The sequence below is a fragment of the Paroedura picta genome, chromosome 8 (genome assembly GCF_049243985.1).
Source record: "Paroedura picta isolate Pp20150507F chromosome 8, Ppicta_v3.0, whole genome shotgun sequence".
Taxonomy (NCBI): domain Eukaryota; kingdom Metazoa; phylum Chordata; class Lepidosauria; order Squamata; family Gekkonidae; genus Paroedura; species Paroedura picta.
In genome coordinates this window covers 91,929,833-92,073,543 of record NC_135376.1, presented here as the reverse complement: position 1 = coordinate 92,073,543, position 143,711 = coordinate 91,929,833, and the positions used below count along the sequence as shown (strand labels likewise).

At 46.8% G+C, this 143,711-nt stretch overlaps 1 protein-coding gene across 5 annotated transcripts; it reads right to left on the bottom strand.

The window, feature by feature from the left end:
- Positions 1–79,020: 79,020 nt before the first annotated feature.
- LOC143843956 (rap1 GTPase-GDP dissociation stimulator 1-like) lies at positions 79,021–143,108 on the bottom strand. 5 transcript variants are annotated; one of them, XM_077350817.1, is made up of 14 exons: positions 142,548–143,104; positions 128,629–128,739; positions 121,874–121,996; positions 120,257–120,382; positions 116,710–116,838; positions 115,303–115,428; positions 111,086–111,229; positions 104,569–104,700; positions 101,190–101,324; positions 90,848–90,973; positions 88,681–88,820; positions 88,297–88,426; positions 85,751–85,879; positions 79,021–83,428 (listed from the first exon to the last, which is right to left on the bottom strand). In XM_077350817.1, exons 1-14 carry the CDS (start codon positions 142,549–142,551, stop codon positions 83,286–83,288), a joined length of 1,698 nt encoding a protein of 565 aa, XP_077206932.1. In that variant the 5' UTR covers positions 142,552–143,104; the 3' UTR covers positions 79,021–83,285. The 5 variants fall into 5 exon arrangements, with proteins under 5 accessions (XP_077206932.1, XP_077206934.1, XP_077206935.1 ...); XM_077350819.1 differs by having other exon boundaries at positions 88,297–88,423; positions 142,548–143,101; XM_077350820.1 differs by lacking the exon at positions 90,848–90,973 and having other exon boundaries at positions 142,548–143,108.
- Between the last annotated feature and the right edge of the window lie 603 nt (positions 143,109–143,711).

Genomic DNA, 143,711 nt, shown 5'->3' with positions numbered 1-143,711 from the left:
TGGATGACTAGGGATGAGTAGGAGTTAGCTACAAAATGGCTGCCTAGGGAAGGGGAGGAGTCAGCTACAAAATGGCTGCCTTACAAAGGGGTGGAGTCAGCTACAAAATGGCTGAGATCAGAAGGGGAGGAGTTAGCTACAAAATGGCAGCCATACAAAGGGGAGGAGTCAGCTACAAAATGGCTTCCATTTGAAGGGGAGGAGTTAGCTACAAAATGGCTTCCGTTTGAAGGGGTCGAGTCGTCTACAAAATTTCTGCCAGAGGAAGGGGAGGAGTCAGGTACACAATGTATGCCAAGTGTAGGGGAGGAGTCAGCTACAAAATGGATGCCTAGGGAAGGCGAGGATTCATCTACAAAATGGTTGCCATACAAAGGGGAGGAGTCTGCTACAAAATGGCTGCCTTGAGAAGGGGAGGAGTCAGCTACAAAATGTCTGCCATAGAAAGTGGAGGAGTCAACTACAAAATGGCTGCCTAGTGAAGGGGAGGTGTCAACTACAAAATGGCTGCCTATGGAATGGGAGTAGTCAGCTACAAAATGGCAGCGATACAAAGGGGAGAAATCTGCTACAAAGTGGCTGCTATACAAAAGGGAGGAGTCAGCTACAAAATGGCTGCCATGGGAAGGGGAGGAGTCAGCTACAAATGGCTGCCTAGGGAAGAGGAGGAGTCTCATATAAAATGGCTGGCATTGGAAGGGGAGGAGTAAGTAACAAAATGTCTGCCATAGAAAGGGGAGGAGTCAGCTACAAAATGGCTGCCTAGGGATGGGGAGGAGTCAGCTAAAAAATGGCTGCCTAGGGCAGGGGAGGAGTCAGCTACAAAATGGCTGCCTTGGGAAAAAGTGGAGTCAACTACCAAATGGCTGCCAAGGGAAGGTGAGGATTCATGTACAAAATGGTTGCCATACAAAGGGGAGGAGTCTGCTACAAAATGGCTGCCATGAGAAGGGGAGAAGTCAGCTACAAAATGGCTGCTATACAAAAGGGAGAAGTCTGCTACAAAGTGGCTGCCATGAGAAGGGGAGGAGTCAGCTACAAAATGGCTGCCATAGAAAGGGGAGGAGTCAACTATGAAATGGCTGCCTAGGGAAGGGGAGGAGTGAACTACAAAATGACTGCCTATGGAAGGGTAGTAGTCAGCTACTAAATGGCTGCCTAGGGAAGGGGAGGAGTCAGCTACAAAATGGCTGCCTTACAAAGGGGTGGAGTCAGCTACAAAATGGCTGAGATCAGAAGGGGAGGAGTTAGCTACACAATGGCAGCCATACAAAGGGGAGGAGTCAGCTACAAACTGGCTTCCATTTGAAGGGGAGGAGTTAGCTACAAAATGGCTTCCATTTGAAGGCGTCGAGTCATCTACAAAATTTCTGCCAGAGGAAGGGGAGGAGTCAGGTACAAAATGTATGCCAAGTGTAGGGGAGGAGTCAGCTACAAAATGGCTGCCTAGGGAAGGCGAGGATTCATCTACAAAATGGTTGCCATACAAAGGGGAGGAGTCTGCTACAAAATGGCTGCCTTGAGAAGGGGAGGAGTCAGCTACAATATGTCTGCCATAGAAAGTGGAGGAGTCAACTACAAAATGGCTGCCTAGTGAAGGGGAGGAGTCAACTACAAAATGGCTGCCTATGGAATGGGAGTAGTCAGATACAAAATGGGAGTGATACAAAGGGGAGAAGTCTGCTACAAAGTGGCTGCTATACAATAGGGAGGAGTCTGCTACAAAATGGCTGCCATGGGAAGGGGAGGAGTCAGCTACAAAATGGCTGCCATGGGAAGGGGAGGAGTCAGCTACAAATGGCTGCTTAGGGAAGAGGAGGAGTCTCATATAAAATGGCTGGCATTGGAAGGGGAGGAGTAAGTGACAAAATGTCTGCCATAGAAAGGGGAGGAATCAGCTACAAAATGGCTGCCTAGGGATGGGGAGGAGTCAGCTACAAAATGGCTGCCTAGGGCAGGGGAGGAGTCAGCTACAAAATGGCTGCCTAGGGAAGGAGAGGAGTCAACTACAAAATGGCTGCCAAAGGAAGGCGAGGATTCATCTACAAAATGGTTGCCATACAAAGGGGAGGAGTCTGCTACAAAATGGCTGCCATGAGAAGGGGAGGAGTCAGCTACAAAATGTCTGCCATAGAAAGGGGAGGAGTCAACTACAAAATGGCTGCCTAGGGAAGGGGAGGAGTCAACTACAAAATGGCTGCCTATGGAAGGGGAGTAGTCAGCTACTAAATGGCTGCTATACAAACGGGAGAAGTCTGCTACAAAGTGGCTGCCATGAGAAGGGAAGGAGTCAGCTACAAAATGGCTGCCTAGGGAAGAGGAAGAGTCAGCTACAAAATGGCTGCTATCAGAAGGGGAGGATTTAGCTCCAAATGGCATCCATTTAAAGGGGTGGAGTCATGTACAAAATGTATGCCAATTGTAGGGGAGGAGAAAGCTACAAAATGTCTGCCATAGGAAGGGGAGGAGTCAGGTACAAAATGTATGCCAATTGTAGGGGAGGAGAAAGCTACAAAATGGCTGCATAGGGAAGGAGAGGAGTCAACTACAAAATGTGTGCCAATTGTTGGGGAGGAGTCAGCTACAAAATGGCTGCCTTGGGAAGGAGAGGAGTCTTCTACTAGATGGCTGCGATACAAAGGGGAGGAATCAGCTACAAAATGTCTGCCATAGAAAGGGGAGGAGTCAGCTACAAAATGGCTGCTTAGGGAATGGGGAGCAGTCAGCTACACAATGGCAGTTATACAAAAGGGAGGAGTCTGCTACAAAATGGCTGCCTGGAGATGAGGAATAAGCTACAAAATGGCTGCCTAGGTAAGGGGAGGAGTCAGCTACAAAATGGCTGCCTAGGTAAGGGGAGGAGTCAGCTACAAAATGATGCCATACAAAGGGGATGAGTCAGCTAAAAATGGCTGCTATCAGAAGGGGAGGATTTAGCTACAAAATGGGATCCATTTGAAGGGGTGGAGTCATGTACAAAATGTCTGCCATAGGAAGGGGAGGAGTCAGGTACAAAATGTATACCAATTGTAGGGGAGGAGTCAGCTACAAAATGGCTGCCTAGAGAAGGGGAAGAGTCATCTACAAAATGGCTACCATACAAAGGGGAGGAGTCTGCTAAAAATGGCTGCCTTGAGAAGGGGAGGAGTCAGCAACAAAATGTCTGCCATAGAAAGGGGAGGAGTCAGCTACAAAATGGCTGCTTAGGGAAGGGGAGGAGTCAACTACAAAATAGCTGCCTAGGGATGGGGAGCAGTCAGCTACAAAATGGCTGCTATACAAAAGGGAGGAGTCTGCTAAAAAATGGCTGCCTTGAGAAGGGGAGGAGTCAGCTACAAAATGGCAGCCTAGGGAAGGGGAGGAGTAAGCTACAAAATAGCTGCCTAGGGAAGGGGAACGGTCAACTGCAAAATGGCTTCCATACAAAGGGTAGGAGTCAGCTACTAAATGGCTGCCTAGGGAAGGGGAGCAGTCAACTACAAAATGGCTGCTATAACAAGGGGAGGAGTCTGCTACAAAATAGCTGCCATGAGAAGGGGAGGAGTAAGCTACAAAATGGCTGTCTAGGGCAGAGGAGGAGTCTCATGTGAAATGTCTGCCATAGGAAGGGGAGGAGTCAGGTACAAAATGTATACCAATTGTAGGGAGGAGTCAGCTACAAAATGGCTGCCTAGAGAAGGGGAAGAGTCATCTACAAAATGGCTACCATACAAGGGGGAGGAGTCTGCTAAAAAATGGCTGCCTTGAGAAGGGGAGGAGTCAGCTACAAAATGTCTGCCATAGAAATGGGAGGAGTCAGCTACAAAATGGCAGCCTAGGGAAGGGGAGGAGTCAGCTACAAAATAGCTGCCTAGGGAAGGGGAAGGGTCAACTGCAAAATGGCTTCCATACAAAGGGTAGGAGTCAGCTACAAAATGGCTGCCTAGGGAAGGGGAGCAGTCAACTACAAAATGGCTGCTATACCAAGGGGAGGAGTCTGCTACAAAATAGCTGCCATGAGAAGGGGAGGAGTAAGCTACAAAATGGCTGCCTAGGGCAGCGGAGGAGTCTCATGTGAAATGGCTGGCATAGGAAGGGGAGGAGTCAGCTACAAAATGCCTGCCATACAAAGGGGAGGATTCAGCTACAGAATGGCTGACTAGGGATGAGGAGGAGTTAGCTACAAAATGGCTGCCTAGGGAAGAGGAGGAGTCTCATATAAAATGGCTGGAATTGGAAGGGAAGGAATCAGTGACAAAATGTCTGCCATAGAAACGGGAGGAGTCAGCTACAAAATGGCTGCCTAGGGAATGGATGGAGTCAGCTACAAAATGGCTGCCTAGGGAAGGGGAGGAGTCAGTTACAAAATGGCTGCCTAGGCAAGGGGAGGAGTCAGCTACAAAATGATTGCCTAGGGCAGGGGAGGGGTCAGCTACAAAATGGCTTCCATGCAAAGCGGAGGAGTCCGCTACAAAATGGCTGCCTAGGGAAGGGGAGGAGTCAACTACAAAATGGCTGCCTAGGGAAGGCGAGCAGTCAGCTAAAAATGGTTGCTATACAAAGGGGAGGAGTCTGCTACATAATAGCTGCTATGAGAAGGGGAAAAGTCAGCTACAATATGGCTGCCTAGGGAAGGGGAGGAGTCAGCTACAAAATGGCAGCCTAGGGAAGGGGAGGAGTAAGCTACAAAATAGCTGCCTAGGGAAGGGGAACGGTCAACTGCAAAATGGCTTCCATACAAAGGGTAGGAGTCAGCTACTAAATGGCTGCCTAGGGAAGGGGAGCAGTCAACTACAAAATGGCTGCTATAACAAGGGGAGGAGTCTGCTACAAAATAGCTGCCATGAGAAGGGGAGGAGTAAGCTACAAAATGGCTGTCTAGGGCAGAGGAGGAGTCTCATGTGAAATGTCTGCCATAGGAAGGGGAGGAGTCAGGTACAAAATGTATACCAATTGTAGGGAGGAGTCAGCTACAAAATGGCTGCCTAGAGAAGGGGAAGAGTCATCTACAAAATGGCTACCATACAAGGGGGAGGAGTCTGCTAAAAAATGGCTGCCTTGAGAAGGGGAGGAGTCAGCTACAAAATGTCTGCCATAGAAAGGGGAGGAGTCAGCTACAAAATGGCTGCTTAGGGAAGGGGAGGAGTCAACTACAAAATAGCTGCCTAGGGATGGGGAGCAGTCAGCTACAAAATGGCTGCTATACAAAAGGGAGGAGTCTACTAAAAATGGCTGCCTTGAGAAGGGGAGGAGTCAGCTACAAAATGTCTGCCATAGAAATGGGAGGAGTCAGCTACAAAATGGCAGCCTAGGGAAGGGGAGGAGTCAGCTACAAAATAGCTGCCTAGGGAAGGGGAAGGGTCAACTGCAAAATGGCTTCCATACAAAGGGTAGGAGTCAGCTACAAAATGGCTGCCTAGGGAAGGGGAGCAGTCAACTACAAAATGGCTGCTATACCAAGGGGAGGAGTCTGCTACAAAATAGCTGCCATGAGAAGGGGAGGAGTAAGCTACAAAATGGCTGCCTAGGGCAGCGGAGGAGTCTCATGTGAAATGGCTGGCATAGGAAGGGGAGGAGTCAGCTACAAAATGCCTGCCATACAAAGGGGAGGATTCAGCTACAGAATGGCTGACTAGGGATGAGGAGGAGTTAGCTACAAAATGGCTGCCTAGGGAAGAGGAGGAGTCTCATATAAAATGGCTGGAATTGGAAGGGAAGGAATCAGTGACAAAATGTCTGCCATAGAAACGGGAGGAGTCAGCTACAAAATGGCTGCCTAGGGAATGGATGGAGTCAGCTACAAAATGGCTGCCTAGGGAAGGGGAGGAGTCAGTTACAAAATGGCTGCCTAGGCAAGGGGAGGAGTCAGCTACAAAATGATTGCCTAGGGCAGGGGAGGGGTCAGCTACAAAATGGCTTCCATGCAAAGCGGAGGAGTCATCTACAAAATGGCTGCCTAGGGAAGGGGAGGAGTCAACTACAAAATGGCTGCCTAGGGAAGGCGAGCAGTCAGCTACAAAATGGTTGCTATACAAAGGGGAGGAGTCTGCTACATAATAGCTGCCATGAGAAGGGGAAAAGTCAGCTACAATATGGCTGCCTAGGGAAGGGGAGGAGTCAGCTACAAAATGGCTGCCTAGGGAAGGGGAGGGGTGAGCTACAAATTGGCTGCCTAGGGAAGGGGAGGGGTCAGCTACAATATGGCTTCCATACAAAGGGGTGGAGGCAGCTACAAAATGGCTGAGATCAGAAGGGGAGGAGTTAGCTACACAATGGCAGCCATACAAAGGGGAGGAGTCAGCTACAAACTGGCTTCCATTTGAAGGGGAGGAGTTAGCTACAAAATGGCTTCCATTTGAAGGCATCGAGTCATCTACAAAATTTCTGCCAGAGGAAGGGGAGGAGTCAGGTACAAAATGTATGCCAAGTGTAGGGGAGGAGTCAGCTACAAAATGGCTGCCTAGGGAAGGCGAGGATTCATCTACAAAATGGTTGCCATACAAAGGGGAGGAGTCTGCTACAAAATGGCTGCCTTGAGAAGGGGAGGAGTCAGCTACAATATGTCTGCCATAGAAAGTGGAGGAGTCAACTACAAAATGGCTGCCTAGTGAAGGGGAGGAGTCAACTACAAAATGGCTGCCTATGGAATGGGAGTAGTCAGATACAAAATGGGAGTGATACAAAGGGGAGAAGTCTGCTACAAAGTGGCTGCTATACAATAGGGAGGAGTCTGCTACAAAATGGCTGCCATGGGAAGGGGAGGAGTCAGCTACAAAATGGCTGCCATGGGAAGGGGAGGAGTCAGCTACAAATGGCTGCTTAGGGAAGAGGAGGAGTCTCATATAAAATGGCTGGCATTGGAAGGGGAGGAGTAAGTGACAAAATGTCTGCCATAGAAAGGGGAGGAATCAGCTACAAAATGGCTGCCTAGGGATGGGGAGGAGTCAGCTACAAAATGGCTGCCTAGGGCAGGGGAGGAGTCAGCTACAAAATGGCTGCCTAGGGAAGGAGAGGAGTCAACTACAAAATGGCTGCCAAAGGAAGGCGAGGATTCATCTACAAAATGGTTGCCATACAAAGGGGAGGAGTCTGCTACAAAATGGCTGCCATGAGAAGGGGAGGAGTCAGCTACAAAATGTCTGCCATAGAAAGGGGAGGAGTCAACTACAAAATGGCTGCCTAGGGAAGGGGAGGAGTCAACTACAAAATGGCTGCCTATGGAAGGGGAGTAGTCAGCTACTAAATGGCTGCTATACAAACGGGAGAAGTCTGCTACAAAGTGGCTGCCATGAGAAGGGAAGGAGTCAGCTACAAAATGGCTGCCTAGGGAAGAGGAAGAGTCAGCTACAAAATGGCTGCTATCAGAAGGGGAGGATTTAGCTCCAAATGGCATCCATTTAAAGGGGTGGAGTCATGTACAAAATGTATGCCAATTGTAGGGGAGGAGAAAGCTACAAAATGTCTGCCATAGGAAGGGGAGGAGTCAGGTACAAAATGTATGCCAATTGTAGGGGAGGAGAAAGCTACAAAATGGCTGCATAGGGAAGGAGAGGAGTCAACTACAAAATGTGTGCCAATTGTTGGGGAGGAGTCAGCTACAAAATGGCTGCCTTGGGAAGGAGAGGAGTCTTCTACTAGATGGCTGCGATACAAAGGGGAGGAATCAGCTACAAAATGTCTGCCATAGAAAGGGGAGGAGTCAGCTACAAAATGGCTGCTTAGGGAATGGGGAGCAGTCAGCTACACAATGGCAGTTATACAAAAGGGAGGAGTCTGCTACAAAATGGCTGCCTGGAGATGAGGAATAAGCTACAAAATGGCTGCCTAGGTAAGGGGAGGAGTCAGCTACAAAATGGCTGCCTAGGTAAGGGGAGGAGTCAGCTACAAAATGATGCCATACAAAGGGGATGAGTCAGCTAAAAATGGCTGCTATCAGAAGGGGAGGATTTAGCTACAAAATGGGATCCATTTGAAGGGGTGGAGTCATGTACAAAATGTCTGCCATAGGAAGGGGAGGAGTCAGGTACAAAATGTATACCAATTGTAGGGGAGGAGTCAGCTACAAAATGGCTGCCTAGAGAAGGGGAAGAGTCATCTACAAAATGGCTACCATACAAAGGGGAGGAGTCTGCTAAAAATGGCTGCCTTGAGAAGGGGAGGAGTCAGCAACAAAATGTCTGCCATAGAAAGGGGAGGAGTCAGCTACAAAATGGCTGCTTAGGGAAGGGGAGGAGTCAACTACAAAATAGCTGCCTAGGGATGGGGAGCAGTCAGCTACAAAATGGCTGCTATACAAAAGGGAGGAGTCTGCTAAAAAATGGCTGCCTTGAGAAGGGGAGGAGTCAGCTACAAAATGGCAGCCTAGGGAAGGGGAGGAGTAAGCTACAAAATAGCTGCCTAGGGAAGGGGAACGGTCAACTGCAAAATGGCTTCCATACAAAGGGTAGGAGTCAGCTACTAAATGGCTGCCTAGGGAAGGGGAGCAGTCAACTACAAAATGGCTGCTATAACAAGGGGAGGAGTCTGCTACAAAATAGCTGCCATGAGAAGGGGAGGAGTAAGCTACAAAATGGCTGTCTAGGGCAGAGGAGGAGTCTCATGTGAAATGTCTGCCATAGGAAGGGGAGGAGTCAGGTACAAAATGTATACCAATTGTAGGGAGGAGTCAGCTACAAAATGGCTGCCTAGAGAAGGGGAAGAGTCATCTACAAAATGGCTACCATACAAGGGGGAGGAGTCTGCTAAAAAATGGCTGCCTTGAGAAGGGGAGGAGTCAGCTACAAAATGTCTGCCATAGAAATGGGAGGAGTCAGCTACAAAATGGCAGCCTAGGGAAGGGGAGGAGTCAGCTACAAAATAGCTGCCTAGGGAAGGGGAAGGGTCAACTGCAAAATGGCTTCCATACAAAGGGTAGGAGTCAGCTACAAAATGGCTGCCTAGGGAAGGGGAGCAGTCAACTACAAAATGGCTGCTATACCAAGGGGAGGAGTCTGCTACAAAATAGCTGCCATGAGAAGGGGAGGAGTAAGCTACAAAATGGCTGCCTAGGGCAGCGGAGGAGTCTCATGTGAAATGGCTGGCATAGGAAGGGGAGGAGTCAGCTACAAAATGCCTGCCATACAAAGGGGAGGATTCAGCTACAGAATGGCTGACTAGGGATGAGGAGGAGTTAGCTACAAAATGGCTGCCTAGGGAAGAGGAGGAGTCTCATATAAAATGGCTGGAATTGGAAGGGAAGGAATCAGTGACAAAATGTCTGCCATAGAAACGGGAGGAGTCAGCTACAAAATGGCTGCCTAGGGAATGGATGGAGTCAGCTACAAAATGGCTGCCTAGGGAAGGGGAGGAGTCAGTTACAAAATGGCTGCCTAGGCAAGGGGAGGAGTCAGCTACAAAATGATTGCCTAGGGCAGGGGAGGGGTCAGCTACAAAATGGCTTCCATGCAAAGCGGAGGAGTCCGCTACAAAATGGCTGCCTAGGGAAGGGGAGGAGTCAACTACAAAATGGCTGCCTAGGGAAGGCGAGCAGTCAGCTAAAAATGGTTGCTATACAAAGGGGAGGAGTCTGCTACATAATAGCTGCTATGAGAAGGGGAAAAGTCAGCTACAATATGGCTGCCTAGGGAAGGGGAGGAGTCAGCTACAAAATGGCAGCCTAGGGAAGGGGAGGAGTAAGCTACAAAATAGCTGCCTAGGGAAGGGGAACGGTCAACTGCAAAATGGCTTCCATACAAAGGGTAGGAGTCAGCTACTAAATGGCTGCCTAGGGAAGGGGAGCAGTCAACTACAAAATGGCTGCTATAACAAGGGGAGGAGTCTGCTACAAAATAGCTGCCATGAGAAGGGGAGGAGTAAGCTACAAAATGGCTGTCTAGGGCAGAGGAGGAGTCTCATGTGAAATGTCTGCCATAGGAAGGGGAGGAGTCAGGTACAAAATGTATACCAATTGTAGGGAGGAGTCAGCTACAAAATGGCTGCCTAGAGAAGGGGAAGAGTCATCTACAAAATGGCTACCATACAAGGGGGAGGAGTCTGCTAAAAAATGGCTGCCTTGAGAAGGGGAGGAGTCAGCTACAAAATGTCTGCCATAGAAAGGGGAGGAGTCAGCTACAAAATGGCTGCTTAGGGAAGGGGAGGAGTCAACTACAAAATAGCTGCCTAGGGATGGGGAGCAGTCAGCTACAAAATGGCTGCTATACAAAAGGGAGGAGTCTACTAAAAATGGCTGCCTTGAGAAGGGGAGGAGTCAGCTACAAAATGTCTGCCATAGAAATGGGAGGAGTCAGCTACAAAATGGCAGCCTAGGGAAGGGGAGGAGTCAGCTACAAAATAGCTGCCTAGGGAAGGGGAAGGGTCAACTGCAAAATGGCTTCCATACAAAGGGTAGGAGTCAGCTACAAAATGGCTGCCTAGGGAAGGGGAGCAGTCAACTACAAAATGGCTGCTATACCAAGGGGAGGAGTCTGCTACAAAATAGCTGCCATGAGAAGGGGAGGAGTAAGCTACAAAATGGCTGCCTAGGGCAGCGGAGGAGTCTCATGTGAAATGGCTGGCATAGGAAGGGGAGGAGTCAGCTACAAAATGCCTGCCATACAAAGGGGAGGATTCAGCTACAGAATGGCTGACTAGGGATGAGGAGGAGTTAGCTACAAAATGGCTGCCTAGGGAAGAGGAGGAGTCTCATATAAAATGGCTGGAATTGGAAGGGAAGGAATCAGTGACAAAATGTCTGCCATAGAAACGGGAGGAGTCAGCTACAAAATGGCTGCCTAGGGAATGGATGGAGTCAGCTACAAAATGGCTGCCTAGGGAAGGGGAGGAGTCAGTTACAAAATGGCTGCCTAGGCAAGGGGAGGAGTCAGCTACAAAATGATTGCCTAGGGCAGGGGAGGGGTCAGCTACAAAATGGCTTCCATGCAAAGCGGAGGAGTCATCTACAAAATGGCTGCCTAGGGAAGGGGAGGAGTCAACTACAAAATGGCTGCCTAGGGAAGGCGAGCAGTCAGCTACAAAATGGTTGCTATACAAAGGGGAGGAGTCTGCTACATAATAGCTGCCATGAGAAGGGGAAAAGTCAGCTACAATATGGCTGCCTAGGGAAGGGGAGGAGTCAGCTACAAAATGGCTGCCTAGGGAAGGGGAGGGGTGAGCTACAAATTGGCTGCCTAGGGAAGGGGAGGGGTCAGCTACAATATGGCTTCCATACAAAGGGGTGGAGGCAGCTACAAAATGGCTGAAATCAGAAGGGGAGGAGTTAGCTACAAAATGGCAGCCATACAAAGGGGAGGAGTCAGCTACAAATTGGCTTCCATTTGAAGGGGAGCAATCAGCTACAAAATGGCTGCTATACAGAAGGGAGGAGTCTGCTACACAATGGCTGTCTAGGGAAGAGGAGGAGTCTCATATAAAATGGCTGGCATAGGAAGGGAGGAGTCAGCGACAAAATGTCTCCCATAGAAAGGGGAAGAGTCAGCTACGAAATGGCTACCTAGGGAAGGGGAGGGGTCAGCTACAATATGGATGCCATACATAGGGGAGGAGTCAGCTACAAAAATGGCTGCTATCAGAAGGGGAGGATTTAGCTCCAAATGACATCGATTTGAAGGGGTGGAGTCATGTACAAAATGTCTGTCATAGGAAAGGGAGGAATCAGGTAGAAAATGTATGCCAATTGTATGGGTGGAGTCCGCTACAAAATGGCTATCTTGATAAGGGGAGGAGTCAGCTACAAAATGGCTGCCTAGGGAAGAGGAGGAATCTCATATAAAATGGCTGGCATTGGAAGGGGAGGAGTCAGTGACAAAATGTCTGCCATTGAAAAGGGAGGAGTCAGCCACAAAATTTCTGCCATAGAAAGGGGAGGAGTCAGCTACAAAATGGCTGCTTAGGGAAGGGGAGGAGTCAACTACAAAATAGCTGCCATGAGAAGGGGAGGAGTAAGCTACAAAATGGCTGCCTAGGGCAGCGGAGGAGTCTCATGTGAAATGGCTGGCATAGGAAGGGGAGGAGACAGCTACAAAATGCCTGCCATACAAATAGGAGGATTCCGTTACAGAATGGCTGACTAGGGATGAGGAGGAGTTAGCTACAAAATGGCTGCCTAGGGAAGAGGAGGAGTCTCATATAAAATGGCTGGAATTGGAAGGGAAGGAATCAGTGACAAAATTTCTGCCATAGAAAGGGGAGGAGTCAGCTACAAAATGTCTGACTAGAGAACGCTAGGAGTCATCTACAAAATGGCTGACATACAAAGGGGAGGAGTCTGCTAAAAAATGGCTGCCTTGAGAAGGGGAGGATTCAGCTACAAAATGTCTGCCATAGAAAGGGGAGGATTCAGCTACAAAATGTCTGCCATAGAAAGGGGAGGAGGCAGCTACAAAATGGCTGCCTAGGGAAGGGGAGCAGTCAGCTACAAAATGGCTGCTATCCAAATGGGAGGAGTCTGCTACAAAATGACTGCCTTGAGAAGGGGAGGAGTCAGCTACAAAATGTCTGCCTAGGGAAGGGGAGAAGTCAGCTACAAAATTGCTGCCATACAAATGGGAGGAGTCTGTTACAAAATGACTGCCTTGAGAAGGGGAGGAGTCAGCTACAAAATGTCTGCCATAGAAAGGGGAGGAGTCACCTACAAAATGGCAGCCTAGGGAAGGGGAGGAGTCATCTACAAAATGTCTGCTATAGAAAGGTGAGGAGTCAGCTACAAAATGGATGCCTAGGGAAGGGGAGGAGTCAGCTACAAAATTGCTGCCATACAAATGGGAGGAGTCTGCTACAAAATGACTGCCTTGAGAAGGGGAGGAGTCAGCTACAAAATGTCTGCCATGGAAAGGGGAGGAGTCAGCTACAAAATGGCAGCCTAGGGAAGGGGAGGAGTCAGCTACAAAATGTCTGCCATAGAAAGGTGAGGAGTCAGCTACAAAATGGCTGCCTATGGAAGGGGAATAGTCAGCTACAAGATGGCTGCTATACAAAGGGTAGAGGTCTGCTACAAATTGGCTGCCATGAGAAGGGGAGGTGTCAGCTACAAAATGGATGCCTAGGGAAGCGGAGGTGTCAGCTACAAAATTGTTGCCATACAAATGGGAGGAGTCTGCTACAAAATGACTGCCTTGAGAAGGGGAGGAGTCAGCTACAAAATGTCTGCCTAGGGAAGGGGAGAAGTCAGCTACAAAATTGCTGCCATACAAATGGGAGGAGTCTGTTACAAAATGACTGCCTTGAGAAGGGGAGGAGTCAGCTACAAAATGTCTGCCATAGAAAGGGGAGGAGTCACCTACAAAATGGCCGCCTAGGGAAGGGGAGGAGTCATCTACAAAATGTCTGCTATAGAAAGGTGAGGAGTCAGCTACAAAATGGATGCCTAGGGAAGGGGAGGAGTCAGCTACAAAATTGCTGCCATACAAATGGGAGGAGTCTGCTACAAAATGACTGCCTTGAGAAGGGGAGGAGTCAGCTACAAAATGTCTGCCATGGAAAGGGGAGGAGTCAGCTACAAAATGGCAGCCTAGGGAAGGGGAGGAGTCAGCTACAAAATGTCTGCCATAGAAAGGTGAGGAGTCAGCTACAAAATGGCTGCCTATGGAAGGGGAATAGTCAGCTACAAGATGGCTGCTATACAAAGGGTAGAGGTCTGCTACAAATTGGCTGCCATGAGAAGGGGAGGTGTCAGCTACAAAATGGATGCCTAGGGAAGCGGAGGTGTCAGCTACAAAATTGTTGCCATACAAATGGGAGGAGTCTGCTACAAAATGACTGCCTTGAGAAGGGGAGGAGTCAGCTACAAAATGTCTGCCATAGATAGGGGAGGAGTCAACTACAAAATGGCTGCCTAGGGAGGGGGAGGAGTCAACTACAAAATGGCTGCTATACCAAGTGGAGGATTCTGCTACAAAATAGCTGCCAAGAGAAGGGGAGCAGTCAGCTACACAATGGCCTCCATTTGAAGGGGAGAAGTCACCTACAACATTTCTGCCATAGGAAGGGGTAGAGTCAGGTACAAAATGTATGCCATTCAAAGGGGAGACGTCAGCTACAAAATTGCTGCCTAGGGAAGGGTAGGAGTCATCTACAAAATGGCTGCCATACAAAGGGGAGGAGTGTGCTACAAAATGGCTGCCTTGAGAAGGGGAGGAGTCAGCTACAAAATGTCTGCCATAGAAAGGTGAGGAGTCAGCTACAAAATGGCTGCCATTCAAAGGGGAGATGTCAGCTACAAAATTGCTGCCTAGGGAAGGGTAGGAGTCATCTACAAAATGGCTGCCATACAAAGAGGAGGAGTGTGCTACAAAATGGCTGCCTTGAGAAGGGGAGGAGTCAGCTACAAAATGTCTGCCTTAGAAAGGGGAGGAGTCAGCTACAAAATGGCTGCTTAGGGAAGGGGAAGAGTAAACTACAAAATGGCTGCCTAGGGATGGGGAGCAGACAGCTACAAAATGGCTGCCTAGGGAAGAGGAGGAATCTCATATAAAATGGCTGGCATTGGAAGGGGAGGAGTCAGTGACAAAATGTCTGCCATTGAAAGGGGAGGAGTCAGCCACAAAATGTCTTCCATAGAATGGGGAGGAGTCAGCTATAAAATGGCTGCCTATGGAAGGGGAGGAGTCATCTACAAAATCTTTGCCATAGAAAGGGGAGGAGTCAGTTACAAACTGGCTGACTATGGAAGGGGAGGGGTCAACTACAAATGGCTGCCTAGGGATGGGGAGCAGTCAGCTACAAAATGGCTGCCTAGGGAAGAGGAGGATTCTCATATAAAATGGCTGGCATAGGAAGGGGAGGAGTCAGCGACAAAATTTCTGCCATAGAAAGGGGAGGAGTCAGCTACAAAATGTCTGCCTAGGAAAGGGGAGGAGTCTGCTACAAAATGGCTGCCTAGGGAAGGGGAGGAGACAGGTACAAAATGGCTGCCATACAAGGGGGAGGATTCGGCTACCAAATGGCTGCCATACAAAGGGGAGGATTCAGCTACCAAATGGTTGCCATATAAAGGAGAGGAGTCAGCTACAAAATGGCTGCCATAGAAAGGCGAGGAGTCAGGTACAAATTGTATGCCAATTGTAGGGGAGGTGTCAGCTAAAAAATGGCTGCCTAGAGAACGCTAGGAGTCATCTACAAAATGGCTGACATACAAAGGGGAGGAGTCTGCTAAAAAATGGCTGCCTTGAGAAGGGGAGGATTCAGCTACAAAATGTCTGCCATAGAAAGGGGAGGAGTCAGCTACCAAATGGCTGCCTAGGGAAGGGGAGCAGTCAGCTACAAAATGGCTGCTATCCAAATGGGAGGAGTCTGCTACAAAATGACTGCCTTGAGAAGGGGAGGAGTCAGCTACAAAATGTCTGCCATAGAAAGGGGAGGAGTCAGCTACAAAATGGCAGCCTAGGGAAGGGGAGGAGTCAGCTACAAAATGTCTGCTATAGAAAGGTGAGGAGTCAGCTACAAAATGGATGCCTAGGGAAGGGGAGGAGTCAGCTACAAAATTGCTGCCATAGAAAGGGGAGGAATCAGCTACAAAATGGCAGCCTAGGGAAGGGGAGGAGTCAGCTACAAAATGTCTGCCATAGAAAGGTGAGGAGTCAGCTACAATATGGCTGCCTATGGAAGGGAAGTAGTCAGCTACAAGATGGCTGCTATACAAAGGGGAGAGGTCTGCTAAAATTGGCTGCCATGAGAAGGGGAGGTGTCAGCTACAAAATGGATGCCTAGGGAAGCGGAGGAGTCAGCTACAAAATTGCTGCCATACAAATGGGAGGAGTCTGCTACAAAATGACTGCCTTGAGAAGGGGAGAAGTCAGCTACAAAATGTCTGCCATAGAAAGGGGAGGAGACAGCTACAAAATGGCAGCCTAGGGAAGGGGAGGAGTCAGCTACAAAATAGCTGCCAAAGGAAGGGGAGGGGTCATCTACAAAATGGATGCCTAGGGAAGGGGAGGAGTCAGCTACAAATTTGCTGCCATACAAATGGGACGAGTCTGCTACAAAATGACTGCCTTGAGAAGGGGTCAGCTACAAAATGTCTGCCATAGAAAGGGGAGGAGTCAGCTACAAAATGGCAGCCTAGGGAAGGGGAGGAGTCAGCTACAAAATGTCTGCCATAGAAAGGTGAGGAGTCAGCTACAAAATGGCTGCCTATGGAAGGGGAGTAGTCAGCTACAAGATGGCTGCTATACAAAGGGGAGAGGTCTGCTACAAATTGGCTGCCATGAGAAGGGGAGGTGTCAGCTACAAAATGGATGCCTAGGGAAGCGGAGGAGTCAGCTACAAAATTGCTGCCATACAAATGGGAGGAGTCTGCTACAAAATGACTGCCTTGAGAAGGGGAGGAGTCAGCTACAAAATGTCTGCCATAGAAAGGGGAGGAGTCAGCTACAAAATGGCAGCCTAGGGAAGGGGAGGAGTCAGCTACAAAATAGCTGCCAAAGGAAGGGGAGGGGTCATCTACAAAATGGCTTCCATACAAAGGGTAGGTGTCAGCTACAAAATGGCTGCCTAGGGAAGGGGAGCAGTCAACTACAAAATGGTGGCTATACCAAGGGGAGGAGTCTGCTACAAAATAGCTGCCAACAGAAGGGGAGGTGTCAGCTACAAAATGGATGCCTAGAGAAGCGGAGGAGTCAGCTACAAAATTGCTGCCATACAAATGGGAGGAGTCTGCTACAAAATGACTGCCTTGAGAAGGGGAGGAGTCAGCTACAAAATGTCTGCCATAGAAAGGGGAGGGGACAGCTACAAAATGGCAGCCTAGGGAAGGGGAGGAGTCAGCTACAAAATAGCTGCCAAAGGAAGGGGAGGGGTCATCTACAAAATGGATGCCTAGGGAAGGGGAGGAGTCAGCTACAAAATTGTTGCCATACAAATGGGACGAGTCTGCTACAAAATGACTGCCTTGAGAAGGGGTCAGCTACAAAATGTCTGCCATAGAAAGGGGAGGAGTCAGCTACAAAATGGCAGCCTAGGGAAGTGGAGGGGTCATCTACAAAATGGCTTCCATACAAAGGGTAGGTGTCAGCTACAAAATGGCTGCCTAGGGAAGGGGAGCAGTCAACTACAAAATGGCGGCTATACCAAGGGGAGGAGTCTGCTACAAAATAGCTGCCATGAGAAGGGGAGGTGTCAGCTACAAAATGGATGCCTAGAGAAGCGGAGGAGTCAGCTACAAAATTGCTGCCATACAAATGGGAGGAGTCTGCTACAAAATGACTGCCTTGAGAAGGGGAGGAGTCAGCTACAAAATGTCTGCCATAGAAAGGGGAGGGGTCAGCTACAAAATTGCTGCTTAGGGAAGGGGAGGAGCTAGCTACGAAAAGGCTGCCTATGGAAGGGGAGGAGTCAGCTACAAAATGGCTGCCATACAAAGGGGAGGAGTCAGCTACAAAACGGCTGCCATACAAAGTGGAGAAGTCAGCTACAAAATGACTGAGATCAGAAGGGGAGTACTTAGCTATAAATTGGCTTCCATTTGAAGGGGTGGATTCATCTACAAAATGTCTGCCATAGGAAAGGGAGGAGTCAGGTACAAAATGTATGCCAAGTGTAGGGGAGGGGTCAGCTACAAAATGTATTCCAATTGTAGGGGAGGAGTCACCTACAAAATGGCTGCCTAGGAAAGGGGAGGAGTCATCTACAAAATGGCTGCCATACAAAGGGGAAGAGTCTGCTACAAAATGGCTGCCTTGAGAAGGGGAGGAGTTAGCTACAAAATGCCTAGGGAAGAGGAGGAATCTCATATAAAATGGCTGGCATAGAAAGGGGAGGAGTCAGCTACAAAATGGCTGCTTAGGGAAGGGGAGGAGTCAAATACAAAATGGCTGCCATGAGAAGGGGAGGAATCAGCTACAAAATGTCTGTCATAGAAAGAGGAGAAGTCAGCTACAAAATGGCTTCCTAGGGAAGGGTAGGAGTCATCTACAAAATGGCTGCCATACAAAGGGGAGGAGTCTGCTACAAAATGGCTGGCTTGAGAAAGGGAGGAGTCAGCTACAAAATGTCTTCCATAGAAAGGGGAGCAGTCAGCTACAAAATGGCTGCTATCAGAAGGGGAGGATTTAGCTCCAAATGGCATCCATTTGAAGGGGTGGAGTCATGTACAAAATGTCTGCCATACAAAGGGAAGGAGTCTGCTACAAAATGGCTGCCTTGAGAAAGGGAGGAGTCAGCTACAAAATGTCTGCCATAGAAAGGGGAGGAGTCAGCCACAAAATGGCTGCTTAGGGTAGGGGAGGAGTCAACTACAAAATGGCTGCCATGAGAAGGGGAGGAGTCAGCTACAAAATGTCTGCCATAGAAAGAGGAGAAGTCAGGTACAAAATGGCTTCCTAGGGAAGGGTAGGAGTCATCTACAAAATGTCTGCCATACAAAGGGGAGGAGTCTGCTACAAAATGGCTGCCTTGAGAAAGGGAGGAGTCAGCTACAAAATGTCTGCCATAGAAAGGGGAGGAGTCAGCTACAAAATGGCTGCTATCAGAAGGGGAGGATTTACCTCCAAATGGCATCCATTTGAAGGGGTGGAGTCATGTACAAAATGTCTGCCATAGGAAAGGGAGGAATCAGGTACAAAATGTATGCCAAGTGTAGGCGAGGAGTCAGCTACAAAATGGCTGCCTAGGGAAGAGGAGGAGTCTCATATAAAATGGCTGGCATAGAAAGGGGAGGAGTCAGCTACAAAATGGCTGCTATCAGAAGGGGAGGATTTAGCTCCAAATGGCATCCCTTTTAAGGGGTGGCGTCATGTACAAAATGTCTGCCATAGGAAGGGGAGGAGTCAGGTACAAAATGTATGCCAATTGTAGGGGAGGAGTCTGCTATAAAATGGCTACCATGAGAAGGGGAGGAGTCTCATATAAAATGGCTGGCATAGGAAGGGGAGGAGTCAGCTACAGAATGGCTGACTAGGGATGAGGAGGAGTTAGCTACAAAATGGCTGCCTAGGGAAGGGGAGGAGTCAGCTACAAAATGGCTGCCATACAAAGGGGTGGAGTCAGCTACAAAATGGCTGAGATCAGAAGGGGAGGAGTTAGCTACAAAATGGCTTCCATTTGAAGGGGTGGAGTTATCTACAAAATGTCTGCCATAGGAAGGGGAGGAGTCAGGTACAAAATATATGCCAAGTGTAGGGGAGGAGACAGCTATAAAATGGCTGGCATAGGAAGGGGAGGAGTCACCTACAAAATGGCTGCTATAAGTCATCTACAAAATGACTGCCATGAGTAAAGGAGCAGTCAGCTACAAAATGGCTGCCATGAGAAGTGGAGGAGTCATCTACAAAATGGCTGCCATGAGGTGTGGAGTCATCTAAAAAATGTCTGCCATGAGAAGGGGTGGATTCATCTACAAAATGTCTGCAATGAGGTGTGGAGTCAGCTACAAAATGGCTGCCATTAGAAGGGGAGGAGTCAGCTACAAAATGTCTGCCTTGAGTAAAGGAGGAGTCAGCTATAAAATGGCTGCCATGAAAAGGGGAGGAGTCAGCTACAAAATGGCTGCCATGAGAAAGGGAGGAGTCAGCTAAAAAATGGCTGCCATAGGAAAGGGAGGAGTCAGCTACAAAATGGCTGCCATGGGAAAGGGAGTGTCAGGATCACTGCTTGTTCCTGCCATGAATTGACATGAGAAGCTCCATGTTTGTTTGCTTAACCTTTCTTTTGCCTTTCTGTTCCTGGGGCCCCTTGTAACCAAGGCCCATATATTATGCATGCCTGAAATCGAAACTATTTTGTTGCATCCTGCTATCTCAGGGAGCTGTGAATTATTTGTCTTTTGAACCTGCCGGCTGGGTCTGCCTTTTGTAACCATAACATCTTATCTTGTCCGGAGGCGACCAAGGACGTGCGAGAAGTAACACTATGGTTTATGGCACCTGGCGCCTCATTCCCCGCTCCCCTGGGAACTCTCAAGTTTTGGGTGGGAGAACACTATTGATAAGAGGAGGCAAATGTGAACTCGGGCAGATTTGACTTTCTTAGCTTAGGTGTATGAAGTAACTTCTCAATAAATGCTTTCTTTATTAAAGAAGCCTGTTGTGAGTTCTTGCAACCCTTGACAGGGAGGAGTCAGCTCCACAATAGCTGCCTAGGGAAGGGCAGGAGTCATCTACAAAATGGCTGCCATACAAAGGGGAGGAGTCTCCTACAAAATGGCTGCCATGAGAAGGGGAGGAGTCAGCTACAAAATGGCTGCCATAGAAAGGGGAGAAGTCAGCTACAAAATGCCTGCCTAGGGAAGGGGAGGAGTCACCTACAAATGGCTGCCCAGGGAAGGGGAGGAGTCAGCTACAAAATGGCTGAGATGTGAAGAGGAGGAGCCAGGTACAAAATGGCTGCCATTAGATGAGGAGACAGCTATGAAATGGCTGCCATAGGAAGGGGAGGAGTCACCTACAAAATGGCTGCTATAACTCATCTACAAAATGGTTGCCATTTGTCAGCTACAAAATGTCTGCCATAGAAAGGGGAGGAATCAGCCATTTGTCAGTTATAAAATGGCTGGCATGAGGGGAGTAGTGAGCTACAAAATTACTGCCAATAGAAGAGGAGGAGTCAGGTACAGAATGGCTGCCCGTGGAAGTGGTGTAGTCAGCTACAAAATGGCTGCCAATATAAGGGGAGATATCAGCTGCAAAATGGCTGAGATGTGAAGAGGAGGCGTCAGCTACAAATTGGCTGCCATTAGACAGTTATAAAATGGCTGCCAGGAGGAGAGTAGTCAGCTACAAAATATCTGCCAATAGAAGAGGAGGAGTCAGGTACAGAATGGCTGCCTGTGGAAGTGGTGTAGTCAGCTACAAAATGGCTGCCAATATAAGGGGAGATATCAGCTGCAAAATGGCTGAGATTTGAAGAGGAGGCGTCAGCTACAAATTGGCTGCCATTAGACAGTTATAAAATGGCTGCCAGGAGGAGAGTAGTCAGCTACAAAATATCTGCCAATAGAAGAGGAGGAGCCAGGTACAAAATGGCTGCCATGAGAAGGGGAGGTGTGACCTTCAAAATGTCATCCTATGGGAGGAGTCAGCTCAAAATGGCTGCCAATAGAAGGGGAGGAGTCAGGTACAAAATGACTGCCATGAGAAGGGGAGGAGTGACCACGAAAATGTCTACTAGGGTAGGAGTCTGATAGAAAATGTCTGCCTATTGATGGAGAGGAGACAGCTGCAAAATGGCTGACATGAGAAAGTGAGGTATCAACTACTAAATAGCTGCCAATAGAACGAGAGGAGTCAGATACAAAATGGCTGCCAATAGAAGAGGAGGAGTCATCTACAGAATGTCTGCATAGGGGAAATGTGAGCTCCAAAATGGTTATCTGTGGAAGGGAAGGAGTCTACTACAAAATGGCTGACATGAGAAAGTGAGGGATCAATTACTAAATAGCTGCCAATAGAAGGGGTGGAGTCAGCTACAAACTGGTTCCCAATAGAAGGGGAGGAGTCAGCTACAGTATGTCTACATAGGGGAATGGTGAGCTCAAAAATGGATACCTGGGGATATGGAGGAGTCAGCTACAAACTGGCTCCCAATAGAAGGGGAAGAGTCAACTACAAAATGGCTGTGATGTGAAGAGGAGGAGTCAGCTACCGAATGGCTGACATGTGAAGGGGAGGAGTCATGTACAAAATGGCTGATATGTTAAGGGGAGGAATCAACTACTAAATAGCTGCCAATAGAAGAGGAGGAGCCAGCTACAAAATGGCTGCCATGAGAAGGGGAGGAGTGACCTTCACAATGTCTTCCTATGGGAGGAGTCAGCTCACAATGGCTGCCAATAGAAGAGGAGAAGTCAGGTACAAAATGGCTGACCATGGATGGGGTGTAGTTAGCTACAAAATGGCTGCCAATAGAAGGGGAGGAGTCAGCTACAATATGGCTGCCATTAGACAGATGAAGGTAAAAGTCAGGAGACAGGTAAAATGGCTGCCAGGAGGAATGTAGTCAGCTAAAAAATGGCTCCCTAGAGAAAGTGAGGAATCAACTACTAAATATCTGTCCATAGAAGGGGAGGAGTCAGGTACAAATGGCTGCCAATAGAAGGAGAGTAGTCAGCTACAGAATATCTGCATAGTAGAAAAGTGAGCTCCAAAATGGCTACCTGGGGAAAGGGAGAAGTCAGCTACAAAATGGTTTATATGTGAAGGGGAGGAGTCAGCTACAAAATGGCTGACATGTGAAGAGGAGGAGTCAGCAACAAAATAGCTGCCAATAGGAGCGGAGGAGTAAATTTCAAAATGTCTGCAGAGGGGACAATTCAACTCCAAAATGGCTACCTATGGAAGGGGAGGTGTCAGCTACAATATGGCTGAGATCTGAAGAGGAGGAGCCAGGTACAAAATGGCTGCCAAGAGAAGTGGAGGTGTGACCTTCAAAATGTCATCCTATGGGAGGAGTCAGCTCACAATGGCTGCCAATAGAAGGGGAGGAGCCAGGTACAAAATGGCTGCCAAGAGAAGTGGAGGTGTGACCTTCAAAATGTCATCCTATGGGAGGAGTCAGCTCACAATGGCTGCCAATAGAAGGGGTTAAGTCAGCTACAAAATGGCTGACATGTGAAGAGGAGGATTCAGCTACAAAATGGCTGCCAGGAGGAGAGTAGCCAGCTACAAAATATCTGCCAATAGAAGTGGAGGAGTCAATTATAAAATGTCTACAGAAAGGACAAGTCAGCTCCAAAATGGCTACCTACGGAAAGGTAGGAGCCACCTACAAAATGACTGCCTATAGAAGGGGAGGAGTTAGCTACAAAATGGCTGCCATGAGTAAGTTATGAAATGGCTGCCATGACGACAGCATTCAGCTACAAAATGTCTGGAAATAGAAGGGAAGGAGACTGGTACAAAATGGCTGCCATGAGAAGGTGAGGGGTAAGCTACAAAATGGCTCCCTATGGATGGAGTGGAGTCAGCTACAAAATGGCTGACATGTGAAGGGGAGGAGTGAGCTACAAAATGGCTGCCATTAGTCAGTTATAAAATGGCTGCCATGAGGAGAGTAGTCAGCGACAAATTATCTGCCAACAGGAGTGGAGGAGTCAATTACAAAATGTCTGCATAGGAGAAAATTCAGCTCCAAAATGGCTACCTAAGGAAGGGGAGGAGTCAGCTACAAAATGACTGACTTGAGAAGGGGAGGAATCAACTACTAAATAGCTGCCAATAGAAGGGGAGAAGTTAGGTACAAAATGGCTGCCCATGGAAGGGGTGGAGTCAGCTACAAAATGGCTGACACTAGAAGGGGAGGAGTCAGCATCAAAATGTCTGCATAGGGGACAAGTCAGCTCTAAAATGGCTGCCTAGGGAAGGGGATGAGTCAGCTATACAATGTCTGCCGATAGGAGTGGAGGAGTCAGTTACAGAATGGTTGCCTGGGGAAGGGGTGGAGTCAGCTACAAAATGGCTACCTAGGGAAGGGGAGGAATCACCTGCAAAATGGCTGCCATGAGTAAATTATAAAATCGCTGCCATGAGGAGAGTAGTAAGCTACAAAATGTCTGCCAATAGAAGGGGGGAGCCAGGTACAAAATGGCTGCCATGATAAGGGCCGGAGTGATCTCCAAAATGTCTGCTAGGGGAGTCAGCTACAAAATCGCTGCGTATGGATGGAGAGGAGTCAGCTACAAAAATGCTAGCTAGGGATGGGGAGGATTCAGCTACAAAATGGCTGACATGAGAAAAGGTGGAATCAACTACTAAAGAGATGCCAATAGATGTGGAGGAGTAAGGTACAAAATGGCTGCCTAGAGAAGGGGTGGAGTCCGCAACAAAACGTCTACCAATAGAAGGGGTTAGAGTCAGGTACAAAATGGGTGTCATGAGAAGGCATGTATTCAGCAACAAAATGGTTGACATGAGAATGGGAGGAGTCAGCAACAAAATGGCTGCCTTGGGAAGTGGAGGTATCAGCTACAAAATGGCTGCCATTAGACAGTTATATAATGGCTGCCAGGAGAAGAGTAGTCAGCTACAAAATGTGTGCCAATAGGAATGGAGGAGTCAATAACAAAATGTCTGCAGAGGGGACAAGTCAGCTAAAATATGGCTGACTTGAGAAATGGCTGCCTATGGATGGAGTGGAGTCAGCTATAAAATGGCTACCTAGGGAAGTGGAGGACTCAGCTACAAAATGGCTGACATCAGAAAGTGAGGAATCAACTACTAAATAGCTGCCAATAGAAGGTGAGGAGTCAGGTACAAAATGGCTGCCCATGGAAGGCGTGGAGTCAGCTACAAAATGGCTGCCAATAGAAGGGGAGGAATCATCTCCAAAATGTCTGCATAGGGGACAAGTGAGCTCCAAAATGTCTACCTGGGGAAGGAGAGGAGTCAGCTCCAAAATGGTGGACATGTGGAGGGGAGGACTCAGCTACAAAATGGCTGCCATTTGTCAATTATAAAATGGCTGCCAGAAGTAGTCAGCTACCAAATATTTGCCAATACGAGTGGAGGAGACAATTACAAAATGTCTGCAGAGGGGACAAGTCAGATCCAAAATGGGTACCTACGGAAGGGGAGGAGTCAGCTACAAAATGACTGCCCGGGGAAGGGGAGGAATAAGCTACAAAATGGCTTCCATGACTATGTTATAAAATGGCTGCCATGAGAAGAGCAGTCAGCTACAAAATGTCTGCCAATAGAAGGGAAGGGGCCAGGTATAAAACGGCTGCCATGAAAAGGTTAGGAGTGACCTCCAAATTGTCTGCTAGTGGAGGACTCAGCTACAAAATGGCTGCTATTAGTCAGTTATAAAATGGCTGCCAGGAGGAGAGTAGTCAGCTACAAAATGTCTGCCAATAGGAGTGGAGGAGTCAATTACAAAATGTCTGCAGAGGGGACAAATCAGCTCCAAAATGGCTACCTAGGGAAGGGGAGGAGTCAGCTACAAAATGGCTGTCTATGGATTGAGAGGAATCAGCTACAAAAGGGGCACAAGTGCCTAGGGGATAAGTGAGCTCCAAAATCGCTACCTGGGGAAGGGAAGGACTCAGCTGAATAATAGCTGACGTGTGAAGGGGATGAGTTAGACACAAAATGGCTGACATTGGAATGAGGGTGTCAGGATCACAGTGCCTGTTCTCTGCCATGATTTTTATATTAACCTGAGTCTCTCCATGTTTGCTTAGCCTTAGTGTTACCTTTTCCTTTTTGGGTCTTTGTGTAACCTCGACCCAGTATATTTAGCTGTCTGCCTGAGAACGAAACCTGTCTGTTGTGCCTTTGTTATCATGATTTGCTGTGAACTATTTGTTTTTTGAACCGGCCGGCGAGGCCTGCTCTTTGTAACAAAAGCAGTTATCTTGTCAGTGGGCGCCAAGCGGTCCAGGGACGCACTAGAAGTAACACTCCTTGGTTAATTGCCCAGCCGGGCACCTGGAGCTCTTCCCCCTCCCCTTGGGAACCTTCAGCTTTTGGGAGCGAGAATTCTCTTGAAAAGGGTTTGCATTTGTAATGTTTGGCAGATTTGACTTCGCTAGTTATGGTGATTGAAGGAACTTTCAAATAAAGCTTTCTTATCACTGAAGTACCCTGGAGCTCTTACTTTGACCGGGGGGTGGGCACCTCTAGGATGGCTTTGAGCTTACCAGGGGTTGGGTGGATGCCTGCCGCATCAATCAAATACCCTAAGAATTCAACACGGGGTACCCCAAATTCACATTTCTCCCATTTCACATGGAACCCTGCTGTTTCGAAGCGCTTTAACACTTCCCCCAGCCTTTCCACCAGCTGTGCCTCAGTTTCCCCTATCACTAAGACGTCATCAAAATACGGCACCATTCCCTTCAGCCCCTTTAACAGATCCTCCATCAACTGTTGGAAAATTCCCAGAGCGACACTAACCCCAAACTGTAACCTGTTTACCTTAAAAGCCCCCTTGTGAGGGACTATAGTCTGGGCCTCAGCGGAAGCGGCATCTACCGACAACTGCTGGTAAGCCGGCGCCAAGTACAACTTGGCAAACAGCTTTCCACCTGCCAAGGAGGCCAATAGGTGACTAATGATGGGCACCGGGAATGCATGCGACTGAAGGGCTTGATTAATCATACATTTATAATCCGCACAAATTCGAATTTCACCATTAGCCTTTACTGGGGTGACAATGGGAGTGTCCCACCTCGCATGCGATACAGGCTCCAGCATCCCCTGTTCTACCAGGCAATCTAACTCGGCCTGTATTTTATGTTTGAGTGGCTTGAACCTGATTGGGGCCACCCCTGGATCGAGTGCTAAGGAGACTGGGGGCCCCTGGTACTGCCCCAGCTTCCCATCAAACACGGAGGCAAACCGGTGGAATAAAGCATCAAAGGCCCCCACACGCACCTGGCACAGCCCCTCCACGGTGATACCAAGAGGGCCAAACCAGTCCAATCCCAGGAGACTAGTTCAGTGCCCAGGCACCACCACCAAGGTCAGGTTGCCCTTAAACTGATTAAACTCCACCACCACCCGGGCCTTTCCCATCACCGGCACCTGATTCCTCTGGAAATCAGTCAAGGCAGATCAAATTTCTCTAACTGCAAACCCCCATTGAGTCGGATGCGCTCAAACAAGGACTCCGGGATGATTGAAAAAGCGGAACCGGAGTCCACCTCCATGTTACAGGACAGGCCGTTGAGCTTCACTTGGATCGTGATTTTCCGAGCTGACTCCTGCCGCAAATTCTGGACCAGGTATTCGGGCTCTCCCTCTTCGTCCACGGCCACCTCACAGGCTCTGGAGCTTGACTGCGACCACGCCTTGCCTTTCGCTTGCGTTGTGTTGGAGCCTCTCTTTACCCTGCAGACACGTTCAAAATGCCCCCACTTCTTACAGGCCCGGCACCGCACCTCCCTAAACCTGCATGAGCTCCTGGCATGGGGCCCTCCACAGCTCCCACACCATTGGGGGCTCTCTGCCCTCTCTCTGTGCTCTTCTGTTGGTGCTTTACGGGCCAGCACAGCTCCTGGCCACAGGCGGTGGATCTCCTCCCTGGCGGCTCCTCCGGCTCTCACGTTGGACCCCTGGGGCCTCGTGCCTCTCTGCCTGCTCGTGTGCTGGTCTCCGCCGTGTCCGCTGGCAGTACCTCGTCCATGGCGGCCTGGTACGTAAGTGACTGTCGGGCAAACAGCTTCCTCTGCGTCACCTCATCCCGAAGACCACAGACTAGTCTGTCTCGCAGGGCCTCTTCAAGGTCTCGGAAGTTGTAATGCTGGGCCAGTTGCCTCAATTCAGCCATGTACGAGGCAATGCTTTTACCCGGCTTCTGCCCCCTCAGGAAGAAAGTGTGCCTCCGTGCAATTTCCGAGGGCCAGGGGGTGAAGTGGTCGGTCAGCATAGCCAGAACATTCTCTGTTGAGGTCACTGTCAATAGGGCTGGGGCCACCAGAGCCTTCGCCAGTTCATAAGTCCAAGTCCCGCACACACTGAAGAAAAGCGCCCTCCTCCTGTCGGTGTCCATGATGTCGTTTGCAATGGCATAAAATTCAAACCGCTCGACATAGCTTACCCACTTCCCTGGGTCATGGGGAGGAGGAAACGAGAGGAGTCAGCTACAAAATGGCTGACTTGAGATCGGGAGGAATCAACTACTAAATAGCTGCCAATAGAAGGGCAGGAGTCAGCTACAAAATGGCTGCCAATAGAAGGGGAGGAGTCAGCTACAAAATAGCTGACATGAAAATGGGAGGAGTCAGCTACAAAATTTCTGCCACTAGTCAGTTATTAAATGGCTGCCATGAGGAGAGTAGTCAGCTACAAAATTTCTGTCAATGAGAGTGTAGGAGTCAGTTACAAAATGGTTGCCTAGAGCGGTCTAGGAGGTGTCTGCTACAAAATGGATTCCTAGGGAATGGGAGGAGTCAGCTACAAAATGGATGCCATGAGTAAGTTATAAAATGGCTGCCATGAGGAGAGTAGTCAGCTACAAAATGTTTGCCAATTGAAGGGGAGGAGCCAGGTACAAAATGCCTGCCATGAGAAGGGGAGTAGTGAACTCCAAAATGTCTGCTAGGGGAATAGTCAGCTACAAACAACTGAGAGCACGTGGAGAGAGCTACTGGGGAGAGTTGCTGCTGACCAGGTGAGGCTATTATGCTGACTGGGTGAGGTGATTGCTGGGTAATTGTTGGGGGGATTAAAAAGGGCTGCTCCTCGCCAGAGGCAGAGCTCAGACAACTGAGAGCACGTGGAGAGAGCTACTGGGGAGAGTTGCTGCTGACCAGGTGAGGCTATTGTGCTGACTGGGTGAGGTGATTGCTGGGTAATTGTTGGGGTGATTAAAAAGGGCTGCTCCTCGAAGGGCTGTTGGCCTGTGGCTCTTAGCCTGGGGTTCTTGGCTGAGCAATTAGAATCAGTAGATTATATTTCCTTAGTACTTGCACTGCCTAGACATTACAATGGACCTCCAGGACACTCATCCCATCATCTGCAGTGATTGTGACATGATTGCCTTCCTCCCAGAAGACAAGATGGACTACAGCTGCCCAAAGTGTAAGCTGGTAAGACTTTTGGAGGAAAAGATTAGGGGATTAGAAAACAGAATTATTACGCTGACCCAAAGTAAGAAAGGGGAAGAGTTCATAGACCACAGCCCTGCAACTAGCAATAAAGAGGATACAACCGGTCCTGAAGAGAATAAGATTGACCACACTAGGGAGCCTTGGCAGGCAGTTCAGAAAAACACTCAACAGCGAAGAGCGAGACAGTTCTCGGGGCCTTTGGAGCTCCAGAATAGATTTCAGGCCCTTGCAGAGGAGGTGCAAGGGTCAACGAGGGAAGAGGTCCCAAAACAAAGTCCAAGACAAAGGGAAGAGGCCACGGGGACAGAAGGAAATTAGAAGGGAAAAAAAAAGAGAGTACTGGTAATTGGGGACTCCCTGCTAAGAGGAATGGATCACCATGTGGCTGGGCCCGACCCCCTAACCCCAGAGGTGTGTTGCTTGCCAGGGGCGAAAATTAAAGATGTTTCAGAACGGCTGCCCAAACTCCTCAAGTCTACGGATCGCTACCCATTTGTGATGGTCCATGTGGGAACGAATGACATGTCCCTGAATACCATCGCTCCTATTTAAAAAGTCTATCAAGATCTGGGGAGGAAGCTCAAGCAAATGGGGGCAAAGTGGCATTCTCTTCAATCTTGCCTGTCAAGGAAAGAGGAATGCGTCGGGAAAGGAGGATAATGGAGGTGAATCACTGGCTGCGTACTTGGTGCCGGCAGGAGAGATTTGGTTTCTGGGACCGTGGGATAGGCTTTCTTGAGGAAGGCCTACTAGCACCTGATGGACTGCACTTATTGAAACTGGGGAAGAATGTGTTTGGCAGGAACCTGGGGAGATTCATCAGGAAACCTTTAAACTAAAGCCACAAGGGGAAGGAGACGATCAACATAGTGAGTGTATGGAAGGAAAACGATCGGGGGCAGCCCAACTGGCAAGACCAGCTCATAGGGAACCAAAAGTAAAAGGATTCAGAGGTCTTTATACTAACGCTCGAAGCATGGGCAATAAGAAGGAAGAGCTGGAACTTCTCATGCTGATGGAAAGGTATGATCTAGTAGGCATCACAGAAACTTGGTGGAATGATTCTCATGACTGGAATGTAATGGTGGGTGGATATGAACTGTTCAGAAAAAACAGAATAGATCGAAGAGGTGGAGGGGTGGCACTGTATGTGAGGAAAGGGCTTAACTGTCAGGAAATTCTAGTTCAGGAGAGCATATCTACAGTGGAAAGCATCTGGGTGAAAATAAGCGAGGGGAAAACAAACAGTGTGGTGGTTGGTGTCTGCTACCGACCGCCTGACCAACGAGAGGATGTGGATGCTGCACTTTGTGAGCAGCTTGAGAAAATATCCAAGTGGAAGGACCTTGTCATTATGGGTGACTTCAATTTCCCAGATGTGTGCTGGGAAACAAACTATGCGAAGCGTCCTCAGTCATGCAACTTTCTAACCTGTCTGGCTGACAATTTCATTTATCAAATGGTAGATGAACCCACAAGAGGTTCAGCCATACTGGACTTAATACTGACCAACAGGCAAGAGTTGGTGGATGAGGTGAAGGAGGTGGGGACCCTAGGGGGGAAGTGACCATGTCCTCATAGAATTCCTTTTGAGATGGGGAGCCAAGGAAGCTTGTAGCCAGATGCGGATGTTGGATTTTCGTAGGGCAAACTTTAATAAACTCAGAGACATGATGAGTGTCATACCATGTACGAAAATGCTGGAAGGGAAGGGAGCATGTGACGGGTGGGCGCTACTCAAACAAGAGCTATTGCATGCTCAATCAATGACTATCCCAGAAAGACAAAAACACTGCAGGAGCTCTAAGAAGCCTGTTTGGATGAACAGAGAACTTCAAGAGGAACTAAGAAAGAAAAGGAAAATGTTCAGGAAATGGAGGGAAGGACAGAGCTCTAAAGAAAAGTACCTACAGGTTACTAGGCACTGTAGATCAATCATCAGAAAGGCCAAAGCTGAGAGTGAGCTAAAATTGGCCAGGGAAGCCCATTGTAACAAGAAAAGATTTTTCAGTTATGTGAGGAGCAAACGTAAAGTAAAGGAGGCAATAGGATCACTGTTGGGTGCGGATGGACAAACTCTAACGGAAGATGCAGAGAAAGCAGAAAGGCTTAGTGCCTATTCTACATCTGTTTTTTCCCACAGGTCAAAGTGTTTAGGCACATCTAGAGATGGCCGTAGCCAAAGGATAGTGTCTGGGTGGCAGGTTAACATGGATAGAGAGGTTGTCGAGAGGCATTTAGCTGCACTGGATGAGTTCAAATCCCCTGGTCCGGATGAAGTGCATCCGAGAGTGCTCAAAGAACTTTCCAGAGAACTTGCACAGCCCTTGTCCATCATCTTCGGAACCTCTCTAAGGACTGGAGATGTCCCGGAGGACTGGAAGAGAGCAAAAGTTATTCCGATCTTCAAAAAAGGGAGGAAGGATGACCCGGGAAACTACAGACCAGTAAGTCTGACCTCTGTTGTGGGGAAGATAATGGAGCAGATATTAAAGGGAGTGATCTGCAAACATCTGGAGGACAATTTGGTGATCCAAGCAAGTAAGCATGGATTTGTCTCCAACAGGTCCTGCCAGACCAACCTGGTTTCCTTTTTTGACCAAGTAACAGGTTTACTGGATCGGGGAAATTCGGTTGATGTCATTTACTTGGATTTTAGTAAAGCTTTTGACAAGGTTCCCCATGATGTTCTGATGGATAAGTTGAAGGACTGCAATCTGGATTTTTAGATAGTTAAGTGGATAGGGAATTGGTTAGAGAACCGCACTCAAAGAGTTGTTGTCAATGGGGTTTCATCAGACTGGAGGGAGGTGAGTAGCGGGGTACCTCAGGGCTCGGTGCTCAGCCCGGTACTTTTTAACATATTTATTAATGATCTAGATGAGGGGGTGGAGGGACTACTCATCAAGTTTGCAGGTGACACCAAATTGGGAGGACTGGCAAATACTCCGGGAGATAGAGACAGAGTTCAACGAGATCTGAACACAATGGGAAAATGGGCAAATGAGAAAAAGATGCAATTTAATAAAGATAAGTGTAAAGTTCTGCATCTGGGTCAGAAAAATGCAAAACATGCCTACTGGATGGGGGATACGCTTCTAGGTAACACTGTGTGTGAACGAGACCTTGGGGTACTTGTGGATTGTAAACTAAACATGAGCAGGCAGTGTGATGCAGCGGTAAAAAAGGTGAATGCCATTTTGGGCTGTATCAACAGGGGCATCACATCAAAATCACAAGATGTCATAGTCCCATTGTATAGGGCACTGGTCAGACCACACCTGGAGTACTGTGTGCAGTTCTGAAGGCCTCATTTCAAGAAGGACATAGATAAAATTGAAAGGGTACAGAGGAGAGCGACGAAGATGATCTGGGGCCAAGGGACCAAGCCCTATGAAGATAGGTTGAGGGACATGGGAATGTTCAGCCTGGAGAAAAGGAGGTTGAGAGGGGACATGATAGCCCTCTTTAAGTATTTGAAAGGTTGTCACTTGGAGGAGGGCAGGATGCTCTTTCTGTTGGTTGCAGAGGAGAGGACACGCAGTAATGGGTTTAAAATTCAAGTACAACGATATAGGCTAGATATCAGGAAAAAAATTTTTCACAGTCAGAGTAGTTCAGCAGTGGAATAGGCTGCCTAAGGAGGTGGTGAGCTCCCCCTCACTGGCCGTCTTCAAGCAAAGGTTGGATACACACTTTTCTTGGATGCTTTAGGATGCTTAGGGCTAATCCTGCGTTGAGCAGGGGGTTGGACTAAATGGCCTGTATGGCCCCTTCCCACTCTATGATTCTATGATTTTATGAAAATGGCTGCCTGGGAAAGGGGAAGAGTCAGCTGCAAAATGGCTGACATGAAAAGGGGAGGAATAAACTACTAAATAGCTGCCAACAGAAGGGGAGGAGTCAGCTACAACATGGCTGCCATTAGTCAGTTATAAAATGGCTGCCATGAGGAGAGTAGTCAGCTACAAAATGTCTGCCAATAGGAGTGGAGGAGTCATTTACAAAATGTCTGCTTAGGGGACAAGTCGGCTCCAAAATGGCTACCAAGGGAAGGGGAGGAGTCAGCTACTAAATAGCTGCCAATTGAAGGGGAAAAGTCATGTACAAAATGGCTGGCCATGGAAGGCGGGGAGTCAGCTCCAAAATGGCTAACAATAGAATGAGACGAGTCAGCTCCAAAATGTCTGCATAGGGGACAAGTACCCTCCAAAATTCCTACCTAGGGAAAGAGAGTAGAAAGTAAGGATTCAGCTCAAAATGTCTGACATGAGAAGGGGAAGAGTCAGCTACAAAATGGCTGTCAAGAGTTATTTACAAAATGGCTGCCGTGAGAAGAGTAGTCAGCTACAAAATGTCTGTCATGAGAAGGGCAGGAGCCAGGTACAAAATGGCTGCCATGGAAAGGGGAGGAGTGACTTCCAAAATGTCTTCTAGGGGAGGAGTCAGCTACAAAATGGCTGCCTATGGATGGAGAGGAGTCAGCTACAAAATAGCTACCTGGGAAATGGGAGGAGTCATCTACAAAATGGCTACTTAGGGAAGGGGTCAGCTACAAAATGGTTGACATGAGAAGGGGAGGATTCAACTACTAAATAGCTGCCAATAGAAGGGGAGGAGTCAGCTCCAAAATGTCTGCCAATAGAAGGGGTAAGAATCAGGTATAAAATGGCTGCCATGAGAAGGCAAGTATTCAGCTACAAATTGCGGCCGCGATTGAGTGCGGCCGCTGTTGATGAAGCGGGGGCGGCAGGGATGGTGCGGGCCCAGCCGCGTCATCAGGCCGTGCTGCGGCTGGTCGAAGAGGGGCGGGGCTGCCGGCCATAAATAGGCCGTGAGGAGGCAGCCTGCCCTTTTCGCTCCCTGCACGCCGCCTGGACAGCTACCCTCCCTTTCCCTCCCTTTTTCATTATGTTCTTCGTCGCAGTCGTGGGTTATGCCAGGAAAAGGAGCCTTTGGGCGGGTAGCCCATTTGCGCACGGGACTCCCCAGAAAAGGGGGGGTCTCACTAATGAGACCGGCCATAACCGGGCATGGCCTACCCGGCTGGGAGGCTAAGGGCCCGGAGCCAAGCGAATTGAGGACCTGATGGAGGCGGATGCCCGTTGGGTCCTTTGAGGTCGCTTCCCAAGGATCCCGCGGCGGAATGCGTCCCATCCTCCCAGCTGGAAGAGAGGCGTGGATCCGGAGTGCCGCGGTTCAGGTGGTCAGCCAGACGGCTGGCAAAGGGAGGCTCCCTTTCCTGAATTCGGGCCAACCCTCTGGTTGGAGGGGTCCAGGGTAATAAACGGCTGCGGCCTTTTCGTTGCCAAAAGCTGGGTTCGCGTCGTTTCTGGTAAAGTCGCCACCTGCTAGTCAAAATGGCTGACATGAGAATGGGAGGTGTCCGCTACAAAATGACTGCCACTAGTCTGTTATAAAATGGCTGCCATGAGAAGAGTGGTCAGCTACAAAATTTCTGCCAATAGGAGTGTAGGAATCAGTTACAAAATGTTTGTGTAAGGAAGGGGAGGTGTCTGCAACAAAATGGATTCCTAGGGTTGGGGAGGAGTCATCTACAAAATGGCTGCCATGAGTACATTATAAAATGGCTGCCATGAGGAGAGTAGTAAGCTCCAAAATATCTGCCAATAGAAGGGGAAGAGACCGGTACAAAATGGCTGCCATGAGAAGGGGAGGAGTGACCTCCAAAATGTCTGCTACGGGAGGAGTCAGCTACAAAATGGCTGCCTATGGAGGTGAGGAGTCAGCTACAAAATTGCTATCTAGGGAAGAGGAGGAGTCAGCTACAAAATGGCTGCCATTAGAAGGGGAGGAGTCAGCTACAATACTGCTGCCTATGGAAGGGGTGGAGTCAGATACAAAGTAGCTGACATGAAAAGGGGAGGAAACAACTACTAAATAGCTGCCAATAGTAGGGGAGGAGTCAGCTACAAAATGGCTGCACATATATGGCGTGGAGTAAGCTACAAAATTGCTGATATGAGAAGGGGAGGAGTCAGCTACAAAATGGCTGCTATTAGTCAGTTCTAAAATGGCTGCCATGAGGAGAGTCATCAGCTACAAAATGTGTGCCAATAGGAGTGGAGGAATCATTTACAAAATGTTTGCCTAGGGAAGGGGAGGAGTCAGCTAAAAATGTCTGCCAATACAAGGGGTAAGAGTCAGGTATAAAATGGCTGCCATGAAAAGGTACATTCAGCTACAATATGGCTGACATGAGAATGGGAGGAGTCAGCTACAAAATGGCTGCCATGAATAGAGTAGTCAGCTGCAAAAGTTCTGCCAATAGGAGTTTCGGAGTCAGTTACAAAATGTTTGCCTAGGAAAATGGAGGTGTCAGCTACAAAATGGATGCCATGAGTAAGTTATAAAATGGCTGCCATGTGGAGAGTAGTCAGCTACAAAATGTTTGTCAATTGAAGGGTCAGGAGCCAGGTACAAAATGGCTGCCATGAGAAGGGGAGGAGTGACCTCCAAAATGTCTGCTAGGGGAGGAGTCAGCTACAAAATGGCTGGCTATTGATGGAGAGGAGTCAGCTACAAAATGGCTACCTAGGGAAGAGGAGGAATCGGCTACATAATGGCTGACATGAGAAGGGGAGGAATCAACTACTAAATTGCTGCCAAGAGAAGGGGATGAGTCAGGTACAAAATGGCTACGCCTAAAAGGGGTGGAGTCAGCTACAAAATGGCTGCCAATAGAAGGGGAGGAGTCAGCTCCAATATGTCTGCATATGATACAAGTGAGCTCCAAAATGGCTACCTGCAGAAGGGGAGGAGTCAGCTATAAAAGGCTGACATGTGAAGGGGAGGAGTCAGCTACAAAATGGCTGCCATGAGTAGGTTGTAAAATGTCTGCCATGAGGAGGGTACTCAGCTACAAAATGTCTGCCCACAGTAGTGGAGGAATCAGTTACAAAATGTCTGCTTAGGGGACAAGTCAACTCCAAAATGGCTACCAAGGGAAGGGGAGGAGTCAGCTAATAATTAGCTGCCAATAGAAGGGGACGAGTCAGCTCCAAAATGTCTGCATAGGGGACAAGTAACCTACAAAATGGCTACCTCGGGAAGGAGAGTAGTTAGCTACTAAACTTGTGAAAATAGGAGTGTAGGAGTCAGCTACAAAATAAGGAAGGCAAGGAATCAGCTACAAAATGGCTGGCATGAGTAAGTTATAAAATGGCTGCCTTGAAGAGAATAGTCAGCTACAAAATGTCTGCGAATAGAACGGGAGGAGCCAGGTAAAAATGGCTGCCTATGGATGGAGAGGAGTCAGCTACAAAAGGACTGACATGATCAGGGGAGGAATCAAATACTAAATAGCTGCCAATAGAAGGGGAGGTGTAAGTTACAAAATGGCTGGCCATGGAAGGGCTAAAGTTAGCTACGAAATGGCTGACAAAGAAGTGGACGAGACAGCTCTAAAATGTCTGCATAGGTGACAAGTCAGCTCCAATAGAAGGGGAGGAGTCAGCTACAAAATTGCTACCTAGGGAAGAGGAGGAGTCAGCTACAAAATGCCTGACAAGTGAAGGGGAGGAATCAACTACTAAACAGCTGCCAATAGAAGGGGAGGAGTCAGGTACAAAATGGCTGCCTAGAGAAGGGGTGGAGTCAGCTAACATGAGAATGGGTTTGCTACAAAATGGCTGCCAATAGGAGTGGTGGAGTCAGTTGCATAATGGTTGTCAATGTTTTCAAGGGAAAAAATGTATAAAAATATTTCTACATCCCATTGCCTTTCTCAAACATTTCAATTTGTTTCCCACACTCCTGAAAAACCAACAGAATGCTGACCCTGATCAATAGATTAAGCTACCTGAACCGAACATACAGTACTTAACCGAACGAATATCCCTATTAATTTACCTAATCTTTACAGGAAAAAAATGGGAAAAATATATTTATGCATCCAAAGGACTTTTCCAACATATTTGTACATGCAATGGACTTTACCAATCATGTCAATATATCTCCCACAGTTCTAACACTTCTGAAAAACCAACAGAATGCCCACCCTGATCAATAGCTTAAGCTACCCGAACCGAACATACAGTACATAACCGTACTAAATTCCCTATTAATTTACTTTTCCAACCATTTCAATTTTATTCTCACAGGCCTAACACTTCTGAAAAACCAACAGAATGCCCACCCTGATCAAAAGATAAAGCTACCCAAACCGTATATAAGGTATTTAAACGTACGAAAATCTCTATCAAATTACCAGTTTTTTAAAGGAAAAAAACGTGAAAAGATATTTCAAAATCCCATGGCCTATCCCAACCATGTCATTTTTTCTCCCACATGCCTAACACTTCTGAGAAATGGACAGAATGCCCACCCTGTTCAATATATAAAACTACCCGAACCGTATGAACGTATGAAAATTAAACGTATGAAAATCCCTATTAATTTACCAGTTTTTTCAAGGAAAAAATGTGAAAAAAATATTTCTACATGCCATGGACTTTTCCAATCATGTCAATGTTTCTCCCACGGGTCTAAAAGTTCCCCAAAAACGATAGAATGCCCACCCTGAACAATATACAAAGCAACCCGAATCGTACATACGGTAGTTAACCCTACGAAAATCCCAATTAATTTACCAGGTTTTACAAGGAAATGAATGTGAAAAAAATATTTCTACATCGAATGGCCTTTCTCAACCATGTGAATTTTCCCCCACAGTTCTAATACTTCTGAAAATCCCTATTAGTTTACCTAATCTTTACGGGGGGGTGGGGAGGGAATGTGAAAAATATATTTATACATCCCAAGTACTTTTCCAACCATTTCAATTTTACTCTCACAGGTGTAAGACTTCTGAAAAACCAACAGAATGCCCACCTTGTTCAATAGATTAAGCTACCCGAACCGAACATACAGTACTTAACCATACCAAAATTTACCTAATCTTTACAGGAAAAAAATGTGAAAAACATATTTGTACATGCAATGGACTTTACCAATCATGTCAATATATCTCCCACAGTTCTAACACTTCTGAAAAACCAACAGAATGCCCACCCTGATCAATAGCTTAAGCTACCCGAACCGAACATACAGTATATAACCGTACTAAATTCCCTATTAATTTACCAGTATTTTCAAGGAAAAGAATGTAAAAAATATATATTTCTACATCTCAGGGCCTTTCTCAACCATTTCAATTTTTCCCCACAGTTCTAACACTTCTGAAAATCCAACAGAATGCCCACCCTGATCAATAGCTAAAGCTATCCGAACCGTACTTTGGGTATTTACCAGTACGAAATATACGAACATACAGTACTTAACAGTATGAAAATCCCTATTAATTTACCAGATTATTCCAGGAAAAAAATGTAAAAAACATATTTCTACATCCCATGGCCTTTCTCAACCATTTCAATTTTTTCTCCCACAGTTCTAACACTTCTGAAAAACCAACAGAATGCCCACCCTGATCAATAGCTAAAGCTTTCCGAACCATACATAGGGTATTTACCAGTACGAAAATCCGTATTAATTTACGAGTTTTTAAAGGAAAAAAAATAACAGATTTTTCCAGGATAAAAATGTAAATAAAATATTTCTACATCCCATGGCCTTTCTCAACCATTTCAATATTTTCTCCCACAGGGCTAACACTTCCAAAAAACGAACATAATGCCCACCCTTAACAATATATAAAGGTACGCGAACCGTATATACGGTATTTACCCTTACAACAAGCCATACTAATTTACCAGTTTTTACTTGTAAAAACATGTGAAAAAATATTTATACATCCCATGGCCTTTCCCTAATATGTCAATTTTTCTCCCACAGGTCTATCACTTCCGAAAATCCAACAGAATGACCACCCTGAACAATACATAAAGCAACCATAACGGTAAATACGGATCTCAACAGCATGAATATCCCTATTAATTTACATATTAGGGTTAGGGTTAGGGTTAGGGTTAGGGTTAGGGTTAGGGTTAGGGTTAGGGTTAGGGTTAGGGTTAGGGTTAGGGTTAGGGTTAGGGTTAGGAAAAATTAAAAAATGTGAAAAAAATACTTGTACATGCTGTGGGCTTTCCGAACCATGTTAATTTTTCTTCCACAATTATAACACTTCCAAAAACCTAATAGAGTGCCTACCCTGAACAATATTTACAGTAAACGGATCCGTACATAGGGAACTTAAAAAATGTGAAAAAAATTATTATCAATCCAATGGCCTTTCCCAACTATGCCTAATATTCTCCCACAGGTCTAACACTTTCAAAAAACAAACATAATGCCCACCCTGAACAATATATAAAGGTTCCCGAACCGTATTTACGGTACTTAACGTTACAAAAATCCCAGAAATTTATCTAATTTTTACAGGAAACAAATGTGAAACAAATATTTCTACATTCCATGGCTATCCCAACCATGTCAATTTTCCTCCCACCGTTCTAACACTTCCGAAAAACCAACAGAATGCCCACCCGGAACAATATATAAAGCTACCTGAACCATACATAGGGTACTTATCTATACGAAAATCCCGATTAATTTACCAACTTTTAAAAGGAAAAAAAAACCAACAGAATGTCCACCCTGGTCAATGGCCAAAGGTACCCGAACCGTATATAGCATTTTTACATGTTAAAAAATCCCTATTAATTTACCAGTTTTTTCAAGGGAAAAATGTAAAAAAAATATTTCTACATCCCATGGACTTTCTCAACCATTTCAATATTTTTCCCACAGTTCTAACACTTCTGAAAAACCAACAGAATCCCCACCCTTATCAGTAGATTAAGCTACCCAAACTGAACATACACTACTTAACTGTATGAAAATCCCTATTAATTTACCAGTTTTTTCAAGGAAAAAAAGGTTAAAAATATATTTCTACATCCCATGGCCTTTCTCAAACATTTTAATTTTTTCCCACAGTTCTAACACTTCTGAAAAACCAACATAATGCCCACCCTTATCAATAGCTAAAGCTACCCGAACCGTACATAGGGTATATTCCCGTACAAAAATTCCTATTAATTTACCAGTTTTTTCAAGGAAAAATGTAATAAAAATATTTCTATATCCCGTCGTTTTTCTCAACCATTTGACTTATTTTCCCACAGTTCTAACACTTCTGAAAAACCAACAGAATGCCCACCCTGATCAATAGCTAAAGCTACTCGAACCATACAAAGGGTATATGCCCATACGAAAATCCTTATTAATTGACCAGTTTTTTCCACGAAAAAACATGTGAAAAAATATTTATACATCCTGTAGCCTTTCCCTAATATGTCAATTTTTCTCCCACAGGTCTATCACTTCCGAAAATCCAACAGAATGCCCACCCTGAACAATATATAAAGCAACCATAACCGTAAATACGGATCTCAACCGCATGAATATCCCTATTAATATACATATTAGGGTTATGGTTATGGTTATGGTTATGGTTATGGTTAGGGTTAGGGTTAGGGTTAGGGTTAGGGGTGGGTTAGGGTTAGGGGTAGCTAACTTAATTGATCAATAGCTAAAGCTACCTGAACCGTACATAAGGTATTTAACAGTACGAAAATCCCTATTAATTTACCAGTTTTTTCAAGGAAAAAAATGTAAAAAATATATTTATACATCCCAAGGACTTTTCGAACCATATCAATTTTACTCTCAGAGGTCTAACACTTCCAGAAAACCAATAGAATGCCCACCCTGATCAATAGATTAAGCTACCTGAACGAACATACAGTACTTAACAGTATGAAAATCCCTATTAATTTACCAGATTTTTCCAGGAAAAAAATGTAAAAAAAATATTTCTACATCCCATAGCCTTTCTCAACCATTTCAATTTTTTCTCCCACAGTTCTAACACTTCCTAAAAACCAACAGAATGCCCACCCTGATCAATAGCTAAAGCTACCCAAACCGTACATAGGGTATTTACCAATACGAAAATCCATATTAATTTACCAGTCTTTAAAGGAAAAAAAATACCAGATTTTTACAGGAAAAAATGAGAAAAAAATATTTCTACATTCTATGGCTTTCCCAACCATGTCAATATTCCTCCCACAGTTCTAACACTTCCGAAAAACCAAATGAACGCCCACCCTGATCAATATCTAACGCTACCCGAACCCTACATTGGGTATTTAACTGAACAAAAATCCCTATTAATTTACCAGGGAAGGGGAGCCGTCATCTACAAAATGGCTGCCAATAGAATGGGAGGAGTCAGCTACAGAATGTCTTCATAGGGGAAAAGTGAGCTCCAGAATGGTTACCTGGGGAAAGGGAGGAGTCAGCTACAAAATGGCTGACATGTGAAGGGGAGGAGTCAGCTACAAAATGTCTGACATGTTAAGGGGATGAATCAACTACTAAATAGCTAGCAATAAGAGGAGTCAATTAGAAAATGTCTGCAGAGGGGACAGGTCAGATCCAAAATGGCTACCTACAAAAGGTGAAGAGTCAGGTACAAAATGGCTGCCTAGGTAAGGGGAGGAATCAGCTACATAATGGCTGCCATGAGTAATTATAAAATGGCTGCCATGAGGACAGCAGTCAGCTACATAATGTCTGCCAATAGAAGAGAAGGAGCCAGGTACAAAATGGCTGCCATGAGAAGGGGAGGAGTGACCAACAAAATGTCTTCTAGGGTAGGAGTCAGCTACAAAATGGCTGCCTATGGATGGAGTGGAGTCAGCTACAAAATGGCTGACATGAGAAAGTGAGGAATCAACTATTAAATAGCTGCCCATAGAAGGGGAGGATTCAGGTACAAAATGGCTGCCATTAGAAGGGGAGGAGTCAGCTACAGAATGTCTGCATAGCGGCAAAGTGAGATCCAAAATGGCTACCTGGGGAAAGGGAGGAGTCAGCTAGAAAATGGTTGACATGTGAAGGGGAGGAGTCAGCTAAAAAATGGCTCACAAATGAAGGGGCGGAGTAAACTTCAAAAAGGCTGCCAATAGTAGTTGAGGAGTCAATTTCAAAATGTCTGCAGAGGGGACAATTCAACTCCAAAATGGCTACCTATAGACGGGGACGAGGCAGCTACAAAATCTCTGCCAATATAAGGGGAGAAGTCAGCTACAAAATGGCTGAGATGTGAAGAGCAGGAGCCAGGTACAAAATGGCTGCTATGAGAAGTGGAGGTGTGACCTTTACAATGTCATCCTATGGGAGGAGTCAGCTCACAATGGCTGCCAATAGAAGGGGAGGAGTCAGGTACAAAATGGCAGCCCATGGAAGGGGTGTAGTCAGCTACAAAATATCTGCCAATAGGAGTGGATGAGTCAATTAGAAAATGCCTGCAGAGGGGACAAGCCAGCTCCAAAATGGCTACCTATGGAAAGGTAGGATTCAACTACAAAATGGCTACCTAGGGAAGGGGACGAGTCAACTACAAAATGGCTGCCATGAGTAAGTTAGAAAATGGCTGCAATGAGGACAGCAGTCAGATACAAAATGTCTGCCAATAGAAGGGAAGGAGCCAGGTATAAAATGGCTGCCATGAAAAGGGGAGGAGTGACCACCAAAATATCTGCTAGGGTAGGAGTCATCTACAAAATGGCTGCCTATGGATGAAGAGGAGGCAGCTACAAAATGGCTGACATGAGAAAGTGAGTTATTAACTACTAAATAGCTGCGGGAGGAGTCAGGAACAGAATATATGACCATGGAAGGGGTGGAGTCAGCTACAAAATGGATGCCAATAGAAGAGGAGGCATCAGCCACAGACTGTCTGCATAGGGGAAACGTGAACTCCAAAATGTCTACCTGGGTAAAGGGAGGAGTCAGCTACAAAATGGCTGACATGTGAAGGGGAGCAGCCAGCTACAAAATGGCTGACATGAGAAAGTGTGATATCAACTACTAAATAGCTGCCAATAGAAGGGAAGGAGTCAGGTACAAAATGGCTGCCCATGGAAGGGGTGTAGTCAGCTAAAAAACGGCTGCCAGGAGGAGAGTAGCCAGCTACAATATATCTGCCAATAGGAGTGGATGAGTCAATTATAAAATGTCTGCAGAAGGGACAAGTCAGCTCCAAAATGTCTACCTACGGAAAGGTAGGAGTCACCTACAAAATGGCTGCCTATTGAAGGGGAGGAGTGACCAACAAAATGTCTTCTAGGGTAGGAGTCAGCTACAAAATGGCTGCCTATGGATGGAGTGGAGTCAGTACAAAATGGCTACCTAGGTAAGGGGAGGAGTCAGCAACAAATTGGCCGCCAGTAGAAGGGGAGGAGTAAGCTACACAATGTCTGCATAACGGAAAAATGAGCTCCATAATAGCTACCTGGGGAAAGGGAGGAGTCAGCTACAAAATGTCTGACATGTGAAGGGGAGGAGTCAGCCACAAAATGGCTGCCATTAGTCAGTTATAAAATGGCTGCCATGAGGAGAGTAGTCAGCTACAAAATGTCTGTCAATAGGAGTGGAGGAGTCAGCATCAAAATGTCTGCCAGTAGGAGTGGAGGAGTCAGTTACAAAATGGTTGCCTAGGGAAGAAGTGGAGTCAGCTACAAAATGCCTTACTTGGGAAGGGGAGGAGTCAGCTACAAAATGGCTGGCTATGGATGGACAGGAGTCAGCTACAAAATTGCTACCTAGGGCAGGGGAGGTGTCAGCTACAAAATGGCTGCAATCAGTAAGTTATAAAATCGCTGTCATGAATAGTGTAGTCAGCTGTAAAATATCTGCCAATAAAAGGGGGAGCCAGGCTGCCATGAAATGGGGAGGAGTGACTCCAAAATGTCTGCTAGGGGAGGAGTCAACTAAAAAATGACTGCCTATGGATGGAGAGGAGTCAGCTACAAAATGGCTGCCATTAGTGAGTTATAATATGGCTGCCATGAGGAGAATAGTCAGCTACAACATTTCTGCCAATAGGAGTGTAGGAGTCAGTTAAAAAAAGTCAGCCACAAAATGGCTCCCGTGAGAAGGGGAGGAGTGACCTCAAGAATGTCTGCCAGGAGAGAAGTCAGCTCCAAATTGGCTGACCTGAGAAGGGGAGGAGTCAAGTACAAAATGGCTGCCCATGGAAGGGGTGGAGTCAGCTACAAAATGGCTGACATGAGAAGGGGAGGACTGACTTCCAAAACGTCTGCCTAGTGGATGAGTCAGCTACAAAATGGCTGCCTAGGGATGGGGAGGAGTCCGCTACAAAATGAGTAAGTTATAAAATGGCTGCCATGAGGAGACTAGTCAGCTACAAAATGTCTGCCAATGGAAGGGGAGGAGTGAGAAGGGGAGGAGTGACCTCAAAAATGTCTGCCTAGGGGAGAAGTCAGCAACAAATTGGGTGAACTGTGAAGGGGAGGAGTCAGGTACAAAATGGCTGCCATGAGAAGTGTGGGAGTCAGCTACAAAATGGCTGACATGAAATAAATAAATGCCAATAGAAGGCTAGGAGTCAGGTACAAAATGGCTACCCATGGAAGGGGTGGAGTCAGCGACAAAATGTCTGCCAATACAAGGGGTAAGAGTCAGGTACAGAATGGCTGCCATGAGAAGGCAATTATTCAGCTACAAAACGGCTGACATGAGAATGGGAGGAGTCAGCTACAAGATGGCTGCCACTAGTTAGTTATAAAATGGCTGCTATAAGGAGTGTAGTCAGCTACAAATTTTCTGCCAATAGAAGGGGAAGAGTCAGCTACAAAATGGCTGCCTAGGAAAGGGGAGGAGACAACTACAAAATGGCTGCCATGAGTTATTTACAAAATGGCTGCCATGAGAAGAGTAGTCAGCTACAAAATATCTGTCATGAGGAGAGGAGTCAGCTACAAAATGGCTGCCTAGGGAAGGGGAAGAGTCAGCTACAAAATGGCTGACATGAGAAGCGGTGGAATCAACTACTAAATAGCTGCCAATATAAGGAGAGGAATCAGGAACAAAATGGCTGCCCATGGATAGGGTGGAGTAAGCTACAAAATTGCTGATATGAGAAGGGAAGGAGTCAGATACAAAAGGGCTGCAATTAGTCAGTTATAAAATGGCTGCCATGAGGAGAGTAGTCAGCTACAAAATGTCTGCCAGTAGAAGGGGAGGAGCCATGTTTAAACTGGCTGCCATGAGAAGGGGAGGAGTGACCTCCAAAATGTCTGCTAGGGGAGGAGTCAGCAACAAAATGGCTGACATGAGAAGGGGAGGAATCAACTACTAAATAGCTGCCACTAGAAGGGGAGGAGCCTTTTTGTAGCTGACTCCTGCCCTTCTATTGGCAGCTATTTAGTAGTTGATTCCTCCCGAACTCGTCAGCCATTTTGTTCCTGACTGCACCCCTTCCATTGTCAGCTATTTAGTAGTTGATTCCTCCACCTCTCATGACAGCCATTCTGTAGCTGACACTTCCGCTTCCCTAGGTAGCCATTTTGGAGCTGACATTTCCCCTATGCAGACATTTTGGAGCTGACTCTTCCCCTTCTACTGGCTGCCATGTTGTAGCTGACTCCACCCCTTCTATAGGCAGCAATTTTGTACCTGACTCCTCCCCTTCTATTGGCAGCTATTTCATAGTTGATTGCTCCCTTCTCATGTCAGCCATTTTGTAGCAGACTCCTCCACTTCCCTAGTAAGCCATTTTGTAGGTGACTCCTCTCCATACATAGGAAGCCATTTTATAGCTGACTCCACCTCTAGCAGACATTTTGGAGGTCTCTCCTCCCCTTCTCATGGCAGCCATCTTGTACCTGGCTCCCCCCTTCTATTGGCAGACATTTTGTAGCTGACTACTCTCCTCATGGCAGCCAATTTATAACTTATGGCAGACTTTCTGTAGCTGACTCCTAACCTTCTCATTTCAGCCATTTTGTAGGTAGCCATATTGGCGCTGACTTTTCCTCTATGCAGACATTTTGGAGCTGACTCCTCCCCTTCTATTGGCTGCCATGTTGTAGCTGACCCCACCCCTTCTATAGGCAGCAATTTTGTACCTGACTCCTCCCCTTCTATCTGCAGCTTTTTCGTAGTTGATTGCTCCCTTCTCATGTCAGCCATTTTGTAGCTGATTCCTCCTCTTCCCTAGGTTGCCATTTTGTAGTTCACTCCTCTCCATCCATAGGCAGCCATTTGCTAGCTGACTCCTCCCCTAGCAGACATTTTGGAAGTCACGCCTCCCATTCTCATGTCAGCCATTTTGTACCTGACTCCTCCCCTTCACAGTTCACCCAATTTGTTGCTGACTTCTCCCCTAGGCAGACATTTTTGAGGTCACTCCTCCCCTTCTCACTCCTCCCCTTCCATTGGCAGACATTTTGTAGCTGACTAGTCTCCTCATGGCAGCCATTTTATAACTTACTCATTTTGTAGCGGACTCCTCCCCATCCCTAGGCAGCCATTTTGTAGCTGACTCATCCACTAGGCAGACGTTTTGGAAGTCAGTCCTCCCCTTCTCATGTCAGCCATTTTGTAGCTGACTCCACATCTTCCATGTCCAGCCATTTTTTAGCTGACTCCTCCCCTTCCCTAGGTAGCCATTTTGGAGCTGACTTGTCCCCTATGCAGTACATTTTGTAAGTGACTCCTCCACTCCTATTGGCAGACATTTTGGAGCTGACTACTCTCTTCATGGCAGCCATTTTATAACTTACTCATGGCAAGCATTTTGTAGCTGATTCCTTGCCTTCCTTGGCAGCCATTTTGTAGCTGACACCTCCCCTTTTATGGACAGCTGTTTAGTAGTTAATTCCTCCCCTTCTCATGTCAGCCATTTTGTATCTGACTGCGCCCGTTCCCTAGGTAGCCATTTTGTAGCTGACTCCTTTCCATCCATAGGAAGCAATTTTGTAGCTGACTCCTCCCCTAGGTAGCCATTTAAGAGGTGACTTGTCCCCTATGCAGAAATTTTGGAGCTGACTCGTCCCCTTCTATTGTCAGCCATTTTGGGACTGACTCCACACTTTCCATGTCCAGCCATTTTGTAGCTGACTCCTCCCCTTCCCTAGGGAGCCATTTTGTATCTGACATTTCCCCTACCCTAGGCAACCATTTTGTAACTGACACCTACTCTCCTATTGCCAGAAATAACGTAGCTGACTACTCTCCTTATGGCAGGCATTTTATAACTGACTAATTGCAGCCATTTTGTAGCTGACTCCTCCCATTCTCATGTCAGCCATTTTGTAGCTGACTCATCTCCATCCATAGGCAGCCATTTTGTAGCTGATTCCTCCCCTTCCCTAGGTAGCAATTTTGGAGCTGACTTGTCCGCCATGCAGACATTTTAGAGCTGACACCTCCCCTAACATTGGTAGGCATTTTGTAGCTGACTCCACCCCTTCCCTAGGAAGCCATTGTATAGCTTATTCATCCACTAGGCAGATATTTTGGAGGTCACTCCTCCCCTTCTCATGGCAGCCATTTTGTAGCTGAATCCTTGCCTACTCACGGCAGCCATTATGTACCTGATTCTTACTACTTCTATTGGAACCTATTTAGTAATTTTTCTCCCCTTTTCATGTCAGCCATTTTGTAGCTGACTCCTCCACTTCCCTAGTAAGGCATTTTGTAGGTGACTCCTCTCCATTCACAAGCAGTCATTTGATAACTGACCCCTAGCAGTCATTTTGGAGGTCTCTCATCCCCTTCTCATGGCAGCCATCATGTACTTGGCTCCTCCACTTCTATTGGCAGACATTTTGTAGCTGACTACTCTCCTCATGGTAGCCATTTGGTAGCTGACACCTCCCCTTCCCTAGGCTGCCATTTTGTAGCTGACTCCTCCCATTCTCATGTCAGCCATTTTGTCGCTGAACACTTGCCTTCTCATAACAGGAATTTTGTAACTGAATTTTGTCAGGAATTTTGTACCTGAATCTTACCCCTTCTATTGGCAGACATTTTGTAGCTGACTCCACCCCTTCAATAGGCAGCCAATTTGTAGCTGACTCCTCCCCTAGCAGACATTTTGGAGTTCACTCCTCCCCTTCTAATGGCAGCCAATTTGTACCTTGCTCCCCCTTCTATTGGCAGACATGTTGTAGCTGACTACTCTCCTCATGGCAGCAATTTTATAAGTTACTCATGGCACCCATTTTGTAGCTGATTCCTCCCTTTCCCTAGGTAGCCATCTTGTAGCTGACTCCTCTCTATCTATAGGCAGCCATTTTGTAGCTGACTCCTCTCTATCCATAGGCAGCCATTTTGTAGCTGACTCCTCCCCTTCCCTAGTTAGCCATTTTGTAGCTGACTCCACCGCTTCCCCAGGCAGCCGTTTTGTAGCTGACTCCTCCCCTTCCTGACGTAGCCATTTTGGAGCTCACTTTCCCCCTATGCAGACATTCTGTAGCTGATTCCTCCCCTTTTATTGGCAGCCATTTTGTGGCTGACCCCACCCCTTCCATGGTCAGCCATTTTGTACCTGACTCCTCCCCTTCTATTGACAGCTATTTAGTAGTTGATACCTCACTTTCTCATGTTAGCCATTTTGTAGCTGACTGCTCCCCTTCCCTAGGTAGCCATTTTGTACGTGACTGCTGTCCTCATGGGAGCCATTTTATAACTTACTCATAGCAGCCAGTTTTTAGCTGACTCTTCCCCTTCCCTAGTCAGCCATTTTTGAGCTGACTTGCCCCCTCTGCAGACATTTTGTAATTGACTACTCCCCTTCTACTGGCAGCTATTTAGTAGTTGATTCCTCACTTTCTTATGTCAGCAATTTTGTTGCTGACTCCTCCCCTTCCCTAGGTAGCCATTTTGTAGCAGACTCCACTCCATCCATAGGGAGCTATTTTATAGCTGACTACTCCCCTAGCAGACATTTTGGTGGTCACTCCTCCCCTTCTCATGGAAACCATATTGTACCTGGCTCCTTCCCTTATATTGGAAGATATTTTGTAGCTGACTACTCTCCTCATGGCAGCCATTTTATAAGTGACCCATGGCAGCCATTTGGTAACTTACTCCTCCCTTTCCCTAGGCAGCCATTTTGGAGCTGACTACTCCCCTTCCATAGGTAGCCATTTTGGAGATGACTTGTCCAGTCAGCAGACATTTTGTAATTGACTCCTCCACGCCTATTGGCAGCCATTTTGTAGTTGAGTCCTCCTCTTCAGATCACAGCCATTTTGTAGCTGAACCCTCCCCTTTTATTGGCAGCTATTTAGTAGTTGATTCCTCCCCTTCACATGTCAGGCATTTCGTAGCTGACTCCTCCCTTTACCCAGGTATCCGTTTTGGATCAAATTTTGACGCTATGTAGATGTAACCTTTTGTAATGGGGAAGGTTCAGTTCAATTAAAGACAGCACCTTTATGGCCTGACAAAATGAGAAATTACTTCAAAAGAAAAGAAACCATTTCAGGCATTGGATAAATTTAACTATAACAATATTTATCATCAACCCCAGAACTGTAAAACTAGATATATAACAAAATCATAATGGCTATGAGCATAGCAACATTAATGGGAACAAAATCTTCAGTGTCCTTCAAAAGGGGCACTCAGCACAGAACCAATCCTAACACACTGGAAGGAGAAAGTCCAACTTGAAATTATAGAAGTGCCTGGCTGCTGCTTCTTATCTTCAGGAGCTGGCTTGCTGCTGCTGCTGCTGCTGCTGCTGCTGCTGCTGCTCAGGGACTCACTCCCTGGCTTGGCCTGCAAAAGAATGAGCAGTTCCCTCAGTCAAGCTCTGGGCCTTCTCTCTCCTGCTGCAGGGCCAGACTGACTCAGAGGGAAAAAGCCTTACTTCCAAACAGTACACAATTGAAAAGAAGAAATTATACGGTGCAACCTTCCCCCCTGGCCATTATGCCCACCAAGTACCTGCAAAAAAATGAGCAGTTCCCTCAGTCAAGCTCTGGGCCTTCTCTCTCCTGCTGCAGGGCCAGACTGACTGAGGGGTGGGGCTTTTGCACTAATATATGAGCAACTTACTTACTGCTCATGCTCAGTAACCTTTGGCTTCCTAGGCCTAAATCCTAAAATGATGGAATTTATTAAAACAAAAATGACATGGGTTACACAGACATTCTGTAGCTGACTCCTCCCCTTCTATTGCCAGCCATTTTGTAGCTAACTCCGACCTTTCTGTAGGTAGCAATTTTTGAGCTGACTTGTTCCTACTGCAGACATTTTGTAATTGACTCCTCCACTCCTATTGGCAGATATTTTGTAGCTGATTACTCTCCTCCAGGCAGCCATTTTATAACTGACTAATGGCAGCCACTTTGTAGCTGACTCCTCTTCACATCTCAGCCATTTTGTAGGTGACTCCTCCCCTTCTATTGCCAGCCATTTTGTAGCTTATACACCTTCCGTGGGCAGCCATTTTATACCTGACTCCTCCCCTTCTATTGGCAGCTATTTAGTAGTTGATTCCTCACTTTCTCATGTCAGCCATTTTGTAACTGACTCCACCCCTTCCATGGTCAGCCATTTTGTACCATGTTCTTCCCCTTCTATTGGCAGCTATTTAGTAGTTGATACCTCATTTCTCATGTCAAGGAAATAGACTGAAGGAAAAAGACTGGCCAAGTGTCATGACAAAAGAGAAATGGAAAATGACAAAGAATATATCATGGGGAAAAAACGGTTTGGAAAAAGACTGGTAATGAAAAGCACAGGCCAATTGTCAAGAAAAAAGTCTGAAGAAAAAGACTGGCCAAGTATCAAAAAAAAAAAGAGAAAAGGAAAAAGACAAGGAAAATTGCATCTGAAAAAGCGATTTGGAAAAAGACTGGTAAGGAAAAAACAGGCCAAGTGTCAAGAAAACAGACTGAAGGAAAGAGACTGGCCAGATGTCAAGAAAAAAGACTGAAGGAAAAAGACAGGCCAATTGTCAAGAAAAAAGACTGGCCAGATGTCAAGAAAAAAGACTGAAGGAAAAAGACAGACCAAGTGTCACGAAAAAATAGAAAATGAAAAAGACAAGGAAAATTGCATTGGAAAAAACAGTTTGGAAAAAGACAGGTAAGGAAATAGGCCAATTTTCAAAAAAAAAGACGAAAGGAAAAACAGGCCAATTGTCAAGAAAAAAGAGAAAAGGAAAAGTACAAGGAAAATTTCTTGGGAAAAAACAGGAAAAATACAGGTCAAATATATGGGAAAAATGTATTGGAAAAAGACTGGTAAGGAAAAAGACAGAACAAGTGTCAAGAAAAAAGAGAAAAGAAAAATAGAAGGAGAATTTCACTGGAAAAAACTGTTTGGAAAAAGATCTAAGGGAAAAGTCAGGCCAAGTTTCATGGGAAAAAAACTGTTTGGAAACAGACTGGTCAGGAAAAAGCCAAGCCAATTGTCAAGAAAAAAAGTCTGAAGAAAAAGACTGGCCAAGTATCAAGAAAAAAGAGAAAAGGAAAAAGACAAGGAATATTGCATCGGAAAAAACTGTCTGGAAAAAGACAGGTAAGGAATGAGACAGGCCAATTTTCAAAAAAAGTCTGAAGGAAAAAGACAGGTCAAATATATGGGGGAAAGAATGTATTGGAAAAAGACTGGTAAGGAAAAAAGAGGCCAATATTCAAAAAAAATATCTGAAGGAAAAATGCAGGTCAAATATATGGGGAAAAGAATGTATTGGAAAAAGACTGGCCAAGTATCAAGTAAAAAGAGAAAAGGAAAAAGACAAGGAAAATTGCATCGGAAAAAACTGTCTGGAAAAAGACTGGTAAGGAAAAAACCGGCCAAGTGTCAAGACAAAAGGAAAATGACAAGGAAAATATCATGGGAAAAAGACGGTTTGGAAAAAGACTGGTAAGGAAAAAGCCAAGCCAATTTCAAGAAAATGATAAAAGGAAAAATACAAGGAAAATTTCATGGAATAAAACTGTTTGGAAGAAGACTCGTAAGGGAAAAGTCAGGCCAAGTGTCAAGAAAACAGACTGAAGGAAAAAGACTGGCCAGATGTCAAGAAAAAAGACTGAAGGAAAAAGACAGACCAAGTGTCACGAAAAAATAGAAAATGAAAAAGACAAGGAAAATTGCATTGGAAAAAACAGTTTGGAAAAAGACAGGTAAGGAAATAGGCCAATTTTCAAAAAAAAGTCTGAAGGAAAAATACAGATAAAATTTATGGGAAAAAGAATGTATTGGAAAAAGACTGGTAAAGAAAAAGACAGAACAAGTGTCAAGAAAAAAGACTGAAGGAAAAAGACTGGCCAAGTGTCATGACAAAAGAGAAAAGGATAATGACAAAGAACATTTAATGGCAAAAACTGTTTGGAAAAAGACTGGTACGGAAAAAGACAGGCCAAATTTCATGGGAAAGAAATGTTTGGAAAAATATTGGTAAGGAAAAAGAAAGGCCAATTGTCAAGAAAAAAGACGAAAGGAAAAACAGGCCAATTGTCAAGAAAAAAGAGAAAAGGAAAAGTACAAGGAAAATTTCTTGGGAAAAAACAGTTTGGAAAAAGACTGATAAGGAAAAAGACAGGCCAACTTTCATGGGGAAAAGACTGGTAAGGAAAAAGACTGGCAAGGAAAACGACAGGCCAAATTTCATGGGAAAGAAATGTTTGCAAAAAAGACTGGTAAGGAAAAAGACAGGTCAGGTTTCATGGAAATAAACTGTTTGGAAAAAGACTGGTAAGGGAAAAGACAGGTCAAATTTCATGGGAAAGAATTGGGAAATAGATTTTATTGGAAATATATTGGTCAGGAAAAAGACAGGCTAATTGTCAAGAAAAAAGTCTAAAGGAAAAATACTGGCCAAGTGTCACGAAAAAAGACAAAGGAAAAAGACAAGGAATATTGCACAGGAAAAAACAGTATGGAAAAAGACTGGTAAGGAAAAAGACAGGCCAAATTTCATGGGAAAGAAATGTTTGGAAAAATATTGGTAAGGAAAAAGACAGGCCAATTGTCAAGAAAAAAAAAGGAAAAAGACAGGCCAATTATCAAGAAAAAAGACTAAAGGAAAGAGACTGGCCAAGTGTCACGAAAAAATACAAAATGAAAAAGACAAGGAAAATTGTATTGGGAAAAATGGTTTGGAAAAAGACAGGTAAGGAAATAGACAGCCCAATTTTCAAAAAAAAGTCTGAAGGAAAAAACTGTTTGGAAAAAGATCTAAGGGAAAAGTCAGGCCAAGTTTCATGGGAAAAAACTGTTTGGAAACAGACTGGTCAGGAAAAAGCCAAGCCAATTGTCAAGAAAAAAAGTCTGAAGAAAAAGACTGGCCAAGTATCAAGAAAAAAGAGAAAAGGAAAAAGACAAGGAATATTGCATCGGAAAAAACTGTCTGGAAAAAGACAGGTAAGGAATGAGACAGGCCAATTTTCAAAAAAAGTCTGAAGGAAAAAGACAGGTCAAATATATGGGGGAAAGAATGTATTGGAAAAAGACTGGTAAGGAAAAAAGAGGCCAATATTCAAAAAAAATATCTGAAGGAAAAATGCAGGTCAAATATATGGGGAAAAGAATGTATTGGAAAAAGACTGGCCAAGTATCAAGTAAAAAGAGAAAAGGAAAAAGACAAGGAAAATTGCATCGGAAAAAACTGTCTGGAAAAAGACTGGTAAGGAAAAAACCGGCCAAGTGTCAAGACAAAAGGAAAATGACAAGGAAAATATCATGGGAAAAAGACGGTTTGGAAAAAGACTGGTAAGGAAAAAGCCAAGCCAATTTCAAGAAAATGATAAAAGGAAAAATACAAGGAAAATTTCATGGAATAAAACTGTTTGGAAGAAGACTCGTAAGGGAAAAGTCAGGCCAAGTGTCAAGAAAACAGACTGAAGGAAAAAGACTGGCCAGATGTCAAGAAAAAAGACTGAAGGAAAAAGACAGACCAAGTGTCACGAAAAAATAGAAAATGAAAAAGACAAGGAAAATTGCATTGGAAAAAACAGTTTGGAAAAAGACAGGTAAGGAAATAGGCCAATTTTCAAAAAAAAGTCTGAAGGAAAAATACAGATAAAATTTATGGGAAAAAGAATGTATTGGAAAAAGACTGGTAAAGAAAAAGACAGAACAAGTGTCAAGAAAAAAGACTGAAGGAAAAAGACTGGCCAAGTGTCATGACAAAAGAGAAAAGGATAATGACAAAGAACATTTAATGGCAAAAACTGTTTGGAAAAAGACTGGTACGGAAAAAGACAGGCCAAATTTCATGGGAAAGAAATGTTTGGAAAAATATTGGTAAGGAAAAAGAAAGGCCAATTGTCAAGAAAAAAGACGAAAGGAAAAACAGGCCAATTGTCAAGAAAAAAGAGAAAAGGAAAAGTACAAGGAAAATTTCTTGGGAAAAAACAGTTTGGAAAAAGACTGATAAGGAAAAAGACAGGCCAACTTTCATGGGGAAAAGACTGGTAAGGAAAAAGACTGGCAAGGAAAACGACAGGCCAAATTTCATGGGAAAGAAATGTTTGCAAAAAAGACTGGTAAGGAAAAAGACAGGTCAGGTTTCATGGAAATAAACTGTTTGGAAAAAGACTGGTAAGGGAAAAGACAGGTCAAATTTCATGGGAAAGAATTGGGAAATAGATTTTATTGGAAATATATTGGTCAGGAAAAAGACAGGCTAATTGTCAAGAAAAAAGTCTAAAGGAAAAATACTGGCCAAGTGTCACGAAAAAAGACAAAGGAAAAAGACAAGGAATATTGCACAGGAAAAAACAGTATGGAAAAAGACTGGTAAGGAAAAAGACAGGCCAAATTTCATGGGAAAGAAATGTTTGGAAAAATATTGGTAAGGAAAAAGACAGGCCAATTGTCAAGAAAAAAAAAGGAAAAAGACAGGCCAATTATCAAGAAAAAAGACTAAAGGAAAGAGACTGGCCAAGTGTCACGAAAAAATACAAAATGAAAAAGACAAGGAAAATTGTATTGGGAAAAATGGTTTGGAAAAAGACAGGTAAGGAAATAGACAGCCCAATTTTCAAAAAAAAGTCTGAAGGAAAAAACTGTTTGGAAAAAGATCTAAGGGAAAAGTCAGGCCAAGTTTCATGGGAAAAAACTGTTTGGAAACAGACTGGTCAGGAAAAAGCCAAGCCAATTGTCAAGAAAAAAAGTCTGAAGAAAAAGACTGGCCAAGTATCAAGAAAAAAGAGAAAAGGAAAAAGACAAGGAATATTGCATCGGAAAAAACTGTCTGGAAAAAGACAGGTAAGGAATGAGACAGGCCAATTTTCAAAAAAAGTCTGAAGGAAAAAGACAGGTCAAATATATGGGGGAAAGAATGTATTGGAAAAAGACTGGTAAGGAAAAAAGAGGCCAATATTCAAAAAAAATATCTGAAGGAAAAATGCAGGTCAAATATATGGGGAAAAGAATGTATTGGAAAAAGACTGGCCAAGTATCAAGTAAAAAGAGAAAAGGAAAAAGACAAGGAAAATTGCATCGGAAAAAACTGTCTGGAAAAAGACTGGTAAGGAAAAAACCGGCCAAGTGTCAAGACAAAAGGAAAATGACAAGGAAAATATCATGGGAAAAAGACGGTTTGGAAAAAGACTGGTAAGGAAAAAGCCAAGCCAATTTCAAGAAAATGATAAAAGGAAAAATACAAGGAAAATTTCATGGAATAAAACTGTTTGGAAGAAGACTCGTAAGGGAAAAGTCAGGCCAAGTGTCAAGAAAACAGACTGAAGGAAAAAGACTGGCCAGATGTCAAGAAAAAAGACTGAAGGAAAAAGACAGGCCAAGTGTCACGAAAAAATAGAAAATGAAAAAGACAAGGAAAATTGCATTGGAAAAAACGGTTTGGAAAAAGACAGGTAAGGAAATAGGCCAATTTTCAAAAAAAAGTCTGAAGGAAAAATACAGGTAAAATTTATGGGAAAAAGAATGTATTGGAAAAAGACTGGTAAAGAAAAAGACAGAACAAGTGTCAAGAAAAAAGACTGAAGGAAAAAGACTGGCCAAGTGTCATGACAAAAGAGAAAAGGATAATGACAAAGAACATTTAATGGCAAAAAACTGTTTGGAAAAAGACTGGTACGGAAAAAGACAGGCCAAATTTCATGGGAAAGAAATATTGGTAAGGAAAAAGAAAGGCCAATTGTCAAGAAAAAAAACGAAAGGAAAAACAGGCCAATTGTTAAGAAAAAAGAGAAAAGGAAAAGTACAAGGAAAATTTATTGGGAAAAAACAGTTTGGAAAAAGACTGATAAGGAAAAAGTCAGGCCAACTTTCATTGGGAAAAGACTGGTAAGGAAAAAGACAGGCCAATTTTCAAACAAAATGTCTGAAGGAAAAATACATGTCAAATATATGGGAAATAGATTGTATTGGAAAAATATTGGTCAGGAAAAAGACAGGCCAATTGTCACGAAAAAAGACAAAGGAAAAAGACAAGGAATATTGCACAGGAAAAAACAGTATGGAAAAAGACTGGTAAGGAAAAAGACAGGCCAAATTTCATGGGATAGAAATGTTTGGAAAAATATTGGTAAAGAAAAAGACAGGCCAATTGTCAAGAAAAAAAAAGGAAAAAGGCAGGCCAGTTATCAAGAAAAAAGACTAAAGGAAAGAGACAGGTCAAATATATGGGGAAAAGAATGTACTTGAAAAATATTGGTCAATATTAAAAAAAAAAAGTCTGAAGGAAAAAGACCAGTTAAATATATGGGGAATAGAATGTATAGGAAAAAGAGAGGTAAGGGACTAGACAGGCCAATTGTCAAGAAAAAAGAGAAAAGGAAAAATAGAAGGAAAATTTCATGGGAAAAAAACTGTTTGGAAAAAGACTGGTAAGGAATATGACAGGCCAAGTTTCATGAAAAAAGACTAAAGTAAAACGACAGGTCAAATATATGGGGAAAGAATGTATTGGAAAAAGTGTCAAGAAAAAAGACTGAAGGAAAAAGACTGGCCAAGTGTCATGACAAAAGAGAAAAGGAAAATGACAAAGAAAATTGCATGGGAAAAAACAGTTTGGAAAAAGACCGGTAAGGAAAAAGACAGGCTAGATTTCATGGGGAAAAGACTGGTTAGGAAAAAGACTGGCCAAGTGTCAAGAAAAAAAAGAAAAGGAAAAAGAGAAGGATAATTGCATGGGAAAAACAGTTTGGAAAAAGACTGGTAAGGAAAAAGACAGGCCAAAATTCAAAAAATAAAAAGTCTGAAGGAAAATTACAGGTCAAATATATGAGGAAAAGAATGTATTGGAAAAAGACTGGTAACGAAAAAGACTGGCCTAGTGTCAAGAAAAAAGAGAAAAGGAAAAAGAGAAGGATAATTGCATGGGAAAAAAAGGTTTGGAAATAGACCAGTAAGGAAAAAGACTGGCCAAATTTCATGGGAAATAAATGTTTGGAAACATATTGGTAAGTAAAAAGTCAGGCCAATTGTCAAGAAAAAAGACTAAAGGAACAAAGAATGGCCAAGTGTCATGAAAAAAGACAAAAGGAAAAAGACAAGGAATATTGCACAGGAAAAAACGGTATGGAAAAAGACTGGTAAGGAAAAAGACAGGCCAATATTAAAAAAAAAGTCTGAAGGAAAAAGACAGGTTAAATATACGGGGAAAAGAATGTATAGGGAAAAGAGTGGTAAGGGAATAGACAGGGCAATTGTCAAGAAAAAAGAGAAAAGGAAAAATAGAAGGAAAATTTCATGGGAAAAAACAGTTTGGAAAAAGACCGGTAAGGAAAAAGACAGGCTAGATTTCATGGGGAAAAGACTGGTTAGGAAAAAGACTGGCCAAGTGTCAAGAAAAAAAAGAAAAGGAAAAAGAGAAGGATAATTGCATGGGAAAAACAGTTTGGAAAAAGACTGGTAAGGAAAAAGACAGGCCAAAATTCAAAAAATAAAAAGTCTGAAGGAAAATTACAGGTCAAATATATGAGGAAAAGAATGTATTGGAAAAAGACTGGTAACGAAAAAGACTGGCCTAGTGTCAAGAAAAAAGAGAAAAGGAAAAAGAGAAGGATAATTGCATGGGAAAAAAAGGTTTGGAAATAGACCAGTAAGGAAAAAGACTGGCCAAATTTCATGGGAAATAAATGTTTGGAAACATATTGGTAAGTAAAAAGTCAGGCCAATTGTCAAGAAAAAAGACTAAAGGAACAAAGAATGGCCAAGTGTCATGAAAAAAGACAAAAGGAAAAAGACAAGGAATATTGCACAGGAAAAAACGGTATGGAAAAAGACTGGTAAGGAAAAAGACAGGCCAATATTAAAAAAAAAAGTCTGAAGGAAAAAGACAGGTTAAATATACGGGGAAAAGAATGTATAGGGAAAAGAGTGGTAAGGGAATAGACAGGGCAATTGTCAAGAAAAAAGAGAAAAGGAAAAATAGAAGGAAAATTTCATGGGAAAAAACTGTTTGGAAAAAGACTTGTAAGGAAAATGACAGGCAAAGTTTCAAGAAAAAAGACTAAAGTAAAAAGATGGGTCAAACATATGGGGAAAAGAATGTATTGGAAAAAGACAGGTAAGGAAAAAGACAGACCAAGTGTCAAGAAAAAAGACTAAAGGAAAAAGACTGGGCAAGATTCAAGAACAAAGACTCAAGAAAAAGACTGGCCAAGTGTCAAGAAGAAAGAGAAAAGGAAAAAGAAAAGGAATATTGCAAGGGAATAAAATGTATGGAAAAAGACTGGTAAGGAAAAAAACAAGCCTATTTTCAAGAAAAAAAGACTAAAGTGGAAAAGACAGTACAAATATATGGGGAAAAGAATGTATTGGAAAAAGACTGGCTGTCATGAACCCCCGATTCATGCCATCCTGGCCCCATCCATCCCTGCATATTCTCACACTTCCATGCTTTCCCTGGCCGGCTCTGGCCAAGGCCATAAAGCAATAAACCTGTCCTTTGAGAACTTCACTCCCTTCCTTTCCCAGCGGGTGAGGCTCCGTCCGAATGTATCAATCTTACTATAAGTGTCCTTTCAGAGACAGCAAAGTCTCAACAAAGTGCCAACTGCTTGATAAGGCTCCTGGCCATCTGGCCGCTTGGGAACAGGCTCTTTCTTGTCACCTTTTCTGCTCTCCCGCCGAAATATCTTCGGCCCCCCTCCCCTATCTGGTGAGCCCTATAACTACCCTGTTTATCCCCCTTGTACTTTGTTATTATCAAGATCTTTGCTTAGGAAGATCTTGGCCTGCTTTAGCGAACTGTGGACCTAGGTCGCTTGGTCGAGATGGGCCGCCAAGTGGGGGTCGACTTTACCCGAGAAGGACGCCAACACCTCGTCCCCGAGGTCGAGGGCCTGATGCTACGTGTCGGGGACCAACGGAGAGAAATCGAAGCCCTTCGCCAACAGGCCGAAACCTACCGCGATTTCTGGAACGCCCACCTCGCCTTGGAGAAGGGGACAAAGGGGCGATCTTCCTTGCCCGCGTCCCTGTTCACTGCGACTACGGCCCTGGCTCCCCAAGCTGCTACTCGCCCCCCTGAGGGCCCCGCTGTCAAGCCCAAGCATCACAGCACCCCCTCGGTGGGGTATGGGACTCTAGAAACCCTGGGGGGAACCGCTCCCTCCAGACTACCGTCCACGCTGCCGCCCCCCTGGTGGCTGACTTTCCCCCGCCCGGGTGCGGCGACCACCTGGCTGGAGGAGGACGGTGCCGGCATCGGTCCCGGGCCCCGGCGGGGGTCAGGACAACTCCTGGCTTTCAGTGAACCCCCCTCGCGCCAAGAACCCCAGCGTTCGCGGGGAGGGGACTCACCATCACGTTCCCAGTCACGGGCCCTGGACCCTGGAACATTTCTATCGGGCCCGTGGGAAGAACCGCATACTCGGACCCCCACTCCACCGGCGCAGCCCCTCACGCACCTGGGGGGTGCCCCGGTGCTGATTTGGGATCGCCTCGCAGCCCTGCAGAGAGAGAACTATGCCCCTCTTGCGCTGGAGGCACCGCAACAACCACCCCGCCTTCCATCTCAGCTCCCGGCCGCGCCTCCCCCTTCCCTGGCTCGCCAGCCGCCGCCACACCCGGACGATGGGGCTGCCAGGGGGTACAGCCATGAGCACCTGGGAGGACAGAAGTTCAAGGTGAAATTCGATGGTTCTCCAGAGAGACTCACCTATTTTTTAATTATGGTGGATGGGTTCTTAGCGGAGTGGGGGGACACGTTTCAGAACGAGGCGGACCTGGTCCGCACCCTGGGCTGCAACCTGGAGGGCCAGGCCATGGAGTGGTGGATCACCCAGTACGAGCATGGAACGGTGGCAGCCACCTCCTTAGAATCCTTCAGGGCCAGCCTCCAGGAAGCTTTCAGGGACCCCTTCTGCAAGCGGAAGGCCAAGGCGGCGCTGGCCGAGCTTAAACAGAGGGGGAGGCCACTTATGGACTATGTCATCGATTTTCGAGCCATCGTGGCCAGGATCCCCACCATGAACAAGGGACAGATCATCACAGCCTTCATAGATGGTCTGGATCGCCCCATCACCAACGGGATCTACAACCGTGGGCCCCCCGAGGCTGGGACCCTGCAACAATGGATCGACGCCGCAGGGGTGATTGAGGCGAACCTCACTGACTTCAGGGCCTATCATCGCCGCCAAGAGGCAGCCCGACTGTTGAAGAACTCTTGGGCGGACAAACTCCCCATCGTTCCCAAGCCGCTCGCTGCCCTGCCGGCCTCGCCGCCTACCCCGGACCGCGAAAAGCATAAGCAACTGGGTCTTTGTCATGAATGTGGGGGTATGGGTCACTTCGCGTCAGTGTGTCCTACTCGCCTGGCCAAAGCCAAGGCAACCCCTCACCAGGACCGGGGAAAGCCACGCCCCCCCTCCGATAGGCCCTGCCCGGCCGACAAACCCGGCGGCAAGCAGGAGGGGCCCAGGGCACTTCTCCTGTTAGCTCATCGATTGACACTGAGCTATCCTCCCATACCAGCCCCGAGTCCTCCCTCTCCGACAGCTCGGGAAATGAGGATGGTCCGTCCTGCAGGGCGCCCCTCGGCGGACCCTCCCCATCAGCACGCCGGTGCCCCCCAGATGAGTCTTACTCCCCCATCCTCCTCCCAGCTATACTAATCAATGAGGACGCGGACACCTGGATCGAAGTCCAGGTGTGTGTGGACTCCGGCTGTTCCACATCCTTGCTCAGGGCATTGCTCAGGACCTGGGGGCGAGGCTGGAGGACTTGGACAAACCGATCGTCATGAGGCGGGTGGACGGGGCCTCGGTGGGAGGAGGAGCAATCCAACATGCCACGAATGCACTCGCCTTGAATCTTGGCCCCCACTGGGAGCACCTCTCGCTCACCGTCGCCCCTGTTGCCAGTTTCTCCATCCTGCATAGAATGGACTGGATGGACCTCCACCGCCCCGAAATCTATTGGGACAAGAAGTGCCTCGTCTTTTCACACCCCAACTGCAAGCTGCACTTCTGGTATTGAGATCAGCCCGACGAACCCCCAGTGGCCGTGGTGGGCACAGTGGTCCCGTGGTCCGCCAGCCTGGCGGCTCTCAATCCATGGCTTCGAGTGCTTGGCCTCTACCCTGAACCAGACGAGGGGATCCCCGCCTGCTACCAAGACCTGGCCGAAGCCTTTTCTGAAGAAGAGTGCAACCAGCTTCCCCCGCACTGCCCGACTGACTGTGCCATTGAACTGGTCCCCGGGGTGAAGCTTATTGGGTTTCCGGGGAGGGGATCGGGATGGACCCAGTGAAGGTCCAGGTGGTCCTAGACTGGGATAAGCGCCGCTTATCACCCTGCCACTAACGGCCAAACCGAGAGGGTGAACCAGGTGCTGGAACAGTACCTGCGCTGCTTTTTGAACTACCACCAGGACGATTGGGTCTCCCTCCTGCCCCTGACGGAGTAAGCATACAACAATGCTCCGCACTCTAGTACCAGGAAATCCCCATTTGAGGTGGTACATGGCTACGCCTCCCCCCATTCCCCACTTTGGTGTAGCCTCCGGGGGACCCCACCGATGTCCCCCCGGGGGTTGATGAGTGGGCCGCCCGTGTCCGTGAAGCCTGGGGGGAAGTAACGGAATCCTTGGGGAAAGCAAAGGCTGATTTCAAAAGGTGGGCAGACCGCAAGCGGCAAAGCCCCCCGCCCTATGCTGTGGGGGATGAGGTGTACATCTCCACCAAACACTTGAAAAATAGACGGCCTTGCAAAAAGCTGAGCTACCAATTTGTGGGCCCTTTCAAGGTTGTGGCTGTGCTGAATGAAGTCGCCATAAAAGTAGACTTCCCCAAAGCCTACCGCAAGGTACACCCCGTGTTCCATGTCAGCCTGGTGAAAAAGGCTCCCCTGCCTGACTCCTGGCATCCCCAGTCCCTGATTCTGACAATGAGTGGGTTAGCGCCGAGGATGTCGCCACCCCCTTCTTCTCCGGAAGTTCCACTCCCGCTTCCCCAACAAGCCTGGCCCCACCCCGGCCGTCCCGGGCACGTAAGGGGTGGGGAGGGGCCCTTAAGGGGAGGCAAGTGTCATCGACCCCCGATTCATGCCATCCTGGCCCCATCCATCCCTGCATATTCTCACACTTCCATGCTTTCCCCGGCCGGCTCTGGCCAAGGCCGTAAAGCAATAAATCTGTCCTTTGAGAACTTCACTCCCTTCCTTTCCCAGCGGTTAAGGCTCCGTCCGAATGTATCAATCTTACTATAAGTGTCCTTTCAGAGACAGCAAAGTCTCAACAAATTACCAACTGCTTGATAAGGCTCCTGGCCATCTGGCCACTTGGGAACAGGCTCTTTCTTGTCACCTTTTCTGCTCTCCCGCCAAAATATCTTCGGCCCCCCACCCCTATCTGGTGAGCCCTATAACTACCCTGTTTATCCCCCTTGTACTTTGTTATTATCAAGATCTTTGCTTAGGAAGATCTTGGCCTGCTTTAGCGAACTGTGGACTTTTGCCTAATAAAGCTACCTTTGAAATTTGCAACTGACTGTTGGATTTCGAATGCGCTTTCACCTGGGACTCCATGGGCTGGGCTCAGCCTGATTCCTGACACTGGCAAGGAAAAAGACTGGCCAACTGTAAAGAAAAAAGACTGAAGGAAAAAGACTGGCCAAGTGTCATGACAAAAGAGAAAAGGGAAATGACAAAGAAAATTTCATGGGAAAAAACATTTTGGAAAAAGCCTGGTACGGAAAAAAACAGGCCAAATATCATGGGAGATAAAAGTTTGGAAACATATTGGTAAGGAAAAAGACAGGCCAATTGTCAAGAAAAAAGACTAAAGGAAAAAGACAGGCCAATTGTCAAGAAAAAAGAGAAAAGGAAAAATACAAGGAAAATTTCATGGGAAAAAACAGTTTGGAAAAATACAGGTAAGGAAAAAGACAGGCCAAGTTTCATGGGGAAAAGAATGGTAAGGAAAAAGACAGGCCAATTAAAAAAAAAAGTCTGAAGGAAAAATACAGGTCAAATATATGGGGAAAAGAATGTATTGGAAAAAGACTGGCAAGGAAGAAGACAGGACAAGTGTCAAGAAAAAAGACTGAAGGAAAAAGACTGGCCAAGTTTCATGACAAAAGATAAAAGGAAAAATGACATAGAAAATTTCATGGAAAAAAACTGTTTGGAAAAAGACTGATAAGGAAAAGACAGCCCAAATTTCATGGGAAAGAATTGTTTGGAAAAATATAGGTAAAGAAAAAGACAGGCCAATTGTCAATAAAAAAGACTAAAGGAAAAAGAATGGCCAAGTGTCAAGACAAAAGGAAAAAGACAAGGAAAATTGCATGGAAAAAACAGTTTGGAAAAAGACTGGTAAGGAAAAAGACAGGTCAGGTTTCATGGAAATAAACTGTTTGGAAAAAGACTGGTAAGGGAAAAGACAGGCCAAATTTCATGGGAAAGAATTGTTTGGGAAAATATAGGTAAGGAAAAAGACAGGCCAATTGTCAATAAAAAGACTAAAGGGGAGGGCGGGGCAGAGACATGGCACTTGGATAGCTCCAATACTTCGAGCTCCTGTTCCACTGAGGGTCAATCACTGCTGTAATTGACAGAATCGGGTTTTGGGTACGCAAACCCACCCACCATCTTCTCAGGAATTCCTTGTGAATCTCTGGGGCCTCTCTGTTCCGCAGGGAAATTAATATTCCCTGGAACGCAAGCTCAGTGTGCACAGGGTCCAGTAAGTGCCGCTCGCCATTTTAAAACTTCTTCCTTTTCTTTCAACTCCGCAATCTACAAAGCTCTTATCTTAATCTACAAAGCTAATTGGATACCTCCCTACAAGACTTTCGACTCACCACAACTCCGGAGTGAAAACTACTGGCAGACATCAGATCGAGCCTACAAACAGTGAGTGGGGGTTTCCCTCGGCACCTTCTCCCCCTGGAACAAACTCTTGGCATGGAGAGCTGCTTTCTCTAATTTAAGCAAGCTAGAGTGACAGGAAGATAAGTGTGAGAAGGTAGAGAAAGGGGTTAAGACAGCCAGAACATCCCCTCGCCACTGTTTATAAACCGGAGATTGAAAAGCAGATACAAGGATCTCGTGAGAGCTGTGTGCCAGAACGAGAACTCAGACTTGGAAAAGCTTCAACAGGTCATTAAAGCGACGGACGACAGCTGGTGAAGAAAATAATTTCGGTTTCCCATTGACAGCTACAGGGACTAGAGTGTGCAAAGAGACAAAATTCTATCTGGAGTGCTATTTTTGGTCTTTTTTCTCTGTTTTGCTCTGTCCCGTTCTGTATCTCTTTTTGTTTTGTTTTGTTTTTTTGTTTTTTGTTTTTTTGGCTGATCCAGGACTCTGAGTTTTATAAGGAGAGACTGATAGATTATCAAGACTTTGCTGCCATCTAGTGGACAAAAGGACATATTGTTTCCTTTTTATCAGTATTGCTTTTTATCTGTATTTTTTTCTATTTTTAATCACCTTTTTTCCATTATTATTCTTTTTTTAAAAACCTTCTTTTTGCCCTGGATTTACTTTTTTCTTTTTCTTTTTTCCCCCCACCCTCTTTCTTCCTCTTTTTGCTCTCAAACCATATCTAACACACCTTTATCTCTTTATCTCTTTCTGCTTTCAGAGGTGCCTGACAGGTTAAGGTGCACGTGCAGATAACCTGGACAAGCTTCCCATCTGTTGCTGTTGAGATGTTGTAGACAAGAAGGGTTGAAGAAGCAAAGCGGAGTAAAGCCAGAACATCAAGGAGGCACTGCAGGATTGGCGGGTAGAACATTGGTGTAACTATTTTTTATAACTTTTTTCCCCTCCTCAAGCCGGGCAGGGGAGTGAAATTTCTTTATTACGCAGGATTCCTCTACATCCTCCACATCCGCCCATTCATTCACAGTCAGGGAACCCTTCCAGGCCACCAAGTATTGCAGTCTTTTTTCTGAGGGCTGTTCCGCATTCGTCCAAAATAGCACAATGGTTACTAATTGAAATTGCTACAGTTTTGCCATTATGCACAACGTCGTTGACAATCGGCAACACTCCTGAAACCGATCCGCAAAAAGCGCTTCATTGTAGCGCTTTCAGGGAAATCCCAAAAAGTGGATTCACCCTCTGGAAAGCGCTACACTCCTGGAACCAATCTGCAACACTAGTGGGAAAGTTCTGTGCATTACCATTGTTGCGGATTCTGCAAAGTCCCTCCCCCTGGCTCTCTCCTCTGATCTTCTGGCGAAGCAATCGCCATTTTTTTTCTCCGAGCGAGCAGAGATCAACACACCGGCGAGCCTTCGTTTACCCAGGGAGGCTTCCCCGGCTGCAGTCCCTCTGTTTAAAGTCACTAAGCACAAACAACACAGAAGCCCGTTTGCTGGTTTATTTTCCCTTTATTTTTCACACTGTTTTTGGCCGAAAATTGCGCCCGTGGGGGGGGGGGTTCACTCGGGGGGAGCGTGGCAACGATGAAACGGCAGCTCAAACACCACCTGCCAGCTGGATGGGTCTCTCCGTTGCAACGAATCAATGGAGATTCGTTGCAATGAGTGTTTTTTTTAAAAAAACCTTTCTTAAAGGGAAAGGAGCTGTTTGGGAGCATGCTAACAGCTGCCCATTGGCTGTTTGACGGCCAGGGGTGGGACGTGCTTGGCAATAGCGATTCCTTTCTAGCGATTTTTGCCGAGACCGGAAGCCTGTGTTAAACGATAGAAACGCAACTGGATTCCACTACAAAGGCAGGTATGCATAATGACGAATTCTACTATTTAAAATGGCGATTTTTCGTTCAGCAAACAATTTGCTTCATGGATCCCAGTGCGGAATGGCCCAGAACATTTCATGGAAAAAAACTGTTTGGAAAAAGACTGGTAAGGGAAAAGACAGGCCGAATTTCATGAGAAAGAATTGTTTGGAAAAGTATAGGTAAGGAAAAAGACAGGCCAATTGTCTAGAAAATAGACTAAAGGAAAAAGACTGGCCAAGTGTCAAGACAAAAGACAAACGGAAATTGACAAGGAAAATTTCATAGGAAAAAACGGTTTGGAAAAAGACTGGTAAGGAAAAAGACAGGACAATTGACAAGAAAAAAGACTAAAAGAAAAAGACTGGCCAAGTGTCATGAAAAAAAAGGGAAAGGAAAAAGAAAAGGAATATTGCATGGGGAAAAAAAAGAGTGGCCAAGTATCATGGGAAAAAACTGTTTGTTAAAAGATTGGTATGGAAAAAGACAGGCCAAGTTTCAAGAAAAAAGACTAAAGTAAAAAGACAGGTCAAATATATGGGGAAAAGAATGTATTGGAAAAAGACTGGTAAGGAAAAAAACAGGCCAAGTGTCAAGATAAAAGACTGAAGGAAGAAGACTGGCCAAATGTTTAAAAAAAAAGAGAAAAGGTAGAAGACAATGAAAATTTCATGGGAAAAAAACTGTTTGGAAAAAGACTGGTAAGGAAAAATACAGGCCAATTTTTTTTAAAAAAGTCTGATGGAAATATACAGGTCAAATATATGGGTAAAAGAATGTATTGGAAAAAGACTGGTAAGGAAGAAGAAAGGGCAAGTTTTTAAAAAAGACTTAAGGAAAAATACAGGGCAAATATATGGGGAAAAGAATGTATTGGAACAAGACTGGTAAGGAAAAAGAAGGGCCAACTGTAAAGAAAAAAGAGAAAATGAAAAATGCATGCAAAATTTCATGGAAAAAAACTGTTAGGAAACAGACTGGTAAAGAAAAAGACAGGCCACGTTTCATGGGAAAAAACTGTTTGGAAAAAGATTGGTAAGGAAAAAGACAGGCCAATTTTCGAAAAAAAGTCTGAAGGAAATATACAGGTTAAATATATGGGGAAAAGAATGTATTGGAAAAAGATTGGTAAGAAAAAAGAAAGGCCATGTTTTTAAAAAAAGACTTAAGGAAAAAAACAGGTCAAATATATGGGGAAAAGAATGTATTGGAAAAAGACTGGTAAGGAAAAAGAAAAAGGAAAAATACAAGGAAAATTTCATGGAAAAAAAACTGTTTGGAAAAAGTCTGGTAAGGAAAAAAACAGGCCACATTTCATGGGAAAAATTGTTTGTAAAAAGATTGGTAAGGAAAAAGACAGGCCTAGTTTCAAGAAAAAAGACTAAAGTAAAAATACAGGTCAAATATATGGGGAAAAGAATGTATTGGAAAAAGACTGGCCAAGTGTCAAGAAAAAAGAGAAAAGGAAAATGACAAAGAAAATTTCATGGAAAAAAACTGTTTGGAAAAAGACTGGTAAGGGAAAAGACAGGCTGAATTTCATGGGAAAGAATTGTTTGGAAAAATATAGGTAAGGAAAAAGAAAGGCCAATTGTCAAGAAAATAGACTAAAGGAAAAAGATTGGCCAAGTGTCAAGACAAAAGACAAACGGATATTGACAAGGAATATTTCATGGGAAAAACGGTTTGGAAAAAGACTGGTAAGGAAAAAGACAGGACAATTGACAAGAAAAAAGACTAAAGGAAAAAGACTGGCCAAGTGTCATGAAAAAAAAAGGGAAAGGAAAAAGAAAAGGACACGCAGTAATGGGTTTAAACTTCAAGTACAACGATATAGGCTAGATATCAGGAAAAAGTTTTTCTCAGTCAGAGTCGTTCAGCAGTGGAATAGGCTGCCTAAGGAGGTGGTGAGTGCCCCCTCACTGGAAGTCTTCAAGCAAAGGTTGGATACACACTTTTCTTGGATGCTTTAGGATGCTTAGGGCTAATCCTGCGTTGAGCAGGGGGTTGGACTAGATGGCCTGTATGGTCCCTTCCAACTCTATGATTCTATGATTCTATGATTCTATGATTGCATGGGGAAAAAAAAGACTGGCCAAGTATCATGGGAAAAAACTGTTTGTTAAAAGATTGGTAAGGCCAGGAGGCACTACGACAAATATGGGATCAGGAAGGGCTTCCGTTCCGTCATTCTCCAGGGGACGATTGACCACACAGGCCATTTCATTGATGCGGAGGCAGGCTGGGGTGGCCGGCAGAACGACGCCTTCGTCTTCCAGCAGTCTAACCTGCGTGCCGCCATGGACGCTGGGGCGTAAGTTCCGGGGATCCCCACCGTCACGATGCAGGGCGTCCACGTGCCAGCTCTGATAATTGCCGATGGGGCATACCCCCAATGCTGGTGGCTCATGAAACCGTACGCCCCGCCACGGTACGCAGTGGAGGCGTACTTCAATGGCTGTCTGTGCCGTGCACACAACGTCGTGGAACGGACGTTTGGCCGTCTGAAAGGCCGCTGGCGATGCCTGCTGTCCTGCCTCCAGGTCGTCATTGCGAACGTGACCCCCATGATCATAGCCTGCGTCATCCTGCACAACATCTGTGAGGCACATGGCCATGAACTCTGTTTGGAGATGCCACCCAGAGAGACCATCGAGGTCGAGGAGGAGGGTCTTCCCAGTCGGCGGGAGTGCCTGCACACACGGCAGCAGGGGCAACGCATCAGGGACACAGTGGCTTCCTACATGTTCTAGCGTTGGCCGCGAAGGATCACCAGGTGAATGACAGACGTGAGTGACAGGTGAAGGTAAGGGCCACCCCACTGATGGGAAGGCCATTTATTTGTCTGCTTACAGGAGTCGCTGCCCGCGCCCTGCCCGTGGCACCTGCTAGCCCCCATGGCGACGGCCCTGGCGTGTCCCCGCACCCTGCACCACGGAGGGGGGTCCTCGGCAGCTTCCACCCCGTTCGCATCCTCCTCCCACTGTGCCATGGCGACCGGGGCCTCCGTATGCCCTGCAACGGGGGCTGCAGGGGATGGCCCAGCCGGGGGGGATGGCAGCGGTGGTGGCAGGGTCGGCGCCCATGGGAGCCATCCGCTCCAGGGCCATCACGATGCACTCCAGGACCCCTGTTGCTGTCATGAGGGAGGCTGCTGGTCTGGCCATCGTCTCCCAGTGCAGGACCTGGAACTCTGCCCACTCCTGCCGTTCCCGCTCATCCTCTGCCCTCCCAAGCTCCAGCAGGGCGGTCTCGAAATGGCACTGCTCGGCCAGTTCCTCCTGCCCCTGCTTCAATAGCCGTTCCCTGACTGTGGTGAGGAGCGCAACGCAGCGGTGGTATCTCCGCTCCCGTTGCAGGCGCTCCTTGGCTGAGAGGGCCTGAGGTCCAGGCCCGGCCCCTCCCCTTTGTTGCTGCTGTCACCGTCCCCACCCCCTGCATGCGAATAGGGTTGGGGTGCCATCGCGTCGCCATCCCCTGCATGCGAATAGGGTTGGGGTGCTGGCCAACAGCCATCCCAGCTGCCCCCCTCCGTGGCCCCCCGCGCTGGGCCATGCACCTGCAGAGGCCTCCACCTGCCACTCAGACTCGGAGGCGACATACGGGGACGGTGGGCTCCTGTCTGGGCTGTCCCCCCACGCTGCACTTGCGGGCGACATAAAGGGCGGCACCTTGGCCCGGGGTAGCGTCCCGCCTTTGCCTGTAGACACCTGGGGACCCGGCCACCGGCCGCCACTGGGCACAGACCCCACACCACCCATTTCACCCACGTGGGGACCCCCAGTACTCATGGTCTCCTGGGTCCTGGCCGACTCCTCGTTCATTTGGCCGCCATGGGCGCTCTCCTCCCCGGGCACCGCCGTCACCATTGATGGGCCTGGTGGGGGTCATGGACAGGGGGTGGGTTGCCAGCCTGTGTCGTCGCCCCTGGAGCCACCACCCAGGTTCCCACCCACCCGGGAGCTTTACCTGGGCGTGGCTCCCGTGGCCTGTAGGGCACACTTATTACCGGCGGAGCCTCGCCGGCAGATGCTGGTCTCTTCGGCGGCCATCCACGGCCCATCCACTCAGCCTCCACCACCTCAGGCTGCCGGGGAACATGCCGCACACTCAGGCTCCGTGCCACCCGTCGTGGCCACCCACTGCCCCGCGTCCTCAAGATATCAGCCAGCCTCCGGTAGTGCGGGCATGTGGCTGGCTCAGCTCCTGTCCGTTCTTTATGCTTGCGGACACGGTAGTACTCCTGCCACAGCGCCTTTGTCTTTGTCCGGCATTCCAAGGCGCTGCAGATGACCCCTCGCGCCTGGAGGTCCCTGGAGACCAGTTCAAACACTTCCCTGTTCCTGTGGGATGCATGCAGGGCCTCTTGGATGTCAGAGGTGCCCCAGACTTCCAGCAGAGCCACGACCTCCTGCTCCCTCCAGCTATGGCCCCCCTGCTCGGCGGTGGTTGCCGATGCCGACGAGCTAGGGGTCGGGTACTTGTCCACCGGGACAGGGGGACCCTCGGCTGCCAGGGCGGGGGTCCTCGGGCGGCGCACTACCATGGTCTCCCTGCTCACTATGGCCGCATACCATTGCACTAAATAGCTAGGTGGCCGGCGATGGGGTCTACATGGTGTGGCCAGGGATCAAGGGCAGTGTGGTCGCCGATGGTCAGTCCTGGAAGGCGTTGGTGTGTCCAGGGCATGCCGGCTTCCCAGCAACGTTGGAGGCGGTCTGAACGCCCCTCGCGATACTGTGGCACGGATGCCAGGGGGGCGTGTTGGGAAGGGGCGGTACCTGGATGCTGCTGGTCACTTTTGACCATGCTGCAGAGCTGGTGGGAGTGGCACGACGGGGCTCGGTGGCAATGCAGGGCAGGGGGGGCTCTTCTTGCTCCACTGCCTGTCCCTGGGCCATGCACGCCGGCTCATGACCAGCCAGCTGGTCAACTGCCATGACATCTTCCGGGGGGCCTCCACATATTTGGAGGCCACTGGATACTCCTGGACCGGCAGTGCCGGGTGAAGTTTGAGAGGCTGCGGGCGACCTTTTTCAAGGCGCTCCGGGCCATTGCTGCTGAGACCCCAGGGCCGCCACCCCCACATGTGGACCTGCTGGATCTCATGTGGGCAGAGGCCAGATGTTGCATCGGCAGGAGGGTGTGTATGGCGGCAAAGAGCGGCTGCGCAGACCCGGGCCACTGGCCTGGCCATTCTGCTGCACCTTGCCATCATGATAGGGAGGGACCCCAGGTGGGCTGATAGGGAGGGACCCCAGGTGGGCAGGCAGCGGGACAGCAGCAACAGCCCCAGTGGCCGCCACTGCCACTGCAGTACATACCGAGGCTATCGCGACCAGCACCGCAGCAGCAACAGCAACGGCAACATAGGGGAGAGGAACAATGAACAGAACTCAGCAGGACTCCTGCAAGGACGACAACGAAGATGATGACGGCCTGCACCAAAGTGGCTTGTGAAGAGGGGCCGGCCACTAGGGGAAGAGAGGGCACCTCGTATGGGGGGGATGGTACGGTGATGGGGGAAGGGGAGAAGGGGACACTTACCACTTTACCTATGTCAATTCAGAATTGTAATCCTCTGGTTTTTGCGGGTCACTTGGATTCCTCCTGTGGCCCCCTTGCCATCATTTGTGGCGAGGTTTACTAGACTCAGCGTGGGAACCATTGCTCCATTTTGTACATCCTCATGGGTATTGGCCACCCCCAAGTACTTTTCTGGTGCCACTGCCATAGTGGGATTAACAGGGAGAACGTTTGGGTCTCTGTCAATTTGTCAGGAACCAAGCAGTTAAGACCCAGCCAAACTCACGGCGCAGACATCACTCTCGGACTTCTTGGTGAAGCTTTAAGTAAAAGTCTTTATTGTAAGGTTAGCACTCAAAATCTGTAATGTGCTTATGCTCATAGACAGGGAATTTTGACAGAGACACAGAAGTAGGGAATGGCAAAGCATATATACCTGGGCCATGAAATTATACAAGGGAATTGGACCAAGGTGAGAAAGGGCATTCACTCAGTAAAATAGAATTGGAGCATTCTTTGATATGGGTAGGTGTCATGAACCCTGATTCATGCCTCAACTTTGATCCCTGTCTCCCAGTCTCTCCTGGCCGGTTATCATAAAGCCTAAATCGCCTGCCAGCAGGTATTCCTTATCTCTTCCTGTTCCCTCTCAACCTTGCCTGGTTCTATGGAATTAGTCCCCCATATAACTACCCCTGGGAATTATTTGTCTCTGGCAAAATGTTTGCTCTATGAACTTTGCAAGTAGAAACTTTTGTATTGTTCTGTGTAATAAAGACTTTCCCTTTGGATCTACACATTGCTTGTGATCCTGGGGGCCATTCCACACTAGTTCAAAATTGCACAATGGTTGCAAATTGAAATCGCTACTAATTTGCAGTTATGCACAACGTCATTGACAATCTGACACACTCCTGAAACCGATCCGCGAAAAGCGCTTCGTTGTAGCGCTTTCAGGGAAATCCCAAAATGTGGATTCACCCTCTGGAAAGCGCTACACTCTTGCAACCAATCTGCAACACTAGCGGGAAAGTTCTGTGCGTTACCATTGTTGTGGTTTCTGCAAAGTCCCTCCCCCTGGCTCTCTCCTCTGATCTTCCGGAGAAGCAATCGCCATTTTTTTCTCTCGGAGCGAGCGGAGATCAACGCACCGGCGAGCCTTCGTTTACCCAGTGAGGCTTCCCCGGCTGCAGTCCCTCCCCAGAGCTGTTTTAAGTCACCAAGCACCAAGCACCACACAGCCCCGTTTGCTGGTTTATTTTCCCTTTATTTTTCCCTTTATTTTCGGCCGAAAATCGCACCCGTGCGGGTGGCGGGGTATTTTTTTTCACTCGGGGGGAGCGTGGCAACGATGAAACGGCAGCTCAAACACCACCTGCTAGCTAGATTGGTCTCTCCGTTGCAACGAATCAATGCAGATTCGTTGCAACGTGTGTGTTTTTTTAAAAACCTGCCTTAAAGGGAAAGGGGCTTTTCGGGAGCATGGTAACGGCCGCCCATTGGCTGCTTGTTTGATTGACAGCCAGGGGCGGGACAAAGCTCGGCAATACCGCTTCCTGGCTAGTGATTTTTGCCGAGACCGGAAACCTGTGGGAAATGATAGAAATGCAACTGGATTCCACTACAACGGCAGGTATGCATAACAACGAATTCCACTATTTAAAATTGTGTTTTTTCATTCCACAACCAATTTGCAACATAGATCCTGGTGCGGAATGGCCCTGGGTGTTCCTTTAACATGGACTTGACTTGGTTTCTGCCTGGTTCCTGACAAGTTGGCAGAGATCCTTTTTACTTCCTGTTAATCATTGGTACTGGACACCATGCACAACCGTGGCATCAGTGCCGGGAGAAAACTCAGGGAAGGATCTCGCGAGCCAACCTCCATGAGGAAATGCACCATCGGTTGCATACCAAAGTAACCCAGAATGGGGACTCCTTATCTCTTCCTGTTAACTCTCGACATTGCCTGGTTCTGTGGTAGGTCGAAGCTGACCAATTGGATTATAAAATTTGGAAACAAGAACAAAGAACCAACACTACCATGACGTGGGCACATGGGAGGGGGTCAGTCCGGATAGATTACTCCCTGGGTCCCAGTGCAGAATGGGAGAAACACCGGCAACAAGGACTCTGCCTGGAGTGTGGAGGGGCTGGCCATTTCTTGGCAGACTACCTGAAGAAGAGACCAAACCCATAAATGGCGACTCTGTATCAAGCCACCCAAGCCAATCCCATGCAACCCCCTGGCATCCCTAAATTGTGGGCTTTGCCATCACTTGTATGTATCAAATACACAAAGGAAGGAGCTTCCAGGGAGGCTGACATCTCCGCTGGAAAACTATCTTGACCCGCAGAGCGAGGTGCCATTTGGTGGGTCATGTTGAAAGGACTTTGGTGCCTCCATGCCAAATCCTCCACCCCATCCTTCTACCCACCCGGTTAATCAACGAGAACAATGGTTCACAGCTGGATGTACCAGTGTGCGTGGATTCAGGATGCTCCACGACTTTGATCAAGCCGGAGGTGTTAAGGGGTCTGGGGCTGGAAACAGTGGAACTGGACAAAATGATCATTATAAGGCAAGTAGATGGGGCCGTGGTGAGGGGAAAAGCCATCCCCTGGGCTACAGCCCCACTAGTTATGATCATATTGATCCACTGTGAGACATTTCCATGATGCTGGCCCTGAGGTCAGTGTTCTCGGTCTTGCTTTGAATAGATTGGCTCAACACCCATAAACCAGATATAGACTGGGATGAGAAGACCCTATCCTTTAACAACAAGGACTGCCTCCCCCACTTCTGATTCGCTCATCTATCCATGTCCTTGTCTGTCTAGTAAAGGTAAAGGTAAAGGTATCCCCTGTGCAAGCACCGAGTCATATCTGACCCTTGGGGTGACGCCCTCTAGCGTTTTCATGGCAGACTCAATACGGGGTGGTTTGCCAGTGCCTTCCCCAGTCATTACCGTTTACCCCCCAGCAAGCTGGGTACTCATTTTACCGACCTCGGAAGGATGGAAGGCTGAGTCAACCTTGAGCCGGCTGCTGGGATTGAACTCCCAGCCTCATGGGCAAAGCTTTCAGACGGCTGCCTTACCACTCTGCGCCACAAGAGACTCTGTCTGTCTAGTAGGTGCTGGAAATTTACTGTGAAAAACAACAGGCAGGGCAGACTAGATGTCTCCTAGGATTCATGCTTTTTTAGATCAAAAGACTTTCTATGTGAACCCATCTTCCCACCTGAACTGCCCCCTATATATATCCCCAAGGGGTCTACCTATGCTCATCTCTGTCAGTGCTTCCCTGTGCCTACCAAGTTTTGTCCTATTTCACATTATGGAATCCTTCAATAAAGACTGACCACATGTATTTGAAGCAGTTCTGTATGAGGGGGTCTCATCTGGTCCAGCGGACCACCCTACGGTTTGTGACAGTTTGACAGAGACCTGAAACCTCCCTGCTTGCCATGGAAGCTGTGGGTAGAGATGGCACAGGGCCCAACCAACCACCCAGAGATGAGGGTACTGTGGGAGCCACTGAACTCCGACCATGCCCATCCCGGTGCACAATGGTGAGGGCACGACAAAAGACCCCCAGGTCAAGGAGGACACAGGGTCTGAGACACCCAGCAAATTCCCAAAAATTGCCCTGGAGACCTTCGGAGGAGAGCCGTTGGGGACGGAACCCCCACCCTGACTTCTGGCAATGGGAGTAGAAGAGGGGCTGCAAATGGTGGGGGACTCGTCAGACATGTCCTGATCCACCAGATTCAGGGGCTTTCCGCACCGGGATCCTTGTAGCAAATTGTTTGCTGAACGAAAAAATGCCATTTAAAATAGTGCAATTTGTCATTATGCATAAGTGACTTTGTAGTGGAATCCAGTTGCGTTTCTATCGTTTCCCACAAGCTTCCGGTCTCAGCAAAAATCGCTAGACAGGAAGCGCTATTGCTGAGCTCGTCCCGCCCCTGGCCATCAAGCAGCCAATGGGCAGCCGTTAGCATGCTCCCAAACAGCCCCTTTCCCTTTAAGAAAGGTTTTAAAAAAAAACACACCCATTGCAACGAATATGTGTTGATTCGTTGCAACGGAGAGACCCATCAGCTGGCAGGTGTGTTTGAGCTGTCGTTTCATTGTTGCCACACTCCCCCCAAGTGAAAAAAAAAAATCCCCCCCCCCCTTACGGGCCCGATTTTCGCCCGAAAACAGTGTAAAAAATAAAGGGAAAATACATCAGCAAACGGGCTTGTCTGTTGTTTGTGCTTAGTGAATAAACAGCTCTGGGGAGGGACTGAAGCCGGGGAAGCCTCTAAACAGGCTTGCTGGTGGGTTGAACTTCGCTCGCTCGGAGAAAAAAAAATGGCGATCGCTTCGCCGGAAGATCAGAGGAGAGAGCCAGGGGGAGGGACTTTGTAGAAACCACAACAATGGTAATGCACAGAACTTTCCCGCTAGTGTTGCATATTGGTTGCAGGAGTGTAGCGCTTTCCGGAGGGTGAATCCACTTTTGGGGATTTCCCTGAAAGCGCTACGAGGAAGCGCTTTTTGCGGATCGGTTTCAGGTGTGTGGCAGATTGTCAACGACGTTGTGCATAATGGCAAATCAGTAGCGTTTTCAATTGGCAACCATTGTGCGATTTTGAAGGTGTGCGAAAAGCCCCTCAGAGTTCCCCGATGGGCTCACAGAGGGTGCACTGCTGGATCTCCTGATGGAGAGGACATGGGGGCACTGCGGAACTTTGACCTCCACTGGAGTGAACCCATGGGGCATGGTGGATGGATTTTCCCCTACCTGGGCTTACAGAGCAGGCCCTTACTGGAGAGAGAATGGTGGCCACGAGAATCAGATTTGCAGAGGTCTATGGACCAAGACTCACAGGTCCCCATCCACACCAATGAACTGCAGCACTTTATTGTCAAACTGCAGAGATACGACATTTGCACTCCCTGGTGAGGGCTCTACACAGACTTTATCTGTCTCAGCAGTCCCTTCTTGCAGCAAGGACGGGGGCCTGAGGCAGAAGCATGACCACTGGTCCCTCAGACTCCCAAGTTGGGGCACCCTTGGCTGCCCAGGGTACCCAGAGAGAGGTGCTGGCAGTTGCTGCTTCCACAGACTTGGTCCAACCCACTCAGTGGGAGGTCTGAGTGGCTGAGCATAGAGGCCAGATCCTGCCAAGAGTTGGCCATTACCCTGCTATGGGGGGCTTTCAAGGACCATGGAATCTCTCCCCCCTCACGCCACCTCGTATCTGCCCAGTTACTTCCAACAACTCCTGAGGTACACCCAAACACCATCGGGATGGGGACAGGAGCTGACTGTTGAGGGTGCCGAGAGTACTGTCATAGAATCATAGAATCATAGAATAATAGAATTGGAAGGGACCTCATGGGTCATCAACCCCCTGCACTATGCAGGGCACTCACATCCCTATCGCTCAACACTGTGGCTGCAGGATCAATAGGATGCGCAGGGGGCCAGACCACTGTCATGGTGGCAACACCAATGTCTCTGCCTGCCCCGCCATGTGGCGAGCTGAGGGAACCACCACAACAAACCCCCACCCCCCCACTCCTGCCCAGTCAGGATACATCTCCAGTCGAAAGTTCTTGGCCAAATTTGATGGGACTGAGAAAATTGGGTTACTTTCTGGTACAGATCAATAGCTTCATGTTATACTGGGGGGAAACCTTCTGGTTGGAATCAGATGCCATCTGTGCCCTAGTGAATAACCTGGAGGGAAAAGCTGCTGAATGAGCTGCAGGTTCCTGTACTTACCAGTGTTCAGAGGTACCAGAATGCCCTTCGGGCCCATCCCATGAAAAACAGGCCTGCCTGGAACTACAGAACGTACGCTAAAAGTTCTAAACTTACCTGATGCAAAGGTGCAGACATTCAAGAGGTGCCTGGACACTGTGATTATGGACAGAATCTACATCAGTGGTGCCCCTCCAGAGGAAGACCTGGATGCCTGGTTCCAGATGGCCACCCGCAGAGAGGCAGACCAATTGTACTACAAGTTCTGGAATCAACTACAGTGGCCCTCACCCCCCCAATGGGGGGTCAGACTGCAGGGCCCCTGGGATGGATCCTGGGGCCAGAGCAAGAGCAGAAGCACCAACAAGGACTTTGCTTGGACTGCTGATGATTTTGCAGTAGAGTGCCCCAAGAAGAAGGGGGTTGGACTAGATGACCCATAAGGTCCCTTCCAACTCTATTATTCTATGATTCTATGAATCCAGGCCCAATGGCCCTGACCCAAGGATGGACCCCAGCAGTGTGAGTCCCAACGCTAAACCACCCCACTGCACAAATACCCCCCCCCCACGCAAAGCCACATGCCATGCTTGCACCTGTTTGTGCTGAAGAAAGCATCATGGACTCACCATCCCTGCCGGGAAACTTCCCCAACCCATGGGTCATTTTAAAAGGCACTCCAGCACCTCCCCACAGCGTTCTCCCCCCTTTCCTACTACCAGCCCAGTTACTCAACTAACACATGGGGTCAAAAGCATCCTAATGAGGCAAGTTCATGGGGCCCTGGTGGGAGGTAGAGCCATCACTCAGGCAATGGCTCCCCTAGTGATGTTTATAGGGGCCCACTGTGAATGCATGACTGTAGCCCCAATTTTGGGATTTTCCATCCTACTGGGCCTAGACTGGCTCGATACCCACAAACTGGGCATAGATTGTTACAAGAAAATGTCATTTGTCCATCAGAGTTGAGCCCCACATTTTTGGTTCTCTGAAATGAGGGAAAGGTGCAGACAACAGTGGTGGGAGTGGCAGTGGGAGAGGGGAACTACCCTGCCCTGCTAAATCCCTGGTTGCAGGGTGATGCGACTACTCATGGACAAAGTAGCAGATTCCCCCACCCTACCAGGAATTGGCAAAATCCTTTTCAGAGGAATAGTGCAACCCCCCCCCCCCGCCCCTTGAGCCACGCACTGTGCCATAGAGCTGGTTCCGTGAGCAACCCTCCCCAAAGCCAAGTTGTATAATATAAGCCCTTTGGAACTTGATGAACTTTGGTAATTCCTTGACAAAAATCTTCATCCGCCCCACCACCTCACCCATGGTGGAGTCAGTGCTGTTCGTGAAGAAAACGGATGACACTTTGAGACTGTGCACTAACTATAGGGCCATAAATGACATGTTGATCTATAGCAAGGATGAGTGGTAGGACATCCCATTAGTCTGCGAGGCCCTAAAGAGACTTAGGGAACATAAACTGTATGAAAAACTGTGAGGGGCTTTTTGCACGCCTTCAAAATAGCACAATGGTTGCCAATTGAAAACGCTACTGATTTGCTGTTTTGCACAACGTCGTCGACAATCTGCCACACACCTGAAACCAATCTGCAAAAAGCGCTTCCTTGTAGCGCTTTCAGGGAAATCCCCAAAAGTGGATTCACCCTCCGGAAAGCGATACACTCCTGCAACCAATTTGCAACACTAGCGAAAAAGACCTGTGCGTTAACATTGTTGCGGTTTCTACAAAGTCCCTCCCCCTGGTTCTCTTCTCTGATCTTCCGGCGAAGCGATCGCCATTTTTTTTTCTCCGAGCGAGTGGGGATAAACGCACCAGCGAGCCTCTTTCAGTTTAGAGGCTTCCCCGGCTTCAGTCCCTCCCCTTCAGTCACTAAGCACAAAGAACAGAGAAGCCCGTTTGCTGATGTATTTTCCCTTTATTTTTTACACATTCATTCAGCCGAAAATCGGGCCCGTGAGAGGGGGGGGATTTTTTTTTTCACTCGGAGGGAGCGTGGCAACGATCAAACGACAGCTCAAACACACCAGGCAGCTGGATGGGTCTCTCCGTTGCAACGAATTAACACAGATTTGTTGCAATGGGTCTGTTTTTTTTTTTAAAAAAACCTTTCTTAAAGGGAAAGGGGCTGTTTGGGAGCATGCTAACGGCTGCCCATTGGCTGCTTGACGGCCAGGGGCGGGACGAGCTCGGCAATAGCCCTTTCTAGCGATTTCTGCCGAGACCGGAAGCCTGTGGGAAACGCTACAAAACGCAACTGGATTCCACTACAAAGGCAGGTATGCATAACGACGAATTCCACTATTTTAAATGGCGATTTTTCATTCAGTGACCAATTTGCTACAAAGATCCCGGTGCGTAAAGCCCCTGAGTTTCACAAAACAAGCATTCACTACCTGGGGTACAGTGTCAGTTGCAGGAATCCAAATGGGCCTGGCCAAAATGAGGGACATGTTGGTATGGGCTCTCCCCAAACTCGGTGCCAGCTTCAATTGTTCCTCGAATTCTCTAATTTCTATAGGGATTTCCTGCTCCAGTACTCTGAGGTGGCCTTCCCCCTCACTGACCTTCTGAAAACAAAAGGGAAGGGATAGAAATATAAAAAACCTGGTGAAACCCTCGCTTGGTCTGGGCACTGCTCCCAAGCCTTGGAACAGTTAAAGAGACTATACTACTGAGCCAGTTCTGGCCCACCTCAATATGAACTGCCCCTTTGTTGTGGAGGTAGACGCTTGAAACTCAGCATTAGGCAGAGTTTTAATCCAGTGGGGCAAAAGGGGAAAATTGTTCCCATGCGCTTACCTGTCCTGTAAGTTCACCTCCTCAGAAAATAATTGGGCTATCTAGGAAAAAGCTGCCATGGCCATAAAGACTGCCCTCACGACCGGGAGGCTCTTCCTGGAAGGTCTCTAAGGAACCCTTTCTGGTCTGGATATACCACAAAAACCTAGAAGTCCTCTGGAAGCCCTGCAAACTGAATGCCAAACAAATCAGGTGTGCTGAGTTCTCCTTTAATTTTATTCTCAGTCACATTCCGGGCTGATCCAATTTCACTCTCCCCCAACATGAGTGCAAGAGCAAGGTGTGCGTAGACATGGTGTTCAATTCCCACCAGCTGGGTCTCTTAGCCTAAACCAGAAGTCAAGCAGGAACCCCCCCCTCCGGATCTCAAAGGGCTCCCAATGATTTCCACTAGGTCCTAGCGTCTGACCCTGAATTGACTAATGTAAAGGGCTCCTTACTTGAACATGATGGGTTGTGGTATCAAAAGGACAAATGTTATGCTCCAGCCTCACTGCAAGGGGAAATACTGGAAGGTGGCTGGGCCTTTTGGTTTTATGACAACTTATCTTCTGGTGCGCAGGCAATTCTGGTGGCTGCGCCTCAGGCAGAACATGGAAAATTATGCTAAGGGTTGCCTGGTGTGTGTCACTACGAAAAGGGGAGCGGGTAAACCCTCGGACTCCTCAAACCACTGGAGTTACCAAGCAGGCCCTGGGAAATGATTTTCATGGAGTTCATCACTGACTTCCTCCTCAGCAGTGGAAAAACAGTGATCTAGGTAGTGGTGGACTTGTTTTCCAAAGAGGCGCATTTCGACCCCTGCGCTTCTGCCTAACACCCAGAGGTTGTCTGAGCTGTTTGTGTACAATGTGCATAGATTGCACACTTTCCCAGACAAATTTTGAGTGACTGCAGAAGTCCATTTGCAAAATTTGGGGGCCCTTACTCCAACTCACCCAGCCACAAGTGGTCAAACGGAGAGGTTCAATCAGGTGATAGAACAGTACCTGCGGTGTTTTAGCAACTATCACCAAGACGATTGGGTTTTATTATTGCTCCCGTCTGAGTACGCTTACAATAATGCCCCCCCATAAGCATGGGCATGTCCCCATTTGAGGTGGTCAATGGCTATGCCCCCGGCTTTTCCCTGCACTAGAGCCCCCACCGGCAGACTCCTCTAGCCTGCCTAATGGGGTGGCGGATTTGGTGGCGAGTTTATGGGAAGCCTGGGGGAAAAGTCTCCGAGGCGCTGAAAAATGCAAAAGCAGATTACAAGAGGTGGGTAGACAAAAGGCGAGCCCCAGGCCCTACCTACCAGGTGGGGGATATGGTCTTCATCTCCACTAAACAGCTAAAAAATAGGCGCCCCATCAAAAAGCTGAACTATTGTTTTGTTGCACCATTTCTAGTTTCAGAGGTACTAAATTTAAGAAAGTTTATCCTGTGTTTCATGTGAGCCTTTTGAAGCCAGTGCCACCTCCTGATAAATGACACCCCTCGGCCCCCAATGATCTTGGTGGGGGATGAGATGCACTATGAGCTCTGCAATGTGTTAGATTGACACATTCAGGGCCATTCCGCACCGGGATCCATGTTGCAAATTGTTTGCGGAACGAAGAATCGCCATTTTAAATAGTGGAATTCGTTGTTATGCATACCTGCCTTTGTAGTGGAATCCAGTTGCGTTTCTATCGTTTCCCACCGAGTTCTGGTCTCGGCAAAAATCGCAGAAACCGCAACAATGTTAACACACAGAACTTTCCCGCTAGTGTTGCAGATTGGTTACAGGAGTGTAGCGCTTTCCGGAGAGTGAATCCACTTTTTGGGATTTCCCTGAAAGCGCTACAACGAAGCGCTTTTTGCGGATCGGTTTCAGGAGTGTTGCAGATTGTCAACGACGTTGTGCATAATGGCAAAACTGTAGCAATTTCAATTAGTAACCATTGTGCTATTTTGGACGAATGCAGAACGGCCCTCAGAAAAAAGACTGCAATACTTGGTGGCCTGGAAGGGTTCCCTGACTGTGAATGAATGGGCGGATGTGGAGGATGTAGAGGAATCCTGCGTAATAAAGAAATTTCACTCCTCGTACCCCAATAAGCCCTGCCCGGCTTGAGGAGGGGAAAAAAGGTGGGAAAGTTGGTTTTTGGATCATACAAATGTCCTATTCTGTCTCCAGGGTGGCCCTGAAAGGTTGGCTTAGGGCTTAGTTGGGCCAGCCCAACCCCCTGCTTTGACCCCGCACTCTTGGTTCCCTTTCATTTGTAATTTACAACAAGCTAACATATATACCAATTCCCCCCTCCCCACTGAGAACTCGGTCTTATCTATCGGTGTCCTTGGTTCACAGAGTGGTGACAAAACAACCAGCTGAGAACTATCCCCCATCTAGGGAAAGAAACTGGATGTCTCAAGAGTTTGCACCTAAAAGATCAAAGGCCTTCCCTATGAGAACCACTGTTCTCACCTGAACTGCCAGCCCTATATAATACTGGGAGGGGGGATCATAGTTCCTTGTCTCTGTCAATGACTCCTGTTCCTATCTCTGCGTGTTCTGCTCTGCTTTGTGGATACTCTCAATAAAGGCTGCTTTTTCCTTGACACTCCATGGAGTCGTGTTGGGATTTCATCTGAGAGAGGGTCTCTTCCCCGCATCAGAATCTTTGAGCTGTGGCACAGAGTCATTTTGGTTGAGTTGGGAATTTGAACACAGGTCCAGTCTAGTCCAGTACTTTGCTATTCCCCCTTGCTCTCTGGAGTACTGAGATACAGAAGGGCAATGGGCAGCCTCTGCTGGGGGTAGGTCCTTTGGAGTTCTCCCAACACATGGCTTATAGGATGTACTGCATTCCAGTGAGTATTTAAAAGCACCTGGAACAAGCTTAACTGCCATTGAGTCCATAAAGATGGATATGAATGTCATTATAGCTTCCTCCTCTGGGTTTTGTACACAATTATCTGGGGAGGGGCCAAGAGAAACATTAGCAAATCCTACATTGCTGCATTAGGTTATGAAATCCTTTTATTTGGGGGGGGGGGGGGTAGGGAGGTGTTTTAGTTTGCAGGAAATAGGTCTGAATGTGGAAGTTTGACAAGGTGCCACGGCTTAAAGTTTTCTCTCTCTCCCAACACTGCCTTCTCTCAATGGCTACTGTCTTCCCTATGCACACCAATCTATGAAATGCATTCAGTTGTTCCACAGGGGTGGCCAATCTGTGGCTCTCCAGGTGTCCATGGACTAAATTTCCCATGAGTTCCTGCTAGAATATGCTTGCAGGGGTTCATGGGAATTGTAGTCCATGGGCATCTGGAGAGCCACAGTTTGGCCAACCCTGTTCAAAGACTTCTCAATGTCTTGCACCGTGAAAGTGCTCCCTTCCTCCCTTCTTGGGGGCAAAGGTCATGTTTCGGGCAGTCTCCTGTGCTAGTGTGACATGAATTTGGATGTCTTAAACTGGAATCCCTTTTGGAGTGGCATTCTGAACTCGGATGAAGCTCGCTTCCAGTCCCTGTTGCTGGAAGGTAGACCCCAGTTTGCTGAGGCTGCCTGGGATGTTGTCTCGTAATGAACATGGAGAAGCTCTGGGAGAAAGATGCAGCACAGGAAGAAGCTCTGTGAAGTGTGATTGGCATGAGCAGGAGGTGAGCACTAACTACTGCTTCAAGTTCCCTCTGCAATGGCATTGTACACTGAGACTCAAGAGACCCAGCCCCAAATACTCCATGTTCACTGAGGCAGGGCTTTAATGGCAGTTGTATCCAAGCGCGGTTTCCCACATAGCCGTGACTGAGAAGCATGCTGCTGGCTGAGCCTGGTTACGGTCCCAAGAGGCTGGGCTCCTCGTTCAGGATCTGCAGGGCCATGAGGGCTTGTTTGGCCACGTTGTCATTGCTGTGGCCGCAAAGAGCCTCCAAGGTGCTCGTCAGCTGGTCCTCTTCGGCTTCTTCTCTGAGCTCGGCTGAAAGAGAGCAACCTGTCCTTAACCAGCATCTCATAAGAGGAGCTCTAATGCATCATAGCAGCTGCGAGGCAGAGAATGGCCATGCTGTAAGGTGGCTGATTTTCTGTTGGGAAATACCGGATGAGTTTGGGGGAGGAGCCTGAGGAGGGCAGGGCTCAGGGAGGGACCTCCAATGGGGCATAATGCTATGCAGTCCAACATTCAAAGCGGCCATTTTGTTGTAGTGGTTAAGAGTGGCTACTAATCTGGTAAACCAGGTTTCATTCCCTGCTTCTCTGCATGTAGTCAACTGGAGCTAGTCACAGTCCTAATAGTTCTGTTTTCACAGACTCCTGGTACTGAAAAGTGAGGTATAAAACCAACTCTTCTTCATTTTCTCCAGTTGAGCTGATCTCAGTCACCTGGAGGCTGGCAACCCTACGTGACTGTATCTGGGCTCTACCAAGTTTAAAGTCTTCCCTTGATGGAATCTGGGTGAGCGTGGCCATGGAAGGTCTGAGCTTTCTTTGGCCAGGTCTGTCCAGGGGCCTGCAGCCCACCATCTGGGCAGCAGGATTTCCCCATTCCTGCCAGCCCCTTCTGACAATTCCTGGGATTTACAGGATCCATGGGAAGGAACAGCCAGATGAATGCTCTGGGTGGAGTCTAGCAGGGACTCGACAGTGAAGCTGAATTTACAGAGGAGGGAGGAGGAAAACCTCTGCTCCTTATTCTTCTCACTTCAGAACCTTGCTCAGCCACGTGGCTGTTCTTCAGTAGGGTCTCACAGATATGAGTATGATCTTGCTGGGGACAGGGAAAGGGACCTGCAGGAACAGAAAAGGCATGTGGGAAAGCTGCGTTCTCTGCCTGGGGTGCTAGATGTTATTAACTTCTTTTCTACCCCTTCCCTGCTCGCCTTCAAAGTAGCACTTATTGTTCTTTTCTCTGCCATTTTATCTTTACAACAGCCCTGAGAGGTAGGTCAGGCCAAAAGCAGACCACAGAAAGCAGGCTTTCTCCAGAGCTTCCTGAAACCCTGGGGTTTCTTGATGGCCCTGGAAGAAGAAGAAGAAGAGTTGGTTCTTATATGCCGCTTTTCCCTACCCGAAGGAGGCTCAAAGCGGCTTACAGTCGCCTTCCCATTCCTCTCCCCACAACAGACACCCTGTGGGGTGGGTGAGGCTGAGAGAGCCCTGATATCACTGCCCGGTCAGAGCAGTTTTATCACTGTCGTGGTGAGCCCAAGGTCACCCAGCTGGTTACATGTGGGGGAGCGCAGAATCGAACCTGGCATGCCAGATTAGAAGTCCGCAATCCTAACCACTACACCAAACTGAAGGGTTTCCCGAATGGCTGGGAGTTAATTTTTAATATATTTTTCAAATTTGTTAAACATTTATTGGGTGAGATGACCATTTATGGTCATATCAGACCACCCACCCCTCTCCCAAAATGGCCAGTGATGGGCCTGGAGGGGGTGGGAAGATGAGGGGCCCTAGGTGGGCATGTCCACAGCTCTGCTTCCCGACCATATTCTGCCTGATCATGTCACTTCTGGGGTTTCTCGAAGCCTGAAGATGTTTCAGGGGTTTCTCAATGGTAAAAAGCTGAGGAAGGCTGGGCTAAATACTGACTCTATTTCATCCATACCAGGCTTATACATGCCTGAAAATGGAGTTCCCAGCAGGAAGCGTCAAGTTATTCTGACCGAGAGGACTTGACAAAGAGAGTTGGCATAGTTAAAGCATCCGGCTAGTGTCTGGGAAATGCAGGTGTGAATTCCCACTTGTGCCATGAAATCTCACTGGGTCATGTTCTGGCTAACTCACCTTACAGGGTCGTGAGGATATGGCGGAGAAGAGGAAAACAATATGAGCCGCTATTGAGCAGAAAGGCCCAATAGGAAGAAAGTAAATACATGTGTGAATTGGGCCTTGTTGTTCATGCTACAATCTGAATTTACTCCGGGTTGGGTAGAGATGCTGGAAAATCATTTTTTGGTTAATGCATATTCAACATCTTAATGAGAAATGTTGATTTGTGTCCCGCTCCCCACACATGCTACATGGTGTAGTGGCCTCTAATCTGGAGATCTGGGTTTGATTCCCCATTCCTCCTCCACATACAGCCAGCTGGGTGATCTTGGGCCAGTCACAGTTCTGTTTGAGCTGTTCTCGCAGAGCAGTTCTGTCAGAGCTCTCTCAGTCCCACCTACCTTGCAGGATGGCAGTTGCTGGGAGAGGAAAGGGAAGGTGATTGAGAGTCACTTGGAGATTCCTTTGGGCAGTGAAAAACCGGGTATACAAACCAAGTCGTCTTCTGCTGATCTTCTGTTACCTGAACTGAGGAGGCTGCACAGCAATCCGATGGCATTGTATTTCACTTCTGGGCCGGTACTTTCCGACTGGAGCAGCTTATGTATATTCTGAACCAGCTGGGCTTCTTTAAATGCTTCTTTGATATTTTCTGTTAGAGGGAAGAAATGTTGGTTACCAATCCCCCCCCCCCCAAAAAAAAAGACATTTCTTGCATTCCTACAGTGATGTGGTGGTGGGAAGAACCATCAAGGTACAACCCCACAGGATTTTCAAGGCAAGGGACTGGCAGGAGTGGTTTGCCATTGTCTGTCTCTGCTTAGAGATCTTGGTTCCTCAGAGGTCTCCCTTCCAAATACTAGACAGGGCCATCCCTGCTTAGCATGGGCCAGCCAAGCCAGAGCAAGGCTTCCCTTGCCAGTTTGTATAGGTGAGAGATTCCATTGTGTGGCTCAAGGGGCATCCCAAGCATAGACTGACCCTTTGCAGATGTCCTCTTCTCTTGGCCTGGGCCAAATATTAGGGATGTAATTGATGTCGGTTAATCAACAGAGTGTGGCTTTAAGAATGCTGTTGGATCAGACTATTTAGTCCAAATTAATTTCTCATTCAGTGGACAACCAGAGGGATAACAACAGGGCCTGGAGATCGAGGCCTTCCCCTGAGCATGCCTCCTGGCCTTGGAATTCTGAGGACTAGTGCCTTTGAATGTGGAGGTTTCCCTCTTTCACCCCAGCTAGTAGCCATCATTAGACATCTCCACCGTGAATCTGTTCCCACGGCCACCACAGTATGCTCTCCCTACTTTCTGCAACAACAAGGGCCATTCCGCACCAGGATCTATGTGGCAAATTGGTTGCGGGATGAAAAAACGCCATTTTAAATAGTGGAATTCGTCGTTATGCATACCTAGCTTTGTAGTGGGATCCAGTTGCGTTTCTATCATTTCCCACAGGTTTCCGGTCTCTGCAAAAATCGCTAGCCAGGAAGCAATATTGCCGAGCTCGTCCTGCCCCTGGCCGTCAAGCAGCCAATGGGCGGCCGTTATCATGATCCCCAAAAGCCCCTTACCCTTTAAGGAAGTTAAAAAAAAACAGACGTTGCAACGAATCTGCGTTGATTTGTTGCAACGGAGAGACCCATCTAGGTAGCAGGTGTGTTTGAGCTGCCAGTTCATCGTTGCCACGCCCCCCCCCGAGTGAAAAAAAAATACCCCCCCCCCCGGCACGGGCGCGATTTTCGGCCTAAATACAGTAAAAAATAAAGGGAAAATAAACCAGCAAACGGGGCTGTGTGTTGTTTCGTGCTTAGTGACTTAAGACAGCTCTGCAGCCAGGGACGCCTCGCTGGCAAAACGAAGGCTTGCTGGTGCATTTATCTCCGCTCGCTCGGAGAAAAAAAAATGGCGATCGCTTCGCCGGAAGATCAGAGGAGAGAGCCAGGGGGAGGGACTTTGCAGAAACCGCAACAATGGTAACACAGAGAACTTTTCCGCTAGTGTTGCTGATTGGTTGCAAGAGTGTAGCGCTTTCCAGAGGGTGAATCCACTTTTTGGGATTTCCCTGAAAGCGCTACAACGAAGCACTTTTTGTGGATCGGTTTCAGGAGTGTTGCAGATTGTCAATGGCGTTGTGCATAACGGCAAAACTGTAGCGATTTCAATTTGTAACCATTGTGCTATTTTAGACGAGTGCGGAATGGCCCCCAGTCTTCTTGTTGTTGATGATGTGGGAGGCTTTCCATTGGAGTTCTTTAGTGACCCAGTGGGGGTGGGTTCTACCCTTGTTCTGCCCTTCCACTGAGCAAAGTTGGAGTCCTTCCTCCAACCTGACTCTACGGTGGGAGGGAGAGCCAGTTCTCTGGGAGGAAGGCTCCTTGGAGGAAGGTGGGATCTACTTCAGCGTCAGTGGGGATAGCCACATCACCCACTCCGCCCCCTCTTGTCTTCTCCGTCTCCTTGAATTTTGGGGTGGACCTCAGCCTGAATTTATAACTGTAGATCAGTGTCTTTCCATTATACGCCATTGCTTGCTTCCTTCCCTTTTGGGAGACTAAGGGCTAGGTGGGGCATGGAGATCTCCCAGAATTACAGCTGATCTCCAGAAATGAGTTCTTCTGAGTGGAAATGGCTGTTTTGGGAGTTGAACTCTTATGGACTCTTATGGACTATGTCAAGTGGACACTTAAGGAATGGCACCAAGAAAGCGCTTGGATACCTAAGCCAGGGTTTCCCAAAGAGGGGCCCACATGCCCCTGAGAGTTTACTGGAGCTCTGTGTGTCTTCGGCCTTTCCCCTCTTGCCTTAATAGACTTGGCCACAAGCTGAGTCCATTGTTCCCCTCACCCACTCCCAAGAGGGACTTCTCTTATGGTTTCTGTGCCTGGGAGGGAGCGGATCCTTCACACCTCACCCCACCTTAAACTGTCCCAGGTCCCTCCTGCCCTTGTTTCTCCTCAAGCCTGCTCGTTAATGTGAGTGGTGATGTCCCTTCTGAGGGCAGGGAGGCGTGGCCAGACGTCATCACTTCTGGAGCTCCTCCCCAGTCGAAAGGCTGAAATAAGGCTGACCTAGGCTGATGGCAGAGGCGATGGCCAGGGCGATCAGAGCTTCGTTCTGCATGATGACATGCTCGCTTGTTGCCATGGAAACCAGGTGCTTCACTCCTTGGGCCTCTTGAATGGCCTTGACAACTTCCTGCTTGCAGAACAAGAAGAAGGGGGGTGGGGTTAATGGAGACTTCTCCGAAAACTAGAGGATGCCATTGACACCAGGAAGAGGGAAATGGGTCTTCTTGCCTAGGCATGCCAATGCAGGGGTGGCCAAACTGTGGCTCTTTAGGTGTCCATGGACTACAATTCCCATGAGCCCCTGCCACATGGCCTGTCCATTACGGAGCCCCACCTTCAACCCACCACCCATAAAACCTCATCCCACCCAAGCCCTATCCGTACTGGGGATCGGCTGTGACGTAAGAGCGATGCCAGCAACCGGTTGGCTTCTCCGCAGACTCCGGCGTGGTCTTTGGACCCGCACCATTGCGCCAGTCGGTTGAGCAGGGTAGGATCCTGGCCCATTTCCTCTGCTGCCTCAGCTGAAAAAGGCAAAAGATAGGAGCAGTTGTGGCATATGGCTTCCAAGTTGTGCAATATCTGCCTCTTAAGTTGATCGTGGGCCACAATGTGTCCTTGGGTAAGCCCTTGTACTCCTCGCTCAGTTATATATATAGAAAGCTACGTACTCACCCATGTCCTATTCAGTCATGGCGGTGAGATCGAGAGGGTGGAAGTACAGGAGAGAAGGTTCTGTGCGCCCTGGGGAACCACAGACCTGGGCAAAGTGTGATTTGTTTGCTTATGATGACTGCATTGTTATGCGGATAAAAAAGGGAGCAGAGAACCATGTTTGCCCCCCTGAGCTTTTTAGTTTTTTTTAGTTTACACTGATTCCTAGAGCTACTGATGTCACTCTTTTTTCCAGGAACCGCAGTTGTTGTTTTTTAATCCCACTGGGCAACAGGAGTATGCAGAGGGAGGAGGGTCCCTGCCTTAGTTATATTTGATTGAAGAAGCTCTGTTCACACATGCAAGTTGCTGCTATTGTCTTGCAGCCAGCAGGGGATGAATTGTGCTTCATTTTGAAGAAAAGCCTGCCTAGACTCCAAGGGAAAAGTGAGACTTGAGTGAGTTTTGTTGGTACCATGGTGGCAAGCTTCAGGAATGCAGAGGGATGCCGACCTGAGAGCAGTTTGAGAAGCAGCTTCTTTCTTAATTGGGGCTGCCGCAGAGCTGTTGACACTGGGGGTTCAGATTTCCATCTTTATTAAATTTTTGTAAGGAGCTTGCCTTTCTAAATTCTGCAGGCATCAGCACACTCCGGTGATTGTCACGGTAATGAATTTACACTAGATAATGCAATCAGCTAATTTAGCAAGGACTTGTTAGTAGACACATGTTCACAGGAGCATATTGTGCTGAGTTAATTAAGGTCAACATTGGCTCATGGGTAAATAGAACAGCTGGCAATTAAGTGGGAGGTTAACTGAGCTTGCAGCCGCAGAAGGGGAAACCCAAAGCAGATTTCCCCTCCTGCTGTGCTAGGAAAAGTAGCTTATAAATCCTAAAAGCAAATATCGGTGGGCAGGAATGCAAGCAGCAGAAACAAATGCATCCTTCAAGGAAAAAAACTAATTTCTGTTCAGCAAGAGAGCCAGTGTTGTCCTCCACGTGCAGCCAGCTTTGTGACCTTGGGCTAACCATAGTTCTCTTAGGGTTATTCTCACAGACCAGTTCTCTCAGAGCTCTCTCAGCCCCACCCACCCCACAAGGTGCCTGTTGTGGGGAGAGGAAGAGAAAGGAATTTGTAAGCTGCTTTGGGATTCCTTCTGGTAGTGAAAAGCTCTTATTTACACTGTACTGCAGCCCCCCCCCCCCCAAATCCGGATCATAGCCTCTCTCCTCCCTTTCTCCTCTTTAAAGACACTTGGAGTGACACCCCTATCCACTGTGCAGGGCCTCTCCACTCCCAGTCTGGCTGCTCCCACTGCAATTGTACTCTGCTAGGGCCCGGCGAATTCTGATGCTGGATCAGGTGCTGCAGGCCGCACGAATCCTTGAACCACTCCTGCTGCAGTGTGGCGTAGTGGTTAGAGCATTGGACTAAGGAGATCCCAGCTCATTTCTCCACTTGGCCACGAGAGGCTGCTTGTTGACTGTGGGCCTGTGATTCTCTCCCAAACTAATCTACCTCACAGGGTTGTTGGGAGAATAAAATTGAGGGCAGAATGAGCTTCCATGTCCCTATGGGTATTCCATGGGTATAAACATCTAAATAAACAAATTGACTATGGCTAGGAGGGGACCTCCTTCAGTCACTTTGGGCTCCTTTCCATGTTTCTGTCCCCTGACCAATAATATTTCAGAGACACATGTGCCACTGCCCAGAACTGGAATGGGCATCACATGTTGCTAGCATGAGGTCTCTTCCCACAGGGAACAGCCTGGCAACCCTACCTAACTTTGATAGACCAGTGGTCACGTGCATTCAACTTGAGCCGGCCACCTGCCTGTAGACAAATCCTAATGACCAAGGCCAACTTGCATGTCTCTGGCTGGCTCCTACCTTGACCATCGATCAACATTCGTAGTGTTCCGAGGAGTTTGAACTGAACAGGAGGCATCTCGGACCGCAGCAGCATCTGGATCCGCTTGCCGACCCCTTCCTCCAGCATCTGAATCTTGTTAGCCACTGGAAAGTGGTGGGAGAAGGCAGGCGTTACAATCGAGAAGGTCAAGACCAGTATGGCAACCTGGGTCTCCAAACGGATGCCCCCCTCCCCAGTGTTGGTTACATAGCCACACGAATGACCCTACAGAGGACTGAGACTGAGGTCTAAGTTAGGATTGAAGCTAGCGTGGTATTGACCAATGGGTTGTAAGGATCCCCACTGTGGGATCCAACTGATTTAAACCAGTCAGGATCTGACCAATTATGTGCGGCTGCGAGTGATCGTTTTGTTCCCTGTATATATAAAATTTGGGTTTTTTTCTCTGTGTGATCTTGGTACAGAGAATCATAGAATAATAGAGTTGGAAGGGATCTCCTGGGTCATGTACCCCCCGCCCCCGCACAAGGCAGGATACTCACAACCCTCTCACTCATCCACTGTAACCTGCCACCCCATTGAGCCTTCACAGAATCAGCCTCTCCATCAGATGGCTATCCAGCCTCTGTTTAAAGCCTCTGTTTCCAAAGATGGAGAACCCACCACCTCCCGAGGAAGCCTGTTCCACTGAGAAACTGCTCTAACTGTCAGGAACTTCTTCCGGATGTTGAGATGGAATTTTTTTTTAATCAATTCCGTCCCATTAGTTCAGGTCCGTCCCTGCGGGGCAAGAGAGAACATGTTCTGGCACAAATGTATCATGTTCTTGTATTGTGTTCTGGCACCAAGAAAGAGCTGCAATGATTCCAGTGTCTGTGACTCACTGACCCACAAGATCCACCATGGATCTAACACGCCCCGCCCCTGGAACAGCCTGACCAGGGCACAAACCGCTCTGGCATGTCATTCTAAAGCGGTGGAAGGCCGTTTAGCCAGGCATCTGCAGACTGCACTGCTTGATTCAAGCACTGGGTGTGTTTAGAAGTTCTCGTGTTTGCATCAATTCTTTAGGGCATTTCAGAACACAAGTGGGAAACTGGAGTTTAATCAGTGGCTTTCAATTGCTCTCTTGGCTGCTTAAAATCACTTTGGCCTGTTTCATTTGATCTCCTCTGTTTTCCATTAGCCGGCCTTAATAGGGTACATGGCAGAACTGATGTTCGAACATTCCTGGCAATAGGTATTATCCATTGGAATACGAGCCAGCATGGCGTGCTGGCTGAAGAAGTGGGCCCCGCACACAAATGGCTGTACCCAGAATCAGATTCTGTTGCTCTGAAAGGTGCCGCTGGACTCACACTTTTGGTTTGAGGGGTCAGAGGTGGTCAAACTGCGGCCCTCCAGATGTCCATGGACTACAATTCCCATGAGCCCCTACCAGCAAATGCTGGCAGGGGCTCATGGGAAATGTAGTCCATGGACATCTGGAGGGCCGCAGTTTGACTACCCCTGGGCTAGATGGTGAGACCAGGATGTGTGAGATCCAGGTTCAAACCCCCCCTCTCTACGATGGAAATTTGATGGATGACCTTGAGCCAGTCATTCTCTCTCAGCCTGACCTACCACACAGGGCTGCTGTGATGAGGATAAAAAGGAGGGGGGGGGGAGATCTTGTAAATGGCTGCAGATCCCACACGTTAGGTAGTAAAGTGAGGTATAAAAGCCGAGTTGGTTTTTATACTCTGCTTTTCACTACTCAAGGGAGTCCCAAAACGGCTTACAATTGCCTACCCTTCTTGCCCCTATAACAGACACCCTTGATGTAGGTGAGGCTAAGAGGGCTCTGAGAGAACTGTGACTGGACAAAGGTCACCCAGCTGGCTGCATGTGGCGGAGAAGTGAGGAATGAAACCCAGTTCTCCAGCTCTGAGAGTGCTGTGAGAGATCTGTGACTGGCCGAAGGTCACCCAGCTGGCTGCATGTGGAGGAGAAGTGAGGAATGAAACCCAGTTCTCCAGCTCTGAGAGTGCTGTGAGAGATCTGTGACTGGCCGAAGGTCACCCAACTGGCTGCATGTGGAGGAGAAGTGAGGAATGAAACCCAGTTCTCCAGCTTAGAGGCTGCCACTCTTCAACCACTACATCACACTGGCTCTCTAAAGTAGACACCAATGCACAAAGCACTTAGAATGTCTTATCTTGGCAAGCCTTTAATTTGGTGGTCCTTACAACACCCTTTTAAGACAGTCCAGTATTGTTACTGAGGCAGAGCGACCTAAAGCTCCACATATTGGGTTCATGTGAGAGGTAAGGCTCAAATGGGGTGGGGCTCCCCAGGTTTTATTCCTCCCCAGTTCTCTCCCTGCACATCACAGGGTTACAGGGTTGCTGGGCAGCCTAGCAATTGGCGGGAGGGTCCTCCTGGGTCCTGGGAGAAAACTTGAAAAGAAAAACACAGATTTGGTTACTTACTGGAAGTTTTGGCCACAGAGTTCCTGGTCATTTCTAGAGCTACCCAGAAGTAACAAGGATAGTTCTAATAATCGACAGGAACCCTGTGGTCAGAACTTCCAGTAAATAGCCAAGGATTTAATTTTCCTTTTTATATTTTCTTCCCAGGGTGAAAACCCCTCCCCTTGGCCCCAGTTTCCACCATCAGGCAATGAATACAACTAAGAATACAACTTGGGGATTCCCAAGTCCCACCCTTAGTCCCCCCCCCCCAAATAAGTCTCCAGTGATTTCTCATCCCAGAGGTGGCAACCCTAACTACAACTGGCTGTAGGTATGCACCCAGGCCCCCTATGGATCAAGCCTGTCGCCACAAGTGCATTGCAAGACGATGTGCAATAGAGTGGCAACACTGCTCCTCAGCATATGGTGGACACCCCTTCCACCACAAGCCTTCACAGCTGCTGAGCATGGATAGAAGTCCATAGATATCCCGTGCAGATCATGTAGTCATGGTCTCTGTGCCAAACAATTAATTCTCCCTCTATTTGCATGCCAGCTCCTTTGGGAACTAATTAGTCTTCTCCTTCCCTCTTCTGCTTGCTAAACAGCAGTCAGTGCTGCAAAGGGACCCCCATAGCATCTTCAAAGAAAAAGGCTATGCTGGGGACAAAAGGGGGTAAACAAAGGTGAGATGGCCGTTTATCTCATGTAGAATTGGAAGGGTAGATGGCCCCTTGTCCCCCCCCCCCCCCCAGATCTCCTGTAAAAATAATAAAAATAATGTTTATTTCAGTAAACCCACATGAAAAATGGGTGTGTTTTAAGAACAGAACAGAAGATCCCTGCTGGATTGGACCACTGGTCCAGCATCTCATCTCACACAGTGGCCAGCCAGTTCTTCTGGAGGGCCAACAGAAGGGCATAAAGCGGGCTTTCTCAACCAGGGTTTTGTGAAACCAGGGTGTAGTATGCACGGGGTTTTTTACCCACTCCCAGATGGACTAAATCCCTGCAGTCTACACTGAATTCGATTTCCATTTTGATTCTGGCTTATTTAAATTTTTCATCTGCAACAAGCATGACTGATTCATGGTGACCATACCTTTCCCCCGCGATATCCAGAAGTGGATGATACTCTCGATATTTGAAAATCCGGCATCAGGAAGTGTGCAGATTTTTTGCTTTTTTCGAATTAACTCCCTTCTCCGTGCCTTGCAGCAAAGCAGTCTTCCCTGATTGGCCAAGGAGTCTCTTTTAAACCTCCTAGTGCTGCGAGTCTGGATCTGTGCCTCATCCAGATAGATAATGAATAACTGCATACTTCAAAATGCTCTGTTAGCTTGCAGCTTTTTTCTGAAGGGACTCAGGACCAAGTCCAAAAGTCCCAACAAGAGTGAACAATTAAAAAAAAGACAACAGCATCTCTTTCGTTCTTTGGTTTCACTTTCCCTTTTCCAGTTGAAAGTTCCACCTCTTGTTCTGATCTCCAGTTAGGAAGGATGAACTAAAGCCTATCTCTTGTTCTGCCCTCTGCTCTTGCCTGACAAAGTAAATAGCAGATTATTGGGCAGGGAGCGAACAGCCCAGAGTTTCCCACCCCCTCGACATCATAACTGAAGTGACATCATAAAAAGTGCTGCTGCCAGCTAGAGTTGGCAATTTTGACCTCATTGACCAAAGATCTGACTTGATATAAAGGAGCTTCAGGGGTTCATCTGAACTCCTAAGCTGAATAAATGTGGGGTCTCAGACCCTGTCTGCATCTCATGTTGACTGAAGCCTTCTACCCAGTTTGAAACTGGTCTCCTTAATCTCAAAAACATGGAATGGCTGGGAGGGATCAGTCAACAAAAGAAAAGGGGTTGGGAAAGAAAACCCAACCTGGAATAGAGCTGAGAACCAAAAAAGATTGAGAAAGCTGCAACTTTAGATGACCTATAAATGTATTCCATTTGTGTTTTATTTATGGAGCTCAAATATATAAAAGTATTGAAAACAATAAAAAACCCCAGCAGGGATTGATGCTTTTGGCACCCAAGAACACGCAGCAGGTTTTGTTCAAAACCAGGGAAGGTTACTGAATGCAGCCCTTTGAAAAAAGCCTCATTTGTATAAGAACTTTTAACATCCAGTGGACATGTGAGGAACCTTCCCTTGAATATAGATGTTGGTTTGCCACCCTGGTGATTGAAAAATGATATAAAAACATATTTTGCATATATCTTTGTGTTTTGAAACAATTGTTTGTGCTTAATATTGGCCTCTGAGAAAGACCTGGGTAGGTTCTGCACTCACTCCCCCCCCCCCCATTGTTGATCCTACTGAATTCAGATGGATCTGAACCTGGGTATTCCACCTTTGTTTTTCCCAGATTGAAACAGACTGCATTCTACACTTAATTTTGTGGCTGCTGTCTCCTTCCTGATTTATTGGGGAAGCTCAGAGGGGGGAGTGTTGGTCGTGAAGCTCCAGCTGGCATTGAAGGAGCACAAGGCTGGAGAGGGATTTATTTCCTGCCATTCATCTCCTGACTCTACAGCCAAGGCAAGTGGAGAAGGGGGGGGGGGTGAAATGGAGCATGAGACTGCTTGTTTATTTTTCTTTTCCTGAGCAAGCAAGGAGGGGAGAACGAGGGGGTAAATCTTGGCACATAGAAGTGTGGTCTTGGAGCAGAGTTACTTTAGAAATGAGGGAAAAAATAAGTCTTGTGAGGGAATGGCAACCAGGAACCAGGAAGTCTTTGAACTGATGCCCTGACCAATCAGCAACAGACTGCTACATCAATGTGAGAGGAACTGGGGAGGAAGTTAATCTGGCAAAATTCAGAACATCTACACTTAATATTATGCTAATAAAGATACTCTCTCTACTGGTGTTTTTGGAGCAGTTTTCTCAAAAGTAGCAAGTTATATCCACTCCTGGATATCATGGGGAAAAGGTAGTATCACCACGGATCAATCAGACGTTTCAGAGGAAAAATTTAAAGTGCTAAATATCGGAATGGAAATTGAATAAAGTGTAGATAAGTATTTTAAATTCAGGGTCACCAGGGATAACAAACCCAGTGATGATCTGGCCCTGCACAGGTCTAAACACATTAGGTCATTGGATGTTAGGTTATAACTAATTTATATATGTGTGATCTGTAGAAAAAGTGTCACTCTCTGCTGTTTTATTGCTTTTAATACTTTTATATATTTGAGCTCCATACATAAAATTCAAATGGGAGGAATCAACTACATGCCCCCAAGAACCAAACTGTGGCGCTGGAAGATAAGTTCTCCTAAACTTTGACGTGTAACTATTTAAACACTGATATTTGTTCATATAGTTGAAATAATTAGTTCTTTCAGTCCTAGAAATGTTTTGCTTTTTGAGTGGCTGAATAGTTTATTTTTAAAAATGCACAGAAGCAGAAGCAAATTTCTCTTGGCTTTTCTGAAATGTATTCTGTATATACTGTCATTTTATGTATTTGTTCTTTCCAAAAGGTGGGAGTTTAAGAACTTCTGTTTCATGATCCAGCATAATTTCTAACTGGGAGGCATGGGGTCTTGGCTGTGCTCTGAAGCTGTTATTTACCCATGGCTGCTTAGAGGATAGTTGACTGTTTCTCAGCAGGGGAAAATAACAGTTAATGCATGCATTCCCTTGCAGGTGCTATATAAGTCCTGGTGTACATGTGTAGGGGGTGTGTATATTGAGACTCTGACAGTTCATAAAATCAACAGCTATGCCTATGGGGGTATTTCTGGTAACTGTGCAAGTTGAAATCTGTTCTAGAATCTTAGAATCATAGAGTTGGAAGGTATCTCCAGGGCCATCTAGTACAACTTCCTGCAGAACGCAGGAAATTCACAACTAAGTTCACAATTCTGATCATTAGTCCCGGAAGCTAAACATCTGTATGGTTCCATAATGCACGCAAAAACTATCCGGGAAAGATAGGTGTGGAATGGGAAGGGGAAATCACCATAAGATTGCCAGCCTCCAGGTGGGATGGAAACTGAAAAGAAAGGCTGAAGAATGAACTGGCTATATGCAAACCAAGGATCTTCTTTATTCTTAAACAGCAACAACAGCGCCAAAATGAGATTTGGTACTAGTTTTCAAGGAGAAAATTACAGCTCATCTCCAGATTACAGAGGTCAGTTCTCCTGGAGAAAGCGGCTGCTTGGGAGGGTGGTTAAGGTTGTGTGCTTTGGCTCGACGATCACTGGAGCCTGAAGCGGCATGCAGGAGGCCAGCACCGTGGCTTGGAGTGGAGGGGAGGTGGTGGCGCATCAGCCAGCGGCCACACACAGGCACAGAGCTCTGTGCCTGTTTGCAGCCACCGGCTGGCTCACCACCACCACCCTCCTCTCCACGCCGCGGTGCTGGCCACCTCAGGCTTCAGTGATCGCCGAAGCAGCTAAACCAAAGCAGCTAAAGCACACACCCATCGGGTGGATTCTATAGCATGGTACCTCACTGGTCTCTCCTCAGGCTCTTTCTCCCCCCCCCCTTTGTTGCATGGAATTTCCAAACTTGGAGCTGGCAGCCCAATATATGGTTGCTAGCTCTGGGTTGGGAAATACCTGGAGATTTTGGGACGAGGTGGAACCTCAGTGAAGTATAATGCTATGAATTCCCCCCTCCAAAGCACCTATATTCTCCTGGGGAACTGATCTCTGTTGCCTGGAGAGGAGCTGTCAAACAGGGGGATCCCCAGGTCTCACCTGGAGGCTGGCATCCCTAGCCCTACAGCCTCTTTGCTTCAACAAGCCACTTGGATCTCCCTTGAGGAGTTGTTTCTGTATTTGGACACGTTCCCTTTCTCCCTCTTCCCCTATTCTGAGGCTGAAATAATCTCAGGTAGTAATTAAAAGCAAAGGTCCCTGCAGGGGAAAAGAAACGGTTGGCTGCCAGCCAATTTCCTGCCGTGGCCTCTTTGTTTCCTTCCTTGCCACGGGCGAGTCCGGCGGGCAGGCCTCCCTCGCCAGCATCTCCATCATGCTGGGAAGCGGCTGCTTAATTAACTTGTTTTTAATTTCCTTGGGCTCAGCAGCGGAAGGTTCAAACTGTAGGGCCTTGAGGGTGGTCAGAGCTTCAAAGAGAGTTCCCGGGGATGGTCTCCGAGGAGTTACTCAATTAATAATGGCTTTTGTGTCTGTCCACATATTCATTCCCCCCTCCAAAAAAGCTTGTGTTTAATTGATTTTGTTTCGTATGCTGCCTGGCTTTCATCTTTGGGGTTTGCTTATTGTATTTTTCAGCAGGGCCTGCAAGACGGATTTGTTCCACCAGGCCTGTGGTTGATGCTGGGAGTAATAACAAAATCTTGGCCTCCCTGTCCAAAACATCAAGTTTACCATCCAATCTCCTGTTAGAAGAAATGCCTGGAAGGTTTTTTTTTTGTTTTGTTTTATTTGCCAAAGAAATCCCAAAGCTTTTCTTTCCTCTCCCCAGAACAGACACCTTGTGAGGTTGGTGTGGCTGAGAGAGCTCTGACAAAACTGTTAAGAGCAGGACTGTGACTAGCCTAGAGTCACTCAGTTAGCTGCATGTGGAGGAGGAGTGGGGAATCAAACCTGGCTCTCCAGATTAGAAGCTGCTGCTCTTAGCCACTAGACCAAGTTGACTTTCACTATCACCCTCTATCAATAGAGTGTAGGAGGCGGATTCTGGAACAAAATGATTTTTATCTGGTATATAGTTACATTAGGGTTTTAACATGAATGGTTATTTCTGATTATGTTACTATGGCTGCCCTGAGCCTTTGGGGGAAGGGTGGGTTATAAATCCCTGGCCAGTTTTACTCTGGCATTTTTTGGTGTTGGGGGGGGGGCATCACCTGGTCATGGAATTGGGGTGATTGTGGGCAGGCAGGTAGTTGGGAATTTCCTTCATTCTGCAAGGAACTAGATTGGACTAGATTCTCTCGCAAGACTAGATGATGAAAACGTTGGAGAAACAAAGAGGATTTTTTGATGTGGATCTTCTGACAGGGTTCTCTGCTTAGCTGCTACATCTTGGTTTGTTTGTTTTTTGTCTTCCTGGCATTTTCATCATTACTTCTGAGCCAGGACAGGAAAGTTCCCACTATAAACCTTTTTGATCCGGTGCTGAGTGATACAGAACAAAGTTTGAGTCCCGTGGTACCTTTAAAACCAATGATATTTGTTTCTGGTGTTTTTATTCATGTATTCAGTTTTATTCAGATAAAGAAGTGTACATGAATATGAAAGCTGACCCCCTGAATGATGCGTTGTTGGTCTTCCAGGTGCCCCTGGACTCAAACTTTGTTCTTCTGCTTCAGACCAACATGATGACCCACCTGAGTAATACAGAATTTTAAAAAATAAACTCCGGTGGCAAGATGTACAGCTTGAATTTGGATTTGGGTGTGTTCTTGAAGGCTGCCCCAGAACTTTCTGGCAACATGTTTCTTCCTTTGCGAGGTTTCTGGATGACTTTTTAATGATTTATGATGATTCTGCTGGTTTCCAATTGTTTGTTGAATGGTTAAATTCCCAAACTGCAGTGGTGTGGTTACGTCACTGTCCCTATGATCCGGAAGCAATGTCATCACATCTGGGACATCAGGATGGCACTCTGGTAATTGGGCAAAAACTCTTTGGTGGAAGCCATAATTGCCATAGAGCTTTTGCCCAAATTCCAGAGTGTCACCCTGATGTCCCATGCATGATGCCATCACTTCAAGATCCCGTGCGTGGTGATGTAGACTTATTGGATGGGCCTCTCTGCTGCTTTTGGTAAGTCCCTGCCCTCCCCCACCTGTTGCCAGGTGTGACCTGACAACCCTACCTAGAGAAAATGGCAGCTAGATGGCCTTGTACCCTGGGGAAGCCCCTCTTCCAACTCTGCTCTTCTCATGGTCGACCCTCAAACTGTCTAGTGTTGTCAGTTCTAGGTTGGGAACTTCCTGGAGATTTGAAAGAAGAATTTGAAGGGTGGGGTTATAGGGAGGACAGAGACCTCAGCGGGGCACAATGCCAGAGAAGCCACGCTCCAAAGCAGACATTTTCTCCAGGGGAACTGATTTCTGTCATCTGGAAAGCAGCTGTAATTGCGGGAGACCTCCAGTCCCCACCTGGAGGTTGGCGATCCTTCCAATATCCTGAAGCTCCTTTGTCATTCTGGGGCAGTTCCTGGCTGGAGGTTGGCAACCTTCATTCCCACTATTTCCACCATCTCTCTCTTCCCTCCATTTGCCTTCTGTGTTTTCTTGGCTAACCCTAACCTTAACCCTAACCCAACCCCAACCCTAACCCTAACCCTAACTCTAACCCTAACCCTAACCCTAACCCTGTTTTCTTGGCTTCGATCGTTTACGCACTGGGAACTTCACTGCCCCAGCTCCCATGCAGGAGCACAAATTGGGGGCAGATGAGGTGCACCAGGCCTAATACTCCCCCATGGGGGTGCAGAAAGAGGTGGGGCAACCTGCCACGACTTAAACTCCAGCCTGCAGCCCAGCATGAAACCTCCGGTGCATAAACGGTCTCCCTCTTTCCCTAATTTTTACTGTTGAAACCCCCCTGAAACAGTCTTCAGGCTTCAAGAAACCCCAGAATTGGCACGATCACGCAGAATAAGGTTGGGAAGAGTGGCTGTGGACATGCCTACGTGGGGCTCCTCCCCTCCACACCCTCTCCAGGCCCCTCCCTGGCCATTCTGGGAGGGGAGGGCAGGTCAACATGACCCTCTATGATCATATCACCTGATCAATGTGTAACAAATTTTAAAAAATATTTTAAAAATTCACTTCCACCCATTCAGGAAACCCTTTGAGGGCTGTCAAGAACCCTGGTTGAGAAACCCTTCTCTAGGTTATGGGATCCATTTGTGTGGTTTTAGGTTATTCCTTTGCTTGCCATTGTTTTCTGAGTGTCTCCCATGGTACCTGGGATGGCGAGGTTTCGGAGAGCGCTGAGTGCCGCGTGTTGAACCGAGACGTCTCCGCTTTCCACGTGTTGCTCCAAGAGGTCCAGCAGCTGATGCACCACGCCCAGCTGCACCATCCGAACGCAGTTGCCGTCTTGAAAAATCAGGGGGGAAAGAGAGTGGTCAAAAGATTAGAGTCAAGGCTGAGAGAACACTCCCCACGCTTTGGTAGCTTTACCTCTGAAGCAAGGAGCAGACAGCAAAGTTCTTTTTCAGGTCTTTCCAGCTGACCTTCCAGAGGGAGAACTAACTAATTTCAAAGTTCTTATAGCAAAAGAGAAAAATGTCTTGGTGTTTTCAGCACGCATGCATGCATCTTAAAGTGATGAAAGCATTTCTCATTGCTGGCAGTTTAAGAGACTAATTGATTAAACAAGTGAGTATGTTTTCCCAACCCAAGCCTTCTTCTGAGATCCTGAAGGGATGGCAAGATCGCATAAATCAGGGTTTGCCAGGGTGGGGCCAGTAAATGTCAGAGGGGCCAGTAAGTGTCAGAGTATAGCCCAGATTTACTTCTTGCCAAACAAATTCATTTATTTAGTTCATATTCATTTATTAAATGTATTAATTGCTGCTCTTGGGCCAGCCGGCTCACGGCAGATTATAAAAAGTTGCCAATAAAATATATTAAAAGGAGAAAACGACCCCTTTACATCTCAGACTAATCCCCATAAAATCCCAATCTGACTCCACAGACCCCATCCCGATCCCCAGATGTTTAAAGAGATGGTTAAATGGATGGATGATGAGAGGAGGGGTCCCATAGATCTTCCCTATCCTGGCCTCAACTGAACGCCTGCTGGAAGAGCTCCACCTTGTGATCGCTCCAACAGGATCCTTCGTTCTTCCACTAAGTAGGGGCCATGGCCAAAAAGGCCTTGGTCTAGGCCAGGCTTTCCTGCACTTTTTTCAAGAGAGGGATGATTCAGATGAGAACCACCTTTGTATCCACAGGGAGCCCCCATTCTAAAACAGCTGCCTCCACCCTAGTAGGACACTTGTCTCCAAACCTCCTAACCTAGGGGTCCCCTACACGTTCCCTGTGGGCGCCATGATGCTACCAACATCTTTTCTGGTGCTTGCCAAGTGTTTTTAGAAAACGTGGAGCTTTTGCCCGACAGGACCTCTTACTGACTATTAGAGATCAGATTTTTATTTTAAGTTGCTCCGGCACAGCAGTAGCTGCCACAGCACAAAGATTTTCACTGTGGAACTGAAGATGATTTTCATTTTATTTTATTTTATTTTATTATTTATGAGATTTTCAGGCCGCTCCTCTCCAAGGTGGTCTTGGGGCAGCTTCCATCAGGATATAAAAACAAACTGATACAAAACATCTAAAACAACTATATACTAAAAACAATACTTTAAGAGTACGGTGTTCACTCTGTCCCAGAGTTTGGGAGCCCCTAGGATGGGACCCTCTGGTGCAATCTTCCTGAAACTTGCAGGGAGCTCAGGGAAGACCCTCTCTGAGCTCCCCTGCAAGTTTCAAGAAGATTGGACCAAGGGGTCCCATCCTAGGGGCTCCCAAAGAGGATGACACCATTTCCCATAGAATTTAATGGTGGGAAAAAATAATTTCAGCAGGTTAATTGCCAGGGCCATTTCGCACGGCTTCAAAATAGCACAATGGTTGCTAATTGGAAACGCTACTAATTTGCCATAACCCACGACGTCGTAGACAATCTGCAACAATCCTGAAACCGACCCGCAAAAAGCGCTTCGTTGTAGCGCTTTCGGGGGAATCCAGAAAAGTGGATTCACCCTCCGGATAGCGATACACTCCTGCAACCAATCTGCAACAGTAGCGCTAAAGACCTGTGCGTTACCATTGTTGCTGGTTCTTCAAAGTCCCTCCCCCTGGCTCTCTCCTCCAAACTTCCGGCGAAGCGATCGCCATTTTTTTTTCTCCGAGCGAGCGGGGATAAACGCACCAGCGAGCCTCTTTCTGTTTAGAGGCTTCCCTGGCTTCAGTCCTTCACCTTTAGTCACTAAGCACAAACCACGTAAAAGCCCGTTTGCTGAAATAAAGTCCCTTTATTTTTTACACATAAATTCAGCCGAAAATCGGGACCGTGAGAGGGGGGGGGATTTTTTTTTATCACTCGAGGCAGCGTGCAAACGATCATACAATCAAACGACAGCTCACGTTAGGCAGCTGGATGGGTCTCTCCGTAGCAACGAATCTACCTAGATTCGTTGCTATGGGTCGGTTTTTTTTTAAAAAAAACCTTTCTTAAAGGGAAAGGGGCTGTTTGGGAGCATGCTAACGGCTGCCCATTGGCTGCTTGACGGCCAGGGGCGGGACGAGCTTGGCAATAGCGCTTCCTTTCTAGCGATTTCTGCCGAGACCGGAAGCCTGTGGGAAACGCTAAAAAACGCAACTGATTCCACTACAAAGGTAGGTATGCATAACAACGAATTCCACTATTTTAAATGGCGATTTTTCATTCCGCAAACAATTTGCAACAAAGATCCCCGTGCGAAAAGGACTCCAGTTTCCTGGTTAAATAACCTGCTGAGATTATTTCTTTCCACCATTAAAGTCTATGGGAAATGGTTTTCACCCTCTTTGGGAGCAGGATCCCCTGGTTCAATCTTTTTGACACTTGCAGGGGAGCTCAGGGAGGGTCCTATGAATTTTTGTGAATTTTTTTAAGGCAAGAGTTTTCTCATTCCTATCATATATCATGAAAAAGACTTGGTTTAAAATTTCTTCCAATGGGGAATTTTGGAACTTTGGGAGAACCCTGATAAACTCCTTTTGGACTGAGTGAAAAGTTTGAAGACTATGGGAAACAGCAGATTGCAACACTTTCTCTCATTCCAACCGATTTCCAAATCCCACAGATATCCCACAAATATGCCAACCTAAACACATTTTGCAGTTTTAATGACATAAAATATGTTTTTCACCTCCTAGCATTAACATTTCTGAAACATTTACACCTCTCTCCAAAGCCTCTCTTCCAGGGGTGGCCAAGCGGTAGCTCTCCAGTTGTTCAGAGACTACAATTACCATGAACCCCTGCTGGCACCATGCCAGCAGGGGCTCATGGTAATTGTAGTCCATGAACAACTGGAAAGCCACTGCTTGGCCATCCGTGCTCTATTCCATTCCCCAAATGGAAACCATGAAGAGTCTTAAGCCCCAGTTCACACGAAAGGTTCTAGCTATGGTAGAACAACGCACGCAAATGAAGATTTATTCTTACACCTGACTACAGTGTGCAAAACCCGCAGGCTGAGAATGCATTGGAACCGGGCTTTCGACCTCCCTTGACATCAGCGGACTGTGCAGCCACTGGAACAGAAAAACGAATGGGCGTTCTTACCATTCCTGGCAAAGTTAGCAATAGCTAGAGCCCCCGTCAGCTGTAACTGGGTGTGCTTGGAGGCCAGCCACATGCCCACGCTCTGGTAGATCACGCCACGCCCCTCCGCAAACAGCTGCTGCATGGATTCATCTGCAGCACAACAAATGGAGACAGACGGGTAGTACCGCAACAGGGGAAGCTGGCATCATTTTTGCAGGCGGTCCTTTGTCCCAGCAGCCATATCTCTGGCTGTCAGGAAGAGACCATAGACTTGGGCACAACTTGATATAGGGTTGCCAACTCTGGGTTGGGTAATTTCTGGAGATTTGAAAAAGAAGAAGAGTTGGTTCTTATAGGCCACTTTTCTCTACTGGAAGGAGTCTCAAAGTGGCTTACATTCACCTTCCCTTTCCTCTCTCCAGAACAGGTGCCCTGTGAGGGAGGTGAGGCTGAGAGACCTCTGATATTACTGAAGAAGAAGAGTTCGTTCTTATATGCTACTTTTCTATACCTGAAGGAGTCTCAAAGTGGCTTACATTCACCTTCCCTTTCCTCTCCCCACAACAGACACCCTTTGAGTTAGGGGAGGCTGAGAGACCTCTGATATTACTGAAGAAGAAGGGCTTGTTCTTATATGCTACTTTTCTCTACCCGAAGGAGTCTCAAAGCAGCTTACAATCGCCTTCCTCTTCCTCTCCCCACAACAGATGCCCTGTGAGGTAGGTGAGGATGAGAGAGCTCTGATATTACTGAAGAACAAGAGTTGTTTCTTAGATGCCACTTTTCTCTACCAGAAGGTGTCTCAAAGTGGCTTACATTCGCCTTCACTTTCCTTTCCCCACAACAGACACCCTGTGAGGTGGGTGAGGCTGAGAGAGCCCTGATATCACTGCTTGGTCAGAAAAGTTTTATCAGTGCTGTATGGAGCCCAAGGTCACCCAGCTGGCTGCATGTGTGGGAGTGCAGAATCGAACCTAGCTCGCCAGATTCAAAGTCTGCACTCCTAACCACTACACCAAGCTGAGGGGTGGAACTTGAGGAGAGTGCAGCTTAGGTAGAGGTGAGACCTCAGAGGGTCCCATACCACAGAGTCCACCCTGGAAGCAGCCACAACCTGAAAGCTAAACAAAAAGATGTGTCCGTGTGAAGCAAAAAATATAAATAAGGAATTTTACCAGCGCAATTTAATAGCTTCTGCTTTAGAGAGTGTTGGTGCATATGTCTCCCTGCAGCTTGATGGATGGGGTAGAAATTTTTTTAGTTCTCCAGACAAAGTTCAACAAAAACAATATATTACTAGAAATTGTTTGAGAACTAAGACTTGCTTAATTCCTTAGATCAGGGGTAGTCAACCTGTGGTCCTTCAGATGTTCATGGACTACAATTCCAATGAGCCCCTGCCAGAAAACGCTGGCAGGGGCTCGTGGGAATTGTAGTCCATGAACATCTGGAGGACCACAGGTTGACTACCCCTGCCTTAGATGACAACGTATTTTGTTTGCATTGAAGCAGAAGCTATTTCATCACACCGGCAGAATGTCTTATTTATATTTTTTTGTCTCGCATGGACTCATCTTTTTTGTTTAACTTACCTACTGTGTGCCCACATTTTGGTGACACCTAGAATCTGATAACTCAGAGCAGGAATAAAAAGACCTACCTGTATGGAACAAGAATACAGAATGTTTTCAGACAACATCTTTTCTTGAGTTTTCTTTTAGTTTATTTCATTCCAAGAAGGTCAGCCAGAACCGTTTTCCAGATATACAAGAAAGGTGTTTGAAAACATTCTGTATTATTGTTTAATGCCATAAGGATATGTCTTTTTGTTCTTGCTCTGTATATACCTGGAAGCTAGCAACCCTATCACAATGATTATATGATGATCCTACCTCCCTGGCAGGCAGCTCAACCCCTCTTGCCTGGATGTGTTCCCACCAGTGTATTCTCGGTGCTTGGGGGCCCCACAGTGGGAGGACGTCTGGAGTTCTGGCCCCACTAGTAGACCTCCTGATGGCTCCTGAGCTTTGGCCACTTTGTAACTTGGACTGGATAGGCCATTGGGTTCTTTTATATCCTTTTGCTGCTTTATGGTTGGCGTTGTGAATCTGCATGCTTCCTAGCTTTACAGAATTATTAAAGGTAAAGGTATCCCCTGTGCAAGCACCGAGTCATGTCTGACCCTTGGGGTGATGCCCTCTAGCGTTTTCTTGACAGACTCAATACGGGGTGGTTTGCCATTCCCTTCCCCAGTCATTACCGTTTACCCCCCAGCAAGGTGAGTACTCATTTTACCGACCTCGGAAGGATGGAAGGCTGAGTCAACCTTGAGCCGGCTGCTGGGACTGAACTCCCAGCCTCATGGGCAAAGCTTTCAGATGGCTGCCTTACCACTCTGCACCACAAGAGGCTCATAATAATAACAGAATTATTAGGCTGCTTAGAAACAGGGTTACCAGCTCTGGGATCAGAAATACCTGGAGATTTGGGGGTGGAGTTTGAGGAGGGCAGGGTTTGGAGAGGGACCTTAGCAAGGTCCAAGGTCCAAGGTCATAGAGTCCACCCTTTAACGCAGCAATTCTTTCCAGGGGAATGGAGATCAATTGTAATTTTGGGAAATCACAAGGCCCTACCTGGAGGCTGGCCATGTGACCAGACGTGCAGCTGAACTATAACCTTTCAGGGTAGTGGCTTACCAAAGTCTGTTTTCCTATATAAGTGAAGTGACATTTGTTGTTATCAAGCTTTTAAAAATCATTAAACACTCCATACTAAACTCTATTAGACCCTTATGAAGTCAGTATTTAATGCACTGACATATACTGTGCTATCTACTGACAACCCTGGAGAGGAGTTAGACAGAACCCGCCCCCCCCCTCCATTATACTTTGCATCATGTTCTCATGTTCCCTCTGGTTCTTGTTTATGGTTGTGCGGATGTCTCAGTTCTACACGAGCACAGAAAGTGCAAAATGTTAGATTTACTTGCCTGGTTCATGGATTTACTTGCCTTCATCTTGGGGAAATGGAGTTTTTCTGTCCCTGCACGAACTGGCACCCATGCTTATGGAAAATCAGATTTAACCAGGACTATCTGTAAATAGCATTCACTGTTCACATAAAATGCTAAGCCCTTAGTGGGCAGAGAGTGGGCGGGACCGGTCCAGGAGAGGGGCCAATCATAAGGCGTTTCATTCCTTCCGATTGGACCCTCACCAGTACAAGCCAGAGCTCTGGCCAGAAGCTGCACCGACCACTGTGAGTAGGCAGTCAGTCCGGCCAAAGGGCTTGCTGCCGGGGAAGGGGGCCGGGGATGGCTTCCCCTGGGCCCACCAAGGAGGCTCGCCGCCTTGCATAGGTGGGCCTGCTTGGAGGGCCCAGGGGAAGCTGCAGCATTGGCAGGGGGCGGGGGCGGGGATGGCTTCCTCTTGGCTCGCTGAGCAGTGGCGGTAGCGGCGTGGCCCTTCAAAGTCCGTTCTTAGGAATGAGCTTTGAAACTAGTTAGATATCTAGGCTGACAAATTTATCAGGGTGAAAACTTGCAACCAATAGTTGAAGGCAAACAAGTCAATCACAGCCTTTTGCAATGGGAATGGTGCCCTCTGGGTACGGAGAGAGTTGTATGCTGCAGTGGCATTTACACGGGTACATGCTGACAAAAAAGTTTGAATTGTATACGGCACTGGTCAGACCACACCTCGATTCCTGTGTGCAGTTCTGGAGGCCTCACTTCAAGAAGGACGTAGATAAAATTGAAAGGGTACAGAGGAGAGCGACGAAGATGATCTGGGGCCAAGGGACCAAGCCCTATGAAGATAGGTTGAGGGACTTGGGAATGTTCAGCCTGGAGAAAAGGAGGTTGAGAGGGGACATGATAGCCCTCTTTAAGTATTTGAAAGGTTGTCACTTGGAGGAGGGCAGGATGCTGTTTCTGCTGGCTGCAGAGGAGAGGACACGCAGTAATGGGTTTAAACTTCAAGTACAATGATATAGGCTAAATATCAGGAAAAAAATTTTCACAGTCGGGAGAGGAGAGGGGTACAGTGCCACAGAGTCCACCTTCCAAAGCACCCATTTTCTCCAGGGGAAGTGATCTCTGTAATTTGGAGTGGCCCTGTAATCCCTTCCTAGGCATCCCTAGGGTCAATGTAGGTCAGGCTTTCTCATCCAGGGTTTCATGATCGCCCTGGAAGGATTTCCTGAAGGAGTTAATTAATTTTTAATATAGTTTTAAAAATTGTTAAACATTGATCGAATTATATGACCATAAATGTTCATGTCAACATTCCTCCCCCCCCCCAATGGCCAAGCTTGGAGGGGGTCAGATGAGGATGGGCCCTGGGGGTGTGTGTCCCCAGCTCTGCTTCCCAACCATATTCTGCACGATCGCACCACGTCTGGGGTTTCTCAAAGCCTGAAGAATGTTTCAGTGGTTTCTTAGCGGTAAAAAGGTTGAGAAAGGCTGACTAGATGATTTCTTCATTGCATTAAAATAAAAAGCATTTTCACGCAGTCATAATGTGCTATATTTTCAATATTAACATTTGCTTTCATTGGGTAGTATGTTTATATGCCAGTTTATATGCCAGTGCCAGCTGCAGCCAGGAAGAACTTCTGCTTCCTGACTGCAGGATGTACTTCTTGTCTGGAGCCAGCTCCTGGCATGGAAACTTTCTGGGGGGGGGGGGGTATTGATGAGGTAGTGTGTCACATGGTTTTAGAAAGGACATCACCTAGGTGAGATTTCTCTTTCCTCCTTGTGCTACAGGAAATATGAAGACTAGCACAGAGTTTATGCTATCATCATAGTAACAGCAAAACAAATGAACAACAAAACAAGACCCTTACAGATTTTATTGCCACTCACATATGTTAGGGAATGAAAGTTCTTCCCACTGACATAAATATTAAGTGCTTCCTGTTTATCTCAATGGCTGCAATTTTTATAACTATTAAGAAATTCACTGAAATTCTCACATGTTTATATTTGGAAGCAAATAAACTCCTTATCAGGCAAAAGAGTAAGAAACGCAAGCAAGAGTGAAATTCTTAGCTGAGCAATGCTTAACCTATGGATGCAATTTTATTAGACTTGCCAGATGATGCCTTGCACGGGAGGGTTGTGTGTGTGTGGGTGGGTGGGGGTGGGTAGGGGTGTGATGGGTGGGAGCAGCATTTTTTTGGGGAAAAAAAAGAAAACTAAGCTTTGTCTATTTACAGGAAGTTTGTACATAGATTTCCTGGAGATTCCTAGTGCTTCTCTGAAGTGACAAAGAGTAGCTCTAGGAATTCCCAGAATCTCTGTGGTAAAATGGGAAGTTCCTATCATAGAAGTAAACATGATGCCTAGAACTGACCTTCCTCATTTCCTGATGGCTCAACAGGACCAAGGGGGCAGGGAATCTCTCTTCCTAGGGAGGGGGGGACTTGGCAGCCCTAAACATTACCTACTGCTTGCTAACATTTAGGAGTATTTTGAACCTTCTTGTGAGCCATTTCAACCAGAAAGGAAAATAAGATTTGTTTCCATTTTACGCTTAACAGTATTGTTCCGAATGCCCTGTTTTCATAATTCATTGGACTCTCTTCAGCTTTTTAGTAGAGCAGAGTTTCCTTATGAGCCAAGAAAAATGAGTGTCCAGGCTTGTTTGTAAAATACTATTTAAATGTTTGGGTTGAGAAGGTAAGAAGTAAGCCTTGGCCACAGGCTGTTCCAGACTAAAGCAACGTTAGTCCATTACCCCATATCCAGGTATCCCAGATCCCCTGCACACGTTTCGGAATGGCCTTGGGCCATTAGTCTCTCTCAGCCTAACCCACCTCACAGGGGTGTCATGAGGCAAAAGGAAGGAGGGGAAAACTAGGGATGCTGCCCTGAGCTGCTAGAAGAAAGGCAGGATGAAAAAAGCTTGGGGCTTAAATACGTGCAAATTATATCTCTCAGGGATTGCCAACCAGGGGTCCATGGGAGCTTCGGCGGGGGTCCACGGCCTTTCACCTCCTGATTTAATGGACCTGATCACAAGCTAGGGAACCAGTCACTTCCATCGCTACCCCTCTGATACATGAGTGACTTCTCTTGTGGTTTCTGCACACTTATAACAATCTTAGTCTTCCTCCCCTCAGTCCTCACTCTTGCCTGTTAATACGAGCAATGATGTCACTTCTGGTGACATGTCATTTCAGGGGCGTGGCAGAGAGGCGTGGCAGCTGATGTCACCTCCGAGCCCTGTCGAAGGCTGACACATTATTTCAGGGGCCCCTCTGTCATCAAAAAGTTGAAAAAGGCCAATATTTATTGTCACATCTTACTCTGAGATTGGTACACCATGTTTATCTTCTGTGATAGGCAGCAACCAGCCTCAGTCTTCCTCCTGGGGCCTGTGCTCCAAAATGCTTTAGTACCATTAAGTGTCTGAGGTGACCCTTCATCCTCAAGACAAATGCAGGGAGAGCAATAGTGGTTATTTTTTTTTAATGTCGCCTTGTTCTGCTGGGAGTATCCATATTTCCCACTGGCTCTCTATATTCTTACCTCCGAGTAGCAAGGACACAATGAGATCAGATGCAGCTTTCAAGCTGCACATGTCTTCTGGCTTGGAGCTGTCCTGGAGCCTCAAGAGGAGCTCAGTCACTGCATCCTGGATGCCAGCTTCTGCTAACTGCAATTTGAGGGCATCTGTGGGGGGTCATAAGATAGACATGTTGAAAGCTCCTGGATGGGCCAATAACCACCTAAGCAGGGAAATTGCTTTTTCTTATGACCTACATGCTACACCATTCCATTAAGACCTCATTGGAGGAGCTCTTCACATGGAAAATTCTTACCAAATGCTACCAGATGAGGGCAGGCTTGGTTGATCTAAGGCAGTGGTCCCCAACCCCCTCTCCAGCGACTGCCATGGGTGGGGCTCCCCCTCGGCATGGCACTGCACAGATGCTGCTGGTAGCTCCCCCCAGCGGGAGGCGGGAAGTCAGGGACACCGGCAGGAAAGCAAGTGGAGGAGGGGCTCAGGCGGCAGTGGTGACGTCCCTCGGCAAAAAACTACCCCCCCCAGGCCTCAGTAAAATTGTCAAGTGTTGACCGGTCCCCAGTGATAAAATAATTGGGGACCACTGATCTAAGGGTAAGCTCTAGGACTGCAGGCTCTGGGTTGAAAAATTTCTGCAGATTTCTGGAGTGGAATGTGGGGAGTGTGGAATTTGAAGAGGGGAAAGATATCAATAAGAAACAATGGATTCTAGTTCTACCATGTTGTTAGTAGGGGTGTGCACTTCAGCTTGGTTCAGCCACGTTGGCTCCGTTTGACTGCTTTGTCCCTGGCATAACAGAAGGACACAGAGGGAATGTCTGGTTACTGGTAGGAGATGGGGGGGGGGGGGGTTGGGTTACCAGTTCCAGGCTGGGAAACTCCTGGAGATATGGAGAAGGAGCCTGGGGAAGACAGGAACTCCAGTGGAGTTCAATGGGATAGAATCCACCTTCCAAAGCAGCCATTTTCTCCAGGGGAAATGGGCTCAATTACCTGGTTGTAATCCAAGGAGATATCCAGCAACCAAATAGAGACCATCAATCCTAGGGAGACCCCTTAGTCAGGTGTAGAGAAAAGAGCTGAGACCCCTTTCCCCTACCATGGACTTCAGGAAAATTCTTATTTATGAACCTGGCCCTCACTGTGGTCATCTGAGTGCCCTTGTCCTCTGAGATTAGGCAGGAAGCAACCTGGGAGAGGGTCTTCTCAGTCATGTAACCAGAGCTCTGGATCATTTGTCAGAATCCTGTAGTTTCTGCCATGATTTTAGATTGTTTATTTAGGTTGCAGCTATATAGGGTCTGTAGAGCCTCTTGTGGCGCAGAGTGGTAAGGCAGCTGTCTGAAAGCTCTGCCCATGAGGTTGGGAGTTCGATCCCAGCAGCTGGCTCAAGGTTCCATCCTTCCGAGGTCGGCAAAATGAGTACCCAGCTTGCTGGGGGGTAAAACGGTAATGACTGGGGAAGGCACTGGCAAACCATCCTGTATTGAGTCTGCCATGAAAACGCTGGAGGGCGTCACCCCAAGGGTCAGGCATGACTCGGTGCTTGCACAGGGGATACCTTTACCTTTTACCTTTATATAGGGTCTGTAGTTGATTTGACCTGTTGACCATATTTTATTGCCCTGATGTTCAGTTATGACCCTGATGGTCCCTCCTGCATTTCCCCCCCTCCTTTCTTTGCATCTCTCACTTCTTCTCCATCCATCTTCATTCCCCTCCAGAATGCAACCTTGGGATCTCTCTATCTGGTTGTTGAGACTGTTTGAAGTCATCCTGGATTCAGACGGGGATGAGTTGGGATGCAGGGTCCCAAGATATATGTTGTATCTCATGTGACTTGTCTCAGTTTTGACAGTGCCTGGCTGAGTGTGCTTTGTTACTTAATAAATGAAACCTTTTGTTTCAAGTCAAGAGTTAGCTTTCCTGGGTAACCGAAGCTCCTCACAACGTTCTCCCCAGGGAAATTCATCTGTTTCCTCCTGTTGCTGTTTTCTGCCAGTGGGTGAAGTTTTGTTTTTGTTTTGTTTGACATCCCCTCAACATTAGCCATCCTGGTGGCCCTGCAGGCAGGATACAAATAAGGACAGACTATTGCTCTCTGTTTCTCCCATTTAAGCCAGTAGCACTTTCCTGGGGGCACCTTCTTAGGATGGCCATAATGCAGGCCCTGTAAATGCAATCCTCACCAAACTTGGAGGACAGGTATGGGAGACTCAGCCAAAGATCCCCTCTGTGTTTGGTGTCTGTAGCCTATGCAAGATTTGTTCTATAAAGTTCTGAACCTGTAACAAGTTCAGGAGTGTACAGAATGGATCCTGTGCAGGCTAGAGACATTGAAGTTACAGAGGATCTTCCTAGGATGCTCCTCTACAAGCCCTCCATGTTCTTGAAGTTTGGTAAACAGAGACAGTCTGTCTGGAAATGGAACTTGCCTAAATATCTTATTCCACTCCATCCCATTAATAGTGATATTTAGGTCTAATTCCTACTTTTTAATTGTTTGTGATGCGGATTGTTCCTGATCTAATAATATTTTATATAATTTCAATATTAGTTTCCCTTCTATTTTATCTGTGTTGTTGATTAATTTTTCAAAATGGTCTATCCAATTGGATTTGAATTTCTTTCCTTTGCAGAAAGGATGAAATTTGAAGTTTCAACATCCAGTTACATCCCTCTGGAAAATGTTTTTCATGTCTTAATATCTCGCTAAACTCTGATAAATGTGTATGAATATTTTTAAGAAAAAAAGACTTTACCAAGGTCTCCTGTAATGTCTAATCCATAACTTTTAAATGCTAAAAATTTGTGGTGGCAAAAAATAGGTGTTAATGGAGAGATTGCAGGGTATAGGTTCTTTTTCCATTTTTTCCATACAGGAATTGGGTTGTGAAGAGTAAACAAAGAGTTTATGTTTAAATTTTTACCAGTGATCTTGCTGAATAAAACTTGGAAAACTCCTATTTTCTCCAAAATATAATTATCCAAGTTTGAGCTGGTAATTTCCCTTGTGAGAGATAGGAAAGGAATAACATGTCTTAATTGATACGCATCATAATATATAGAAATATTTGGGATTCCCCAACCTCCTTCTTTTACTGAATGGTATCTCAATAATTTTGCTGTTCTTGGTTTCCTGGATCTAAAAATAAATTGGTCTATTTGTATTTGCCATTTCCTTAAGATCTTATCAGAAAGATGCCATGGTAATACATAAAATAAATATGATAATTGTGGGATAATAAACATTTTAACCCATGCAATTCGAGTGAATGTATCACTATTCTGTTTTTCCCATTTCTTCGAGTCCTAGAATGTTTATGCACTGGGAACCTCACTGCCCCAGCTCCCGTGCAGGAGCACAAATCTGGGGTAGATGAGGTGCACCGGGCCAAATGCTCCCCCGTGTGGGTGCAGGAAGAGGTGGGGCAACCTGACACGACTAAAACTCCAGCCTGAAGCCCGGCATGAAACCTCCAGTGCGTAAACGGTCATAGTCTCTCAGTGGTTGTTGTTTTGTATCAGTTCTCAGTCTAGTCTACACATTGCTTAGACCTGGTCTAGAAGTTTCCAGTCTGAAGTTAGTTGGCTGGCTCATAGTAAAACTGCTGTGGAAATAGGTTTGCGAACAGGCTGCTGTTAGTAGAAAGTACTGTTAAGGCACAAAAATTTTAAGGTGAACCCACTGCATTTTCAAGGTCAGAAACTAAACAGAGTTGTTTGCCATTATCTGTCTCCATGTCACAACCTTGATATTCTTTTGATACTTTCCATCCAATTACTGATCAGGATGTTTAGATTCCAGGACCTGACAAGATCAGGCTAGCTAGGGCCATCCAGGTTAGGGTGCACATTCAGAGGAGATTTCCCATTGCCAATCACTGTGCAGCTACCATGGACTTCCTTGGTGATCTCCCATCCAAGTACTGATCGGGGCCAACACTGCATAGTTCTAGGATCTGACCAGATCAGGCCAGTCTGGGCCATCCTGGTCATAACTGTCAATCTGGGTTTGATCTGGTTGGATTAATGCTATGAACAGTGATGTTCCAAAGATGCAACAGTAGTTCTCCTTCCTCAGGTGATGGAGCTCTAAAAAAGTGTGCTTAAAGTGTTTATGTAGGGAATAGTTTTTAAAATGTATCCTCTTTTTTTCTTCAACCAGCAAAGGTGGAAGTTGCATCTGGCCAGCCCATCCAGTGAGTGAGGCTCTTACCATTTTCTGCTAGGGTCTGGAGAACTTCCAGAATGATCTCGACCTTCTCATGATGGTTCACCTGCCGCAGCTGATGGACCAGTTGTTCAGCGACTTTGGTCTTGCTCAGAGCTTCTTTAGCTGTGTCTGCACACAAAGGGAATCTGTACGATTTACAACATGTTTAGCAAGAAACAAAACCAAACCCCTCTGGTTTGAGCTGAGAAATGGCTGCCTCAGTTGTCTCCTGAAAAGTGCTCTGTGTTCTGCCTCAGCTTGGTAAGAAACACCCACACCAGGAGAAGGGGAATAGTAATCCCACCACTGGCATTCTGGGGTGGTGGCAGGGAGAAGTGGGGAGGAATCTGCATAGGTTCCAAAAGAGGCTGACGATCAATGGGGAATTTTGACATGAGATTTAATTTTGACACCTCCTCCATCTTCAGTTTCATTTTGCTGCACTGCCTTTTGCACCCTGTTCTTTGTGTGAAACGTATGTCAGGTTCTGTTAGGGCTTCCCGTAGCTTCCCGTACAGTGGGTGATAAACATGATAAAAGAGGTAAAATCCATCAATGCCTAAAAACAGTCTAAAGGAACATTCCCGTAGTTTATGAGATAAATTTGTCTAGCACAAGGACAAAGGACACTCTGAACGGCGAATACTACAAAACCTCCCACATGATACTTCAAAAGGGCTAGTGTGAAGATAAGCCAGAGCAAGTGCCCTAGCGGGAGGAGGATCCACGTGACCCGGATGTGACTTCATCACATTCAGGACATTGGGGCGATGCTCTGGTAGAAACCAAACTTGCTATAGACTTTTTGCCCAAATAACAGAATGTCACCCAGATGTCCAGGACATGTAACTTCTGGGTCACATGGACAGTGATGTGGACATGTTGCTGTATGTCAGATGGGCCTCCCTGCTGCTGGAAGGACTGCCCCCCTCCATTGCCAGCAACCCTAATTACCATGCTATCATAATGAATACAATACTTGACTGCCTGATCCAGTCATCTGAATATATCCTTATTGGCTGCTAGTCCATGTAGTAGGTGGTTCAGTCTGAGGGGAGAAATACCCTGCCTTAAGGTATTGTAAGGAGCTTAGAGTCTGTGAATGGTTCAGGTGTGGTTTTTGCCAACAGGGCTTCTGATGGGTTGTGCAGATTAAAGGAATTATGTTAAACAAAGCTTCCTACATGAAAGTTTGAAGAGTTACCATTAGAGTTATACATAACCTTGCCCCTTGATATTATTTTTGGTGGCTCCACCTCCTGTGATAGCCATTTTGACATTGCACCCACTATTCCTCCATACCAGAATTCCTGGGGTGCCAGCAGGCTGAAAAAGGTTGGGGGCCCTGGAGTTAAAAGAAGCACAATAACACTGCCAGAAGATCGCTGTGCAAGGCAGTCTCATATTTACCTAAATCTGCAAGGTTGGATAAGGCCAGCAGGTTGACACGGACAAGGGCTTCATCATCTGGATAGTTTGACAATATTCTGACCAGGGAATCGATCACTCCTGCCGCCACCAGCTGTTCTTGAAGATCATCTAGAAAAGGTCAGTGCAGAAATGAGGATCCAGGAATAACCCGTCAGACACTAGAGCAGTCTGGGTGAGTATGAACCAGTTTAACATGCCATCCTACGCAACTGACAGTTAGAACGGTTTCCCAGTGGAACAGGCTTCCTCGGGAGGTGGTGGGTTCTCCTTCTTTGGAGATTTTTAAACAGAGGCTGGATAGCCGTCTGATGGAGAGGCTGATTCTGTGAAGGCTCAAAGGGGTGGCAGGTTACAGTGGATAAGCGATAGGGTTGGGAGTGTCCTGCATAGTGCAGGGGGTGGACTAGATGACCCAGGAGTTCCCTTCCAACTCTATGATTCTGTGATTCTAACTTTACTCTGCCCAGCAGGCTTAACCTGGAGTCAATCCCATCAGGATTACACTGTGATGATGCTAAAGAGAATAAGTGGTATAGCAGCCCTAATAGATCAGCCTAGCCCTTTCCCTTCAGGGAGCTAGGTAGGGTTGGTAGTTGGATGGGAGACCACCTAGGATGACTGGGATTGCTAAGCAGAGGGAGGCGATGGCAGACCCACCTCTGCTCATCTCTGGCCTTCAAAACCACCTGTGGTGGAACTTCACAGAATCTCCATGGGCCCATTGCAACTTGCATGGAGAATGATTGCCCTGCGTGGGGGAGGATGTCCAGATGATGACATACCTTCTCTGATAGGTGCATTGACCTGTGATGGTCATGCAGATGTTTGCCCTAATGTGCCCTTGACAACATGCTTGGCCATGAGCCTCGATGTTCCCCCATGACACCTCTGTGAAACTCTTCATATGGCTGAATGGTTATGGGTCAGTCTTTCTCATCATGTCATGCAGCAGCAGAAGAACAAGGAAATGCTGGTCTGTGTTAAGCAAGTCTCAGATCCTTCGGACGACAAGATAGGCAGTCCTCTTTCATATGGTGAGGGAAGCAAGGGACATTCGTTTGGGATGTTAGAAGCCCTAGCATGGGCAAACATGGTGATATGAAGAAGAAACAGAGCTGTTTCTTATATATATATATATATCCCGGTTTTCACTACCCAAAAGAGGCCCAAAGTGGCTTATCAACAGTTTTCCCTTCCTCGCCCCACAACAGACACCCTGTGAAGGAGATGAGGCTGAGAGAGCTCTAAGAGAACTGCCTTGTGAACACAGCCCTAGAGAGAATGGTGACTAGCCCAAGCTCACCCAGCCAGCTGCATGTAGAGGAGTGGAGAATCAAACCAGGGCCAGAGTTTTCTTGGCCCTGGCCCCAGCCTGGTGGAACGTTCTCCCAAAGGACTTGTTCTGCAGGGTCCTAATCAGTTCTGCAGGGCTTGCAAGACAGAGTTGTTCAGCCAGGCTTATGGTCAGGGCCTGGAATACCCACCAAGAAGTGCTAGCCTTACTGCTGGGAGATGGAAAGAAGGCTCCTTGATGTTAAAACCCCCTTGTCTGGCACATTGGTTGTGGGAAGTTAACATAATTATTGTTTTATGAAGTCTGATGCCCCCCCCCCCCCCGTGTTAAGAGTGTAGGTACCTGCTATGTGATCTACTCTCCCTCCTCCCACACCTGTACTAGATTTTGGGGGAGGTTAGTGGGTTGTAGACCGCCATGGTTTTTTAAAATATTTTAGGAAACTGTTCTGTATATGGATGAATGTCCGGAATGGTTTTAATGGGGCTTTTAACATGGACAAACTGTAACCTGCCATGAGCTAGTTATGACAGTGGTGGGCAATAAGTTGAAACAACAAACAAACAAACGTGTCGCTTATCCATCCTGAGCTGTATTGGAAAGTTGGGCTAGCAAAATAACATGTTCATTTATTTAACCCCAGATCTCCAGGTTTGAGTCTGCCACTTTTTAACCACCACACCATGCTGCATCTCTACACCACACTGTTTAGTTTAGTTTGAAAGGCAAGGAGAATGCCTAGCAGGGATGCAGATTCAGGATTAATTAACATGTGTGTTAAGATGCTATCAAGTAGCTTCCAATTGACAGCAACCCTATAAATAAATGACCACCAAAATGCCCTAGAGTAAATTGCCTTGCTCAGGGGTCTTGCTAAGGGAGGGCTGCAGTTTACATTATCAAGTCACTTTCGTTTCATGTCGGGGTCTTCCTCTTTCCCTATCGCCTTCAATTAGCTTCCACAATGAAATATACCATTATGCAAATCACAGTTGGTTAGTTGGCACTGGCACGGAAATGCACCTTACACATTTAACCCGGAGTGAACAAGAAATGTCCAATGGCCACATGAACACAGCGTATATGAGGGACGGCCTATCGCCCTATACCCCCCGCAGGGCCTTACGCTCTGCGGAGGCTAACCTATTGATTATTCCCACCCCCAAGATAGCTCGCCTGGCCTCGACCAGGGCCAGGGCCTTTTTGGTCCTGGCCCTGACCTGGTGGAATGAGCTTCTGGAAGAGCTGCGGGCCCTGCAGGAACTTTCAACATTCTGCAGGGCCTGTACGATGGAGCTCTTCCGCCAGGCTTTTGGTTGAGGCTGGGCAGCAAGGGAGATCCGCCCCCCCCTCACAAATGTGGCAGTTGCGGGTGCCATCAGCCCCCCCCTTTTTTCTTCCTTTTAGTGGGGTTATGGAAATTGGGTTAATTGCATGAACCTGGCCGCCATTCTTGTCTTGCCTTGTTGTGATTGGTGTACTGTGTTTTATTGTTCTTGTTACTGTTTTTAGGGGATTGATTTTATGTGACCCGCCTTGAGCCTCTGGGGGGAGGCGGGATATAAATTAAATGATGATGATGATGATGATGATGATGATGATGATGATAATAATAATAATAATAATAATAATAATAATAAAATGTTAAAGATGGCCCCAGGGATCTAAATGATAAATTATTAATATTAGTATTATTAATTAAATTTCTATAATGCCCTCCCATAATAGCTTACAATTAAATTTAACAATAATAAAAACTAGCATAATAACATGTACAAAATAAAAATATAGTCAAAAACATAAGTAGTCAGTTCAGCAGCATTTAAGTCGTAGCAGCCTCCAGATTACTGCCCATAAATCACCCAACTAGATGACCCTCTCTGGAAGAATTTTTGTAGGGGAGGACCACAGATGTTAGTAAGTCATTGGCCCCAACCAAAAGTTGGCAGAAGAGCTACATTTTGCAGGCCCTGTTGAACTGTGCCAGTTTTGACAGGACCTGGATCATTCCACCAAGTAGGGGCCAGGACTGAGGCCAGGGGCTAGGGATCACCAGCCAGTTGGAATTCAGAGAGTGGAATGTTCTTTGGCGGACATAGGCAGATAACAGACCTGGGAGTTCCATGAAAAAGCTTTGCGGACACTTCCAAACTTTCAAAGCATCGACTCCTCCTATACCTGCCTGTGCTTCCCATGGGCCTGTGTACTCAGAATTTCACACCGGTCACTTACTGTTATCGTAGCAAATGCGGCCGATGGCTCTACCAGTGTGCAGCAACAGTTCTTGATTGGTGCTGTTCAGGAGGGGTACCAAGATGGGAATCAAACCAGCATTGATGCAGGGGGTCTTCATTTCCTCTTCACGGACAGGAGAGGGGGGGGGTAATATTCATTCTGTCATTTTGATATCACAGCGCAGTAATTTCAAGAACTGTAGCAGTCAGGGTTCTTTGGAAAGTAAAGCCACTAGAACTAGGGCATGCGGGTAGCCGTGTTGGTCTGAAGAATGCAGAATAAAGCCTGAATCCAGGGGCACCCTGAAGACCAACAAGGTTTTACTCAAGGAATAAACTTAAAGGTGCCCCCAGGCTCAAACTTTGTTCTAGAACAAGGACAGGTGTTCACATTTGTATTCATGCCTTCAAATATTAGACCACATTCACAGTAAACTTCCCAATTCTGCATGTTGCCGTTGGGGTGGTGGGTGGTGAATGCAAGCATACATTTGTGTCTTACAACAATCTTTGTAAAAGGAATGTTATGGCTTCTCTCATGTCCCATTTTGAAATAAATGTGAGAAACTAAGGTTTAATTACCCACATTTAATTAGATCAGGCTTTCTCAACCAGAGCACCCAAAGCACCATGAATAGACAACAGCACAGCTCCAGAGCAAGCGTTCCATCTCTATCTTGTGGCTCATCTGCTCCAGATGTTCATCCAATCTCCTCTTGAAGCTCCCTGTGCTCGTATCTACCATGTATTCCTGTCAGTTAGGACCTGATCAACATATGCCTAGTGCTGACTTTCTCAACTTTTTACCATTGAGAAGCTCCCAAAACCTTCATCAGACTTTGAGAAACCCCAGAAGTGGTGTGATTGTGCAGAATATGGTTAGGAAGCAGAGCTATGGACACGCCCACCCAGGGTCACTCCCCCTTCCCACCCCTTTAGGCCCATCATCCCACCCCTTTTGGGAGGTGGGTGGGTTGGCATGACCATATATGGTCAGAACAGCCAATAAATGTTTAACAAATTTTTAACATATATAAAAAATTAATTAACTCCCACCCATTTGGGAAACCCTTCCAGGGCCATGAAGAAACCTCAGAAAGTCTGATGTATACAGAGGTGGATTATAAATTATTTCAAATAAACAAAGACATTATTTGGGGCTTCTATAAGACTTAATTTCCAAATTGGGTAGACTGCCTCCTCCCTGCCAAGGCACAGACCCAACAGCCAGGCCTGCTCCCTGCAAGACGTATTACTGTGTGCGATGTTAAGGTCACCTAGCTGGGGGACTGAGCTCTTGCTCGGGGTAATCTAGAAGTTCTGTGTTGGCAGAATTTTCTGGTGCTTATCCGCATTGCAAAATAAAATTGATCAGGACACATCTAAGGGTGGGGAACCCAAAATATTTTTGGAACATAGCACCCAAAAACAAGTCCTGACCTCAAATCCAGCCGTACAGAACTAGGTTTTCTTTTCTTTTCAGGGAATAGATGGGTTCCTTTTTAATAGCGGAAGAGTAGGCAGGTCTGTAAGCCTCACCGGTTGCACTGTTAAGGAACGGATTAGTCTATTCCAGCAAACCTGAAAAATGGGCTCTCTTTTCTTTTTTACGTACCGTTCTTGGCTATCTCTGCCAGCACCTGGGCTGCTTTCACGGCGCAAGCCGGCGTGCTTTGCAAAAGTCTGCCGAAAGCTGGCAAAATCTCCCCTTCTGCGAGGAGGGTGGAGGCTTTGTGTTCTGCCATGAGAAACAACATGGATTATTTATTTACTGGTTTCCTTCCTTCATTTACACCCCCATTTTCCTCCCCAATGGGGGCCCAAGTGGCTTATATCATTCTCCTCTCTTCCATTGAACCTTTTAAAGTTTATTCTTTATTTATTAGTTAGATTTTTATCCCGCCGCTCCCAGCAAGCTGACTCGTGGCAGCTAACAATAAAACATCATATAACAATTTAAAACACTCCGTAAAACAATCCCGGTATCCCTAAAAATGACAAATTACTATTAAGTGGCAATAGTAAATAGTAAATGTGACGCATAGCAGTGGCCACTAGGATGATCAAACAATGCCCCAGATGTTAATTGGGATAGGTTGTCATAATCTGGGCCTGGTCTAGTAGCAAGCCCAGGAAACCAGGGGGAGGGAAGACCCAATTGAATACCCAGGGGCTTCAGCCCAGCCTCAACCAAATGCCTTGGGGAAGAGCTCCATTTTGCAGGCCCTGCAGAAGCCTGAAAGCTCTGTCAGGGCCCACAGCTCTTCTGGGAGCTCATTCCACCAGGTAGGGGCCAGGACTGAGAAAGCTGCATGAAACTGGCTCTCTCAAGGGCCCAGTAGCAGCTTTGGGAATGAGACGTTAATGTGGCTGTGGGGGGAAGGTAGGTTCCTCGTGATGATCCGGAGGCCAGATAGGGACAGGGGCTGAGCAGGGATATGTATCTGAACCATAGATCCAGTCCTAGGTAAATAGGGATTTCCTGAAAACATGCCTATCCCAGCCCTGACCTGGATGGTTCAGGTTAGCCTCCAACCTCTGAACCTATGCAGGGTTGACCCTGGAGCAGTAGTTTAATCGCGGCCGCTATTTCTGCAGCTCTTTTTCTGGAGAGACCTAGGACCAAGACTATCCCAAAAGTCCCAGCACACCTGGAGGCTGGCAACACTATGTCTAAATCAGGTCACTTCTGCTGAGCTGATTCTGTACTTATTTCGTTTTTTCTGTTGTCAATCCTGCTGAATTCTGATCAATTTGAACCTGGGTTCCCCCCGCCCCCAACTGGAACTGAAAGCCTTCTGCACTTGATTGGGGAAGCTCAGAAGGGGGAGGGGAGCAATGGTCACAAAACTGCTTTGTTTATTCCCCCCCCCCGAACTTGCGGGGGGGGGGTGCGGATGAAGTCCAGCTGGCATTAGTGCTTTATTTCTTCTCTTTTGACTCCCAAGCTAGCAGCAGCCTCTCAAAGAACTAGGCAAATCTCTACTGAGAGAAGTTAGGGCTTCTGGAGCGCAGTCACTTTAAAACAGGAAGGGAAGCCTTGCAACCATAAAGTCTTTGAACTGACACCTTGGCCAGTCAGGGAAGACTGGTTTGCTATATCAGCGTTGTAGACATGGAGCAGGAGGTTAATTTGCAAAAAGCAGAAATCTACACTGATACTGGTGGCTTTCAAAGGCGGTTTTCCAAATATAGCGACTTATATCCAGGATATCGCAGGGGGAAGGAAGGGTCACCACGTATCAATCATGCATGTTGCAGAGGGAAAACTTTAAACATCCCAAATCAAAATGGAAATTGAATTCAGTGCAGAGGAGAGGGATTTATTCGGGCTGGGAGTGTATAAAAGGCCTCGTGCAGACTTGATCCTGATCATTGATGGACATTCAATAGGGTTAGGACAGCCCTTGAGGGCCTATAAGCTGCTGAGACCAAAGAACACTCCCATCTCAGTGGGGGATAGCAATAACATGGGGTGGGCTAGACCTATGACAAGGGGCAGCTCTCTGCCCTACAAGTTGTGAACGGTTGCTCCTGTATGACCGTTTATGCACTGGGACCTTCACTGCTCCACCCCCCTGTCAGGAGCACAGAACGGGGGTGGATGAGGTACACCAGGCCAAATGCTCCCCCATGTGGTTGCAGGAAGAGGTGGGGCAACCTGCCACAACTAAAACTCCAGCCTGTAGCCCAGCATGAAACCTCCAGTGCATAAACTGTCTATGGTGCCTGGCCCACTTTGTAACCTTTGAGTGCAGGCCCTGTTGCTATGGAAACCACTCCAAGGCCTCCCTTCTCTGGAGAGCTGCCAGCTGAGAGGCTGACAGGTGAGATAACCCGCTGCCGCCTCAATCATGCAAAAGCGGAGCCGCAATTAATATCAAATAATTCAACACTGCAGCTGCTCCTGTCTGCTACCTACCTACCTACTGAGGTGCCTGGCTGCATTTGGCTGTGCCTTCCAGGGAACAAATGCCAAATAAGGACTGTGTAACAGTGGGTGGTGGGGGGGGATAATTTCTATCTCTGATGGGTAGTCGTGTTGGTCTGAAGCAACAGAATGACGTTTGAATCCAGTGATACCTTTAAGAACTACAAAGTTTAAATCTGCGGATAAACTTTCATGTGCATGTGTCTGATGCTTGCACATGGAAGCTTCTACCCACAATTAAAGTTTTGGTCTCAAAAAGCGCCACTGGACTTGAAAGATTGGTGATATGCTCAGGGGCTTTCCGCACCGGGATCCTTGTAGCAAATTGTTTGCTGAATGAAAAATTGCCATTTTAAATAGTGGAGTTCGTCGTTATGCATACCTGCCTTTGTAGTGGAATCCAGTTGCGTTTCTATCGTTTCCCACAGGCTTCCGGTCTCGGCAAAAATTGCTAGAAAGGAAGCGCTATTGCCAAGCTCGTCCCGCCCCTGGCCGTCAAGCAGCCAATGGACGGCCGTTAGCATGCTCCCAAACAGCCCCTTTCCCTTTAAGAAAGGTTTAAAAAAAACCACACCCGTTGCAACGAATATGCGTTGATTCGTTGCAACGGAGAGACCGATCCAGCTGGCAGGTGGTGTTTGAGCTGCCGTTTCATCGTTGCCACGCTCCCCCTGAGTGAAAAAAAAAATCCCCCCCCCCCTCACGGGCGCGATTTTCGGCCGAAAACAGTGTGAAAAATAAAGGGAAAATACATCAGCAAACGGACTTCTCTGTTGTTTGTGCTTAGTGACTAAACAGCTCTGGGGAGGGACTGAAGCCGGGGAAGCCACTAAACAGAGGCTTGCCGGTACGTTGATCTCCGCTCGCTCGGAGAAAAAAAAATGGCGATCGCTTCGCCGGAAGATCAGAGGAGAGAGCCAGGGGGAGGGACTTTGTAGAAACCACAACAATGGTAACGCACAGAACTTTCCCGCTAGTGTTGCAGATTGGTTGCAGGAGTGTAGCGCTTTCTGGAGGGTGAATCCACTTTTGGGGATTTCCCTGAAAGCGCTACAAGGAAGCGCTTTTTGCGGATCGGTTTCAGGTGTGTGGCAGATTGTCAACGACGTTGTGCATAACGGCAAATCAGTAGCGTTTTCAATTGGCAACCATTGTGCAATTTTGAAGGCGTGCGGAAAGCCCCTCAATGTTCCAACTCTCAGATCGGTTTATACAATAAAGGGGTTAATTTGAAGTTGAGGTGAGCTGTGGATGATGGAATCATTTTGTGTCTTCTTAGGCTGGCTAGTCTCCAGCAATATGTGGACCGAGAACTTCCAGAAGTACAGGCAGGATTTTGAAGAGGCAGAGGAACTAGAGATCAAATTGCCAACATATGCTGGATCATGGAGAAAGCTAGGGAGTTCCAGAAGAACATCTACTTCTGCTTCATTGACTATGCTAAAGCCTTTGATTGTGTGGAGCACAACAAATTGTGGCAAGTTCTTAAAGAGATGGGAATCCCAGAGCATCTTATTTGTCTCTTGCGAAATTTATATGCAGGTCAAGAAGCAACAGTGAGAACTGAACATGGAATCACTGATTGGTTCAAAATTGAGAAAGGAGTTCGGCAAGGCTGTATACTGTCGCCTTGCCTATTTAATGTATTCGGAGCACATCATGAGGAAGGCAGGATTAGAGGAGTCACAAATTGGGATCAAGATTGCAGGGAGAAATATCAACAACCTCAGATATGCAGATGATACCACTCTAATGGCAGAAAGTGAAGAGGAACTAAAGAGCCTGTTGATGCGGGTGAAGGAGGAGAGTGCAAAAGTTGGCTTGAAACTCAACATCAAGAAAACAAAGATCATGGCATCCGGCCCTCTCAATTCCTGGCAAATAGATGGGGAAGAAATGGAGATAGTGACATATTTTATTTTCCTGGGCTCCAAGATCACTGCAGATGGGGACTGCAGCAAAGAAATTAAAAGACGCTTGCTCCTGGGGAGGAAAGCTATGGCAAATCTAGACAGCATCCTAAAAAGCAGAGACATCACCCTGCCAACAAAAGTGCGTTTAGTCAAGGCTATGGTATTCCCAGTTGTAATGTACGGCTGTGAAAGTTGGACCATAAGGAAGGCCGAGCGTCAAAGAATTGAGGCTTTTGAACTCTGGTGCTGGAGAAGACTCTTGCGAGTCCCTTGGATGGCAAGGCGAACAAACCAGTCAGTCCTAGAGGAGATCAGCCCTGACTGCTCTTTAGAAGGCCAGATCGTGAAGATGAAACTCAAATACTTTGGCCACCTCATGAGAAGGAAGGACTCCCTGGAGAAGAGCCTAATGCTGGGAGTGATTGAGGGCAAAAGAAGAAGGGGACGACAGAGAATGAGGTGGCTGGATGGAGTCACTGAAGCAGTAGGTGCAAACTTAAATGGACTCCAGGGAATGGTAGAGGACAGGAAGGCCTGGAGGATCATTGTCCATGGGGTCGCGATGGGTCGGACATGACTTCGCACCTAACAACAACAAGGCTGGTGGACCACAGGGCCAGGACAAGTTCTGGGCTTGCCAGCCGTAAGCTGGCATGTTCCTGGATATTTTGGGGGTGTTGCCGGAGGAGGGGAGGGGAGAGATATCAGTAGGCTATAATGCCATAGAGCAGGGGTGGTCAAACTGTGGCTCCCTAGATGTCCATGGACTACAATTCCCATGAGCCCCTGACAATGGCATACTGGCAGGGGCTCACGAGAATTGTAGTTCATGGACATCTGGAAAGCCACAGTTTGTCCACCCCTGCCATAGAGTTAGGACTGCCAGGTAGGAGATGGAGAAACAGTTCCCGGGAGTGGGGAGAAATGCTGGAAATTAACGCAACAGGTCTACATGACCTGGAGGTGACAAAGGCATGTTGGAGATGTTAGTGTTACACTCTGGCTTTTGGGCAAAAACTCTATGGTACATTGGTCTCAACAATAGAGTTTTTCACCAAACCCAGAACATTGCCCCACAATGTCCCCAATGTGTCCACATCACTTCTAGGACATGTTGGCACATCACATTAATTTCCAGCATTCTTCCCAGTATTTTCTGGAGGTAATTCACCTCCTGCTAGCCAGCTGGCTGGCAGCACAGAGGGGGGTCCTGCCCCACCAGTGCCTCAGATACTGCCACTGTCATGATGGAAGTTCATAGTCTGAGGAAGAGTGCTTGCACTTGAAAGCTCACACCTTAAATAAATCTTTGTTGGTCTTAAAGGTACTACTGGACTCTGATTCCTTTGGAAGACTGTTAAGCACCTGGATTTTTCTTAGTAGGTGTGTGGTATCATTCACCCTGAGTCTGCCAAGAGAAGGTAGAATAAAAGCAACAACAGCAAGAATAATTCTCCCTTCAGGTTTTTCCCCCTGGGAGGTGTGAGGTATTCTGTTTGGCTCTACCTCCTGCAGAAGCCATTTCTGGCTTGGCTCCACCTCCTACAGAAGCCATTTTTCAAGTGGTACTCAGCCTCCCTCAAAATTCCAGATGTGCCCACAAGGTCAAAAAGTGTGAGGCCACCTGGTCTAGAGTTTGTGGGATGTCTTTTGGGAAACAAATCATACTTGCTTTATGATACAACCTTTAAGGATAAAGAACTAGACCAAAGAAGTTGGAGAGAATGACGCCGTTGGAATAGAGGAGTCTTATTTACCATAAGGCCATACCTGGTCAGGGCCAAGTGTACCTGAGGGACCGCCTTTCTGCCTATGCCCTTCAAAGAGCCTTGTGCTCTGTCACCGCCATCTGGCTAGTGATCCCTGGCCCAAAAAGAAGTCTGCTTGACCTCGACTAGGGCCAGAGCCTTCTCTGTCCTGGCCCCCACCTGGTAGAATGAGCTCCCGAAGGAAATCAGGGCCCTGGCGGAACTATAGCTGTTCCGCAGGGCCTGCCAAAGGGAGCTCTTTCACCAGACATTTGGTTGAGGTCAGCCAGAATGAGCAACACTCGTAGGGCCCCGGAACTTCCCTCCCCAAAATCCATGCACCCGATCTGAACCATGGACCTGTTGGATCGTTATCCTGATTAGATTGTTATTTTGGTTATGGTTGTTACTGTTACCATTGTTGTACTTGATCTTATACAGGGGTAGTCAAACTGCAGCCCTCCAGATGTCCATGGACTACAATTCCCAGGAGTTGGGAATTGTAGTTCATGGACATCTGGAGGGCCACAGTTTGACTACCCCTGATCTTATATATCAAATTGCATGTGAACTGCCCTGAGCCTCAGGGGAGGGCGATATACAAATATAATTAATAAAATATAAATAAATAAATAAATAAATAAATAAATAAATAAATAAATAAAATGTTTTACAGATGGTACAGAAATGTGATTGTGAAGCACATTATGATGAAATTGAGGGGACTGAGAAGCATTCTGCCTGAGCCAGTTAAAGCAAGACCTCAGTAATACTTAACTGTCTTCAGCCAGAGCTTGAAGAACTCCACCGAGGCTTTCGAGAATCTCGTCTTCACCTTCGGTGTCCTCGTCGCCCAGTTTGAGGCGTTTCAGATGTAGTTCAAGAGACTCTGTCAGAAGGCAAATAAATACACGAATGTTCAAGAAGCTGCCTTATACTGATCTGTTGGTTCATGTTCCATATTGTCTCCTGACCCCCTTCATGCAAAATGGATGTCCTACCTCTGAGCCACTGAGGATGACACTGTGACCTTACAAAACTGAAAGAAAGATGCACCCAGTGGCATAACAGAACTTAGGCAGATTGTGAGTGGGTGGGCAGGAAGGGATGAAACAGTGTTTGTCTCTTGTGGTCCTTCCTTGCGTACTCAGGGAATTGCTAATTGACACTGTGGGATGTTAGGTGAATTTCCTCCAGGAAAGGCTGGATTCTGGAGATGTTAGGTGGAGAGATAACTTGGGCATGAAATTAGGGTCACCATGGGTGGGCAGGTAGTTGTGAGTTCCTGCATTGTGCAGAGGGTTGGACTTGATGACACTGGAGGTCCCTTTGAACTCTATGATTATATGAATTGCCTACGGCTTGTGAAAGTGCTCAGATGCAGGTTGCTAGGTACATGCCTGGAATCCCTGGGAGACTTTTGGAGATGGGCCGTGGGGAAAAGGATGTTTGCAGTGCATAGATATCCCTTCTGGCTGGAACTCAGAAGAGTTTACACAATCTCTGTGGTGAAAATCTGTGGAATTGGAGAAGGTTCCTACAGCTGACACCAACATAACTTATGGGTCATGGCTAGATTGCTTGCTATATATGCAAAAGGTTAAATCTTTAGGTTTACAGATACAGATGACCTTTAAGGGCATAAAAATCATTCGTTCAAGGAACAAGTATAAGTGGCATGCTGAAAGATCTTTCTCTGCCTCAGACCTTCCAAGTCTTGTCCAGTGGTAAAAACATTGAAGGTGATACTGGGATTTGGATTTCTATCGATATCTGAATTGTACAAATAGGACGAAATCTTTGTGAAAGTTGGTTAACTCACACAAACCTCCCTGACCAGTCAGAGTTTATTTAGCGGAATGAGAAAACTGCATATTATAACTGCCAGGTGACAACAGTTTCTCCTTGGCTATTTTCTCCTTATTTGAAAACAAACCAAATAGCCTTCTTTAGTCAGAATAAAGGTTTACTTACACACTAGTAAAACATCCAAACACAATGCTTTAACAGTAACTTCCCTCTGAGGTAAAACTGCTCTTCAGAGATGCTTTCCTCCCTGTTTAAATCGAGCTCCACTTTGGGTTCCATTATAACATTTCCTTTTTGACATGTACATGACAGAAGCAGAGATTATTTTAAAATTTCCTGACAGATTGATAAACCCTGAACAGCGCAGTTCTCAGCCCAGCTCTCCCTCTCTCCCACACTGAAAGAACCACAGTCACCAATGGTCAAATGCTAACTGAAAATGGAACTCTCCCATCAGGTGTCATTCAGGCAGTGTGCAGGCAAGGATGTGCAAACAAGGCACCAGGAGCCACTGCTCGTGAGAAGAGATCGCCTTGAGCTAGACAATCTCGTGGTCTGATTTGATCGAGGGCAGCTCCATACATCAGGTCCATTGACTCTTGGATAAGTGTTTGAACTAGGAGATGAGTGTGGCTACATCCAAAATCTGTTTGTCAACGCAGGTCCCATGGCCTTTTTAGCGGCCAAAGGGAGAGCCCAAGCTCTCTTCTTCACCAGTTCGAAAGCCCTGGGTTGGTCCGAGGTCTAAGGCTCCTTTGTGGCCTGCCCCTTTGGAAAGTTAATCTGGAAGGCCTCAATGGAAGCAGATTTTGTGGGACAGTAGGAAGAAAAGTGCAGGAGTGCTGGGCCTACACAGTGTCAGAACCATTGTTTATGCTTTTGCCATGTTAATGCCTGCCTTGCCATGGGCTGTTTGATGTCACAGCCATCTTTTACACTTTTTCCTTTTATTGCTTGGCCTGCCTTGCCACGGGTTGTTGCCTGTCCTGTGTGCACACCACTGTGAATATAGATAGCCAGCTCCAGGGAGAGTCCCTGTGCTTGAAGTCATGAAAATGACTATCTTTCCCACCATCCTTGGGACTTTGCAGAGGCCTGCATTTGTCCTGGCCATTTGGTTACCAAAGTGTTTTTGCACAAAACCACTGGGTGGAGGGTAGGTTCAAGGGCTGTAGAACTAGGATCTTTAATCTTAGCAAGGTTTTTCTCAAATGAAGTCTTATTATTGGAAGTAATCAACAGAACCTCACAAACAGACTGCTAAAAAAACAGGAGGACAAAGAACAAGATTGCTTCAGTATTGTTCTCTTTCCTTTCCAAGTCAAGTCACCTGCCATTAACTTTTCAGTGTTGCTAAAAACAAACCTTGAACTGAAAGGGAATTGGGTGTTTGTAGTTGCTCCATTGGGTAATAGCCTTTACTATCAAGGAATAAGGTTTCAAGGAACAAGGGTGTGGAAGGGGGAGAAAGGATGGGCATAGGGCTTCAAGAGTTTATGGTGGAGATAGATTATTGCTTAAAGTTTGATGTGGGTTTTCCTTTGGAGACCAGTCAGTGTTGGAAAATGCAAGATCTGTAGTGTGCATGAATAATGTGATACATTTATTTGTATATAGCCATAGGCCTGTAGTGTGCATGATTCAAAAACATATGAAGAATATTCAGTAGGGGGCATCAGAGGAGACATGGATTGTTATTTGTTAGTTTAGGAACGTCCTGATGTTTTTTTCAAATACTCTCCTCCTGTATCCTGATTTGCTCATTGGAGACTTCCTGCTCCTCTGAGCACACTTCCTCCCTGCTTGGTTCCAGACCAGACCGAATGAAGAACAGTCAGAACAGTTAGATTGCTAGGACTCTCTCTGTCTCTCTCTGTCTCCCCCCCTTTTTTGTTTTGTTTACAAAGTTGTTTCTCTTCTGAGTATTTATTCTTTAAGGAGCTGGCTGCTCTGGTCCTTTGCGCTGCCAAAAGCAAGCAGGCTCAGCCAGTACCTAACGCAATAGTCCACTTGCTAGCAAAGGGAAGTGGCTGATGTTCAATTGTTCTGCAAGGAGCTCTGAATGCAATTTGTAGAAAAGCAGCAAACTTCAAAAAGAACAAAAAAAGTCAGTGGAGCCGGAAGGCTGAGGAACAGTAAGGAGGTTCAAGAGGCAACGATTCCGCAGCTTTGACGCCCCCTTTGTTTCAAAGTCTTCCCCGAATCTCTCTTGCACCTATTCATAGCTACAATGGATGAAAGGTAAAGGTAAAGGTAAAGGTATCCCCTGTGCAAGCACCAAGTCATGTCTGACCCTTGGGGCGACGCCCTCCAGCGTTTTCATGGCAGACTCAATACGGGGTGGTTTGCCAGTGCCTTCCCCAGTCATTACCGTTTACCCCCCAGCAAGCTGGGTACTCATTTTACCGACCTCGGAAGGATGGAAGGCTGAGTCAACCTTGAGCCGGCTGCTGGGATTGAACTCCCAGCCTCAGGGGCAGAGCTTTCAGACTGCACGTCTGCTGCCTTACCACTCTGCGCCACAAGAGGCTCTTGGATGAAAGGTAATCAAGTAAAATAAATTCTTGGCATGAGATCAATGATTTCTCCGTCCCCTATTTTGGTTTTTACGTAGTTAATAGAGGATGAAGTGTTCACCATGAATTTTAGAGGGCTTTGAAAAAGCCATAACCAAATTCATGGCCTATCAGTTCCGAAGGCTGAATGGAAACTATGTTTGTGAACTTGGAATCATTTTCTTTACCAGTGCTGGATTAGACCAGGGGTAGTCAAACTGCATGAGCGTCTTGTGGCACAGAGTGGCAGGAGACATGCAGTCTGAAAGCTCTGCCCATGAGGCTGGGAGTTCAACCCCAGCAGCCGGCTCAAGGTTGACTCAGACTTCCATCCTTCTGAGGTCGGTAAAATGAGTACCCAGCTTTCTGGGGGGTAAACGGTAATGACTGGGGAAGGCACTGGCAAACCACCCCGTATTGAGTCTGCCATGAAAACACTAGAGGGCGTCACCCCAAGGGTCAGACATGACTCGGTGCTTGCACAGGGGATACCTTTACCTTTACCTAGTCAAACTGCGGCCCTGCAGATGTCCATGGACTACATTTCCCATGAGCCCCTGCCAGCGAGTGCTGGTGGGGGCTCATGGGAATTGTAGTCCACGGACATCTGGAGGGCCGCAGTTTGACTACCCCTGGATTAGACAAACCTTGGTTTGATCCCAAAAGTTTTAGAATCTTCCCCTCCCTTCCCAAAAAACCTAAATGCTCCCCCCCTTTCACAACTGGCTGTTACAAAGCTCCTTCGTATCACACAAGCACAAGGAAGCGCATTTCAACCGGTTCTGTGTGTTACCTAATATTTGTAATGGTATTTTAATCCTATTTATGGAGACCTCATTATTCAAAGGGAGCTGTTCTACACTTGGCAAGATGTGGAAATGAACAGGACCTTGGCTCCATCATTAGACATATATTGTAATATCATTTCTAAAAGTCCAGGTGCTTTGTGATTTCCCCGGAGGCCGGCTCAGTAGAATAACACCATATGCACTGTGACTTTCAGAGTCCTTGAAAGTCTTCCATCTGGTTAACATCTATTTTGTTACCGAATGACAACAGAAGGAGATACAGCCAGGCCCCAAATAAGAAATAGTGTATTTCCAGGAGGAGAACCGAAGAAAGATTTATCAATACGCAAACACTTCCCGAGATGCATATTTTAAATTACTAGCCAGCGCTACCTCAGAGCTGACATTTATGGCTATGAAATGTTGCTACTAAATCAGGGCCGGGATTTCCAAGAGCTGAAGAGGAAGGAATTTTGTGGTCCTCCAGAGAGGTGGGACATTCCTCCCTCCAGACAAACCGTGATGGGTAGATGCTTCTTCAAAATTATTGAAGCAGGTAATCATGTATTTCTTTGCCCTGCGTTCCCTTCCCTGTCCGCCAAAACTGTTGATAATCCTGAAAACCTTAGGAAAGTGGAACAGTATCCATCCAACCATTTTCCCTGCTAAAATAAACTTCTTGTTCTCAGTGTCTACTCAGCAGAGTCTTTTGTGGCTGAGTGCTTTTGAGAACGATTAGCTACCAGAGGGAAGAAGATGAAGGACCCTCTTGGTATGGAGGAACACCAAACAATGTGTCAGCAATGTGGTGGAACATCCGTCTTCCTGGAATGAATGCACAGTGAACCCAGATCTGAGGGCACCTGCTCCATTTCTCCAAAACTGCGAGCGAATTATGAGTTTATAATGAGAACAGGTTAGCCTAGGAGACTTTGAACTAGTTTTGAGTACTGTGGGAGTGGAAGGGCTTATATATATGAGTGAGTGTGGGCGGGGAGACGGTTGACAGTTCTCCTGTAGCAGGTCTAATGAGGCTAAAAATGTACTTCTGTAGCAATGATAGCTTTTCAGCGGCTTTTGCCAACCGAGTTAGGTGAAGTAGTTGTTAGTCCCGCTGCATACTGCATCGGTCAGTCTGCACCTGGAGTCCTGTGTGCAGTTCAGGAGGCCTCACTTCAAAAAGGATGTGGAAAAAATGGAGAGATTGCAGAGGAGAGTGATGAGGATGATCTGGGGCCTGGGGACCAAGCCCTGTGAGGATAGGCTGAGGGACTTGGGGATGTTCAACTAGGAGAAGAGGAGGTTGAGAGGGGACAGGATGGCTCTCTTCAAGCATTTGAAAGGGTGTCACTTAGAGGAGGGCAGGGAGCGGTTCCTGTTGGCAGTGGAGTAGCGGACCCACAGTAATGCCTTTAAATTACGCATAGAATGGTACCAGTTAGATACTTGAAAAAAATTTTTCACAGTCAGAGTAGTTCAGCAGTGGAATTGGCTGCTTAAGGAAGTGGTGAGCTCCCCACATTACAGATACGTATCTTGGGTACTTTAGGCTGAACCTGCATTAAGCAGGGGGTTGGACTAGATGGCCTGGATGGCCCCTTTCAACTATGATTCTACAATTCGACTTAAAGATACAGGGTCACATAACTCAAGCTTAACTCAAGTTAGTGTACTTCATGTGACAACCCCAGCCCTGTAAGTGCCTTCATCACAGAAATCAAGAGCAAGACCACTTGACACCTGAAGTAGCTCGCTGTTGATTAAAGTTTGGATTTGGGGCGAAGGGGAGTTACTTTTCCAAGGCATCTGCTGGCCAATGACAGAATACTTAGTCAATCAGTCATTTGTCATTAACATTTAAATACAGAACTAATGCTGGATAGCGGCCATTCAAAATGACCATTCAAGATTGTATCTTGACAGTAATTACAAAGTACGTGAGGTTTTGCTTTTGTGGATTGAAGCAATTAGCGATACGGGCAAGATGGAAGATGAAAAAACCAGGTCAGCATGCCCAAAGGCTTAGTAAGGGCAGCAGGCCAAGTATGGTGGCACGGTTTCATTTTCTCATTAACCCCATGCTTGTAACTTGATACAGTAAAATCCTTAAGACCTCAGTACAAGCAGAGCTGCATGGATGCTATGATTTTGCAGAGCTTTGGTGGAGAAGGGGGAATTCCCCATGAAAGCCAGATAAGAAATTGGATAAAAGTTATGTGAAGCTGCCCTATACTGGATCAGACCATTGGTCCATCATGCTCAGTATGGTCTACTCTGATCAGCAGCAACTCTCCAGCATCTCAGGGAAGGACTGGAGACTGTAGGTTCTGGGACCTTCTGAAAACTGAGCAGATGTTCGCCTAACCTATAGCCTCTCCTCTTTGCTAACACACGTCACAGACCCATCAGAAGACCTGGTTGTTCAGGAATACAACAAGGTCCAAACTCTTAGCCAAGTTGTGTCAAGCCTTACTGGACAATTAGGACAGAGGAAGTTGGGATGGGTCCCAGTCTGCAAAGAATGTGAACAATATAAAAATGATAAAATGGACAACCTGATAGGCATTTCAACAAAGGTAATTAAACACGTAATACAGCTGATAAATTTCTTATTAATCAAAGCACTCCGTCTCCTGCAGGCAAGGAAGCAGAATTTTGCAACAGAATAGGAAATAGTAACCTCTTGGTTTTCAAGCAGGAATTTAGTTGCCAATCACCAGGTGGTGGCTAGAGATCTGGGGGCCATTCCGCACCCATTAAATGTAGTGAAATGCTTACCTTACTCTTGGCATTTTGCATGACATTGCCAACATCCAGCGTCCAAGCAGCAAACTGGTAGCTACATCCTCTATTTTAAAGCGCTAGCTGGGGAATCACATAATGTGGATTCCCCAGCCTTAAAAGTGTGAGCTACAGGAGAGCAACCAGCAAGCCACATGCTAAGGAAATGTGTGGAGGCGAAGTAACACTATCTCTGCCTCCAATGTCCCGTCCTCACATCCACCTCCCTCTCCTTTCTCTTGGGGACATAAAAAAAAAAAAAACCTGCCTGGAGCAACTAATAGGCGTTGAATCATGCAGCCAAAGCAAACCCCCCCCCCCCAATTTAAACACAAGGCATGTCTAAAGTCCCCCCCATCAAGAACGATTCTTCTCCTGCCCACCCCCAAATCAAAGGACTCACTAAGGGCCTGATCTGACCATAATCTATGGCAACATGAACGTCTATAGTGCCATAGATTATAATGGGAATTTCTGCATTCCTGCATTTCCTGGGGTCTGGGGGTGGTTTGGGTTTGAGGTAGAGCCTCCAAAGGTTCAGGTTAGCTCCAGGAGGCTCTTCCCAGATTCCCCTTCAAATTTCAGAATAATTGGTCCAAGGGGTCCACGTCTAGGGGCTCCTGAAGAGGGTGCCCCCATTCCTCCATTATATCTTATGAGACAAATTCTCCATAGGAGAGTTTACAACCGATCTGCAGGGGACAGAGATCAATTCCCCTAGAGAACTTGGCCATTTTGGAATACCCTTCCCTCTGGAAACCCCACCCACCTCAGGTTTCACCCACAAAAGCTCCAGGTATTTCCCAGCCCTGAGAAATAAACCTGTATAATGTGCAGAAAATCATGTCACCATGGAAACACTGAACAAACTATGCCAGCCCTCCTTTGCTGAGTTTCTCCAACCCAGGGATGCCAACCTCCAGGTGGAGAGGAAACAGCCAAAGAAGCTGGCAAAAAGGCTAGAGAAGTTTAACTGATAGAAGCAGTCCTCTTTTACACGAAAAACAGAATTCTGCCAGAATGCAGATCGGTTATTAAGTGTTTTCAAAAAGTGAGGTCTAAAGTGGCACAGCTATAAAAAGGACATAATTTGTGGCTTGGCCTTAATTGCAGTTGATTGTTGCTGTTTGATTAATGTTTTATTTAATAGTGTTGCTTTTAGTTACTGGCTCTTAAGGTGGTTTTCTATTGTGATTGTGTTTTAAAATGTTGTCAGCCACCCTGAGCGGGTGTCGCTGGGAGTGACGGGTTAGAAATTGGAAGAAATAAATAATACGTATATATTTCAAAAATAACCATAAATTACAAAAATGTTAATGGGTCATTATTGCAGGTGCTTACTCAAATAACTGAGCCTCTTGTGGCGCAGAGTGGTAAGCGGCATAAATGCTGTCTGAAGCTGTCTGTCCATGAGTTCGATCCCAATAGCCGGCTCAAGGTTGACTCAGCCTTCCATCCTTCCGAGGTCAGTAAAATGAGTACCCAGCTTGCTGGGGGATAAAACGGTAATGACTGGGGAAGGCACTGGCAAACCACCCTGTATTGAATCTGCCAAGAAAACCCTGGAGGGCGTCACCCCAAAGGTCAGACATGACTCGGTGCTTGTACAGGGGATACTTTTACCTTTACCTTTACCTTACTCAAATAAATATTCAACAAAGCAAATTTGTCAAATTTCTTTCCGGGCTGATATTAAACGATCTATAATGAATATTTAAAGATAGCCAGTTACAAGGAGTCAGAACAAGAACAAAGATACTGCAGGTAAAAATGATGCATGTACGAAGGTATAAACATTTTGTACCTTAGCGTCTTAGTTCAATTGAGAAATCATGCTCAAAATGTACTCATTTGGGGGACAGGCTGATGTGGCCACTGCCTACTGATCACTTATGCCTGCCAATTTACCAACAGCGAAGAAGCATTTAAAGACAGACATTTCTAAAAGGGTTGAGTCATTTTGAAAGGAACGTTCACAAAAAACCCAAAACAGATTCATGGATGAGTTCAAACCCCCAGGTATTAAGGAATGCAAACGAAAAATATAAAATGCTTCATGGCGGAGCAAAATCTTAGCAATGCTGATTTTTTTAATTTGACTTGTGGGAAACTGTCTCCAGACCAAAGAATCTCAGTTCCATGTAGTTATGTTCTCCAGTTATAAAATGTTTGACCAAGTTCAAGTTGCTCTCTGACAAGTCACTCTCCCTGTAAACTCCAGGGGGAGCCTGAACATCTCCTGGTATTACAACAGATCTCCATGCTGGAATATGCTAGACCTGCAGTGTGCATGACTGAACAGAATATGAAGACTATCCCACAGGGGGTCTTGGAGGAGATGTGTATTTAGCATAGGAACTTCCTGATATTTTTCAAATAGTCTTTTTCTATGTCCTGATTGGCTCCATGCTTACCTTCAGAACAGACAGAATGAATGCAGAGCAACAGTTAGACAGTTAGGACTCTCTCATCTCCTACTTGCAAAGTTGTTTCTCTTAATGAAACTATTTTATACAGCCCATAGAGTTGGAAGGGGCCATCCCAGCCATCAATCCCTGCTCAGTGCAGGATCAGTCTGAAGCATCCATGCTAAGTATCTGTCCAGCCGCTGTCTAGATATTTAAACTTTGCCAACATTCCAGACCACAGAAAATCTGTTTCCCTGAAGACAATGAGCAGCCATGAATAACAGGGCCGCAGTTGATGCCGCAGAGGGTGGGGCTGTGGAGGTGTGGCTCGGCAGGCCCGGCGACTAGTGTGTGCACCTGTTGGTGTGCATGGCAGCATGATTGGCTGGGCTCCCAGGGGCCTATATAATGGAGCCTACTGGCCTCTTGTCCATGGATCACTGCTGGACTGTGTCTCACCCGCCCACCCATTTTTCAAATGGTTAAATATTTGGTTATGTTTTTCTCTGTTATAGTCACAGCTGTGATTTAAGGGCCTGCTATGCAGCTGATACAGGGTTCCAGTTTGCATCCTGGAACCCTGGAGGGGTCTCAATAAGAGATCGACCTGCCAACAAGCATGGCTGACCCAGCTGGGAAGGCCAGGGCCTTGGAGCCAGGCAGATATAGTGGCTGAATGAGGTGGGGGCTTGTCGACCATCACAGGCTGCCTCCTCAGGGAATGGTCTCGTGGGCAAGGGATCAAGCTGGTCCCAGGGTGTCCAGTGAACCCAGCAGCAAGCAGCCAGATGACTGCACTATCGGCTCATTGCTCATGCCATGCCAGCTCTCTGGCTGGAGGTGTTTGTGGCAACTGTATATAGTAAAGCTGTGGCCTTGTTATTGCCAAGAAACCAAGTCGCGTATTGATTGGCCCCATGCCATCTTTCCAGTCAATGGCTCTAAGACATTTCCCCTTGCTGAGGTCCCTCCCCTTCTCACACCTTGCCATCCCTACACAACTACACACCCAAATGTATGAAGAGACGCAATCATGGGGTCGCTAATGACCTGGTTTGTTCCCAAACATTCTCCACACACACACCCCTTTGCTTTTGCTATCAAAAATACACAGTACGTTTCATAAGCCCTGAGATAATCACTGAATGATTTCCTGTTTGTTTTGTTGTCATAAAGATATTTGATATGAGTTTATTGGCTTTGGCACCGGATATTTGAAAATGGATAGATGTCAGAATTTAGATTTTAATGATATCTGACAGATGGCAGGTGATGGCGTTAAGAGGACTGAACACTTTAGGAAAACTTATATTTGAAACCTACCACAAGCACAGCGCATTAAGAGATAGGGATATATTTGAGAGGTTGAATTCTGAGGTAAAAATTTGCAGGTGAGATGTCTAGTTTTTTTAGGTTTGAATTTAATTTTTATACAAAACTTTGTTTCAGCTGTTGTGCTGAATCCATACCCTGTAGTAATGGAACTGAGATTGAACCATCAGCCTTGAAGATGCCAACTGCACTTTGGAAAATTCCTGGAGATGGAGGGCTGGAGCCTAGCCAGGGTGGAGTTTGGGGAAGGGATGTTGTACTGCCGCCCTCCAAAGCAGCTATTTTCTCCAGGGGAACTGATGTCTGTTGTCCAGAGATCAGTTGTAACTCCATATTTCCAGGCCCTTTGTGGAGGCTGGCTCCTTTAGCCTTGGAGTAGCAGATCACATGATCCTCAGGTATGTACCTCACAACATGATCTGCCTTCTTGAAAGAGCAAGTTTGCAGCTGGGGGAGATGGCCTGTTTGTGTCTGTAGCTGGAATCACAGATCTTCTCGGTAGCATTTTTCACCTTCTTTGGCTGGTGAGCCAACGTCACCTTGAGTTAGCTTCCAGGTGGGACCTGAGGATCTCAGAGAAGGACAGCTCATCTGTAGACTACAGAGACCAGTCCCCAAGGGGGAAATGGATGTTTTGGAAAATGGATAGGTTTGCCAGCTCTGGGTTGGGAAATGCCTGGAGATTTTGGGACAGAGCCTGAGGAGGGCAGGGTTGGGGACAGGAGGTACTTTGATGGGGGTATAATGCTATAGTGTCCAATGGGGCATAATGTCCAAGAGCTCACAGAGTGTGGCTCTCCAGATGTCCATGCTCTATGTTAAATATTGCCTACAAAATGGCAGGTAACTGCAGTCCATGGTAACTGCAGTCCATGGACATCTAGAGAGTCATAGTTTGGCCACCCTTGCCCTATGTGGTTTCAAGAGGCTTTCCCACTGCCTGCCTCTGTGCAGTAACCCTGGCCGAATGCTTAGCTTCCAAGATCTGAGGTGATCAGGCTAGCCTGGGCTGTCCAGGTTATCTAGATATGGGTCTGCCTGTCTTCAGGTGGGACCTGGGGATCCCCTGGAATTATAGCTCATCTCCAGACTAAAGGGATCAGTTGCCCTGGAGAAAATAGCTGCTTGTGAGGATGGGCTCCATAACATTATACTCCACTGAGGTCCTTCCCTGTCCCAAGCCCATTTACTCCTGGCTCCACCTCCAGAATCTCCTGGTATTTCCCAACCCTGAGCTGGCAACCCTCCCTAGATACCTAACTATTTGGTGGACCATAAAGATGAGCAGCTGAGGTTTTGACGCATGACCACAGTGTGACGGAGGCCAGTTGCTTCTTGCCAGTCACATGGGAGATGCTCTGCTCCCTGGCCTGTTGGAACGCCGGGCCTGCTGCCTGCAGAGGCCCTCCATGTCTGCTCCTGAGCAGAGCTGACTACAAAACCATGAGCTGACATTTGGCTGGACTGACTCTGCATTTGGCCGGACCCCCAGGTTCTCTCCCAGCCCTCTCTTATTAGTGTCTCAAGCTTACCGAAACGCAGCCTATTGCTTTGTCATCAAGTTTACGGGATGTATGGAATGCCGTCCTTGCTGGAAGTTGCAGCCAAGATTACCATGAAGAGTGCTCTGGATCACCATTTCCTTGGAATAATGGGTTTAAAAATGTTGACACCTGTTCATCGGACCGGATTTGTTGTCAACCCAGAGAAGGGCTGCCTCCTTAAAAGATGGCTTGATCATATACACATTTCCTCCCAAGAGAGTCCAGATAAGCGTACATTTTTAAATTTTATTTATTTAGATTTCTACATAGAATTGTAGCCACGTAGAGAGAAACCGCTGAGCCGAACCACTAAACAGGACAGTGCTCAAAAGCCATTCTTGAGCCTAGCAGAACAAAGTCAGTCCCAGAAAAGACATGCAAATGAGAGGCATAGCTACAGGAGAGGGGTTTAATGTCATGTTATCCAACTGCTTGGCTTCCACTGTGGCAAGCTACACAGCTGGACCACGAACGTTACACAGGTCGCTAAGATCACAGTCCTAAAAAGAGAATTCTCCGGGAGGTGACGTCAGCAAGAGAGGTTTAAGGAAGAATTAGCAGCCCAGGTTTAAGCATTATCCTCCAAAGCTGAAGCCACGGGATCCTCGGGTCTTTACACCCCCAAGTGCTCTCCTGCTTAGTTCTCCAGGAAGGGATTATTATACCAGTAGGTGCCTTTCCCCCTCCTCGGAGAGCTTGCGATAATCTAAATGACAATATCACACGCCAGGTTGTCCTGGCTTTTTAAAGCATGCTCACGGGGCTCACTGAGTGATGATTTCTGAAACAGGTACAAGGGGCTGTGGTCGGATGTGGCACAGAAGGCATTCTGCCAGCTGAGTCATAGGTGAGATCTTGGTTAAGGCAATTAGACCGGTTATCCGGGTTGCTTTTTCGGATTCAGATACCTTTACTGGCATAAATTCTGGATTGCCTTTTTTGTTGGCCGTCCCCTCTCTGACATAACCACCAGTTCCAATGGGAAGATTAATCTCCAGCTGATTAACCGGTGGGCCTAAAAGTTCACGGCCCACTTTGGAGAGCAATCTGGTTCTCAGGTGGCATCACTGATAGGAATGGAAGGGAGCACAGTCAAGGCTTCTCCCTTCACCAAGGAGAGGGAATTGCCCATTCTATTAAATCTATCTCACCAGTTGTTCTGTATCTCAGCAAAGCATCTCTAGGGCAACTTAAGGTAATGTGCCCAGGTTAAAAACATCCCAGATTCCTCATCCATCCCCCAGACCAATCAATCGACAGATCATTTTTGTTTCATCGACGGCCGTCCTGTTGCATGAAAGTATCAGGCTGTATATCAATGTATCAATATATCTGAAATAAATGGGCTTTCTTTCACACACACACACATGCATGCACGCACGCCGTAATCATTCTTGCGGCTCCCGCGGAATGAAGACAAATGGGCTGACATCTATGAAATGCCAATTCGCTTTCTAAATTTAGCCGGATCGCTACTCACCCATGGCTGCCACAGCTTTCCAGACTGGGGAAGATCACGAACGTGCAGTCTGCGAGGCTCTCTGCTTTACAGGTCGCAAGCTGTGAGTATGGGGAATGCTTTATAGCTCCCCAGCACGCAGGCGGCCGGGAGCATCCCTTCTTTTCTTCTTTCCCTGACCTGCTAATGCTGCTTAATTACTTAATCCTCAGCTTGGCTGGTGTGTCCAGTTTGGATGTCGTTAAGAGGTAGAGGGGGGGGGGTGTGGATAAATAAAGGGAAATAGAGTTGCAATGGTCATGGCAAACAGCCACCCCTCTCCGACATCAAGAGGCTTCCCAGCAATTTGGATTGGATTTATTTGCTCAAGTTCTCCTCCAAAGGAATGTCAGCTCTCGCAGGCGGGACTTATGTGCATCCAAGGAGCCTTTGCCCAGGATTCTGCCACACTGGAGCTGACCTTGAAATCACCCTAAGATGAGGTTTAATGCAGGAACTGTTTGGAGTGAAAGAGATCTAGGTCAAGCTCTGTCCACGAGCAACAGCCCGCCGTCTGCCTGGATTTTCCCTTCTGCTTGGCACACTGGGTCGGAAACTCAGCCAGCTTTTAATAGAATTGGATCCGGTTCCTATTAAAATATATTGCAGGGGACTGAAAGGCAGAGTCCGTGAGTTTCCACCGTCGATGTCACAATTAAGCAGTTGAGAAGGCACCAGCAGAAAAGGTAAAATGAAGATGCCTTACAGACAGACTTTTGGCACCCAGGAATTAGTGAGCGCTGGCAATGTCCCTGCCCAGTCTTAATGAAAGATTCCCACCGCCTTCAGCAGGGGACTCCATTGGCAGAGTCGAGGTATTTTGACCCCCCATACCGCTCCATAAAGTTTCAAATGGAGGACTCTGCAGATGTGATCTTGACTGTCATGCAGTGCCTCCACACCACAGGGCCAGAGGAGGGTCCTGCAGCTGCCTGCCTGATGTTTTCTGTTGCCCCAGAAGGCAGCAAAGATGGAGAGGGGTTTGGAGACCAAGACATGTGAAGAAAGGTTGGGGGAGCTTGGTCTGTTTAGCCTGGAGAGGAGACGACTGAGAGGGGATCTGATAACCATCTTCAAGTATTTAAAAGGGTGCCATATGGAGGATGGAGCAAAATTGTTCTCTCTTGCCCCAGAGGGAAAGACCAG

Bases quoted from the DNA above. Each gene is read 5' to 3' on its own strand.
- LOC143843956 (XM_077350817.1), bottom strand. The intron at 85,880-88,296 runs GTCAGCCTTATT...TCCCTCTAACAG, and splicing joins CGCCTCTGCCATCAGCCTAG to AAAATATCAAAGAAGCATTT. The intron at 83,429-85,750 runs GTAACAGAAGAT...GCTCTCTTTCAG, and splicing joins GTGCAGCCTCCTCAGTTCAG to CCGAGCTCAGAGAAGAAGCC.